The following is a 144,179-nucleotide window of genomic DNA, read 5'->3' as shown; positions in this document are numbered from 1 at the left end:
TAATGTATACCTGTTCTAATGCTGTATGCCCCTTTAAGGTTTAATGTCAGAATGTATACGAAGCTATCATTTTCTTTTTACTTTCCTAATGAAAGTGCATCTTGTTCTATGTTTCATTTTTGTTTCTTTGCCTTTATAAGAACACAATAGCGTATTAACATCAGTTACCCTTCCATTACGGATCTATGTATGTAATGTACCGCTGCCTTCATACCGTCATATCTTTAGTATCCAAATGACCACAAAATTATCGGTTACTCTTTTTTCAAACACTGGTGTATTTTATTTGAGCACGAAAGGTGCCATACCGTCTTAATACACCCTGGATCAAACTTTAAAGTCATCTAAAAGTTTGATCGCTAAACCACGCCCACAGACACCTGAAACAAAGGGAGTTTTTCCCCTCCAAAACCTTGACCGAAGTATTGGTCATCTCCCCAAAGATGGGTGGAGTTCCCGACCTTTAAATTGTCACAAACACCACTAATCCGTGGTCAGACTTTCGGAACAGCTTCAAGACGACTCCATCTTTCTTCAAAGAAGTTCCAGCAAGCTTCACTTCCAAGAACGACAACTGCTCTGATCTTCAGAAGAACTTGGAAGAACGTCTGACCCCACCCTGACTGACTTTTCAGAGTTTTCTCTGTTGGACTCTTGTTCAGTAAGCCAATGCTTACGTTTCCTTTACCAACCAATTTAGATGCGGAATTTTAAGTAGGAATCTTTCATTGAATCTTAAGGTGAATTTAAGTTTCTGTGACGATTTCCCATTTAGGGTGTGATTAATTTTGAAGTTTAAGCTTGCCATTCCTTTCCTTCCTTTCTCTAATTTCTTCTTTCCAGTCTCTTCCTCCCTTTCCCCAATTTTAATTTCTTTTGTTTTATTTTATTTTAATCTTTGTTTTCCCTATTTCTTTTGTTTGTTTGTGTTTTATGTTGTGTTTGTCTCATTCATTAAATGCCATATTTTTGTGCCAAATAAGTGATTGTCTCTGAGTATCGCTCACAAATTAAGGTACCTGCAATATCTGGTCTGAACTACATGCTCTATTAAGTTAATTCAATTTACATTACGGTATAAAGTAAAAGGGGAGCATATCTTTCTTGGCCGGGAAGATGCTGCCTTCATAGAATTAATAAAGGTTACACAGCCTGTTCGCCTAATGAACAGACCAAATAAGTGTAACGTTAATTCCATTACCGTTAATTTCAACTTAGGTTAAAATATTTAGAAGTCACTATAACACGATAGTTATTTATAAATATTTACCTTGCTTCGCGAGCCAAATTCGCTACAATGGGTTCGCTTACCACTGCTATGCTGATGATGCACAACTTATCTTCTCTTTCCCACCCTCAGATACCACAGCTTCTGCTCGGATCTCAGCATGTCTGGCAGAAATATCATCATGGATGACTGCTCATCAGTTAAAGCTCAATCCTAGCAAAACTGAACTGCTGATTATCCCAGGTGATTCATACCCAGGTCATGATCTTACAATATACCTGCATAATGATCTGATCACGGCTCACAGCCGTGGGGTAACCATGGACAATCAACTGTCTTTTTCCTTGAATGTTGTTCATGACACGCTCATGTTTCTTCTCTACAACATTAGAAGGATTTGGACATTTTCTCCACACAGGCTGCTCAGGTACTTCATCAGTCTCTTGTCATCTTAACACTGGACTATTGTTGTGAAAAATCTTAATAAAAATAATTAAGGTATTATTCCTTACAATACTATAACCAAAGTAAAGTATTGTAAGGAGTAAAAATAATTAAGGTATTATTCCTTACAATACTATAACCAAAGTAAAGTATTGAGCCTTGCAAAATATTACAATTGGTGTCATAAGATATATGTAGGCAATGTTGTAGGCCAGATGTAAACAAGAAAAGATGTTTATTGTAATCATAAACTTAGTAAAAATAACCAGACTCAGTGCTGTCAGGCCTAGTCAGTCTGAGCTCTCTGATCAACAATGTATGAGGAAGTGAAAGTCAAAAGTTTAGCTGAAACAGGCCTCATGAAGGGAGTAGGGTGAGACAGCTGAATCAGGCGACCAGCTGGACGGACCTGTTGATTCTGAGATTAAGGGTCTAAGGGGAACCTGACCTTTTGTGGAGATAGAGAAACTAAGGCTTAAAATATGCATGTGCGTGCAAGCCCAGTCTGGAAAGTGACAGACTGAGAACATAACAATGTTCAGCTCATAGGTTTAGTAAGCTTAAGGAAAGCAGTCAACATATAAAGCAACATTAGATACATTATAACATTATAACAGCACGGGCTTAGCAAAAACAGCAATACAACATAACCAATATAATCAAGAACTTTTACTGTAATTCAAACTCATATAACATATGTGATAGCATATCTTTGTCAATCACTATATATGTATGTGGAGATGTGATTGATATATATATATATATATATTTAAATATTTATATTTATTAATATTATATTTATAATATTTATAATATTTAAATATATTTACATATATTTAAATTTGAAAGCTACTGAGTAAAGGGTCTGAAAACTATACATTTAATGTCAGCGACCTTATTGAAATACACAAATTTATAAGAAAAAAGCACATTTTAATTAATCTGTCATTTAAAATCAAAGAGAAACTACCACTTCTCTTTCTCACAATTCTCTCTCCTATTGTGTAACTTCACTTTATCTTTAAAGTCTGAGCTCCTTTTCTCTGAAATGCCACAACTTCTCTCTCTGTTACACTACTGTATAACAGACTGAATCAGGAAGTTCATTTCAGAGAAAACAAAACTTATAGAACTCTCTCTCTCTCTCTCTCTCTCTCTCTCTCTCTCTCTCTCTCTCTCTCTCTCTCTCTCTCTCTCTCTCTCTCTCTCACAGTGTGAGTGCAGGAAAATGGCAGAGGCCAGCATTTCAGTAGATCAGGATCAGTTCAGATGTCCAGTGTGTCTGGATCTCCTGAATGATCCAGTAGCTATTCCCTGTGGTCACAGTTTCTGTAAGTTGTGTATTAATGGCTGCTGGGATCAGGAGGATGTGAAGGGCGTCTACAGCTGTCCTCAGTGTAGAGAGACTTTCACTCCAAGACCTGTTCTACGCAGGAACAACATGCTGGCTGAAGTGGTGGAGAAACTGAAGAAGACAGAACTCCAAGCTGCTTCTGCTCACTGTTACGCTGGACCTGGAGATGTGGAGTGTGATTTCTGTACAGGGAGAAAACACAAAGCTGTCAAGTCCTGTCTGGTTTGTCAGGCCTCCTTTTGTGAAGATCATCTTAAACCTCACTATCAGTCTCCTGCCTCTAAGAAGCACAAGATAGTTGAAGGCTGTGCAGAGCTCCAAGAGAAGATCTGCTCTGAACATGACAAACTGATGGAGATCTACTGTCGTACTGACCAAAGCCTCATCTGTTACTTGTGTCTGATGGATCAACACAAAGGTCATGAGACAGTTTCAGCTAAAGCAGAAAGAACTAAAAAACAGGTGAGAACTGGATATTATTATTCCTTTTTTAAGTCAATTTCTATAAATTCTATCTGTAATTTAATTGTCAGGACTCAGCCCGGACTTTGGCCATGTGCTTTTTGTTGACGTTCCGTTTTCACGTGTCTGCCCCGCCCTTGTATCTTCCTCCCCGCCTCTGCACACCTGTCCCTCATGTGTCTGATTATTATTAGTATTTAGTCAAGTCGCGTTGCCTTGAGCATTGCGGAATCCTTGTTTTGTCTGTTGTCTTCGTCCTGTCTAGTCGGTGTCCTAGTTTGTGTGTTATGTGGTTTTTTATTTATTAAAACCCAGTTTTGTTAAGCTATCCTGCATTTGGGTCTGTTTTTATACACCCCGCACGTGACACCAATTTCTATTGAGGTGATTTGATTGGTTATATGACTGTCATTCAGTGTAAGGTGGATTTTTAGTAAAAGTCAAAGTGTGTTTTGTAAAGACGTGTGAAACAGCTCAGACCAGTCAGTGTACTTTAAACAGCCAACGGCATGACAATGATGATGATGATGATGAAGAGGATATTTTACATGGTCATGTGCCACTTTTTTCTGATTTCAAAGTTTATTTTGTTTTACTTCTAAATGTGTTGAAGCTTCTTTAAGGCACATTTATATTTAATTTATATTTATAAATGCACACACACTACAAATTCAAATTTAAATTCAAATTCAATTTATTTTTCCCGTTTACCGAAGTATGGAAACAAAAAAAGAAAACAAAAAAAAATATATATATATAAATATATATATATATATATATATATATATATATATATATATATATATATATATATATATATATAAGAAGAACAAAAAAATAATAATAATAAATTAATACACATACAATTCAAGCATAAAATTAATTTAAAAATATTAAGTTAAAATGATTAGGGGGACACGGTGGGTTAGTGGTCAGCACGTTTGCCTCACACCTCCAGGGTTGGAGGTTCGATTCCCACCTCCGCCTTGTGTGTGTGGAGTTTTCATGTTCTCCCCGTGCCTCGGGGGTTTCCTCCGGGTACTCCAGTTTCGTCCCCCGGTCCAAAGGCATGCATGGTAGGTTGATTGGCATCTCTGGAAAACTGTCCGTAGTGTGTGAGTGTGTGAGCGAATGAGAGTGTGTGTGTGCCCTGTGATGGGTTGGCACTCCGCCCAGGGTGTATCCTGCCTTGATGCCCAAAGACGCACAGGCTCCCCGTGACCCGAGAAGTTCGGATAAGCGGTAGAAAATGAATGAATGAATGAATTTAAAATGTAAAATATTATATATCTACATATAACATATGGTGTAATACCAGTGGAAGATGTTTAAGGTCATTTTCGAGTACAAACAACACCTTCAACTAAACGAGTGAGTGAAAGTGATTGTGGAAATGTAAAAAGAACCCTGAGCTGGAGATCTGGGAAGCTTCTGCTCAGAGTTTGGTCTAGATATATTTGTCCTGATCCAGGTTGAGGAGCCTCTCGTGGTAACCAGGAGAGTTCACCCTGGTGGGACTCCATCACAGGGCACCATGTTAAGAGCAGCCTGATATAAAGAGGAAAGGAGAGGGTGATGAGTGTGATGATGTGTGCTGGGGACAATGTAGTAGTTTCTTATTTAATTACGTCTACAATTCTTTGTATTTCAGTTTTATTTCTATTAATTAAACATATTGTATTTGGTCTCAGAATGAGTTAAAGGAGGATCAGATAAAATCCCAGCAGAGGATCCAGGATAAGCAGAAGAAGGTGCAGGAGCTGAAACAGACTGTGGACATTATTAAGGTGAGGAGGAAACTGAGAGATTCACATAAACACACACATTATAGAGTCACTGTGAGATAAAGAGTTGATCTTTAAATGGATCTCTCTCTCTGTGTGTGTGTGTGTGTGTGTGTGTGTGTGTGTGTGTGTGTGTGTGTGTGTGTGTGTGTCCTTACAGACATGTTCACAGGCAGCAGTAGATGACAGTGAGAGGATCTTTACTGAGATGATCAGCTCCATGGAGAAAAAGCGCTCGGAGGTGACGGAGCTGATCAGAGCTCAGGAGAAAGCTGAAGTGAGTCGAGCTGAACGACTCCTGAATCAACTGGAGCAGGAGATTGCTGATCTTAAGAGGAGAGTCACTAAGCTGGAGCAGCTTTCACACACACAGGATGACATCCACTTCCTCCAGGTAACACTCACTGTCTGATCTACAGAGGGCGCTGTTCCTCACAAAGTTTTTTCCTAAAAGCTCATTACAGCAACAAGAAATGTTCCTGTCTGAGATCACAAGTGTGTCTTTGTTCTGATTCAGTCTGAGATTCATTCGTTCCTCTCGTCCACTTTTCTCCTTCTCTATGATGTGTTTCCTCTCTGTAGAGTTTCCCGTCTCTCTGTGTTTCTCCTGGATGTGATGACTCACTCAGCTTCACTGTCAATCAACATCTCTCATTTGATGGAGTGAGGAAATCTCTCTCAGATCTGAAAAAACGAGTCGAGGAAATCTGTGAGGAGGAATTCAACAAAATCAGACCAGAAGGTGAACAAACAAACATTGTTTCTTATCACAGTAAAAAGAGCCATAAAATTCATCTAACAGAAATAAGAAGTAAGCAGGAACAAGACTGCAGAAAATCACACAGTATTAGCATCAGTCTTGTAAATGACATCAAGATCAATTTAGCAGATAAACCAAGAACAAATCTTACATTTTTGGAGAAAATTGTAGCCGATGAATAAATTGAGATGGTGATGTTGTTGACGTCTGAAATAAACATGAGGAAGCAAATTTTAACATTCACACTTTAAACTGTTTCCATGTCATTTTTCTGTCTCCATTTTGTCTCTGTGTCCCCAAAGCTGCAGCAGTTCAGATGGTTTTACCTTCAGAACAAAAGAACAGAGAAGATTTTCTGCAATGTAGGTTTTACACACACACACACACACACTCAGACACACACTCAGACACACACTCAGACACACAAACAGACACACTCAGACACACACACACACACACACACACACACACACACACACACACACACACACACACACAGCATGTTAAAATGTCTGTATTGTTGATCTAAACCTGATCCATGTTTATAGAGCTGCATTAGGAGGATAGAAACACAGACAGGTGTCTCACACACACTTATTATAAATCCTGTAATTAACATCTAACATGTGGACATTTTATTACTGTAGATTTCTGCTATTTGACTCTGGATCCAAACACAGCACATCATCGACTCATTCTGTCTGAGAAGAACAGAGTGGTGACATTGAGTGAGACACGACAGCGATACTCTGATCATCCAGAGAGATTTGACTTCTGGACTCAGGTGTTGTGTAAGGAGAGTGTGTGTGGACGCTGTTACTGGGAGGTGGAGTGGAGCAGTAATGTGTTCATATCAGTGTCATATAAAGAGGTCAGCAGGAAAGGACGGGGTTATAAGTGTTTGTTTGGATACAACAGACAGTCCTGGAGTCTGTGGTGTTCTTCTTCTTCTGTCTCTTTCTGGCACAACAACATACTGACTGGGCTCAATGGTCCAACATCCTTCAGAATAGGAGTGTATGTGGATCACAGTGCAGGAACTCTGTCCTTCTACAACGTTTCTGACACCATGAGGCTCCTCCACAGAGTCCACACCACATTCACTCAGCCTCTATACGCTGGAGTCAGTATGTGGAGTTATAACTCATCTGTGAGGTTTTGGGATCCAAAATAAAAAGTTAGTAAAAGTGTTCATAAAAACTATAAGTGAGGTGTGAGATTTAATTTGTCCCTGAGCTACACTGGACATTTTGTGTGCAGAAACTGGAACAGTAATGAATGCAGAATGTAGAAACAGACTATTTAACTGTATGCACTATAAGGATGGGTTTATAATAGTTGATATAAAAATGTCAATGTCTCCTCAGAAACAATAAATTTTCCTCAAACTGCTCTGTCTTTCTGTGCTGCTTGTTGGTGGAAACACAACCTACTGTGTGTAAAAGACCTTTATTATCTTATATCTTTAACAATTTTCTGCATAACAGTCCATTTAACATACTGTGCACTCTGGAATTATTCAGACTCCTTCCATCCTTTATAATATGGTGACAGACTTCAGAAGTGGACGAATAAACTGATAATAAACTGTATTTCCACTCAGTTCAGTCTTCTGCGCAGTCGCAGTACAGAGAAGAAGTCACTTAGGCCTGGCACTAGGCCTGACAGCCCCGAATCTGGTTGCAATAAACATCTTTGGCCTACAACATCACCTACATATGTCTTATGACAGCAATTGTAATATTTTGCAAGGCCTAATACTTTACTTTGGTTATAGTATTGTAAGGAATAATATTTTAATTATTTCTACTAAGATTTTTTCCAACATTCCCCCCTGTGAGACTGTAAAGTCTCACCAAACTTATGTTACAGTGTTCTGGACTACCTTGTCATTTCCACTAACCCATATATCTATCTAATCATGACGACCTTACCCCAACTTACAACAACTTACAACATTCCCCCACAACGAAAACAAAAAACCCATAATACATAAAACATAAACACAATAACATAAAACAGAATATTACTCCCCCACAATGAAAACAAAACCCATAATACATAAAATATAACAAACAAAATAACATAAAACAAAATTAATTACTTAAAATATTCACCCACAATTCACACATGCTCTATCTCAAAAGGTGAGCCAGGAGTGAGCGAAAAACCCTCTAGATGCCAGATTTGAGGGAAAATTCTCACTCTGCCCGCATATATAGCGCGACAGTGAAAGCAGTGTCACCAGGGTCACCGAAACATACAGCATAAACATACTAAAGGTATGGTAAACATAATAAACAAACAAAAAACACACAAAAACAGTTGCAGGGCATAAGAAAACTAGCTGTCCCTACGACCACCACCAATAGTGATTGCGCTGCATGGTTTGAATCCACTGTGGCAAGGGGGATGCAAATGTCCAAATGTCTTTGTGGCGATAAGCGTGGAAAGCTCGAGTTATGGGAACAACCACATCCGAATCACCCCCTGTCCATGAGTCCATGAAAGTGGGTGGCCCTTGCATATCCTGTAGATCTTGTTGCACATCTTTGGTGTGAGATGTCCAGAGTTTATATACACAAAAGAATAACGTACAGTACTGGCGTACGGCGGCCTGCCGTATATGGTGGGAAATAATATACGCATGTGCACGTCCACGTCCTTACGTCGAGGTCACACAAAAGGAACGATGTACCTCATATGTGTGTACCTGCAAAAACAATCCCCTTGTCCAGAGATTAATCATTCTCGTGGCACGAATGAACCCACAGTCCTTCAGGGAGGACTAAATCTGCATGTGCAAGGATAAGTGACACGGGGCGTGTGTCCTCAAGCAACGTGAACCAGGTGTCAGCCGTCGGCGGGGAAGGGTATGTTAGCCAGGTGCAATGTGGTGCTACGCCCAGGTCGAAGTCCCCCCAGATGAAGTCAGACAGGTCTACCTCGTTGTCCAGTTGGATGCACGTGTAGCAGTAACCAGGGGTGTCGAGGCGACAAGCGACACTCCGTGAGCTCGCCTCTAACCGGGCACAAGTGCGGGGTCGCTGGACTCATCTCTGGTCACTCCACGGGTTCGACATAGCCTGCAACAAAGCCTTACAGACAACAGAGAGACAGGCAATAGACCAGTAGACACAAAATACCAACACTTATTACGTAAGCATATGTACAGAAAAGTTTGTGTGTAGTCAGTCTGGATTCAGTCACAATTAAGGCATTAAGACCATCACCAGTAATGTGGTGCCTCGTGTACACAACACTTATGAAAGATATACACACATAGGGGATACAGACAAACAGGGACACACACCAATATGTTACAGTCCTATATATGCGCAACTAGTTCCAGTCCGAATCACTATTGTTCTCGTCCAGCAGTGGGAATGAGTCTGGATCCAATTAAGCCAACATACACTGATCCTCTTGACTTAATTCATAGTGGAAACTTCTAGTTAGGCCGCATCTGAACAGACATATCTGTAGGGATTGGCGAGGTTACCGGCTGATACGCACATGATCTACTTATGTTGCCCATCCATTTCGGCCCATGGGTTCTGGCTGCTGAACCCAGCAGGCACAGTGCAGAACACACATATGTATCATTATATGGAGATTTATCACACTCGTCCACACCTCTAGTAGGCATTACATAGGGTGTTTGATTAGACCGGTCATGGCATATTACACAGATACTGTTTGCAGCATCCTGGTGAGTGGTTTCTGTCAGCCACTATCGATAGAGGTTTCCCTCGATGCCGTCAGCTGTGGTATTGTATTGGCTAATACTGTTCACTTTAACGTAATCCTGAAGTGCCTCGTACTCCCCCTGCACCCTGGAGCAGCGGATTTTCGCATTTACTATTGCCTGAACTGCCACAAAAATCAATGCCTGCCTGATGAAGCTGAAAGCCAGGACTCCAGGCAGTGACGTAGACATAGACTTCATATGTTTCGAGGAATAATGTTTTCTACAATGAGGATGGAAAAACTGAGTCCGTGTGGAGACTGTAATACCATAAGGCATGGATTAACTTACAATGTCCGCCGTCGTCACCACTGGCAGGTTGGCCATTGACAACAATGCTGGTTGTTGGATCTTGGGTCGCTTCCCCTGGTCGCTTAATTCGAATCTCTAGGGTCAGGGTGTGATGAGACTGGCTTTTCGCCCACTGTATCAGGTCTGATACTACTGCCGGAAAGGGACCAGTGTAGTCAAAAGAATACATCATAAAGTACAATGTGTCATTCCATGTTTTCCTGTGCTTGCTAGCATGGGCGAATAATCCTAGAGCACACTTTATGTGACTTTCAATAGCTGTCTCGGCTAATGTCCTGTCAACTCCCGCTATTATGGGATAGGAGCTTTTCCCCTGAAAAACTGTGCGTCCTCCTATAGTGGCGGAACCTGTGCCTGTACTACGCCTGAGCCGTGAGCCTGGTTCGGAAATGTTATAGGGCAGCGAGTTATTAGGCACGAATTTTAACTGTAAGAATTCCTACTGTGATTGCCAGATTCAGAAGTATGCCTATCACACATGCCATACAAAAGATTTGTACAGTTAGTCTGTCCTTATATTGTTTATGGGTTCCATCGAGTTTATCCAGTGGTTTCTCATCTGTGCCCTCCTTTGGGGTGCAGCTAGTTGCACCATGTTTCACAAACGTTCTGATACAACTTTATACAATCTCTAATATCTAAATATCTAATCCCTCGCTGAGCTTGTGTAAACTCTTGGGTTATCCTCAACAATGTCATTTACAGGGGCAAGGATTGATGTCTCGACATTCCTTGGCAGGTGAATTTGCTGTGTGCGTGCTCTAGCTCTGGCCCGTGTTCCAGCGGCAGGGCCTATCACTAAGTCAGGACCATAGGGATCACTATCATCCTTGTCGTCAGAATACGGAATCCTGTATTGCTTTGATTTCAACAATGTCTCCCAGTCTTTTTCATTTCTTTTTTCGGCAGGTGACTGACCTGCCAGCTGTTACTGTTGTCCTGTCTCAGACGTGGAAGGCTGTTCCCCGGTTCATTGTTCCACGGCGAGTGGCTGTGTTTGGGGCTGCGCCCTCGTCTTTGAGCTTGAAGGTTCTTCCCCAGTGTCTGAAGGGGGCTCTTCCCCAGCATCTGCTACAGCTGTCGCAGGACAACAATGATTAAGATAATACCAGTATTCCTTACCTTCGACTTTGAATGCAGTGGGGGTAGCTAACACCACTTTAAAAGGTCCTTCTCTTCTTGGCTGTCTCCAATGTTTTCTCTTGAATGTTCTGATGTACACGTAGTCTCCTGGTTCTACTTGATGAGGTGGTACACTGCACCAGCTCCCCCTCTTTCTTCTCTAGGCCTCTTCACATTCCTGCTGGGGCTGGGCCCAATGGGCTCCCTCCTAGTGGTGCTGGGGCTTGTCCTTGAGATCCTGGGCCCGGGCATTGGCCTGCTCAATTTCCAGCTCCTTGTGGTGTTGCTGCGAGTGCATGCTGCATTCCTGACTGCCCTGCTCCTTGTTGAAGCATTGGAGCAGGCATCTGTGCATGTACCTGTTGTCTTCCTTGGCTTCCCATGTGCACAGCGCAATCTTTGTCATATCCATCTTCCCTGGAAAAGCATCACAAAAAAAGCCTTACGCTTCATGCAATTCCATTATGAAGTCAGAGTACGTGGCATTTCTCCCATTCTCATGATCTGGGAATCTGTGTGTCTCATGCACAGATTTTCATCCGGTCTTTCATACTTAATCCGCTCCTTCATACTTTGCGTGGGCAGCTTTTCCGCATGCAGAGCATGTTGTATGATGAGGCTCAGCTTTCCCGTGTCCCACCTGATGCATAGGTTTTTCCCCTTGTCAGATATTTCTGGAACCAGTCCATTCATGAAACTGTTTCTCAAGTGTGCCTCGTACTCCGTCACTTCCCCCTCACTCATATCCTGCTGGGGGAATGAGGCCGCTGTGCGCGTTGTGTACTGCATGTCAGTGAGGCGATGGAAATATTGCGCAACTGTCTCGCTGTCCTTTTGTTCCTCGACCTCAGCCTGGTCCCCAGTCATGCTGTTGAGGTGCATACTCATGGGATAACTCGTTGGGTATTGCATCATAGTTGGAGGCAGTGGCTGTGTCATCAACACTTGTGGTACTCCTCCATTTTGAGGTGGCACAGCCTCAGCAGCGGTTGGAACCACCATGACTGCCGCCTGTTTTGAGGCATAGACTTTATCTTCCTTCTTCTTTTCATGGCTTTCTTCTTTATTTCTTGCTAGTTCTCCCAGCTGCGCCTTGTGCAATTGCATTACTAAATCTTCTGCATCCTTCTTTGCCTCTCTCCTCCTCTTTCTGTGTAACTTTGTATGGTGTATTACATTCGCTTCGAAGGTGGCCCATGGCATGGTGTTTAGACCCAACACTGTTTCCAGTTGGTCTTGGACTTCCTCAGGGAGTGCCCTTTTTAACATGAGTTTAAACAGTGTCTCACTTGCGGGTGTCTCATCCCATGCTGCTCCCATCTCCTCTCTCCAGGACTCCTGGAGTTTCAGTATGAATTCGACAACCCCTTCTTCTTCTTCCAGCTTTATTTTTTCCACTTTTCCTGGGTCTGCCTTGGTTGTGTAGGCCGTCCTTAACTGATCCCACAGGTCATTCCTGTATGGGCCGAAGGTTATTCCATCTCCCCTTGGATCATCTGCCTCTCTTCCTAATCCAGCAAGGTGGAATATTTCCATCATTTTTGCTTTTCCTATGGTTTGGCATAGGATTGCCTTCAGATCTCCCAGATCCAAACTTTGTCCGGTTGTTTGTTCCTCAAACTTTGTGATCCACCTCTGTGCTCCTTCGCACACTTGGCAGTCTTTTTACCAATCCAGTCACATCCATGAATGTCCATGGCACATAATGCCTTTGCTTTCCTTTGACTATCAGGGGGAGCTGTGTTGCTCTCGGTGCTTCTGTCTCCTCCTCTTCTTCACTGGAGCTCTCACTTTCGGGGGTCACCTGCTGCGTCTCCCCACCTTTACCTCTTCCCGTCTGGGATCGGGTCTGCATGTGTCTGTTTCTTTGGATGTCGCCCTATTTTTGTTTGTCTAACTTCTTCCGTGTCTTCCTTGTTCTTTTGAGATTTTTGAATTGTTTCTCTGCTCGTTTCTGTTCTTCCTCCAAGTTTTTATATTCCAACTCCAACTCCTCCACTTTCATCTCCAGTCGTGATGCTTGCCCTCGTAACTCCTCCATCGTCACATCTGTTTTTTGGCTTCGTTCCAGAGCTTCCCTTATTGCTCTTTCCTGCCCTTTGTTCTGCCGCACGCCTTCTGTTTCCAGGGGGGTCAGCTGCACTTCTCCCTCCAGTCTCACTCTTACTCCTCTCATATCGTGCTGGGGCTCCACATCAACTGGGGCCGCCCTTGAGCTTATTTCGTCATCACTCACTATTTCCATTGGGGTGAGAGACTTTTGGTTACTCCGTCCTTTTATTCTCTCACCGGGCATCTCTGTACCTTCCTCCAGCTGTTGATGCCGTTGCCGCACCTCCCCTGTCTTTCCATTGGGTGATAAATTCCCATCTGCCTTGGTCTGTTGTTTCTTTTCTTGCTCCTCCTGGACCGCTATGAGGGTCCTTTTTGTTGCACAGTCATTTGGTTTGCTTAGGGACCCCTGGGCTTCGCTGAGGTTCTTATGATGTTCCATGTTCCATCTGCCCGGTCTTTATTGATCCTCTCCTTCCCGGCTGGCAGACATCTTCCATTTGTGGCTTAATATGTTCCCGTGCCCAATGAGTCGGTGTGCTGTGTCTCTTTAAACCTGGCGGGCATGTGTATTCAGTCAACCACCCCATATTACGTTTCTCTGCTTGCTGCCACGATAAGTGGGAGTCCCCTTCCTCCCATCGGGCATTAGTTTTCTCCACCTCCCTGTCCCAGTACAGGTGTCGATATTCATCATCTTCCAGCACTTCCTTTCTTCCTCCTGTAGCCCCTTCTGGGCATTCTGGGTATTTTCCTTCTTCTCCTCTGCTGCCGCCCTTTACCATGGGAGGGCAGTCTTCTTGCTCTCCCTTGGGACGTTCTTTTTCTGCTGACGTCTGCCGGATTACTCCTCTGAATTGCCCTCCTATAATCTGTTTCACCTCCTTCTCCCAACTGTATTGATGGATCCCGTTGTACTCGGATCTGTAATGTTCGTTATAAGATGGGGGTTGGAGCTGCTCCTCACATTCACCTGAGGGTGGGACTGTAGCCTTCTCAACAACCTTGGGCCAAAGTAATAGTCAAAATAACCTGTGCACCTTATGCCTTACATAAAGACACTGCACTTCTTACATCATCACAAATCGAAATTTAAACTGTAAGATAATTCATTGTAATTCATTTCTAAATGTGCTTTTGTGTTTCTGTTATACTTATTTTCAATTAGACCATAATTACAGAGACAGGTGCAAATGGATATGCTGGATAATATGTAGATTTCTCTTTCAGTTAGTCTATTCTTCCAGTTTACTGCAATTGTGGATACACAAACACACTGTGTAGCAAGTGCAATGTTCGCCTGTGCTTTTCAGTAGAAAAGAGCTGTCTTAGGGCCTATCATTGCAACCAATCACAGACCAACCACACCAAAAGTAACAGAACAAAAACAAAAGCAAAACAGAAACAAAAGCTCTCCTAAATATTTTCCTCTCAATACCCATATCAATAAATGCCCATTCATACATCATATTATTATGCACAGTAAGCAATCAACCTGCAAATGAATGCCTAAATGCTCTGTATATATGATCAGACAAAGTGGGTACAAATACAGAAATTCTGCTCCTAGCAGAGCCCAACATTGCAATATTACAGCATTTTCCTAAAAACTTACTAAAATGTAAAAAATTTAAACAAAGAAATTTTCTCATGCTTTTTATTTCTCCCCAGCATTTTATACTTACTCTCATCTTCCTACATTTTACCTCATCAAATGTCCCTCCTTCAGGCCACTGCAATTCTCCTTTTGTCTGGTCTTGCCATTTTTTCATGTACTTCTTAATTTCTTTTTCAGCCTTCTTGTGCTTTATTATTACAATTGCAGCTGGAGTAATTAAGTTCTTTTACCTTTCTCCATCATGCACCCTTGTCTCGCCCTTGTGGCACTGTCACGTGGTTCTGTAATTATTGCAGTTGAAGTTTATTCTTTTTCTGGTAAACGTGGTTGTGCAGGATTCCTTCTAGTATAATTCTCAAGAAAGACAAGGCAGATATCAAGATCAGAGTATAAGTCCAACAAGTAACTTCAATTAAAATGAAAATTAAATTAAAATTGATTAAAATCAATCAACTGCACATTCAAATAATTACATAATCAACCAAGTATTGACCTATTCAATTAATTAACTCACTAATAAATCAAATAAAATCAAATAAACAATCAATCAATCAAATAAACTACCAGTTAAATCACTGTTAAATCACTTAGATAAATAATCAAAACAAATTGTTAAGTTGTAAAAATTAAATTGTTGTTACATTGTCAAAAAGACAAAATAAAATATACAAAATAAAAAATAAAACTTATAACATCATGTAACTCTACTCGTTTAGATAATGCTCCAAGTTTTCAGCTTCTAAAACCTCTAACACTCAGAAAAGAGACAAAGAAAAAACAACAATCTCATTGGAACCAAAACAATCTCTCTGTGTGTGTTACAAATGTCAAGGTGATTCTAGGCCTTACTGGCACAGAGTTACAGAGGCTAGAATGGAGGGTTTCTTTTACTGAAACAAAAACACTACATTAGGTTTTTACATGTCATTATAAATCATATTATAGTTATGTCTAGTCCTGTTATGAATTAAAAACAGATTTGTATGTATGAATATGCATATGTGTGGACCCAGGAAAACTAGCTGATTGCATAGACTTTCAGCTAATGGGATCCATATAAACAAACACAAACAACAAAAAATAAAATAAAATAAAACAAAGACAAAAAATAAAATAAAAATAAAAAATAAAAATAACTTACACCTGGTGTAACACTACTGAAAAAACTTTCCCCAACAAAACAAACAAAACTTATGAAGTCAAAAAGAATGGCCCAAGAATTGTTTAAATTCTTTAACAAACTTAAAATGATTTAATTTTATATAAATGTTTTTTCCCACTAGGCATTAGTATCTGCTTACAAAAAGAGAAAAAACTCAGAAAAGCTGTTCTGTGTATGTGTGTTTGGGAATTAAGTCATAACAGTCACCATGCCAGATGGCCCTTATCGCTCCTCGTTAAAATCGTCTCCTTATTGGCTAAAGGGACGTCAGGGTCTCGCTACTTGTTACTGGCTGGCCCAACTGCCAAACAAATATCTGTTACCGGGTATTGGCTTCTAAGCTTGTCTATCTCTGCTCTATGGGGCACCTATTGGCTCATGTGAGGCTGGACTACAAACATGACACCGAATTTGTAGTTCATCAACTAGGAAGCGAGAGTCGGAAAAAAATGGACGGGAATAAACTCCGTGTACAGTGTTCGGTCAGAAAAAATAACTATTGTAAGGCGAGCACAGCAATTTGGATTAAAAGGCTTAGATACTTCTTGGACCCTTGGGGATTTATTAAAAAATATTGAAAACTATGAAGCAAGGTGAATCAGATGAATCAGGTGAATCTTATTTTCACTCAGTGTGTCTCATACAGTTCTCTGCTATAATTGAATGCTTGTGTAACTTAAATGTTATGTTCTGCTTGTGTGACTTAGCGCTTTTTTCCGTTGCAACTCATTTTATAAGATCTTATAAGTGCCATAAAACACTTCACAATTGCTTGTTTGTACTTTATCACACATCAAACTGGATCGTCATTCAGTTTGACCATACACAAATACACATGTGTACATAAACAATTCATACACATTACACACCGTACACGTATCATTTATTATATACTTATATGGCGTACACTTATTTATGAATACTCATTTGGCTCTGTCCACTTATCAATGTGTACGTTGCCGTATCCACTTATCATTGTGAATCGCCGTATACTTATGATGATAACGTGCACGTATATAAACACTTATAAATACTGGGTACTTTACCATACCCCAGGTACTTTACCGTACCCCAGGGGGCCCCCCAGCCCTACCAAGCAGACCTGTATCGCTGGACAGCGGTATCGAGGGCCAACGCGTTTTCTCCACCTGCCCGTTCAGTCCCGGCTGTGAGTTATATACACACCGGCGGTATGCCACAGGAATTTTCAATCCTTAATACCAAAAATATAAGTAAGTAAAAAAAATGTATACACCAGAATTCACTCATGAGTTTTTGTTCTGTCACACACACACACCTCTCCCTCTTTCTCCGTGTGCGTGCCTCTCACAACAGAACTCACTCATGAGAGCATTCCTGTCACACACACACACCTCTCTCTCTGTCTAAGTGTGTGTGTGCCTCTCACAACAGAATCCGCACATGAGATTTTACCCTGCCACTCACACAGTCACAAATCAAAACAACTTTATCTATTTCCTATTTCATCCAGTTATTATACTGTATTTCACCCTTAAGAGTTCTTGACTTCAAGGGCAGCTGTCCGCCTCCCAGGGCCACCCCTCCCTTTTCAGGTCACAGATTCACTATGCACAGACTTCGAATATAACAGGCGTCTGCTTACCTTAATATTATGGCCGGCCTCTGTGACCCTTCAGAGAGAGTGGTCCTGGTCCTGGACACAGGTCAAGCTAGCCCCTTTGAAGTCCCATCTGGGGTGCCATTAGATATGTCGGAACTCAGAGCCGGTCTCCAAGCCGACACATCACAGGGTGATCTCTTCTCTTAGGCCTTTAGTTAAATTTCACTGTTAACTCTATAATTACTACAAAAAAACTGAGAAAACTCCTCAGGCCTGGATGAGAATGAGCAAACTTCTTTATTGTGGTCAATCAGCCAACAAATTGTAGTTGCCAAATTCAAAGTATCAAATTGCCAAATTTAAAGTAACAAATTACCAAATTAAAAGTAACAAATTAAAACCCATAAGAGCATGTCATGCCAAATTAATCAAGAAAGAAACAAAAACTCTCGCGACGTCCTTGCGAAAATAAAAACAACCCCCAACTGACCCGCTCGCCCCGGATATATATATATATATCCTAACACTCCTCGCCCCCGCTTTGCTTCCCACTATTTTTTGGAGTCCCAGGTGCCATATCACCTGTTTTTTTCGGCATTACCCACTATGTTCTCTAAACACCCGGACCCAATTTCCCCTGATTTCCCATTACCTTTCACCCATATGCCCATTTATGGATTTTCCTTCCCTTATTTCGCATAACTTTAGACTAAACACCTGGGCCTTCTTCAGTCTGCACAACATGTTTATGAGCACCAAATGCCCATTTATGGATTTTCCTCCCCTTATTTTTCAGGCCCTGGGTCTGTGGATCACTGTTTTTTTTTTCATTCTACATAACATGTTATTGCTATGGCCCAAGGTCTGAGAACCATGGTGTTCTTCATTTTCCATAACAATTTATGAGCTAAGGTCTGGGAACAATGGTCTTTTCCCTTCTACATAACAAGTTGTTATTACAAATGTGCTCAGACTGACTAGGCCTGACAGCCCCGAATCTGGTTGCAATAAACATCTTTGGCCTACAACATCACCTACATGTGTCTTATGACAGCAATTGTAATATTTTGCAAGGCCTAATACTTTACTTTGGTTATAGTATTGTAAGGAATAATATTTTAATTATTTCTACTAAGATTTTTTCCAACAATACCAAACTCCCCAAATGCAAGAAACACTTTAAAAGATTAGCCACATTTTCAGTGGCAGTGCGTCTGACATTTTAATGATCAGGATTCAGAAACCACTTTACGGTAGCTAACCAGAGAAAAATCCTCCCTTGTTTTTTATAGCGATTTGCTGCAGTTATAACTGCAGTTCACACCATCTGCTAATAACAGATTGTAAACACGTTAGCATGTTAACATATTAGCGGCTAAGACAGCTGTATGTCATATCAATGGAGGTTTAACACAAGATGCTGCTTCATGTTTGTAGGATGACACGGTGTTGTGCCTGGAGCAGTATGTGTGTGTGTCTGGAGGAAAATGTACATTTCTGTACTACACACCGGTATGTACTGTAGACTATACACTGTACTCATGCACAAGCCATTCCTGAACCATTCCCATGGTGGGAAAATCACACAAGACCTGCTGTTTTGGAGATTCTGGCAATTCTGCCCTGCTCAAACTCACTCCGATCCAAACTCTTGCCTGTTTCCTGAGTGTTCAAATGCTGCCTAAAAAAATACATCCCACCTCTTGACAGGTGGCGCTGTAACAACACAATCAATGTTAATCACATTAACTGTCAGTGGTGTTAATATTATGGCTGATCAGGGTATTGTGTGTGTGTGTATGTATGCATTTTTGTGTGTGTGTATGTGTGTGTATGTGTGTATGTGTGTGTTTGTGTGTATGCATGTGTATGCGTGTGTGTGTGTTTGTGTGTGTGTGTGTGTATGCGTTTGTGTGTGTGTGTGTGTGTGTGTGTGTGTGTGTGTGTATGTGTGTGTATGTGTGTGTGTATGCATGTGTATTTGTGTGTATATGTGTATGTGTTTGTGTGTATGCATGTGTATGCGTGTCTGTGTGTTTGTGTGTGTGTATGTGTGTGTGTGTGTGTGTATGCATGTGTATGCATGTGTGTGTGTGTATGTGTGTGTATGTATGTATGTATGTATGTGTGTGTGTGTGTGTGTGTGTGTGTGTGTGTGTGTGTGTGTGTGTGTGTGTGTGTGTGTGTACAATCTCAGGTGTAAATTGCACCTGCAGGAGACTTCAGCCTAAAGGAGGAGGAGACTGTGTTCAGTGGACATGTGATATGAGCAGGTTATGAGACTGAGGTGAGAATCATATTAGAGAAATTGTTGCTGATTAAATAAAATAGAAATAAAATTATATGTAGGTTATTTAAATCTGTCCCTTCTACAGTATTTGCTATGTATTGTTGACAGGTTCTGCAAAATTCTGCAGCATTCCACAGAGCTAAAAAAATATTGGTAAATAATATATGCTAAAAAAAAGTAAAAAGTTTTTCTTCTTTTACTGTGTAGTCAGGTGAAAAGTATCGGCTTTATTAAACAAAATAAATGGATTAGAGTCCTTGTAATTGACTGTGCCAGACATCTGCTTTTAAAAGCGTATATGAGATTTACACAGATATATAGACTGTGATTAAAGCAGGAAGATACCAGTGTGAATATATTTTAGCACAATCATTAAAGCGAGGCCTCTTGGGGCTGAGACACTCATATCTTAAAATACTAGTCAGGACGTGTTGAATAGAATAAAATGATTGTCTTGTTGTGTTGTGGTTGTGAAGGTAAACATATGGTCACATATGTTAGTAGTGTAGTGTATAACACTGAAGGATGCTGTAGGATGAGTCCTGTGATGTCATAGATGATCCGGAACACAATGACATCATCACCGTTTACATTTAAATTGTTGACATTCCAATTTAAACACAGTGAGCAAACTTCATCGAGTGAGCGACTTTAGTGACACTTATACTATTCATGATTTACACAGCACACGTTATTATTTTCACACACCACACATTTTACACAACACACACCACACATTTTACACAACACACAACACACTTTTTACACAACACACACCACACTTTTTACACAGCAAACTTTCATTTGCACAAATTTGACTTTTCAAACGAGGCACAACACACCATCAAGTTACGAAAATGGTAAGTTTCCTTATTACAACTTTGTTGATCAGTCAATTTTTAATAAATATTTACATTTAAATATATCTAATATTAATCTTGAATTTTTCTATTATATTAATCTTTATATTAACATTTTGTTTAATGATTATGTTCTTTAAAGCTGCTTTGGGACAATGTCAATTGTTAAAGTGCTATAGAAATACATTTGATTTGAATTGAAAAATGTAAATTTGATCATGAAGATCCATATTATTTAAGCATTTTTATTGTCTAGTTTAATATTAAGTTTGTATAGTTTAATATTCATTTATATTTATAATCATTTCATATTAAATAGTAAGATGTTTAGCTTATTGTGTTAGGGAGCACTAAAGCCTTAGACATGATGATTTAACACAGAAGTGGAAGATACAGTATAATAAGTAATAGATCCAGGTCTGTTTCTCAAGAGAAATGTCATTATTTTCATCAGTAAGCCTCAGTATGAACCTGTTCAGTTCTTTTTGTTTTTCTGAAACTATCAGTTTCTCTAAAAGCCAACTCTGTTTCTTCTTTCAGTTCCAGCCTGAAGAAACAGTTTATGTGCCTGCCACTAAACCTGACCCTGTACATGTCACTCACAACATCGACCCTGTGTATGACCTCGTGTACGACCCAGTGTACGAGCCCGTGTACGAACCCGTGTAGGACCCAGTGTACGAACCAGTGTACGACCCCATGTACGACCTTGTGTACAACCCTGTGTACAAGCCCGTGGACTGCCAAGAGTACTACCACGACCTGCCACCTGACGTCTAACCCAATTCCCCAATGTTGGGGACTGTTGAAGAAGAACAACTGGAGTCTGTGTCTTCACCTGAGACTCTGTCGCCACCCCAACATGTGACTCTACCCAAAGCTGTATTTCTGCCTGAACCTGTGGCTCCACTCGCACCTGCATCTCCCAATGCCTGTGTCTCCACCTGAGACCATGTCGCAACCCAAGCCTCTGTCTCCTCCTGAGACCTTTTCTCAACCCAAGCCTGTGTCTCCTCCTGAGACTTTGTCTCAACAGGAGCCTGTGTCTTCTCGGGAATATCAGCAGAGCAAAGGTGAACTACTAATCCCTCCAGTTTCTTCCTTCCCCAATACACTGTGTTCACTTCCCCTTACTCTCTCTTTTAGGAAACATGTTTTTCCATACACTGTATTTTGTATAGCTGCTCTATGAAATTTCATGCAATTTCATCAGTAATATGGACTATAAGGGGATCAATCACAGTTCACTGATACTAACACAGCATAGCTGTTCTGTTTTATATATATTTTAGTGTGTGTAATGCTCATTGTTTGCTTTCTGTATCTCCTTGTACAGTTTTTGATGTTAAAAGGATATGGATTCATCACATATTCCTCTGAAGCTGAAGCCTACACAGCTATCAGGGAGATGAATGGGAATATTGTTCGAAGGAAGCAGCTGATTATTACTCTGTCTAAAACAAAAAAGGAACTAGCAGAGCAGAAGATCAGGAATGGCTGTAAAAGAAGGAGGAGTTAAAACGGTAAAAACAGTAAGTTTTATATGTTTTAAAAAGGACATGTCTGCTGCATCACCTGTCACCAAACTGACTCTTATCACTCCTGAGATCTGCTTGCTTTTTGAACTTGCTGAGTTCCTGTGCACGGTCTCCACAGTATTTGTATGGGTGACAGGAGACAGAGCAGCTACACACACTAAAGTGACCCTGTGTGTTCATGGAGCCTTAAACCTAGTTCCTTAAACATTATTGACCTAAGAGAAATGTATTCTTGCTTGATGAGGTCATGTGGTCGAGGAGCCAGAGATCTGATTCGGATAATGAAGCTGCTGAGATTTGAAGATTCTCAAACAAACCATAAAACACAAAACACATCCGCCGTCCTTTATTTCTTACAAACATCGAACCTAAATCCTTCAAGTTGGCAGCTATTAACAATGCTGAAGGGAACAACTACTCATGTTACTGTAATTAAGTATATTTTATGAGGTATTTGTACTTGTATGAGTATATTTTTAAGTATATAATTTTACTTGTACTTCAGTACAAATTAAACTAAGTAATTTACTTTGTTATTTAAAAAAAATCACGATTCTGCATTTCGGTAGCCAATAAAAATATCTCATTAGTGATGGGAAGTTCGGATCATTTTACTGATTCGGTTCATTGAATCTCGTTCAGCAAAATGAACAGATCTTTTTTCGAGTCATTTCGTTCACTTCAGCAGAATGCAATTAAAATGTTTCCGGCTCAGACTGCATTGCCTTAGCCTATGGTGCTGTCACGTGATGAACAAACCACTCGAAAGGTGAACTAATCTTTTCTGATTAATGATCGCTTACGATGTTGCGCATGCGCAGTCAACACAAAATGAATGAATCAATCCCCGAGTCGACTCGTTATTCACGAGTAATCTTAACGGACCAGTGAAAATCCTTTGATTTTAACGAAAAACAAAAGATTCAAAAGTGTTTTTATTGTCTTTAAATATCTTTTATAAAATGTCTTTTGTTGTCTGGATCTTGTCTGATTCAGCAGTTACTGATAATTCAATAAATATCACCAGCTAAAAATGTATAGAGATGTGTTTATTGTATATGATGGCCACTAGAGGGCAGTGTAATGATGCCGATACAGTAAAGTTGTGACTGTGTGTAACACCGTAAGCAGTTAATAATAAACGGGGTTCCGAGCTTGATACTCGGTGTGTAAGTCTTATTAATACAATCTTAAATTGTTTTCTTTCTTTTTTTCTTTACTCCTGAAAGTAACTCAGTACTTTTTATTTTAATAGTTTATTCTATTGAAAAGGTCAATAATCAATTGATGAAGGAGTTTCTATAAAATAGTAATGTTAGTGTACTAGTTTCAACAGTTTTTGTATATGAGATGTTTATGATCAATGCACTTTATCTTAAAGTACTAAAGCATAAGAGCATAAATTTTACTCTGTGTTTTCTCCTTTTTCTCTTAGGTTTCGATCCATTAGCTGAGACGCACAGTGCCTTCAAAGACTGATATAAAGACTGATATAATGACTGATATAAAGACTGACATAAAGACTGACATAAAGACTGATATAAAGACTGACATAAAGACTGACATAAAGACTGACACAAAGTCTGATCCAAAGACTGATATAAAGACTGACACAAAGACTGACACAAAGACTGATTATAAAGACTGATATAAAGACTGATATAAAGACTGATTATAAAGACTGATATAAAGACTGATACAAAGACTGATACAAAGACTGATACAGAGACTGATCTTACTTTTTCTTTCTTTAATCCATTCTTGTTAAACTTTTAGAGCCATAGAGCTGCTTCATAGCTCTATGGCTTTTTTTTAAAATTAATGTGTTCCTTTTTAACTATAGCTTTATATACACAAGAAAGATATTTGTAAAAATCAGACTTAAATGAATCTGACTCTTTAAATATTATTAATATATAGTGATGAATGGTGTTAGTGGGTAAAGAAGTGAGAACAGAGATCATTCGTACTGACGTTCAAATGATGAATCAGTTTGTGAAAGCAACATTGAAATGCAAACGAATAAAGATGGTCTTAACTCGACAACTCAAGTGTTGTTCATGTCTGTTCACATCATCACAGCTCTGAACCGTACACACACAAACTTTAAACTGAACGCCAAAACACTCCCACAATGCAACACGTCAACAGTATAACAATGTATTACAGATCAAGTGGCTAAAATATAAGAATTACTATGCATTTACAGTCATATAATAAAATACACAGTATGACAATGTTTTATGAAAGTATAGTACAATACTGTTAGGAATTATTTGTAAATTTACAGTAAATACTTACAGTGTATGTCATGTTATATGTTAAGTCATGTCATGTTATATATTATGTCGTGTTATGTTTAGTCATGTCATCTTATGTTAAGTAAAACAGGACATTATAGTAGATGATTTACTTTAAAGATGAGTGGACTCAAACCTGAAAATTACCTTCAACTTCAGTTAGTGGGCTGCATTTGTCACATCTACATTAAAGTACAGTGAAATTCTTTTCTTTGCATCTTGGGGTCAAAGTGCAGGGTCAGATGATATAGCAACGATACAACATGAGTGCAACGATGATATAGCCATAATACAGCAACCCTGGAGTAATGAAGGTTAAGGGCTTTGTTCATGGGCCCAGCAGTGGCATCATGGCAACACTTAACCCATTGAGCCAGGTATTTATCTATTTATTATTTTACCGTGAATTCTGCAACTACTGTGTACACAACATGTGTTTTTTTCGGTGACTATACAAAGTATGTGATGAGGCGTTGCTCAATTGAGCGTCTCATGCTTGGCATCTACAGTAAACATAACATTCTAAAACTGCAACTTTTTACACTGTACATGTTTGGCACCACTAAATTTCTAAATTACGACTGGGACATGGGTAGCTCAAGTCATTAAAGCTCTGGGATGTTGATTGGAAGGTCGGGATTCAAGCGCCAAACTGCCACTGTTGTACCTCTGAGCAAACCCCAAAACTCTCCTTATGTGTATATGTGCCAGTGAAGACAATCTTTTAATGTGCCTTAATACAATAAAAAAATGTTTAGATTTCTGTATCTATTTACACCAGTAAAACTCTACCCTAACATATTTTGAAAGTAAATCTCCACTATAATTAGATCTAATAAAAATTGGACCAAGACAAAATGTGGATTTTAGTTTAAAATGTACCTCAATCCTTCAACTTCTGCTGTATACAAAACTACTCATGATTATAAAATATACATGCTTACCAAATGATAATTGGCAAAATCGTGGTCTAAACTTAAGGAGGTGGCTGTAATGAAATATTGTAAGACATATAACCACAAGAAAACTGGTCACAATGAAAGAGTGTCTGCAGTGTAAGGCTGCAGAGGATCCTGTGCTGGCAGGTCGCACAGCCCAGAATATACGAGATTGCGTTCGAAACTGGGGAATAACTTTAAAAAGAAAACACAGTGTAACTGAGGAAACTGTTAGATATGAAGCATCCCCTGAAAATCAAAACAGAGACAGTTCTGAATTATGTTGAATTTCTCATATCTTACACAAATTCTTTGTTTTAAAATGGTTGTGTACAAGGACTTGTTCTGTAAAGTCACAAATGTCTTAGTAAGACATCATGCAGTCATGTTTGTGTTTAATCAAGTTTCAGTAAAGCCTGTCTGTCCTAATACAGTCTAAAGGCTTTTTTGTGTATTGTTAAACTGATGTCATCATGAATACGTTTTTATACATAAATACGATTTTATTATCTTCTGGCGGTTGTATACATGAACACTGCTGCCGCTGGTGTCCATGTACTAGCAATAGTCGGGCTTAAAAAAGGTAAATAACACCATATTGTATCCGGAGTTGCCGCTGTGTGTTACTGCAGCGCCGCCATCTTGGATCAAGCAACCAAATTAATGTTGTGTCATTTATTTATAAAAGTGCATGAGAATATTATATTTATATTATTATACCGGTTTATTTAACACACATTTAATCTTCATGTAAGATAGAAGAAATCTATTTGTTGAATTATTTGGTTCAAAACTAAAATTATTTTATTTTTGCCTTAATAAAGTGTGTAAATTTAAAATGTATAAAAAAAAACCTTAATAAAATTGATGAATGATTGATTATTAATTCCGAGTGATATGACACATAATATGGATGATAAACTTTCCAGCTGTCGCCCAGCACTAACTTTATATGATTACACTATTATAGATGTTTTCTATACAGTGACACCAAAAAGTATTTGGACACTTAATCCACACTTATTTAAAAATAAAACTCCTTAAAAATCATGTTGAGCCAAGTGGCATTTATTTAAAAAAATATGGTGTGTGTGTGTGTGTGTGTGTGTGTGTGTGTGTGTGTGTGTGTGTGTGTGTGTGTGTGTGTGTGTGTGTGTGTGTGTGTGTGTGTGTGTGTGTTCTCAGATATCTACTGTCAGCAGTGTTAAATCTCCTCTTCTCTCCATCAGAGTCTCTTGTCTCATCTGAGCTTCTTTGGCCTCGCTCTCCCTCTCTTGCTTTTTCTTCATCTGCTTTCTCTCTTTGGTCTTCTGCTTCTTCTACTTTGTTTGTCAGCTTCTTCCTGAGCTTCTGGAACCACTGTATGGAAATGCACTTCAGCTTCTTATCAGCTGTCTCAAGTCCCTCCTTCTCACCTGCTTCCTTCTTCGGTTCTGAGGCCTCCAGCTCTTCTGTCATCTCCTGCATGGCAGCCATCTCTGGAATCTTCTGCTCCGCCATCTCTGGAATTTTCTCGTCCATCCTCTTCTTTTCAGCTCAAAAAGTTCTCAGTTCATTCATTTTTCCCTCCAGAAACTCTTCCGTGGCTCGAAGGTCCAGCTTGAGTCTGTCTTGATTTTTCTTCTTCTCCATGTTCTTCCTTTCTTAGTCAAGCATCAGCACGTTCCTCTCTTTTTCTTCATGAAGCTCTTTCCTCATTTCCTTTCTTTCCTTCACCAAAGCATTAGTCACTTCTGTAGAGTAAACTTCTCTCTCCTTGCTCTTTATCAGCTCCTGCCTCTTTCTCCTTCCGTATGAAGAACTGCGATCGATTGTGTCCATGATGTCGATTACCTGTTCCAGCACCAACTGACTCTTTATTTTAACCCTTTCCTTCACCAGAACGTCGATCACTTCTGTCGACCGAGCTGCTCGGTCTTTACTGTGTCTCAGCTGGAGCTCAAGTCTCTCTATCTCTTTCTCCAAGTACCATCTTCTCTTGATGTTCTTCCTCTTGCAGAGCTTCAGGAACCAGCCGACCCTCGTCATCTCGGGATCCATACTTCTGGCTTTCTGCTTTAGTTCTTCCACAGTTTCTTTCAGGTCTTTCACCTCTTTTGTCATTTTCTCCAGCTCTGTTTCTTCAAGAATTATTTGCTCCACTACCTCACAGTGTTTCCTCCAGCAGCCTTCAGTAATCTTCTACCTTTTGTCAAACTGCTCTATCTCCTTCTCCGTGTTCCTTCTCTTTTCCTCAAACTGGAGCATCAATCAATCAATCAATTCAATTCAATTCAAGTTTATTTGTATAGCGCTTTTTACAATAGACATTGTCTCAAAGCAGCTTTACAGAACATAAACATAGAACAGAAGGTAAACATAATTAATGATAAAGGAAATAACGAATAATAAAAGTAAAAGAATTGACAGAATAAAAAAATTCTAGATTATTATTAGATATATATAGTTCACAATGTGTATGTATTTATTCCCCTATGCGCAAGTCTGAGGTGACTCAGGCAGCAGTGGCAAGGAAAAACTCCCTTAAATTGGTAAAGGAAGAAACCTTGAGAGGAACCGGACTCAAGTGGGAACCCATCCTCATATGGGTGACACTGGGGGTGTGATTGTAATATACAGTCAGTTAAATGTTGTATTGGTGTAAGGATCATGGACTTCGGAACTCCTTAGTATCACAGAGTCTAACTGGAGATGTCTCAGGATTCTTAGAGTCGGCCTCGGTTCAGTGGACGCCCAAATGCTACGTCCCACAGAGGACGTTGGGAGCTGGTACAATGTCTGGGTGCCTCGGGATGGGTACAAAGAGAGAAGCAGTGGAGAGGGATTAACATATCTGCTGTTCATAAAAATGTGCAGATCTGATATACTGGTGCATGACACTATGGGATGTATTATGTGTACGCCTGACTAAAGAGATGAGTTTTTAATCTACTTTTAACTGGGAAAGTGTGTCTGAGCCCCGAACACTATCAGGAAGACTATTCAAAAGTTTGGGAGCTAGATAAGAAAACTCTCTACCACCTTTAATAGACTTAGATATTCTGGGAACTACCAGAAGTCCTGAGTTTTGTGATCTCAGAGAGCATGAAGGATTGTAACGTGTTAGATCAATAAAATTTTGTTTATAGAGCACCTTACAACAGCCAAAAGGAGCACAAGGTGCTTTCCAGTAAAACAACAATAAAAAAATAAAACCAATAAAATCAATAAGAACACAATGAACATAAAATAGCAGTTGATCAGCATCAAGCTGTCTTAACCACTGGCTGGTGTACAGTATGTCAAACATTAGTCAGCACCTCTGGTCAGGTCAAAGCTGACTGATGCAAATAAATTCATGAATAAAAGAGAGGAAACAAATATGATTTGGATATAAAAACACAACGTGTGTGTGTGTGTGTGTGTGTGGGTGGGTGGGTGTGTGTGTGTGGGTGTGTGTGGGTGTGTGTGGGTGAGTGATTAAAGTCCGAGCTCCTTTTCTCTGTAAAGCCACACCTCCACTCTCTGTTACACTATAACACACTGAACCAGGAAGTTCATTTAAAAAAAAAACGAAACTTATAGATCTCTCTCTCTCTCTCTCTCTCTCTCTCTCTCTCTCTCTCTCTCTCTCTCTCTCTCTCTCTCTCTCTCTCTCTCTCTCTCAGTGTGCGAGCAGGAAAATGGCAGAGGCCAGTATTTCAGTAGATAATTTTTCTGTGGATCAGTTCAGCTGTCCAGTGTGTCTGGATCTCCTGAATGATCCAGTGACTACTCCCTGTGGTCACAGTTTCTGTAAGGTGTGTATTAATACTCACTGGGATCAGGAGGATGTGAAGGGTGTCTACAGCTGTCCTCAGTGTAGAGAGACTTTCACTCCAAGGCCTGTTCTTCGCAGGAACAACATGCTGGCTGAAGTGGTGGAGAAACTGAAGAAGACTGAACTCCAAGCTGCTTCTCCTGCTCACTGTTACGCTGGACCTGGAGATGTGGAGTGTGATTTCTGCACAGGGAGAAAACACAAAGCTGTCAAGTCCTGTCTGGTTTGTCAGGCCTCCTTTTGTGAAGATCATCTTAAACCTCACTATCAGTCTCCTGTCTTTAAGAAGCACAAGTTAGTTGAAGCCTGTGCAGAGCTCCAAGAGAAGATCTGCTCTGAACATGACAAACTGATGGAGATCTACTGTCGTACTGACCAAAGCTTCATCTGTTACTTTTGTCTGATGGATCAACACAAAGGTCATGATACAGTTTCAGCTAAAGCAGAAAGAACTAAAAAACAGGTGAGAACTGGATATTAATATTCTTTTTTAAGTCAATTTCTACAAATTCTATTTCTAATCTAATTTCTATTGAGGTGATCCTATTGGTTATATGACTGTCATTCAGTGTAAGGTGGATTTTTATTAAAAGTCAAAGTGTGTTTTGTAAAGACGTGTGAAACAGCTCAGACCAGTCAGTGTACTTTAAACAGCCAGCGGCATGACACTGATGATGATGATGATGATGATGAAGATATTTAACACGGTCATGTGCCACTTTATTCTGATTTCAATTAGAAAACTATTTTTTCAACCATTTTTTCACTGAAAGTGTTGAAGCTTCTTTAAGACACATTTATATTATAATTCAGTTTATTTGTATCTGTGTTTAAACTATTCCCCTGGGAAGCTTCTGCTCAGAGTTTGGTCTAGATATATTTGTCCTGATCCAGGTTGAGGAGCCTCTCGTGGTAACCAGGAGAGTTCACCCAGGTGGGATTACACATCATCACAGGGCACCATGTTAAGAGCAGTCTGATATAAAGAGATCAGCAGGAAAGGAGAGGGTGATGAGTGTGATGATGTGTGCTGGGGACAATGTAGTAGTTTCTTATTTAATTACAGCTACAATTCTTTCTATTTTAGTTTTATTTCTATTAAACATATTGTATTTGGTCTCAGAATGAGTTAAAGGAGGATCAGATAAAATCCCAGAAGAGGATCCAGGAGAAGCAGAAGAAGGTGCAGGAGCTGAAACAGACTGTGGACATTATTAAGGTGAGGAGGAAACTGAGAGATTCACATAAACACACACATTATAGAGTCACTGTCAGATAAAGAGTTCATCTTTAAATGGATCTGTGTGTGTGTGTGTGTGTGTGTGTGTGTGTGTGTCCTTACAGACGCGTTCACAGGCAGCAGTAGATGACAGTGAGAGGATCTTTACTGAGATGATCAGCTACATGGAGAAAAAGCGCTCGGAGGTGACGGAGCTGATCAGAGCTCAGGAGAACGCTGAAGTGAGTCAAGCCGGACGACTCCTGAATCAACTGGAGCAGGAGATTGCTGATCTTAAGAAGAGAATCACTGAGCTGGAGCAGCTTTCACACACACACGATGAAATCCACTTCCTCCAGGTAACACTCACTGTCTGATCTACAGAGGGCGCTGTTCCTCACAAAGTTTCCTCCTAAAAGCTCATTACAGCAACAAGAAATGTTCCTGTCTGAGATCACAAGTGTGTCTTTGTTCTGATTCAGTCTGAGATTCATTCGTTCCTCTCGTCCACTTTTCTCCTTCTCTATGAGGTGTTTCCTCAATGTAGAGTTTCCCGTCTCTCTGTGTTTCTCCTGGATGTGACGACTCACTCAGCTTCACTGTCAATCAACATCTCTCATTTGATGGAGTGAGGAAATCTCTCTCAGGTCTGAAAAAACGAGTCGAGGAAATCTGTGAGGAAGAATTCAACAAAATCAGACCAGAAGGTGAACAAACAAACATTGTTTCTGTATCACAGTAAAAAGAGCCATAAAATTCATCTAACAGAAATAAGAAGTAAGCAGGAACAAGACTGCAGAAAATCACACAGTATTAGCATCAGTCTTGTAAATGACATCAAGATCAATTTAGCAGACAAAGTACAAATCTTACATTTGTGGAGAAAATCGTAGCTGATGAATAAATTGAGATGGTGATGTTGTTGACGTCTGAAATAAACGTGACGAAGCAAATTTTAACATTCACACTTTAAACTGTTTCCTGTTTATTTTTCTGTCTCCATTTTGTCTCTGTGTCTCCAAAGCTGCAGCAGTTCAGATGGTTTTACCTTCAGAACAAAAGAACAGAGAAGATTTTCTGCAGTGTAGGTTTTACACACACACACACACACACACACTCAGCCACACACAGACACACACACACACAGACAAATATACACACACTCACAGAGACACAGACTCACACACAAACTTACACACACATAAACACACAGACACTCAGACACACACAAACTGACACAAACTGACACACACACTCACACACACACAGACACACACAGACTCAAAACACACATACACACTCACACAGACAAAGACTTACACACACATAAACACACAGACACTCAGACACACACAAACTGACACACACACTCACACACACACAGACACACACAGACTCAAAACACACATACACACTCACACAGACAAAGACTTACACACATATAAACACACAAACACACAGACACACACACACACACACACACACACTCAGACACACACACAGACACAAACACACAAACAGACATACACACACACAGAGACACACACGCAGACACAGACACACAGACACACACACAGTGTTAAAATGTCTGTATTTTTGATCTATGTTTAATAGAGCAGCATTAGGAGAATAGAAACACAGACAGGTGTCTCACACACACTTATTATAAATCCTGTGATTAACATCTAACATGTGGACATTTTATTACTGTAGATTTCTGTTATCTGACTCTGGATCCAAACACAGCAAATCCTGATCTCATTCTGTCTGAGAAGAACAGAGTGGTGACATTCAGTTGGACACAACAGCGATACTCTGATCATCCAGAGAGATTTGACTCCTGGATTCAGGTGTTGTGTAAGGAGAGTGTGTGTGGACGCCGTTACTGGGAGGTGGAGTGGAGCAGTAATGTGTTCATATCGGTGTCATATAAAGAGATCAGCAGGAAAGGAGGGGGTTATGAGTGTGGGTTTGGATACAACAGTCAGTCCTGGAGTCTGTGGTGTTTTTCTTCCTCTGTCATTTTCTATCACAACAACATAAAGACTGATCTCCGAGGTCCATCATCCTCCAGAATAGGAGTGTATGTGGATCACAGTGCAGGAACTCTGTCCTTTTACAGCGTCTCTGACACCATGAGGCTCCTCCACAGAGTCCACACCACATTCACTCAGCCTCTATACGCTGGAGTCTGTATGTTTAGTTATAACTCATCTGTGAGGTTTTGTGATCCAAAATAAAATGTTAGTAAAAGTGTTTATAAAAACTATGAGTGAGGTGTGAGATTAAATTTGTCCCTGAGCTTCACTGGATATATTGTGTGCAGAAACTGGAACAGTAATGAATGCAGAATGTAGAAACAGACTATTTACCTGTATGCACTATTGGATGGGTTTATTATAGTTGATATAAAAATGTTCAATGTCTCCTCAGAAATAATAAACTTTACTCAAACTGCTCTGTCTTTCTGTGTTGCTTGTTGGTGGAAACACAACCTACTGTGTGTAAAAGGCCTTTATTATCTTATATCTTTAACAATTTTCTGCTTAACAGTCCATTTAACATACTGTGCACTCTGGAATTATTCAGTCAAAGTGGAAGAATAAACTGATAATAAACTGTATTTTCTCTCAGTTCAGTCTTCTGCCCAGTCACAGTACAGAGCAGGAGTCACTTAGTAATCTGGAAATGTCACATCTACGTTACAGCACAGTGAAATTCTTTTCTTTGCATGTTGGGGTGAAAGTGCAGGGTCAGTCATGATACAGCAACCCTGGAGTAGTGAAGGTTAAGGGCTTTGTTCAAGGGCCCAATAGTGGCATCTTGGCAACACTGGGTCTTGAACCCAGTCTCCAGTCAACAGCCCATAGCCTTAACCAACTGATCCAAGATACTTTAGACAGGATATTTATACATATATACATACTGTTATAAATTGATTTAATGTTTATACTCTATAGACACTGATTATGAGAGAATTCATGGCCAATATTGTCCTGGCCCACACTGTGAAGACAGGAAACATGGAAAGTATGTAGGATTAAAGAAAGATTTGGGATTGTAACTCTGCCTTGCATCCTATTGTCCCAAGTGTTTTATTCCATATTGTTAATGTTATTTATTCCACAATGTAAAACATGACCACAATTCTATTACAGTAGTCAAATTTGTGTGTGTTCTTCACCGAATGCATCATTCTTTTTTTTATTTGTTTTCTATCAAACTTTAGTTGACTTTATTTAATTTCAGAAAGTACAGTGTAATATAATAATATCACACAGAATACATGTCACTGATATAGACATCATACCTCAAAGTGATGACATCACAGACCATTACCTCATACTGTACACACTACCTGTAGAACAGACTAACTGTGTCTCACCACGTTATCGACTCGGTAGAACTATTATTTACATTTACATTTACATTTACAGCATTTGGCACATGCCCTTATCCAGAGCGACGTATATAAGTGCTTAAATCTTTAACATTGAATACATTAATGCTGGTTCACTAGGTTACATACTTAAGATACCATGAGTTTAAAACATTTGTTCAAAGTTACAATGAAAAAGTGTCAAAGGTTTTTTTTTTTTTTTTTTTTAATGCAAAAGATAAGGAAAGAAGTGCTAGTTGAAGTGTTTCCTGAATAAGTAGGTCTTCAACCGCCGCTTGAAAATAGCCAGTGACTCAGCTGTCCAGACCTCTAGGGGAAGTTCATTCCACCACCTTGTTGCCAGAACAGAGAAGAGTCTTGTAGTATACTTGCCTCTTACCCTGAGAGATGGTGGAACCAGTCGAGCAGTGCTGGTAGATCGGAGGTTGCGGGGTGCAGTGCGAGGAATGATGAGGGCTTTGAGGTAAGAGGGAGCTGGTCCATTTTTGGCTTTGTAGACCAGCATCAGTGTTTTGAATCGGATGCGTGCAGCTACCGGAAGCCAGTGGAGGGATCGCAGCAGCGGGGTGGTATGCAAGAACTTTGGCAGGTTGAAAACAAGCCGGGCAGCTGCAACCACTAAAGACAGATTCACAAATAACCTGCCTGATCTGTCTCATCTTCTTACTATATCAAACTCCCCAAATGCAAGAAACACTTTAAAAGATTAGCCACATTTTCAGTGGCAGTGCGTTTGACATTTCAATGACCAGAAACCACTTCACGGTAGCTAACGCAGAGAAAAATTGTTTGTAGGATGACAAAGCTTCATGTTTGTTCTGCCCTGCTCAAACTCGCTCCGATCCAAACTCTTGCCTGTTTCTTGAGTGTTCAAATGCTGACATTCCTATTCAAACACAGTGAGCGAACTTCATCGAGCGAGCGACTATTTAGAGAGACTTACTTTTCACGATTTACACACCAAACTTTTCACACAACACACACCAAACTTTTTAAACAACACACATTAATTTAACCATGTTTACTGTGTGGTTATGTTGGCTTTGTGGAAGCCAACATTCTGTTTTCCTATTTAAACTTAGACAAAAATTTATCAAGAGTAACTCCTCCTAGAGACAAATTTGGATATGTTGTAGAACCTGGTCTGAAGTTTGTTGCTATTACTTTTCTAAGCGATCCGAGTACCAGTACTTCCGGTACCGGGTCTCAAAGTGGCCTTTTTTTCCCATAGACTCCCGTTTTAAAATTTGGAGATTTATAACTCGGCAAGCTTTCAAACTATCTACACAAAACTTGACCATCTCCTTTAGGTACTCTGAGCAAAGTTTTAAATTGGTGTACCGACTGGCCTTTTGGTTGTGCCGCAGCACTGCCCCCAAAATATGCAAAATCAAAAAACTTTTTACAACATGGACATGTGACATATCAAAACACAACAATGAGGGGAACTTCCTCACGGGTATTCTGAAGACGTCTCATGCTCGTCTCCACTTACCTCCATATGTTTAGGCACCTCAGCTTTCTGTTAACTTTCTTCCATAAGTAACACTGACCCTTATGTCCACTCGCTTCCAAAAAGCACCTGCCTTCGTGAATACTTGCATCGTCAAAACCAACTTCAAAGTTTGTTGTGACGAACTTTACAAATCTAGTTTAATATTAAGTTTGTATAGTTTAATATTCACTTACATTTATATTAATTTCATAATAAATTGCAAGTCAAGTAGCTTATTGTCTTAGGGAGCACTAAAGGCTTAGACCTGATGATTTAACACAGAAGTGGAAGTATACTGTTTAAGAAGAATACTTCCTCCCATCTCCCCAGCCTCCCCATCCTAAAGAAACCTGCTCTGGATCCATCAGACATTAGTAACTACAGACCGGTATCACTTCTCTCATTTCTTTCAAAAATTCTTGAACGCATTGTCTATAATCAACTGTCTGTCTATCTCTCACAGAACAACCTCCAAGATCCCAACCAGTCTGGCTTTAAAGCAGCTCACTCTACAGAGACAGCCCTTTTGGATGTCTCTGAGAAGCTACATGCTGCTAGATCAGCCAAACAGTCATCCGTCATTATCCTCCTTGACCTTTCAGCAGCGTTTGATACGGTCAACCACAAGACTTTCTTATCCACCCTCAAGAGTCTTGGGATTTGCGGATCAGCTTGGGAATGGTTTGCTTCCTACCTGGAAGGACGCTCATATCAGGTAACATGGAGGGGAGTGACATCTGCTCCACGCAGACTCTCCACTGGCGTCCCACAGGGCTCAGTACTTGGACCTCTTCTTTTCTCCCTGTATACTCACTCTCTTGGGGAAGTTATTTCATCACATAGGTTCTCTTACCACTGCTATGCTGATGATACACAACATATCTTCTCTTTCCCACCCTCAGATACCACAGCTTCTGACCAGATCTCAGCCTGTCTGGCAGAAATTTCATCATGGATGACTGCTCATCAGTTAAAGCTCAATCCTAGCAAAACTGAAATGCTGTTCATCCCAGGTGATTCATCCCCAGGTCATGATCTTGCTATATCCTTGCACAACGATCTGATCTCCCCTTCAGCCACAGCTTGCAACCTTGGGGTAATCATGGACAATCAACTATCCTTTTCCTCTCATGTTGCTAATGTGACTCGCTCATGTCGGTTTCTTCTCTACAACATTAGAAGGATTCGGCCATTTTTGTCCACACAGACTGCTCAGGTACTTGTTCAGTCTCTTGTCATTTCTAGACTGGATTACTGCAATGCACTGCTGGCAGGTCTACCTATGAACGCAATCCATCCTCTGCAAATGATCCAAAATGCAGCTGCCCGGCTTGTTTTCAACCTGCCAAAGTTCTTGCATACCACCCCGCTGCTGCGATCCCTCCACTGGCTTCCGGTAGCTGCACGCATCAGATTCAAAACACTGATGCTGGCCTACAAAGCCAAAAATGGACCAGCTCCCTCTTACCTCAAAGCCCTCATCATTCCTCGCACTGCACCCCGCAACCACCAATCTACCAGCACTGCTCGACTGGTTCCACCATCTCTCAGGGTAAGAGGCAAGTATACTACAAAACTCTTCTATGTTCTGGCAACAAGGTGGTGGAATGAACTTCCCTTAGAGGTCTGGACAGCTGAGTCACTGGCTATTTTCATGCGGCGGATGACGACCTACTTATTCAGGAAACATTTCAACTAGCACTTCTTTCCTTATCTTTTGCATTTAAAAAAAAAAAAACCTTTGACACTTTTTCATTGTAACTTTGAACAAATGTTTTAAACTCATGGTATCTTAAGTATGTAACCTAGTGAACCAGCATTAATGTATTCAATGTTAGAGATTTAAGCACTTATGTACGTCGCTCTGGATAAGGGCGTCTGCCAAATGCTGTAAATGTAAATGTAAATGTAAATGTAAATGTAAATGTAAATGTGTGTGTGTGTGTGTGTGTGTGTGTGTGTGTGTGTGTGTGTGTGTGTGTGTGTGTGTGTGTGTGTGTGTGTGTGTGTGTGTGTGCGTGCGTGTGTGTGTGTGAGGTGTGAGTGGTTAAAGTCTGAGTTCCTTTTCTCTATAAAGCCACACCTCCTCTCTCTGTTACACTATAACACACTGAACCAGGACGTTCATTTCAGAGAAAACAACACTTATAGAACTCTCTCTCTCTCTCTCTCTCTCTCTCTCTCTCTCTCTCTCTCTCTCTCTCTCTCTCTCTCTCTCTCTCTCTCTCTCTCTCTCGTTTGTGCCGGAAAATGGCAGAGGCCAATATTTCAGTAGATCAGGATCAGTTCAGCTGTCCAGTGTGTCTGGATCTCCTAAATGATCCAGTGACTACTCCCTGTGGTCACAGTTTCTGTAAGGTGTGTATTAATACTCACTGGGATCAGGAGGATGTGAAGGGAGTCTACAGCTGTCCTCAGTGTAGAGAGACTTTCACTCCAAGACCTGTTCTACGCAGGAACAACATGCTGGCTGAAGTGGTGGAGAAACTGAAGAAGACTGAACACCAAGCTGCTTCTCCTGCTCACTGTTACGCGGGACCTAGAGATGTGGAGTGTGATTCCTGCACTGGGAGAAAACGCAAAGCTGTTAATTCCTGTCTGGTTTGTCAGGCCTCCTTTTGTGAAAAACATCTTAAACCTCACCATCAGTCTCCTGCCTTTAAGAAGCACAAGTTAGTTGAAGCCTGTGCAGAGCTCCAAGAGAAGATCTGCTCTGAACATGACAAACTGATGGAGATCTACTGTCGTACTGACCAAAGCCTCATCTGTTACTTGTGTATGATGGATCAACACAAAGGTCATGATACAGTTTCAGCTAAAGCAGAAAGAACTAAAAAACAGGTGAGAACTGGATATTAATATTCTTTAAAAGTCAAATTCTACAAATTCTATTTCTAATCTAATTTCTATTGAGGTGATCTGATTGGTTATATGACTGTCATTCAGTCTAAGGTGGATTTTTAGTAAAAGTCAAAGTGTATTTTGTAAAGACGTGTGAAACAGCCCAGGGGTCTCATTTACAAAGCGTGCCTACGCACAAAACGGGGCTGGAAACGTGCGCACCCCAGTTTTCGCGCAAAGGTTGTGATCTATAAAAAACAAACTTGACGGGAGAATGTGCGCACCTTTAAGCAAACTTTGAGACGTGCGTACGCAAATTCTGGAGACAAAGGGAATTGGCGACACAGATGGTGAGGTCGTTTGATTGTAGAAAATTCATGTGAGAAGAACGATCATAAGAATCAATGACATTTAATTTTCACTCCATTTCATACGTTATATCCACATTATCATGAAGATTAAATCCAACAGTGTTATTTGTGCCGATTGTTTTAGGCTATATACATCTAGTAAAATCCAAACGTAATTCAAAATGTATTAAAAATAAAATATAATAATAATCAGTGCTACTCCGTCAGGTGTATCCTGTCTTGATGCCCAATGACGCCTGAGGATAGGCACAGGCTCCCCGTGACCCGAGTAGTTCGGATAAGCGGTAGAAAATGAATGAATGATTGAATGAATGAATGAATGAATGAATAACCAGCGCTTACAGTCACATTGTCCACAACGGGAGCGCAGACGCAGATGGCGCGACTACATGTGATACAGAATAGCATGAAATACCCTTTTATTAGAGTGATCAAAACCGTCATGAAGAAGCATGTGTTCACTATAACATTTTCGTTTTACATTTTCGCCCACAAATTAATTTTGTGATTTTGTCAAGGTGTTAACGCTCAGTCTAATTGCTAGAAACATATAAATCCTCCGGTGACCCGCGTATGTAGCACTGTTGGAGGATTACGGCAGAATAAGGAGAGAACGAGTTTTCAGGGACCATGATGATTTCCTGGCCCATTATGATGACTGGCTAATAAGCCGATTTAGATTCCCTAGAGCTGTGCTCTTAGATCTATGTGTTGAATTGGGTCCAGTATTAGAAAGGGCAACACGCTGGAACCATGCCATCCCAGTCCAAATACAAGTCCAGCGGGAATTGGCAGACAGGTAAATTATATATATATAAAAAACTACAAGTAATCCTCAACTTTGTGTCTAAGACCTTTTTGTATATGAAGTAATTCTATTGGAATCTATCATCTCACCCTGTAGGTCTGGTATATCACAGCCGTCCCTGAGTGCCATAATATCTGGCAATATCAAGGGCGTCTGCCAAATATTCAATATCTTTTGAATTGTATACTTAATATGGGTAGTCGGTACATCAGGTTCCACTACACTGTGCGAGAACAGGCCGAAATTAAAATGCAATTTGCAGCAATGTCTGGTTTCCCAAATGTAATCGGCGCAATTGACTGCGCTCATGTTGCCATAAGGGCACCATCTGAAAATGAATTTGCTTATGTTAATAGAAAGCATGTGCATTCTATTAATGTGCAAATCATATGTGACTCCAACATGACCCTCACAAACATTGTGGCACGCTGGCCTGGTTCAACACATGATTCCTTTATCTTGACACATAATAGGGAACAGACTAAATGCAGGCGCAGTACTGTACGTGATGGCTGGCTTCTTGGTGAGTTTAGCAATATTAAAAAGTAGAAAATGTAACAATTTAGTTTTTAATATAATTATAATAATGTTGTTTTTAATATAATTATAACCTGCAGGCTACAGTGGCTACCCCCTGAGACGCTGGCTCCTCACCCCATTTTAAACACACAGAGCGCAGAAGAAACTCATTATAATGAGGTCCACTCTCGTGCCCGCGCACTGATTTGCATTCACTATTTATGGTTAAAAATGGGCGTGTACAGGGCGGGATTTGAGGCTGGTTCACGTACGCACATCTGCGTGTGATCTGAGATTCATAAAGGGAACATTGCTTATTGCTTACAGGTGTGCGTACGCAAATTTTTATAAATCGGAAACTTTTTTGGCTTTTGGGCGTACGTAAACTTTTAGTAGGGATCCTACGCACAGTTTTATAAATGAGACCCCAGACCAGTCAGTGTACTTTAAACAGCCAACGGCATGGCACTGATGATGATGATGATGATGATGATGATGATGAAGATATTTAACACGGTCATGTTCCACTTTTCTGATTTCAAAGTCTATTTTGTTTTACTTCTAAATGTGTTGAAACTTCTTTAAGGCACATTTATATTTAATTTATTCTTATACATGCACACACACTACAAATTCAAATTTAAATTCAAAATCAATTTATTTGAACAATTCCCATTGTCTAAAAGCAACTTTACAGAAGAATAGAAACAGAAGAAAGAAAAAAAGAAAGAAATATACACAATAGAAGAAAAATAATAAAAATAAATAAATTAATACACACACAATTCAAGTTTAAAATTAATTAATAAATATGAATTTTAAATGTAAAATATTATATATCTACATATAACATATGGTGTAATACCAGTGGAAGATGTTTAAGGTCATTTTCGAGTACAAACAACACCTTCAACTAAAGGAGTGAGTGAAAGTGATTGTTCAAATGTAAAAAGAACCCTGAGCTGGAGATCTGGGAAGCGTCTGCTCAGAGTTTGGTCTAGATATATTTGTCCTGATCCAGGTTGAGGAGCCTCTCGTGGTAACCAGGAGAGTTCACCCAGGTGGGATTACACATCATCACAGGGCACCATGTTAAGAGCAGCCTGATATAAAGAGATCAGCAGGAAAGGAGAGGGTGATGAGTGTGATGATGTGTGCTGGGGACAATGTAGTAGTTTCTTATTTAATTACAGCTACAATTCTTTGTATTTTATTTTTATTTCAATTAATTAAACATATTGTATTTGGTCTCAGAATGAGTTAAAGGAGGATCAGATAAAATTCCAGCAGAGGATCCAGGAGAAGCAGAAGAAGGTGCAGGAGCTGAAACAGACTTTGGACATTATTAAGGTGAGGAGGAAACTGAGAGATTCACATAAACACACACAGTATAGTCACTGTGAGATAAAGAGTTGATCTTTAAATGGATCTGTGTGTGTGTGTGTGTGTGTGTGTGTGTGTGTGTGTGTGTGTGTGTGTGTGTGTGTGTGTGTGTGTGTGTGTGTTTTCGGTTTCTAACAGATGCGTTCACAGGCAGCAGTGGATGACAGTGAGAGGATCTTTACTGAGATGATCAGCTTCATGGAGAAAAAGCACTCGGAGGTGATGCAGCTGATCAGAGCTCATGAGAAAGCTGAAGTGAATCGAGCCGGACGACTTCTGAATCAACTGGAGCAGGAGATTGCTGATCTTAAGAGGAGAATCACTGAGCTGGAGCAGCTTTCACACACACACGATGACATCCACTTCCTCCAGGTAACACTCACTGTCTGTTCTACAGAGGGCGCTGTTCCTCACAAAGTTTTCTCCTAAAAGCTCATTACAGCAACAAGAAATGTTCCTGTCTGAGATCACAAGTGTGTCTTTGTTCTGATTCAGTCTGAGATTCATTCGTTCCTCTCGTCCACTTTTCTCCTTCTCTATGATGTGTTTCCTCTCTGTAGAGTTTCCCGTCTCTTTGTGTTTCTCCTGGATGTGACGTCTCACTCAGCTTCACTGTCAATCAGCATCCCTCATTTGATGGAGTGAGGAAATCTCTCTCAGATCTGAAAAAACGAGTCGAGCAAATCTGTGAGGAAGAATTCAACAAAATCAGACCAGAAGGTGAACAAACAAACATTGTTTCTGTATCACAGTAAAAAGAGCCATAAAATTCATCTAACAGAAATAAGAAGTAAGCAGGAACAAGACTGCAGAAAATCACACAGTATTAGCATCAGTCTTGTAAATGACATCAAGATCAATTTAGCAGATAAACAAAGTACAAATCTTACATTTTTGGATAAAATCGTAGCTGATGAATAAATTGAGATGGTGATGTTGTTGACGTCTGAAATAAACGCGAGGAAACAAATTTTTCACATTCACACTTTAAACTGTTTCTATTTCATTTTTCTGTCTCCATTTTGTCTCTGTGTCTCCAAAGCTGCAGCAGTTCAGATGGTTTTACCTTTAAAACCAAAGAACAGAGAAGATTTTCTGCAGTGTAGGTTTCACACACACACACACACACACACACACACACACACACACACACACACACACACACACACACACACACACAAACAGACACACACACACACAAACAGACACACACACACGCACAAACAGACACACACACACACACACATACACACACACACACACACACACACACACACACACACACACACACACACACACACACACACACAGAGAGACACTCAGACACACACACAAACACACACACACACACACACACACACACACACACACACAGACACTCAGACAAACACACAAACAGACACACACACACTCAGACACACACACACAAACAGACAGACACAGACACACATACTCAGACACACACAAACAGACACACACACAGAAACACACTCAGACACACACACACACACACACACACACACACACACACACACATACACACACACACACACACACACACACACACACACACAAACAGACACACAGACACACACACACACACACAAACAGACACACACAAACAGAAACACACAGAGACACTCAAATAGAAACAGACACACACTCACACACACGCACACACACAGACACACACACAAACAGACACACACATACACATACATCCTGTGATTAACATCTAACATGTGGACATTTTATTACTGTAGATTTCTGTTATCTGACTCTGGATCCAAACACAGCAAATCCTCAACTCATTCTGTCTGAGAAGAACAGAGTGGTGACATGGAGTGAGACACAACAGCGATACTCTGATCATCCAGGGAGATTTGACTCCTATACTCAGGTGTTGTGTAAGGAGAGTGTGTGTGGACGCTGTTACTGGGAAGTGGAGTGGAGCGGTGATGTGTTCATATCAGTGTCATATAAAGAGATCAGCAGGAAAGGATGGGGTTATGAGTGTGTGTTTGGATACAACAGTCAGTCCTGGAGTCTGTGCTGTTCTTCTTCCTCTGTCTATTTCTGGCACAACAACATTATGACTGAGCTCCGAGGTCCATCATCCTCCAGGATAGGAGTGTATGTGGATTACAGTGCAGGAACTCTGTCCTTCTACAGCGTCTCTGACACCATGAGGCTCCTCTACAGAGACCACACCACATTCACTCAGCCTCTATATGCTGGAGTCAGTATGTGGAGTTATAACTCATCTGTGAGGTTTTGTGATCCAAAATAAAATGTTAGTAAAAGTGTTTATAAAAACTATAAGTGAGGTGTGAGATTGAATTTGTCCCTGAGCTACACTGGACATTTTGTGTGCAGAAACTGGAACAGTAATGAATGCAGAATGTAGAAACAGACTATTTAACTGTATGCACTATAAGGATGGGTTTATTATAGCTGATATAAAAATGTTCTCTGTCTCCTCAGAAATAATAAACTTTACTCAAACTGCTCTGTCTTTCTGTGCTGCTTGCTGGTGGAAACACAACCTACTGTGTGTAAAAGACCTTTATTATCTTATATCTTTAACAATTTTCTGCTTAACAGTCCTTTTAACATACAGTGCTCTGGAACTAGATTTGTAAAGTTCGTCGCAACAAACTTTGAAGTTGGCTTTGACAGTGCAAGAATTCGCAAAGTCCGGTGCATTTTCGAGGCGAGTGGACAGAAAGATTGTGAAAGCTACTGGACCGCTAGTGTGCCAATACGTGACATCACATGATGTCAGTTGACGTGACCAGAATACCCGTGGGGCAGTTCCCCTCATTGTGCTGAGTGTTTTGATTTGTCACATGTCCATGTTGTGCAAATTTTTAATTTTCACGTGACCTCACGTGACGTTACGTGACGTCATGTTACGTGACCAGAATACCTGTGGGGCAGTTCCCCACATTGTGCTGTGTTTTGATATGTCACATGTCCCTGTTGTGCAAATTTTTAATTTTCACGTGACCTCATGTGACGTCACGTAACGTTATGTGACGTCTCCAGAATACCCGTGGGGCAGTTCCCCTCATTTTGCTGAGTGTTTTGATATGTCACATGTCCATGTTGTGCAAATTTTTATTTCGCTCGTTTTGGGGGCGGGCTACATGTGACGTCTGAGGGTTTGGACATTTCATGTCAATTCTGAAGTCATTATGGGATTCTATTTATTATACTGCATAGAACAGTATATGAACATGCAATTCTTAATGTTGGATGTATTGTGTGTGTGGGACTTTTCTGAATTCCCTATTCAAGTCTATGGGATGTTCGATCATTGACTACGGGAAAACCGAAAATTCCGTCGGAACTCCGGAATAAAAATTTGGTCCGGAATAAGGTCCTAAAGAACCTGTCCGAGTTCGGAGTAAATCGCTCGAAAACTTGCCGAGTTATAAACCTCAAAAGTTTATAATGGAGATATATGGGAAAAAAGGCCATTTTGAGCTTCCGTACCAGGAATTCCGGAATTCCGATCGCTTAGAAAAATAGGAGCAACAAACTTCAGACCATGGTCTACGACATATCCGAATTTGGTGCATGTGGCTCGAAAGCCCTAGGCCGCATTTTTTTAAATAAATTTTTGTCTAAGAAAAATAATAACTAGATTTGTAAAGTTCGTTGTGACAAACTTTGATGTTGGCTTTGACGGTGCAAGAATTCGCAAAGGCCGGTGCATTTTGGAGGCGAGTGGACAGAAAGATTGTGAAAGCTACTGGACCGCTAGGGTGCTAATACTTTTAGAGGTGAGCGGACATGAGCATGTGACGTGATCCGAATACCCGTGAGGTATTTCCCCTCATTATGCTGAGTGTTTTGATATGTCACAAGTCCATGTTGTGCAAATTTTTTATTTCGCTTGTTTTGGTGGTGGGGCTACATGTGACGTCACTTGACGTGACCAGAATACCCATGGGGCAGTTCCCCTCATTGTGCTGAGTGTTTTGATATGTCACATGTCCATGTTGTGCAAATTTTTAATTTTCACGTGACCTCACGTGACGTTACGTGAGGGGGGGTTGGGGCTCGCATGCGAGCGCCTGGTGGCCGGGTCTTACCCCACGGGGCCCGGCCGGCTCAGCCCGAAGGAGCGACGTGGGGCCGATCTCCTGTGGGCCCACCACCTGCAGGAGAAACCGTAAGGGGCTGGTGCAATGTGGATTGGGTGGCAGTCGAAGGCGGGAGCCTCGGCGACCCAATCTCCGGACACGGAATCTGACTCTAGGGACATGGAATGTCACCTCGCTGGGGGGGAAGGAGCCTGAGCTGGTGCAGGAGGTTGAGAGATACCGACTAGAGATAGTTGGGCTCGCCTCCACGCACAGCTTGGGCTCTGGAACCCAACTCCTCGAGAGAGGCTGGACTCTCTACTACTCTGGAGTTGCCCGCGGTGAGAGGCGGCGGGCTGGTGTGGGCTTGCTCATAGCCCCCCAGCTCAGCAGCCATGTGTTGGAGTTCACCCCGGTGAACGAGAGGGTCGTTTCCCTGCGCCTTCGGGTCGGGGAGAGGTCTCTCACTGTTATTTGTGCTTATGGGCCAAATGGCAGTGTAGAGTACCCGACCTTCTTGGCGTCTCTGGAAGGGGTGCTAGAAAGTGCCCCGACTGGGGACTCCGTCGTTCTACTAGGGGACTTCAACGCTCACGTGGGCAGCGACAGTGACACCTGGAGGGGCGTGATTGGGAGGAACGGCCCCCCCGAACTGAACCCGAGTGGTGTTCTGTTATTGGACTTCTGTGCTAGTCACAGTTTATCCATAACAAACACCATGTTCAAGCATAAGGGTGTCCATCAGTACACATGGCACCAGGACACCCTAGGTCGGAAGTCGATGATCGACTTTGTGGTTGTTTCATCTGACCTCCGGCCGTATGTCTTGGACACTCGGGTAAAGAGAGGGGCGGAGCTGTCAACTGATCACTACCTGGTGGTGAGTTGGGTTCGATGGCAGGGGAGGAAGTTGGACAGACTTGGCAGACCCAAACGTACTGTGAGGGTCCGTTGGGAACGTTTGGCAGAGTCTCCTGTCAGAGAGATCTTCAACTCTCACCTCCGGCAGAGCTTCAACCAGATCCCGAGGGAGGTTGGAGACATTGAGTCCGAGTGGACCATGTTCTCCACCTCCATTGTTGATGCAGCCGCACGGAGCTGTGGCCGTAAGGCCTCCGGTGCCTGTCGTGGTGGCAATCCCCGAACCCGGTGGTGGACCCCGGAAGTAAGGGATGCCATCAAGCTGAAGAAGGAGTCCTATCGAGCCTGGTTGGCTCGGGGGACTCCGGAGGCAGCTGATAGTTACCGGAGGGCCAAGCGAGCTTCAGCCCGGGTGGTTGCAGAGGCAAAAACTCGGGTCTGGGAGGAGTTTTTAAAATAAATTTTTGTCTAATAATAATAATAATAATAATAATAATAATAATAATAATAATAATAATAATAATAATAATAATCTTATAACGGAAATCAGAATGTTGGCTTCTACAAAGCCAACATAATTATTCAGACTCCTTCCTCAATCCTTTACAATATGGTGACAGACTTCAGAAGTTGAAGAATAAACTGATAATAAACTGTATTTTCACTCAGTTCAGTCTCCTGCGCAGTCGCAGTACAGAGCAGGAGTCACTTAGTAATCTGGATTTGTCACATCTACGTTACAGCACAGTGAAATTCTTTTCTTTGCATGTTGGCGTCAATGCACAAGCCATTGCTATACCATTCCCATGGTGGGAAAATCCCACAAGACCTGCTTTTTTGGAGACTCTGGCAATTCTGCCATGCTCAAACTCACTCCAATCCAAACTCTGGCCTGTTTCTTGAGTGTTCAAATGCTGCCTAAAAAAATACATCTCACCTCTTGGCAGGTGCCGCTGTAACAAAATAATCAATGTTAATCACATTAACTGTCAGTGGTGTTAATATTATGGCTGATCAGGGTATTGTGTGTGTGTGTATGTGTATGTGTGTGTGTGTGTGTGTGTGTGTGTGTATGTCAGTGTGTGTGTATGCGTTTGTGTGTGTGTTTGTATGTGTGTGTTTGTGTGTGTATATGTGTATGTGTGTGTATGCATGTGTATGCATGTGTGTGTGTGTTTGTGTGTGTGTATGTGTGTATATGTGTGTATATGTGTGTGTATGCGTATGTGTGTGTGTGTGTGTGTGTGTACGTATGCGTGAGTGTGTATGCGTGTGTGTGTGTGTATGCGTTTGTGTGTGTTTGTATGTGTGTGTATGCGTGTGTGTGTGTGTGTGTGTGTGTGTGTGTGTGTGTGTGTGTGTGTGTGTGTGTGTGTGCAAGATCAGGTGTAAATTGCACCTGCAGGAGACCAGCCTAACGGAGGAGGAGACTGTGTTCAGTGGACGTGTGTGTATGTGTGTATGCATGTGTATGCATGTGTGTGTGTGTATGTGTGTGTATATGTGTGTGTATGCGTGTGTATGTGTGTGTGTGTGTGTGTGTGTGTGTGTGTGTGTGTGTGTGTGTGTACGTATGCGTGTTTGTGTGTATGCGTGTGTGTATGTGTGTATGCGTTTGTGTGTGTATGTGTGTGTGTGTATGTGTGTGTGTATGTGTGTGTGCAAGATCAGGTGTAAATTGCACCTGCAGGAGACTTCAGCCTAAAGGAGGAGGAGACTGTGTTCAGTGGACGTGTGATATGAGCAGATTATGAGACTGAGGTGATTATCATATTAGATAAATTATTGCTGATTAAATAAAATAGAAATAAAATGATACGTAGGTTATTTAAATCTGTCCTTTCTACAGTATTTGCTATGTATTTTTGACAGGTTCTGCAGCCACATCAGAATTCCACAGAGCTAAAAAAGGTATCAGCTTTATTAGAGAAAATAAATGGATTAGAGTGGATTTTCATAATGAAATTTGAATTCTATTGATGACACACAATCATACAGGATACCACATGCAGTGAGCTGCTATTTACAAGTGTCTGTGTTATAAAAGATAGAATCCTATACAATAGGGCCAAAAAAGGGGGATTTAGAAATATAAAATACAACAAATTAAAGTAGAATAGATTAGAAAATCTATTGTAAAGTAAAATAAGATAAAGTTTAACTTTGTTGTGAAAGTGTTGGAGTGAAAGTGGTGGCTGAGCTGATCTTTCCTGTCCTGATAGCTGACTGTAGTAATGTCAATATGACAAAGAATAAAAAAGCAGCATGAGGAGGAAAGAAACCTAATAACTTCACTTCATTTGATAGATTCACATTGTTGTTCTTAGAAATCAGATAATCCTGAGATTTACACAGATATATAGACTGTGATTAAAGCAGGAAGATACCAGTGTGAATATATTTTAGCACAAACATTAGAGCGAGGCCTCTTGGGGCTGAGACACTCATATCTTAAAATACTAGTCAGGACGTGTTGAATAGAATAAAATGATTGTCATGTTGTGTTGTGGTTGTGAAGGTAAACATATGGTCACATATGTTAGTAGTGTAGTGTATAACACTGAAGGATGCTGTAGGATGAGTCCTGTGATGTCATAGATGATCCGGAACACAATGACATCATCACCGTTTACATTTAAATTGTTGATATTCCAATTTAAACACAGTGAGCGAACTTCATAGAGTGAGCGACTATTTAGCGACACTTATACTATTCACGATTCACACAGCATACGTTATTATTTTCACACAACACACACCACACATTTTACACACCACACAACACACTTTTTACACAACACACACCACACATTTTACACACCACACAACACACTTTTTACACAACACACACCACACATTTTACACACCACACAACACACTTTTTACATAGCAAAGTTTAATTTGCACAAATTTGACTTTTCAGACGAGGCACATCACACCATCACGTTTGGAAAATGGTAAGTTTCCTGATTACAACTTTGTTGATTAATAATTTTTTTATAAATATTTACATTTAAATATATCTAATATTAATCTTGAATTTTTGTGTTATATTAATCTTTATATTAACATTTTGTTTAGTGATTATGTTCTTTATAGCTGCTTTGGGACAATGTCAATTGTTAAAGTGCTATAGAAATAAATTTGAGTTGAATTGAAAAATGTAAATTTGATCAACCGGATCCATATTATTTATTCATTTTTATTGTCTAGTTTAATATTAAGTTTATATAGTTTAATATTCATTTATATTTATAATCATTTCATATTAAATAGTAAGACGTTTAACTTATTGTGTTAGGGAGCACTAAAGCCTTAGACATGATGATTTAACACAGAAGTGGAAGATACAGTATAATAAGTAATAGATCCAGGTCTGTTTCTCAAGAGAAATGTCATTATTTTCATCAGTAATGACATCTTTATTTCATCAAGCCTCAGTATGAACCTGTTCAGTTCTTTTTGTTTTTCTGAAACTATCAGTTTCTCTAAAAGCCAACTCTGTTTCTTCTTTCAGCTCCAGCCTGAAGAAACAGTTTATGTGCCTGCCACTAAACCTGACCCTGTACATGTCACTCACAACATCGACCCCGCGTATGACCTCATGTACGACCCCGTGTACAACCCCATGTACAAACCAGTGTACAACCACGTGTACGACCCCATGTATTACCCTGTGTACGACTCCGTGTACTACCCTGTGTACGACCCTGTGTACAACCTTGTGTATGACCCCGTGTACGAGCTGGTTTACTGCCAAGAGTACTACGACCTGCCACCTGACGTCTACCCCAACTCCCCAACGGTGGAGACTGTTGAAGAAGAACAACTGGAGTCTGTGTCTCCACCTGAGACTCTGTCGCCACCCCAACATGTGACTCTACCCAAAGCTGTATTTCTGCCTGAACCTGTGTCTCCACCCGCACCTGCATCTCCCACTGAACCTGTGTCTCCCACAAAGCCTGTGTCTCAACCCGAGCCTGTGTCTCCACCTGTGACTTTGTCTCAAACCGAGCCTGTGTCTCCTCCTGAGACTTTGTCTCCACCTGAGCCTGAACCTCAACTGGCATTGGATCTGTGTCCTGTCCAGACAAATAACATTGCGTTCATGGACTCTTCAAGTTCGGGAATATGAGCAGAACAAAGGTGAACTACTAATCCCTCCAGTTTCTTCCTTTCCCAATACACTGTGTTCACTTCCCCTTACTCTCTCTTTTAGGAGACATGTTTTTCCATACACTGTATTTTGTATAGCTGCTCTATGAAATTTCATCAGTATAGATAGATAAGATGTATATATGGACTATAAGGGGTTCAATCAAAGTTCACTGATACTAACACAGCATAGCTGTTTTGTTTTATATATATTTTAGTGTGTGTAATGCTCATTGTTTGCTTTCTGTATCTCGTTGTACAGTTTTTGATGTTAAAAGGATATGGATTCATCACATATTCCTCTGAAGCTGAAGCCTACACAGCTATCAGGGAGATGAATGGGAAGATTGTGGGAAGGAAGCAGCTGATTATTACTCTGTCTAAAACAAAATAGGAGCTAGCAGAGCAGAAGATCAGGAATGGCTGTAAAAGAAGGAGGAGTTAAATTGAAGGCTCAAAGAGGGTCTGTTCATTTGTATAAGGAACCCTAATAAATACTTACAAATGTTGCACAAATGGTCTCACTTTTTAGTCACAGTAAATAAATGTTGGTATAAAAGACTCACACAGCAGCAGTAAAAGTGCTGTAAAATAATCAGCTCTAAAATTCCAGCTCAATAAAACAGAATTAGAAATTAATAACTGAACATCATTAACACATCATATGTAAATTTTATATATACTATATTATATATAGATATAAACACAGATCATGTTTGTAACAATAAACTGATCACAGACTCACACAGTAGAACACGAGTGAGAGTTAAAACACACTTTTTATTTATTGGTGTGCGGTAAAAACAGTAAGTTTTTTATGTTTTAAAAAGGACATGTCTGCTGCATCACCTGTCACCAATCTGACTCGTATCACTTCTGAGATCTGCTAACTTTTTGAACTTGCTGAGTTCCTGTGCGCGTTTACCGTGATGTTTGTATGGGTTTCCTTCAAGTTCTCTGGTTCAAAAACACTAAAGTGACCATGTGTGTTTATCAAGCTTTAAACCTGGTTCCTTAAACATTATTAACCTAAGAGAAATGTATTCTTGCTTGATGAGGTCACGTGGCTGAGGAGCCAGAGATCTGATTCGGATAATGAAGCTGCTGAGATTTGAAGATGCTCAAACATACAATAAAACACAAAACACATCAGTCATTGTTTATTTCTTACAAGCATGCAACCTAAATCCTTCAAGTTGGCAGCTATTAACAATGCTGAACGGAACAACTACTCATGTTACTGTAATTAAGTACATTTTTTGGGGTATTTGAACTTTAATGACTATATTTCTAACTCTATAATTTTGCTTGTACTTCAGTACAAATTGAACTACGTAATTTACTTTGTTATTTTAAGAAATCACGATTCTGCATTTCGGTAGCCAATAAAAATATCTCATTAGTGATGGGAAGTTCGGATCATTTTACTGATTCGGTTCATTGAATCTCGTTCAGCAAAATGAACAGATCTTTTTTCGAGTCATTTCGTTCACTTCAGCAGAATGCAATTAAAATGTTTCCGGCTCAGACTGCATTGCCTTAGCCTATGGTGCTGTCACGTGATGAACAAACCACTCGAAAGGTGAACTAATCTTTTCTGATTAATCGTCGCTTGCGATTTTGCGCATGCGCAGTCAACACAAAATGAATGAATCAATCCCCGAGTCGACTCGTTATTCACGAGTAATCTTAACGGACCAGTGAAAATCCTTTGATTTTAACGAAAAACAAAAGATTCAAAAGTGTTTTTATTGTCTTTAAATATCTTTTATAAAATGTGTTTTGTTGTCTGGATCTTGTCTGATTCAGCAGTTACTGATAATTCAATAAATATCACCAGCTAAAAATGTATAGAGATGTGTTTATTGTATATGATGGCCACTAGAGGGCAGTGTAATGATACCGATACAGTAAAGTTGTGACTGTGTGTAACACCGTAAGCAGTTAATAATAAACGGGGTTCCGAGCTTGATACTCGGTGTGTAAGTCTCATTAATACAATCTTAAATTGTTTTCTTGATTTTTTCTTTACCCCTGAAAGTAACCCAGTACTTTTTTGTTTATTCTATTGAAAAGGTCAATAATAGATTGATGAAGGAGTTTCTATAAAATAGTAATGTTAGTGTACTAGTTTCAACAGTTTTTGTATATGAGATGTTTATGATCAATGCACTTTATTTTAAAGTACTAAAGCATAAGAGAATAAATTTTACTCTGTGTTTTCTCCTTTTTCTCTTAGGTTTCGATCCATTAGCTGAGATTCACAGTGCCTTCCAGGACTGATACAAAGACTGATATAAAGACTGATAAAAAGACTGACATAAAGACTGATAAATAGACTGATATAAAGACTCATTAAAAAGATAAATAAAAAGACTGATATAAAGACTGATCTTACTTTTTCCTTCTTTAATCCTTTCTTGTTAAGCTTTTAGAGCCATAGTGCTGCTTCACAGTAATGTCTGTACTGACTGACTTCTGAAGTAACTTTAGTCTTTTGTGGTTTCTTTCTGTCGTTTATATTTCATTTAAAAGTTTTATTTTAGATTTTTATTTTAGATAGTTCCTTTTTAAACTATACACAAGAAAGATATTTGTAAAAATCAGACTTAAATTAATCGGACTCTTTAAATCTATACTTGTCCTTTAAATCCTTTTGACACTGTAAGATTGACTGTATATTGTGATGAATGGTGTAAAGAGGTGAGAACAGAGATCATTCTTACTGAAATGCAAACGAATAAAGATGGTCTTACCTCGAAAACTCAAGTGTTGTTCATGTCTGTTCACATCATCACAGCTCTGAACCGTACACACACAAACTTTCAACTGAACGCCAAATCACTCCCACAATGCAACACGTCAACAGTATGTATTACAGATCAAGTGGCTAAAATATAAGAAATATAAGAAAAAAGTATAGTACAATACTGTTAGGAATTAAGTGTATGTGTGTGTGTGTGTGTGTGTGTGCTCTCAGATCTCTACTGTCACCAGTGTTAAATCTCCTTTCTCTCCATCAGAGCCTCTTGTCCCATCTGAGCTTCTTTGGCCTCGCTCTCACGCTCTTGCTTTTTCTTCATCTGCTTTCTGTCTTTGGTGTTCTTCTTCAGCTTCTTCCTGAGCTTCTCGAACCACGGTATGAAAAAGCACGTCAGCTTCTTATCAGCTGTCTCAAGTCCCTCTTTCTCACCTGCTTCCTTTTTGGGTTCTGAGGCCTCTGGCTTTTCTGTCATCTCCTGCATGATAACCACCTCTGGAATCTTCTGCTCCGCCCTCTCTGGAATCCCTGTTTGTGTGTGTGTGTGTGTGTGTGTGTGTGTGTGTGTGTGTGTGTGTGTGTGTGTGTGTGTGTGTGTGTGTGTGTGTGTGTGTGTGTGTGTGTGTAAGGAATTATTTCTCTATTGTATGAGAGAGAGAGAGAGAGAGAGAGAGAGAGAGAGAGAGAGAATGTGTGTGTGTATGTGAGTGTGTGTGAGAAAAGAACATTGTGCTCTGTACAGAAAGTCTGCAACATTTTAAGTATAACAGTTTAACAGTTTAAGTATTTTACAATTATTCTCACAGTGTGTGTGTGTGTGTGTGTGTGTGTGTGTGTGTGTGTGTGTGTGTGTGTGTGTGTGTGTGTGTGTGTGTGTGTGTGTGAAGCTTGTTGGTAGATCAGATTTTGCTCCCAGCTGAACAAAGGCATATCACAAGTGTGAAATATTTACAAATAAGTAGCTTTTTCTCTGGAAACCCAATGAAATGCAATGACCAAGTTGTGTGAGTGTGTGTGTGTGTGTGTGTGTGTGTGTGTGTGTGTGTGTGTGTGTGTGTGTGTGTGTGTGTGTGTGTGTGTGAGTGGTTAAAGTTTGAGCTCCTTTTCTCTGTAAAGCCACACCTCCTCTCTCTGTTACTATAACACACTGAACCAGGAAGATCATCTCAGAAAAAAACAAAACTTATAGCACTCTCTCTCTCTCTCTCTCTCTCTCTCTCTCTCTCTCTCTCTCTCTCTCTCTCTCTCTCTCTCTCTCTCTCTCTCTCTCTCTCTCTCTCTCTCTCTCTCTCTCTCTCAGTGCAGGAAAATGGCAGAGTCCAGCATTTCAGTAGATCATTTTTCTGTGGATCAGTTCAGATGTCCAGTGTGTCTGGATCTCCTGAATGATCCAGTGGCTACTCCCTGTGGTCACAGTTTCTGTAAGGTGTGTATTAATGGCTACTGGGATCAGGAGGACGTAAAGGGAGTCTACAGCTGTCCTCAGTGTAGAGAGACTTTCACTCCAAGACCTGTTCTAGGCAGGAACAACATGCTGGCTGAAGTGGTGGAGAAACTGAAGAAGACTAAGCACCAAGCCGCTTCTGCTCACTGTTACGCTGGACCTGGAGATGTGGAGTGTGATTCCTGCACAGGGAGAAAACGCAAAGCTGTTAATTCCTGTCTGGTTTGTTTAGCCTCCTTTTGTAAAGATCATCTTAAACCTCACTATCAGTCTCTTGCCTTTAAGAAGCACAAGTTAGTTGAAGCCTGTGCAGAGCTCCAAGAGATGATCTGCTCTGAACATAACAAACCGATGGAGATCTACAGTCGTACTGACCAAAGCCTCATCTGTTACTTGTGTCTGATGGATCAACACAAAGGTCATGATACAGTTTCAGCTAAAGCAGAAAGAACTAAAAAACAGGTGAGAACTGGATATTAATATTCTTTATAAGTCAATATCTACAAATTCTATTTCTAATCTAATTTCTATTGAGGTGATCCTATTGGTTATATGACTGTCATTCAGTGTAAGATGGATTTTTATTAAATGTCAAAGTGTGTTTTGTAAAGACCTGTAAAACAGCTCAGACCAGTCAGTGTACTTTAAACAGCCAACGGCAAAACAATTATGATGATGAAGATATTTAACATGGTCATGTGCCACTTTATTCTGATTTCAAAGTCTATTTTGTTTTACTTTTATTTTTGTTTTTATGAAGCTAAAGACACATTTATATTTACTTTATATTTATAAATGCACACACTACAAATTCAAATTTAAATTCTAATAAAATTTATTTTAACAATTCCCATTGTCTCAAAGCAACTTTACAGAAGTATAGAAACAGAAGAAGAAAAAAAGAAATAAATATATATAAGAAGAAGGGAAAAAAGAAGAAGAAAAATTTATTAATTAATACACATACAATTAAAGTTTAAAATTAATTTAAAAATATTCATTTAAAATGTAAAATTCTATATATCTACATATAACATATGGTGTAATACCAGTGGAAGATGTTTAAGGTCTTATTTTTGAGTACAAACAACACCTTCAACTAAAGGAGTGAGTGAAAGTGATTGTGGAAATGTAAAAAGAACCCTGAACTGGAGATCTGGGAAGCTTCTGCTCAGAGTTTGGTCTAGATATATTTGTCCTGATCCAGGTTGAGGAGCCTCTCGTGGTAACCAGGAGAGTTCACCCTGGTGGGACTCCACATCATCACAGGGCACCATGTTAAGAGCAGTCTGATATAAAGAGATCAGCAGGAAAGGAGAGGGTGATGAGTGTGATGATGTGTGCTGGGGACAATGTAGTAGCTACAATTCTTTGTATTTTAGTTTTATTACTATTAATTAAACATATTGTATTTGGTCTCAGAATGAGTTAAAGGAGGATCAGATAAAATCGCAGCGGAGGATCCAGGAGAAGCAGAAGAAGGTGCAGGAGCTGAAACAGACTGTGGACATTATTAAGGTGAGGAGGAAACTGCGAGATTCACATAAACACACACATTATAGAGTCACTGTGAGATAAAGAGTTGATCTTTAAATTGATCTGTGTGTGTGTGTGTGTGTGTGTGTGTGTGTGTGTGTGTGTGTGTGTGTGTGTGTGTGTGTGTGTGTGTGTGTGTGTGTTTGTGTGTGTGTGTGTGTGTTTGTGTTTGTGTGTGTGTGTGTGCGTGTGTGTGTGTGTGTGTGTGTGTGTCCTTACAGACGCGTTCACAGACAGCAGTAGATGACAGTGAGAGGATCTTTACTGAGATGATCAGCTACATGGAGAAAAAGCGCTCGGAGGTGACGGAGCTGATCAGAGCTCAGGAGAACGCTGAAGTGAGTCAAGCTGAACGACTCCTGAATCAACTGAAGCAGGAGATTGCTGATCTTAAGAGGAGAGTCACTGAGCTGGAGCAGCTTTCACACACACACGATGACATCCACTTCCTCCAGGTAACACTCACTGTCTGATCTACAGAGGGCGCTGTTCCTCACAAAGTTTCCTCCTAAAAGCTCATTACAGCAACAAGAAATGTTCCTGTCTGAGATCACAAGTGTGTCTTTGTTCTGATTCAGTCTGAGATTCATTCGTTCCTCTCGTCCACTATTCTCCTTCTCTATGATGTGTTTCCTCTCTGTAGAGTTTCCCGTCTCTCTGTGTTTCTCCTGGATGTGACGACTCACTCAGCTTCACTGTCAATCAACATCTCTCATTTGATGGAGTGAGGAAATCTCTCTCAGATCTGAAAAAACGAGTCGAGGAAATCTGTGAGGAAGAATTCAACAAAATCAGACCACAAGGTGAACAAACAAACATTGTTTCTGTATCACAGTAAAAAGAGCCATAAAATTCATCTAACAGAAATAAGAAGTAAGCAGGAACAAGACTGCAGAAAATCACACAGTATTAGCATCAGTCTTGTAAATGATATCAAGATCAATTTAGCAGATAAACAAAGTAGAAATCTTACATTTTTGGAGAAAATCATAGCTGATGAATAAATTGAGATGGTGACGTTGTTGACGTCTGAAATAAACGTGAGGAAGCAAATTTTTCACATTCACACTTTAAACTGTTTTCACATCATTTTTCTGTCTCCATTTTGTCTCTGTGTCTCCAAAGCTGCAGCAGTTCAGATGGTTTTACCTTCAGAACCAAAGAGCAGAGAAGATTTTCTGCAGTGTAGGTTTTACACACACACACACCCCCACCCCCACCCCCCCCCCCCCCCCCCCCCCCCACACACACACAAACAATTTTAAAATGTCTGTATTGTTGATCTAAATCTGATCCATATTTATAGAGCTGCATTAGGAGGATAGAAACACAGACAGGTGTCTCACACACACTTATTATAAATCCTGTGATTAACATCTAACATGTGGACATTTTATTACTGTAGATTTCTGTTATCTGACTCTGGATCCAAACACAGCACATTCTCAACTCATTCTGTCTGAGAAGAACAGAGTGGTGACATTGAGTAAGACACAACAGCGATACTCTGATCATCCAGAGAGATTTGACTTCTACACTCAGGTGTTGTGTAAGGAGAGTGTGTGTGGACGCTGTTACTGGGAGGTGGAGTGGAGCGGTGATGTGGACATATCAGTGTCATATAAAGAGATCAGCAGAAAAGGACGGAATGCTTGTTTGTTTGGATGCAACAGTCAGTCCTGGAGTCTGCAGTGTTTTTTTCCCTCTGTCTTTTTCTATCACTACAACATTCGGACTAAGCTCCAAGGTCCATCATCCTCCAGAATAGGAGTGTATGTGGATGACGGTGCAGGAACTCTGTCCTTCTACAGCGTCTCTGACACCATGAGGCTCCTCCACAGAGTCCACACTACATTCACTCAGCCTCTATATGCTGGACTCAGGATGTTGCATTATAACTCATCTGTGAGGTTTTGTGATTAAATAGTAATAAACTGTTAGTAAAAGTGAAATGTAATTAAAAACATTATGTTATTAAAAGTGTTTATAAAAACTATAAGTGAGGTGTGAGATTGAATTTGTCCCTGAGCTACACTGGACATTTTGTGTGCAGAAACTGGACCAGTAATGAATGCAGAATGTAGAAACAGACTATTTAACTGTATGCACTATTAGGATGGGTTTATTATAGCTTCAATGTCTCCTCAGAAATAATAAACTTTACTCAAACTGCTCTGTCTTTCTGTGCTGCTTGTTGGTGAACCTACTTACACAACCTACTGTGTGTAAAAGACCTTCATTATCTTATATCTTTAACAATTTTCTGCTTAACAGTCCACTTAACATACTGTGCACTCTGGAATTATTCAGACTTAACAGTCCACTTGTTTCAAAATACAACGCAAGCCCTTGTGACTTAGAGATTTCGCTGAGGTAAATTGTATTTGTTTTGGAACCTTTGGAGTTGTTTAGGTGATTAAATAGGGGAATTTTTGTGGGCTGTGATTTTTAAAAAAAGGTATAACATCGTAATATGTTATGAAGGCTTCTGGGGAAAAATATTGTAGTACATACAAGCAGCAATTTTTCGATTCTTTGATTTAGTTAAAAACATCTATTGAACGTTTGGAACCATTTCAGAGTCGAAGAGTCTGTTTCAGTTAATGAAAGGTCAGAAGAGAATTAGAAAGGGGAGGGGTGCGATAAAAAGGTTGGGAGCGGTCCGGAAACTCACTCCTAATGACTTGACTGAGGAATGCAGAGGCGCATTCGAGAATCTCAAGACTGTGCTGGTAGATCAGGTCCTACTTGCTCACCCAGACATTTAAAAAACATTTTTACTGTCAGTAGATGCTTTGACGAGTGGACTTAGGGCTGTACTATTCCAGGTTCAGGAGAGTCATGCGGTTGCAAGGCCAATCATCTTACACGAAATAATTTTAAGCTGTTAAACTAAAATGATTTTTTTTTGCCTTAATAAAGTGTGTAAATTTAAAATGTATAAAAAACCTTAATAAAATTGATGAATGATTGAATATTGATTCCGAGTGATATGACACATAATATGGATGATAAACTTTCCAGCTGTCACCCAGCACTAACTTTATATGATTACACTTTATTATAGGTGTTTTCTATACAGTGACACTAAAATCCACACTTTGGACACTTAATCCACACTTGTATAAAAATAAAACTCCTTAAAAATTATGTTGAGCCAAGTTGCATTTATTAAAAAGATACAGAAAGATGCTCTTTCTTCATTTCCTTTCTTTCCTTCACCAAAGCATTAGTCATTCCTGTAGAGTGAACTCCTCTCTCCTTGCTCTTTATCAGCTCTTGTCTCTTTCTCCTTCCGTATGAAGAACTTGCGAGAAACTGCGTCCATGATGTCGATTACCTGTTCAAGCTCCAACTGTCTTTTTATTTTAACCCTTTTCTTCATCAGGACGTCGAACATTTCTGTCGACCGAGCTGCTCTGGCTTTACTGTGTCTCAGCTAGAGCTCAAGTCTCTCTATCTCTTTCTCCAAGTACCGTCTTCTCTTGACGTACTTCCTCTTACAGAGCTTCAGGAACCAGCCAACCCTCGTCATCTCGGGATCCATAGTTCTGGCTTTCTGCTTAAGTTTGTCCACAGTTTCTTTCAGGTCTTTCACCTCTTTTGTCATTTTCTCCAGCTCTGTTTCTTCTTCAAGAATTATTTGCTCCACCGTCTCACAGTGTTTCTTCCAGCAGCCTTCAGTGATCTTCTGCCTTTTGTCAAACCGCTCTATCTCCTTCTCTGTGTTCCTTGTCTCTTCCTCAAAGCTGTCTTTATCAGCCTGAAATCCCTTTCCTTCAGCAGAGCCTCCATCTCTTCTCTGGTCTGAGCTTCTCTTGCCTCGTTCTTTCTCCGATGGAGCACCTAATTTTTCTGACTTGTTCATATCAAGCACCGAGGCAGATGATTGGAGTCAAATAAATTATTTAGTTACAATTAGTCAGTTTCAGTCTATTTTTTTTATAGCACAATACCTACAATAACACAGTCTTGTTTCTGCCATCAGAAACACACAATACAAATTGTGATTAAAACATCATTCGATATTTTTTTAGTGGTTGCGGTTTTGGCTTTAGCGATTTTTGCCCCAAAGAAAGAAAAAAGCCTTTGAATGAACTCGAAAGTGTGTTTAAGCTGTGGAGGGATCTCCATATTTAAAACATAGATCAGCATATAAACTAACCACATGGCATGTGGAACATTCTCAAACATACCACAAATGCAAACAAGTGTGTGTGTTTGTGTGTGTATGTGTGTGTGTGTGTGTGTGTGTGTGTGTGTGTGTGTGTGTGTGTGTGTGTGTGTGTGTGTGTGTGTGTGTGTGTGTGTGTGTGTGTGTGTGTGTGATTTAAAGACCCAACCTGCTCAATGTGCTGTTAATAATTCACGAGTAACATGAATTTGTAACAGGACTATGCTGAGAATTACTGAGGATAATTTTGAACATTTTTCTTGGTGGTGTGAAAACCGAATACACCCCTCACTTTTTTGTAAATATTTTATTATATCTTTTCATATGACAACACTGAAGAAATAACTGCTACAATATAAAGAAGTGAGTGTACAGCTTGTATAACAGTTTACATTTGCTGTCCCCTTAAAATAGTTTTAGTTATGCTGTCATGCTGTCCTGACAGAGTCCCTGTCTGCACTTTGCAGATAATTTACATTGTCCATCACCTGATTACAATCACACCTAACAATTGTTCTCTCTCTGTCGAGCCATTCCAGAGCTCCCAGTGTTCCGGTTTCAAGCCTCATCTTCTCTTCTTATGGAGCTATTTCGTCAATCCTGATGTTCTACCCCTGGTTGGAGTCTCGTCTCCTGGTGGTCACCCTGCCAGGGTTTGATCTGAATGGTCCACCACCAACAGTGAAGCTGTAACAGTGACTCTCTGTTCATCCATCTTTCTATCTGTCTAATAGTACCATCCATCTATCCCACTCTACTAATATTATCTATCTATCTATCTATCTATCTATCTATCTATCTATCTATCTATCTATCTATCTATCTATCTATCTATCTATCTATCTATCTGAATTTCTTTGTCAAGACAACATCAAAGTTTCTCATGATAAACTTTACCTATCTACTGATTATTATTCTGAAATCTGGGGTTAGATTTTGGACAACGCTGACTTACTAAGACGTGTTATTCAAAAAAAGTATTTCAGGAGCTAAATAATAATGATTATTTCATTAAAAGGGTTAATTTCATTTATCTAACAAACTAGTCTGGATCCAAGTTATGATAATCTTTAGAGATTTGAGATCACTTCAGATTTCTGATATAACTCGCATGATCATGATCTTTATTGAAGAATATTCCTCACATCATCAGCAGTCAAAAGCAGGAAATAAGTGAAAAGCTGCCAGTGAGACTGTATCGGATGAAGAGAAGTTAACACTAAAATCCCTGCAACAGCCGAACCTTCGTTTTTTATATAACTTCTTATCTTCTTATCACTGCAGGCCATTTGTTTGTTGTTGTCCTCAGGAAAATATGAATATTATTAAAATATTACGATTCTTTAGCTTTTTTTTATTATTTCCTTCTAAGATTCTGACTTATTAGATAATTAAATTATGAGATTTGTACCCCTTTTGGCCCGTAAATAAATAAACACAGAATTTTATTTGTTTAATTCTTTTTTTATTTAAATGGTAGAAGATTTACAATCATTATTTATTAGATATTTCTCTTATTTTTATTATTTTTCTTCTTCCTGTTTCTGCTGGTCTGTACATCATCTTCAGGGTTTTCTGAAAGAGAAAAGCAGAAGTCAGAAATTACTTCTGAGTGTTTTTCAAATCCATGTGTAACCCTGTGAATCAACATCAGCACATGTCCGATTTTGATTAAAGATTCCCACCGTCTTGTGACCAGCTTCTCGTGCCTTCAGTAGGGAGTCCGTTTCATGTACCTACAAAAACACACACGCACAGAAGTGAAAAATGAGGGATAAATGGGTGGGTATTGGTCTTACTTTACAGCATTTAGCAGACACCCTTATCCAGAGTGACTTACAGCTTGAGCAATTGAGGGGTAAGGGACTTGCTCAGGGGCCCAGCAGTGGCAGCTTGGTGGACCCAACACCTTAACCACTGAGCTACCACATCACAGGTCAAAACTCTGAATGGACTTCCAGTTCAGCATCCGTTCAAAGCGAGACCACATCACACGCATGGGTCTCTCCAAAAGAAGTTCAAAGTTGAACATTTCCAGCGCTCGCTCAGCTAAAGGAACCAAAATAAGTCATTCATTTCAGTTTAAACAATCAGTATAAAAGGTGTCTATTTATAATATTTATACACACAGTCAATTTCAGAATTATTGGCACTCTTAGTAAACATTAGTATGAAAAATGTATTGTAGCATTTTTATTCTAAGACAAATACTTTTTTTTATCTTTTCGGATCTTTTTGTAGTATTTAAAGCACCATGCATGAGTGTATTTATGTAATACAGCAGTTAAAGACTAAATATTTGCCCCCTGTAGCCTTAAGACAACTAGAAAGTGGAGAAACAGTGTAGAGAACAGCGTTGTCGTGTCTTCGGTCTTGTTTGTATTACCGTCGTATTTGTAGCTGAATTTTATAGCCGAGTGAGTAGCTGTCCCTGCAGATGTGGACAGATTTAATAGGTCTGAAGAATTCTCTCAAGAATCATCAGTTCTGTCACTTCAGGGTGCAGATCTCCAACATACAGTACAGTGCAGCCATTGGTGAAATCTGCTACTGTAAATTACTGTCAAATGTTTAAACGTTACTAAAGTGCTGCTAAAATGCTGCTAATGAATCAAACACGCTGATAATCAGTTGTGTAGTCTAGTTTTTTGTAGTGAGTATATTGTAAACCCCCCCCCCCCAGCCTCATACGCACCCATCCTAGAGCGACACCCCATAGGCACCACCACACTCACTAATGCATAAAATATGCATCTACATGTAATTTAGAACTTTATTAAAGACTGCTTATGTGTTATCAACATTCCAATTTATTATAAGCAACACCCAAAAATGAAATTTGTGTAGTTTCTTTCTTCTGTTTAACACAAAAGATGCTATTAACACAATTTTCATTTTTGGGTGAACTTTATACCTTTAAGAGCTACATTTAGCCTTAAATGCTTAATGATTATGGGACCTGGAGCACAGGTTTTATCAGCTGTCAATTTTCAATGTACATTTAAGAGTGAACAATAAACATTTGTTCAGTTTTATCACCAACACTCTTTCATTGCAGAATATTATGAACAGAATGAACTGGTAGTTTACAAAGTTTTCCAAATACATTTGTACTCGGGCTGTGGGTGAAATGTCACCCGAAGCTGCTGTAGCTTTAGGCGCAGGCTTCCGAAAACACTCAGAGTGTAGTTTCAGTCTGCTTTCGTTTCAGATCTTCTTTTTTTATGATAAAGTTATGTAAAATAACTGCTCAGTGCTGCAAAACAAACAACTCTGCTAATGCTAACTTAATTCTATATAAACTATATAACAGCACAGGCCTATTAGTTACTAGCCTAAACTGGACGGAGACACGGAGCGCCCTGTAACTCAATGACCTGCCTGCGTTTACATTTCACACCGTGCAGATTGGAGGGAGAACGGCTGACTACACAGTTTATGGGAATACATTGTGTATTTCCCTCACAATTGTCACAAAAAACTCACTGCACTGTCTGTCTGGTCTCTGTGCGCGTTACTTTGAGAGATCATGCGGCGCGATTTTTTCCCCTCACTGCTGCACGAGTCTGCGTGAGAATATGGGGGTGTGGCGTGAGAATATGGGGTGTGGCGTGAGAATATGGGGTGTGGTGTGAGAATATGGGGTGTGGTGTGAGAATATGGGGTGTGGTGTGAGAATATGGGGTGTGGCGTGAGAATATGGGGTGTGGTGTGAGAATATGGGGTGTGGTGTGAGAATATGGGGTGTGGTGTGAGAATATGGGGTGTGGTGTGAGAATATGGGGTGTGGCGTGAGAGCGTGAGAAATTGGTCAATTGCGTGAGTCTCAGGCTGAAAGCGTGAGAGAGTTGGCAGCCTTGATTTTAAATGAAATTTAAATGACAAAGAATCCACAAAAGACTAAAGCTACTTCAGAAGGCAGTCAGTACAGACATTACTGTAAAGCAGCTCAATGGCTCTAAAAGATTAACAAGAAGGGATTAAAGGAAGCAAAATTAAGATCAGTCTTTATATCAGTCTTTGTATCAGTCTATGATAGCACTGTGAATCTCAGCTAATGGATCGAAACCTAAGAGAAAAAGGAGACAACACAGAGTATAATTTATTCTCTTATTCTTTAGTACTTTAAAATAAAGTGCATATTGATCATAAACATCTCACATACAAAAACTGCTGAAACTAGTACACTAACATTACTATTTTATAAAAACTCCTTCATCAATCGATTATTGACTTTTTCAGTAGAATGACCAAAAAAGTACTGAGTTACTTTCAGGAGTGAAGAAAAAATAAAGAAAACAATTTTAGATCTTAAAAAAAAAAAAAAAAAAAAGATCCCTGTTTAATCACAAAAACGACTCTTCAGTTTGGTGAATCGGTTCAAAACGTTCAAGAGATGTTTTAAGCCGAATCAAAGAATCGACAAATTGCTGCTTGTACTACAATATTTTTCCGGAAGCCTTCATAACATTATGATGTTATGTTTTTTTAAAATCCCGGTCCACAAAAAAAAAACAGCAATCCATTGTTTAAGCACCTAAACGACTCCAAAGGTTCCAAACGGATTGATTGATAAACGGATTAAAAAGAATCGCTTCATTCCCAAACGACTCTCGAACAATTTCACGTAACTCCTGCTCTGTACTGCGACTGCGCAGAAGACTGAACTGAGCGAAAATACAGTTTATTATCAGTTTATTCTTCCATTTCTGAAGTCTGTCACCATATTATAAAGGATTGAGGAAGGAGTCTGAATAATTCCAGAGTGCACAGTATGTTAAGTGGACTGTTAAGCAGAAAATTGTTAAAGATATAAGATAATAAAGGTCTTTTACACACAGTAGGTTGTGTTTCCACCAACAAGCAGCACAGAAAGACAGAGCAGTTTGAGGAAAGTTTATTATTTCTGAGGAGACATTGAACATTTTTATATCAACTATTATAAACCCATCCTTATAGTGCATACAGTTAAATAGTCTGTTTCTATTCATTACTGTTCCAGATTCTGCAAACAAAATGTCCAGTGTAGCTCAGGGACACATTAAATCTCACACCTCACTTACAGTTTTTATAAACACTTTTACTAACATTTTATTTTTAATTACATTTCACTTTTACTAACAGTTTATTACTATTTTATCACAAAACCTAGTAGATGAGTTATAACGCAACATCCTGACTCCAGCATATAGCGGCTGAGTGAATGTGGTGTGGACTCTGTGGAGGAGCCTCATGGTGTCAGAGACGCTGTAGAAGGACAGAGTTCCTGCACTGTGATCCACATACACTCCTATTCTGGAGGATGATGGACCTTGGAGCTTAGTCCGAATGTTGTAGTGATAGAAAAAGACAGAGGGAAAAAAACACTGCAGACTCCAGGACTGACTGTTGCATCCAAACAAACAAGCATTCCGTCCTTTTCTGCTGATCTCTTTATATGACACTGATATGTCCACATCACCGCTCCACTCCACCTCCCAGTAACAGCGTCCACACACACTCTCCTTACACAACACCTGAGTATAGAAGTCAAATCTCTCTGGATGATCAGAGTATCGCTGTTGTGTCTCACGACATGTCACCACTCTGTTTTTCTCAGACAGAATGAGTTGAGGATGTGCTGTGTTTGGATCCAGAGTCAGATAACAGAAATCTACAGTAATAAAATGTCCACATGTTAGATGTTAATCACAGGATTTATAATAAGTGTGTGTGAGACACCTGTCTGTGTTTCTATAACAGCATGCTCTATAAACATGGATCATTTTAAAACTGTGTGTGTGTGTGTGTGTGTGTGTGTGTGTGTGTGTGTGTGTGTGTGTGTGTGTGTGTGTGTGTGTGTGTGTGTGTGTGTGTGTGTGTGTGTGAAACCTACACTGCAGAAAATCTTCTCTGCTCTTTGGTTCTGAAGGTAAAACCATCTGAACTGCTGCAGCTTTGGAGACACAGAAACAAAATGGAGACAGAAAAATGACGTGGAAACAGTTTAAAGTGTGAATGTGAAAAATTTGCTTTGTCACGATTATTTTAGACGTCAACAACGTCACCATCTCAATTTATTCATCAGCTACGATTTTCTCCAAAAATGTAAGATTTGTACTTTGTTTGTCTGCTAAATTGATCTTGATGTCATTTACAAGACTGATGCTAATACTGTGTGATTTTCTGCAGTCTTGTTCCTGCTTACTTCTTATTTCTGTTAGATGAATTTTATGGCTCTTTTTACTGTGATACAGAAACAATGTTTGTTTGTTCACCTTGTGGTCTGATTTTGTTGAATTCTTCCTCACAGATTTGTTCGACTCGTTTTTTCAGATCTGAGAGAGATTTCCTCACTCCATCAAATGAGAGATGTTGATTGACAGTGAAGCTGAGTGAGTCGTCACATCCAGGAGAAACACAGAGAGACGGGAAACTCTACAGAGAGGAAACACATCATAGAGAAGGAGAAAAGTGGACGAGAGGAACGAATGAATCTCAGACTGTATCAGAACAAAGACACACTTGTGATCTAGACAGGAACATTTCTTGTTGCTGTAATGAGTTTGAGGGGGCATGGTGGCTTAGTGGTTAGCAAGTTTGCCTCACACCTCCAGGGTTGGGGGTTTGATTCCCGCCTCTGCTTTGTGTGTGTGGAGTTTGCATGTTCTCCCCGTGCCTCGGGTGTTTCCTCCGGGTACTCCAGTTTCCTCCCCCGTTCCAAAGACATGCATAGGTTGATTGGCATCTCTGGAAAATTGTCTATAGTGTGTGAGTGTGTGAGTGAATGAGAGTGTGTATGTGCCCTGTGATGGGTTGGCACTCCGTTCAGGGTGTATGCTGCCTTGATGCCCGATGACACCTGAGATAGAAATAGGCTCCCCGTGACCCGAGAAGTTCGGATAAGCGGTAGAAAATGAATGAATGAATGAATGTAATGAGCTTTTAGGAGGAAATTTTGTGAGGAACAGCGCCCTCTGTAGATCAGACAGTGATTGTTACCTGGAGGAAGTGGATGTCATCGTGTGTGTGTGAAAGCTGCTCCAGCTCAGTGACTCTCCTCTTAAGATCAGCAATCTCCTGCTCCAGTTGATTCAGGAGTCGTTCAGCTCGACTCACTTCAGCTTTCTCCTGAGCTCTGATCAGCTCCGTCACTTCCGAGCGCTTTTTCTCCATGGAGCTGATCATCTCAGTAAAGATCCTCTCACTGTCATCTAATGCTACCTGTGAACATGTCTGTAAGGACACACACACACACACACACACACACACACACACACACACACACACACACACACACACACACACACACACACACACAGATACAGATCGATTTAAATATCAACTCTTTATCTGACAGTGACTCTATAATGTGTATGTTTATGTGAATCTCTCAGTTTCCTCCTCACCTTAATAATGTCCACAGTCTGTTTTAGCTCCTGCACCTTCTTCTGCTTCTCCTGGATCCTCTGCTGGGATTTTATCTGATCCTCCTTTAACTCATTCTGAGAGCAAATAAAATAGGTTCAAATAATAGAAATAGAACTAAATTACAAAGAATTGTAGCTGTAATTAAATAAGAAACTACAATCATTGTGCCCAGCACACATCATCACACTCATCACCCTCAAAAAAAAATTAATTTGAATTTGTAGTGTGTGCATATATAAATATAAAGTAAATATGAATGTCTCTTTAAGAAGCTTCTACACTTTTGAAAGTAAAACAAAATAGACTTTGAAATCAGAATAAAGTGGCACATGACCGTGTAAAATATCTTCATCATCATCATCATCATCATCATCATCATCATCATCATCATCAGTGTCATGCCATTGTCTGTTTAAAGTACACTGACCTGTCTGAGCTGTTTCACAGGTCTTTAAAAAACACACTTTGACTTTTAATAAAAATCCATCTTACACTGAAATACAGTCATATAACCAATCAGATCACCTCAATAGAAATTAGATTAGAAATAGAATTTGAACAAATTGACTTTGAAAAAAATATTAATATCCAGTTCTCACCTGTTTTTTAGTTCTTTCTGCTTTAGCTGAAACTGTATCATGACCTTTGTGTTGATCCATCAGACACAAGACACAGATGAGGCTTTGGTCAGTACGATTGTAGATCTCCATCAGTTTGATATGTTCAGAGCAGATCATCTCTTGGAGCTCTGCACAGGCTTCAACTAACTTGTGCTTCTTAAAGGCAGGAGACTGATAGTGAGGTTTAAGATGATCTTCACAAAAGGAGGCCTGACAAACCAGACAGGAATTAACAGCTTTGCGTTTTCTCCTGATGCAGGAATCACACTCCACATCTCCAGGTCCAGCGTAACAGTGAGCAGAAGCAACTTGGAGTTCAGTCTTCTTCAGTTTCTCCACCACTTCAGCCAGCATGTTGTTCCTGCGTAGAACAGGCCTTGGAGTGAAAGTCTCTCTACACTGAGGACAGCTGTAGACGCCCTTCACATCCTCCTGATCCCAGCAGCCATTAATACACATCTTACAGAAACTGTGACCACAGGGAGTAGTCACTGGGTCATTCAGGAGATCCAGACACACTGGACATCTGAACTGATCCACAGAAAAATGATCTACTGAAATACTGGTCTCTGCCATTTTCCTGCGATGAGAGAGAGAGAGAGAGAGAGAGAGAGAGAGAGAGAGAGAGAGAGAGAGAGAGAGAGAGAGAGAGAGTTCGGTCGGTCGTTCGGTCGGTCGTTCGGTTGGTCGTTCGGTCGGTCGTTCGGTTTGTCGTTCCTTCGTTCGTTCGGTCGTTGGTTTGTCCGTTCGTTAAGTTTCGTTTTCTAAGTTTTATGTTATAGTGTAACAGAGAGAGAAGCTGCGGCTTTACAGAGAGAAGGAGCTCAGACTTTTTTTTTAATGTAAAGAATCTCCTCTATGAATTAAGTCTTTATTAATTGAAATGATTTGTTTATGTATTTGAATAAGGTAAATCATCACATTATATTTATAATATTCAGACACATTTAACTCAGTACATTACAACTCGTCACATTACATCACCTCAGTCTTGTTCATTGGGGATCAATTTTAGGGATAAATAGTAACTTAACTTAAAACATTGTCATTATTATTATATGTTTTTATACTTTATTAATTTATTTTTCTATACTAAAAGCACTATCCTTAACAATGGACAATGTCTCAAAGCGGCTTTAAAAAAGTATAGAAATATAGAATAAAGATGATAAAGTTTGAGTTGCTATTTGAGGACTTGAGAAAGCTGATAAGAAGCTGAAGTGCCTTTCCATACCGTGGTTCCAGAAGCTCAGGAATAACCTGAAGAAGAAGAAGAAGAAGAAGAAGAAGAAGAAGAAGAAGAAGAAGAAGAAGAAGAAGAAGAGAGTCGAATTATTATCGAGTTATAACGAATTATAAATACTGGCGAATCACTGCTCCTAGATTGTATTACGCACGTACGCAAGCTCTACGGAGAAGCACAGGCACGCGCAGCGCGTGCACGCGCAGTCAGAGCTTTAGGCATTTATCTATAACGTTAATCGGCGGAAAGCCGCAAAGACTGCAACCAAAAGCAGTGAAATTTCACTATTCTTATTACCAGAGTTGTAGCACAAACAAATTATTAATGCAAACAATCAATTCAATGCTAAATAAAAATAACATTTATTGATTTGGTCTTTGTCTTGTGAATATTAGTTTATTAATGACTGCATTCATTGGACACACTGTTTGTAGAGAATGCACACATACATGAACTGATCTGATTCAAGACTGGCATCATTACATCATGCATAACTTTTTGGTGTCCACTTTTGCCATGTAATAATACCATAACTTTTGGCTTACTGTGTAGTCATATAATATATAATATAAAACTCTTCTTGTTTTAAATTCTCACTGAGAGCTATAAAACCCCTAAAGATGAAATCCTAGAACCGCCCCTGGTCTTATGCCTACCGAAAATCACTGAAATTTTACTTTTTACTTTTACTTCAAATACTTAAGTACATTAAATATCAGAATATTTTAATTTTCTAAAAGGTAACTTTAACTTCTACCAAAGTCTTTTTCTACTTGTACTTTTACTTAAGTATTGCTTTCTAGTATACAACACTGCTGAGAACACACACACACACACACACACACACACACACACACACACACACACACACACACACACACACACACACACACACACACACACACACACACACATCATATTTTTTTTTAAATAAATGCCACTTGGCTCAACATGATTTTTAAGGAGTTTTATTTTTATATAAGTGTGGATTAAGTGTCCAAATACTTTTTGGTGTCACTGTATAGAAAACATCTGTTATAAAGTGTAATAATATAAAGTTAGTGCTGGGCGACAGCTGGAAAGTTTATCATCCATATTATGTGTCATATCACTTGGAATCAATAATCAATCATTCATCAATTTTATTAAGGTTTTTTTTTTTATACATTTTAAATTTACACACTTTATTAAGGCAAAAATAAAATCATTTTAGTTTAACAGTTTAAAACCAAATAATTCAACAAATAGATTTCTTCTTCGTGTTTACAGGTTGGCATCCACCAATCCTACAATGCGTCGCTGCTGTAAACAGGTTAGGCTGTAGGATACACTTCAGCTAAAATGAATTAATTAAAAAAAAGTAACGGACAAATGCACCATATGGTAATGGTAACGGAGTTACTTTATTTAAAAAGTAATGGGTTAGAGTATTAGTTACTGTCAAAAGTAACTGCGTTACAGTAACGCGTTACTGCCCAACACTGATTACAGCCACCTCCTCATGTTTAGACCACCATTTTTCCAATTATCATTTGGTAAGCATGTATATTTTATAATCATGTGTAGTTTTGTGTACAGCAGAAGTTGAAGGATTGAGGTACATTTTAAACTAGAACCAAGATTTCGTCTTGGTCCAATTTTTATTAGATCTAATTATAGTGGAGATTTACTTTTAAAATATGTTACATTAGAGTTTTACTGGTGTAAATAGATACAGAAATCTAAACATTTTCTTGTATTAAGTCTCATTAAAAGATTGTCTTCACGGCCACATATACACTTAAGGAGAGTTGGTTTTGGGGTTTGCTCAGAGGTACAACAGTGGCAGCTTGGCGGTGCTGAGGCTTGAATCCCGACATTCCCATCAACATCCCAGAGCCTTAACAACTTGAGCTACCCATGTCCCAGTCGTAATTTAGAAATTTAGTGGTGCCAAACATGTACAGTGTAAAAAGATGCAGTTTTAGAACGTTATGCTTAGATGCTCAATTGAGCAACGCGTCATCACATACTTTGTATAGTCACCAAAAAAACACATGTTGTGTAAACAGTAGTTGCAGAATTCAAGGTAAAATAATAAATAGATAAATACCTGGCTCAATGGGTTAAGGCTATAGGTTGTTGAATGGAGGACTGGGGTTCAAGACCCAGTGTTGCCAAGATGCCACTGTTGGGCCCATGAACAATGCCCTTAACCTTCATTACTCCAGGGTTGCTGTAACATGGCTATATCATCGTTGCTATCATGTTGTATCATTGCAATATCATCTGACCCTGCACTTTGATCCCAAGATGCAAAGAAAAGAAATTCACTGTGCTTTAAGGTAGACGTGACAAATGCAGCCCACTGCAAGTGAAGTTACAGGGAGAGAGTAATTTTCAGGTTTGAGTCCACTCATTTTTAAAGAAAATCATCTAATATAATGTCCTGTTTTACTTAACATAACATGACATGACTAAACATAACAGAATCAGAATCAGAATCAGAATCAGCTTTATTGCCAGGCATGTTTACACATGCAAGGAATTTGTTTTAGTGACATAATCTCCACAATGTAACAAGATGTCATATGCAGTATAGAAGAGATTGTATGTACACATTTACAGGTGTGAAATGTGCAGTTTAAATAAACATATGAAATATACATATGCAAATAAGTATACAATATATACAATTTGTATGTACACATGTGCAACTGTGAAATGTGCAGTTGAAGTAAACAGTACAGACAATATGTACGCATGTATGTACAGAGTGCAAGTATGAAATGTGCTATTGAGGTATACATAGTGCAAATATTATGTGTTGTGTGTTCCATGGTGTTAATTGTTCATCAGGTGGATGGCTTGAGGGAAGAAACTGTTCCTATGTCTGGTCGTTCTGGAGCTCAGGGGCTCTGTAGCGCCGACCAGATGGCAACAGTTCAAAGAGGGAGTGTGCTGGATGTGAGGGGTCCAGAGTGATTTTTTTTGCTCTCTCACTCTGCAGGAGTACAGGTCTTGGTGAGTGGGGAGAGTTGTGCCAATGATTCGCTCAGCAGTCCGGACTACCCACTGTAGTCTTCTGAGATCAAATTTGGTGGCTGAGCTGAACCAAACAGTTACTGAGGTGCAGAGGATGGATTCGATGATTGCAGTGTAGAACTGTTTCAGCAGATCCTGTGGCAGGTTGAACTTCTTCAGCTGATGAAGGAAGTACAACCTCTGCTGAGCCTTTTTCACAATGGAGTCTATGTGAATGTCCCACTTCAGGTCCTGGGAAATTGTGGTTCCCAGGAATCTGAATGACTCCACTGCTGTGACAATGCTGTCCATGATGGTTAGTGGGGGAAGAGCAGAGGGGTTTCTCCTGAAGTCCACTATCAACTCCACTGTCTTGAGCGTGTTCAGCTCCAGGTTGTTAAGGCTGCACCAGACAGCCAGCCGCTCAATCTCCAGTCTGTAAGCAGACTCGTCACCGTCCCGGATGAGGCCGATCAGTGTGGTGACGTCGTCAAACTTCAGGAGCTTGACAGAGGGGTCATCAGAAGTGCAGTGTTTGTGTACAGGGAGAAGAGTAGTGGGGAGAGAACACAGCCCTGGGGGGCGCCAGTGCTGACGGTGCAGGTGCTAGATTTGAGTTTACCCAGTCGCTCTCTCTAGCTGCTGACTGTCTGTCAAATAAACAAATATGCTATCCCCTACTCCATTCAGGAACACATGACATACACTGTAAGTATTTACTGTAAATTTACAAATAATTTCTAACAGTATTGTACTATATTTTCATAAAACATTGTCATACTGTGTATTTTATTATATGACTGTAAATGTACAGTAATTCTTATATTTTAGCCACTTGATCTGTAATACATTATATACTGTTTATATTGTGGGAGTGATTTGGCGTTCAGTTTAAAGTTTGTTTGCATACTGTAAGAAATTACAGAAATAGCACCCAAATTCCACTCCAAGGTACACATCTAAAAGAGCTCATTCCTAAAAAGGTTCAAGCATTATAAGGTAATACGTTTAGTTCTCTAAATGTATAAACTTGATTCAATTATAAATATGGGAACGGCAGCAGGACATCAAGGATCATCACAAACAAAGGGTCTACGTGACCATGATTACCATTTAAAGTGACCATTTGGTTGATAACAATTGTAACAATAACAAGACAAGGTGTACATGACCATGATTAACATTTAAAGACAATCAGCTAGACAACAAGGTGTAGCCCAGCCATTTGGGAGACATTCAGTTCACTCAATACACATTCAAAGTGGAACTTCATTTAAATTACCAAAACTGAAAACTGTATATAATGCTCCGATGAACCCAAAGTACGTCATGTATGTTGTCACTGCTATGATGGAATAAAATTCTTGTTCTTCATTAAGATCTTCAACATCATCGTCTTAATTTTACACAAGGCATTTTTATTTCTTACAGTACGGTTCAGAGCTGTGATGGTGTGAACAGATGTGAACAACACTTGAGTTGTCGAGGTAAGACCATCTTTATTCGTTTGCATTTCAATGTTGCTTTCACGAACTGATTCATCTTTTAAACGTCAGTACGAATGATCTCTGTTCTCACTTCTTTACCCACTAACATCACAATATACAGTCAATCTTACAGTGTCAAAAGGATTTAAAGGACAAGTATAGATTTAAAGAGTCGGATTAATTTAAGTCTGATTTTTACAAATATCTTTCTTGTGTATATAAAAGTATAGTTTATAAAGGAACACATTCATTTAACTTCAATAACTTTTAAATGAAACTTAAATGACAGAAAGAATCCACAAAAGACTATACTTCAGAAGGAAGTCAGTACAGACATTACTGTGAGCTCTATGGCTCTAAAAACTTAACAAGAAGGGATTAAAGAAAGAAAAATGTACTGGAGCAAAAGTGAAAGTTGACATAAATTTAAATAGCGAAGTAAAGTACGGATACGTGAAATTCCTAAGTACAGTAACGAAGTATTTTTACTCCGTTACATTACTTCTTTATATCAGTCTTTGTGTCAGTCTTTATATCAGTCTTTGAAGGCATTGTGAATCTCAGCTAATGTTTTGAAACCTAAGAGAAAAAGGAGAAAACACAGAGTATAAGTTATTCTCTTATGCTTTAGTACTTTAAAATAAAGTGCATTGATCATAAACATCTCACATACAAAAACTGCTGAAACTATTTTATAGAAACTCCTTCGATTGATTATTGACTTTTTCAATATAAAAACAAAATAGTACCGAGTTACTTTCAGGAGTAAAGAAAAAAAAAGAAAGAAAACAATTTAAGATTCTTAAAAAAAAAAAGATATTTCCTGTTCAATCACAAAAACGACTCTTCAGTTTGGTGAATCGGTTCCAAGCGTTCAAAGAGATGTTTTGATCCGAATCAAAGAATCAACAAATTGCTGCTTGTACTACAATATTTTCCCGGAAGCCTTCATAACATATTATGATGTTATACGTTTTATAAAATCCCGCTCCACAAAATAGCAATCCATTGTTTAAGCACCTAAACGACTCCAAAGGTTCGAAAAATTTAAAGGACCGATTTGATAAACGGATTAAAAAGAATCGATTCATTCCCAAACGACTCTCGAACAAATTCACGTGACTCCTGCTCTGTACTGCGACTGCGCAGAAGACTGAACTGAGCGAAAATAGTTTATTATCAGTTTATTCTTCCATTTCTGAACTCTGTCACCATGTTATAAAGGATTGAGGAAGGAGTCTGAATAATTCCAGAGTGCACAGTATGTTAAGTGGACTGTTAAGCAGAAAATTGTTAAAGATATAAGATAATAAAGGTCTTTTACACACAGTAGGTTGTGTTTCCACCAACAAGCAGCACAGAAAGACAGAGCAGTTTGAGTAAAGTTTATTATTTCTGAGGAGACATTGAACATTTTTATATCAACTATAATAAACCCATCCTTATAGTGCATACAGTTAAATAGTCTGTTTCTACATTCTGCATTCATTACTGTTCCAGTTTCTGCACACAAAATGTCCAGTGTAGCTCAGGGACAAATTAAATCTCACACCTCACTTATAGTTTTTATAAACACTTTTACTAACATTTTATTTTGGATCACAAAACCTCACAGGTGAGTTATAACTACACATCCTGACTCCAGCATATAGCGGCTGAGTGAATGTAGTGTGGACTCTGTGGAGGAGCCTCATGGTGTCAGAGACGCTGTAGAAGGACAGAGTTCCTGCACTGTGATCCACATACACTCCTATTCTGGAGGATGATGGACCTCGGAGCTCAGTCTTAATGTTGTTGTGCCAGAAAGAGACAGAGGAAGAAGAACACTGCAGACTCCAGGACTCACTGTTGTATCCAAACCCACACTTATTACCCCGTCCTTTTCTGCTGATCTCTTTATATGACACACACATGAACACGTAACTGCTCCTCTCCACCTCCCAGTAACAGCGTCCACACACACTCTCCTTACACAACACCTGAGTACAGAAGTCAAATCTCTCTGGATGATCAGAGTATCGCTGTTGTGTCTTACTCCATGTCACCACTCTGTTCTTCTCAGACAGAATGAGTTCAGGATGTGCTGTGTTTGGATCCAGAGTCAAATAACAGAAATCTACAGTAATAAAATGTCCACATGTTAGATGTTAATCACAGGATTTATAATAAGTGTGTGTGAGACACCTGTCTGTGTTTCTATCCCCTTAATGCTGCTCTATAAACATGGATCAGATTTAGATAACACTGTGTGTGTGTATGTCGGATAAAGCGGTAGAAAATGTGTGAGTGAGTGAGTGAGTGTGTGTGTGTGTGTGTGTGTGTGTGTGTGTGTGTGTCTGGGTGTGTGTGTGTGTGTGTGTGTGTGTGTGTGTGTGTGTGTAAAACCTACACTGCAGAAAATCTTCTCTGCTCTTTGGTTCTGAAGGTAAAACCATCTGAACTGCTGCAGCTTTGGAGACACAGAGACAAAATGGAGACAGAAAAATGACGTGAAAACAGTTTAAAGTGTGAATGTGAAAAATTTGCTTCCTCACTTTTATTTCAGACGTCAACAACGTCACCATCTCAATTTATCAATCAGCTACGATTTTCTCCACAAATGTAAGATTTGTACTTTGTTTATCTGCTAAATTGATCTTGATGTCATTTACAAGACTGATGCTAATACTGTGTGATTTTCTGCAGTCTTGTTCCTGCTTACTTCTTATTTCTGTTAGATGAATTTTATGGCTCTTTTTACTGTGATACAGAAACAATGTTTGTTTGTTCACCTTCTGGTCTGATTTTGTTGAATTCCTCCTCACAGATTTGCTCGACTCGTTTTTTCAGACCTGAGAGAGATTTCCTCACTCCATCAAATGAGAGATGTTGATTGACAGTGAAGCTGAGTGAGTCGTCACATCCAGGAGAAACACAGAGAGACGGGAAACTCTACAGAGAGGAAACACATCATAGAGAAGGAGAAAAGTGGACGAGAGGAACGAATGAATCTCAGACTGAATCAGAACAAAGACACACTTGTGATCTCAGACAGGAACATTTCTTGTTGCTGTAATGAGCTTTTAGGAGGAAACTTTGTGAGGAACAGCGCCCTCTGTAGATCAGACAGTGAGTGTTACCTGGAGGAAGTGGATGTCATCGTGTGTGTGTGAAAGCTGCTCCAGCTCAGTGACTCTCCTCTTAAGATCAGCAATCTCCTGCTCCAGTTGATTCAGGAGTCGTTCAGCTCGACTCACTTCAGCTTTCTCCTGAGCTCTGATCAGCTCCGTCACCTCCGAGCGCTTTTTCTCCATGGAGCTGATCATCTCAGTAAAGATCCTCTCACTGTCATCTACTGCTGCCTGTGAACGCGTCTGTAAGGACACACACACACACACACACACAGATCCATTTAAAGATGAACTCTTTATCTCACAGTGAGTCTATAATGTGTATGTTTATGTGAATCTCTCAGTTTCCTCCTCACCTTAATAATGTCCACAGTCTGTTTCAGCTCCTGCACCTTCTTCTGCTTCTCCTGGATCCTCTGCTGGGATTTTATCTGATCCTCCTTTAACTCATTCTGAGACCAAATACAATATGTTTAATTAATAGTAATAAAACTAAAATAGAAAGAATTGTAGCTGTAATTAAATAAGAAACTACTACATTGTCCCCAGCACACATCACCACACTCATCACCCTCTCCTTTCCTGCTGATCTCTTTATATCAGACTGCTCTTAACATGGTGCCCTGTGATGATGTGGAGTCCCACCTGGGTGAACTCTCCTGGTTACCACGAGAGGCTCCTCAACCTGGATCAGGACAAATATATCTAGACCAAACTCTGAGCAGAAGCTTCCCAGATCTCCAGTTCAGGGTTCTTTTTACATTTCCACAATCACTTTCACTCACTGGTTTAGTTGAAGGTGTTGTTTGTACTCAAAAATAAGACCTCAAACATCTTCCACTGGTATTACACCATATGTTATGTAGTGATATATAGTATTTTACATTGTAAATTAATATTTTTTTAATTAATTTTAGGGCACAGTGGCTTAGTGATTAGCACGTTTGCCTCACACCTCCAGGGTTGGGGGTTCGATTCCTGCCTCCGCCTTGTGTGTGTGTGGAGTTTGCATGTTCTCCCCCTGCCTCGGGGGTTTCCTCCGGGTACTCCGGTTTCCTCCCCAGTCCAAAGACATGCATGGTAGGTTGATTGGCATCTCTGGAAAATTGTCCGTAGTGTGTGAGTATGTGAGTGAGTGAATGAAAGTGTGTTTGTGCCCTGATGCCTTGATGCCCGATGACGCCTGAGATAGGCACAGGCTCCCCGTGACGTTCGGATAAGCGGTAGAAAATGAATGAATGAATGAATGAATGAATGAATGAATGAAATTAATTTTAAACTTGAATTGTATGTGTATTCATTTATTATTTATCATTATTTTTCAATTTTTTTTTCTTCCTGTCCTTATATACATTTATTTATTTTTTTCTTTCTTCAGCTTCCATACTTCTGTAAAGTTGCTTTGAGACAATGGGAATTATTAAAATAAATTGAATTGGAATTTGTAGTGTGTGCATATATACATATAAAGTAAATATAAATGTCTCTTAAAGAAGCTTTAAACACTTTTAGAAGTAAAACAAAATAGTTTTCTAAATAAAATCGGAATAAAGTGGCACATGACCGTGTTAAATATCATCATCATTGTCATGCTATTTTGACTTACACTGAATGACAGTCATCTAACCAATCAGATCACCTCAATAGAAATTAGATTAGAAATAGAATTTGTAGAAATTGACTTAAAAAATAATAACAATATCCAGTTCTCACCTGTTTTTTAGTTCTTTCTGCTTTAGCTGAAACTGTATCATGACCTTTGTGTTGATCCATCAGACACAAGTAACAGATGAGGCTTTGGTCAGTACGACAGTAGATCTCCATCAGTTTGTCATGTTCAGAGCAGATCTTCTCTTGGAGCTCTGCACAGGCTTCAACTAACTTGTGCTTCTTAAAGGCAGGAGACTGATAGTGAGGTTTAAGATGATCTTCACAAAAGGAGGCCTGACAAACCAGACAGGACTTGACGGCTTTATGTTTTCTCCCTGTGCAGAAATCACACTCCACATCTCCAGGTCCAGCGTAACAGTGAGCAGGAGAAGCAGCTTCGAGTTCAGTCTTCTTCAGTTTCTCCACCACTTCAGCCAGCATGTTGTTCCTGCGTAGAACAGGCCTTGGAGTGAAAGTCTCTCTACACTGAGGACAGCTGTAGACGCCCTTTACGTCCTCCTGATCCCAGCAGCCATTAATACACACCTTACAGAAACTGTGACCACAGGGAATAGTCACTGGGTCATTCAGGAGATCCAGACACACTGGACAGCTGAACTGATCCACAGAAAAATGATCTACTGAAATACTGGACTCTGCCATTTTCCTGCGATGAGAGAGAGAGAGAGAGAGAGAGAGAGAGAGAGAGAGAGAGAGAGAGAGAGAGAGAGAGAGAGAGAGAGAGAGAGCGTCTATAAGTTTCGTTTTCACTGAAATGAACTTCCTGGTTCAGTGTGTTATAGTGTAACAGAGAGAGGAGGTGTGGCTTTATAGAGAAAAGGAGCTCAGACTTTAACGACACACACACACACACACACACACACACACACACACACACACACACACACACACACACACACACACACACACACACACACACACACACACACACACACACACACACACACAAATTTGGCATTGCAATTCACTGGGCCTTTAGAAAAAACAAAATTTACTCATTTGTAAATATTTCCCTAGTATCACGTTCGGAACCCCGTTTAACCTGCTTACGGCGTTACACAGTCACAACTTAACTGTATTGATAGCATTACACTGCCCTCTAGTGGCCATTATATACAATATACACATCTCAATACAGCACAGATGATACAATATTACAGTCAGTGTTGTATAAAGTAGTAGAAAGTAATACTTGAGTAAAAGTACAAGTATCGTACTAGAAAAAGACTTTGGTAGAAGTGAAAGTTACCTTTTAGAATATAACTCAAGTAAGTCTTAAAGTATCTGATATTTACTGATATTTAATGTACTTAAGTATTTGAAGTAAAAGTAAAAAGTAAAATTTCAGTGATTTTTGATAGGCATAAGAGGCACTTCGTCCGGTAGAACAAATATTTCATTCCAATGTACAGAAACATTTCTTGAAAATAAGGCCACGGGTGTATAACGTTATCTTCTTCACCCTGTGCACCACTATCGTCGGGGTGGTCGTCTACGATAACGGGAGGTCCTCCAGTAGTGCTTCCATGGCGGCTTCAGTTGTGCTTTCTCCTCCTTTACACTGGCGGAACTAGAGTTTTATACATGGGGTGCGCAGGGGGTGGCCAAAGCAAGTTTAGGTATATTATGTATATTATGGCTAATCTGGGGAACGAACCGATCTCTCTTGTCTCTTAATCTGTTAATAGCGTCTATCGTCAATTTATATAGCGACTTAACTTTCGAAAGATTTTTTCTGGAAAACTAAATCCTGATGTTTCATCTCAAAGCTTACCGAAATTTAATGTTTTAGTATAAGTCTGTTACAGTATTCTTCTCTACCTCTCAACTCTTTGTTGTCATTGATTGAAGGATTCGAAATGTTGAGCGGTGCCGCGACCAAACGTCAAACGAAGACTTCTTTTGATAGGTGAAGTGAGATGTCAATCAGCATCAAACTTCCAACGCTATCAAATAAAAATTCGGGGTGGTACCTTGGGTGGCCAATCAGATGTCAGGGATGTTAAGTGCCACCCCGGACACCCCTCTGGCTCCGAAACTGCTCTTTCGGCAACATTACGCTGAAATAGAGCGTGCGGAGATGCGTAGTGCAATCTAGGAGCAGTGATACACCAAACCTCCCTTATTGCAGTCACACACATTTCTTCTGATTTTATTTTGTAGTAACGAATAACGAAGATGCTTAGTGGAAATATATCGGAGTAAAAGTATACATTTTATCTAGGAAATGTAGTGGAGTAAAAGTGAAAGTTGACATAAATTTAAATAGCGAAGTAAAGTACGGATACGTGAAATTCCTAAGTACAGTAACGAAGTATTTTTACTCCGTTACATTACAACACTGGTCTTTATATCAGTCTTTATATCAGTCTTTGAAGGCACTGTGAATCTCAGATAATGGATCGAAAGCTAAGAGAAAAAGAAGAAAACACAGAGTATAATTTATGCTCTTATGCTTTAGTGTTTTAAAATAAAGCGCACTGATAATAAACATCTCATAAAAAACTGGTGAAACTAGTACACTAACATTACTATTTTATAGAAACTCCATCATCAATCGATTATTGACTTTTTAAGTAGAATGAAAACAAAAGTACTGAGTTACTTTCAGGAGCAAAGAAAAAAATAAGAAAACCGTTTAAGATCGTTTAAAAAATATCTTTCGACTCTTCGACTCTTCAGTTTGGGGAATCGGTTCCAAACGTTCAAGACATGTTTTGAACTAAATCAAAGAATCGACAAATTGCTGTTTGTACTACAATATTTTTTCCCAGAAGCCTTCAAAACATATTACGGTTATCCCTTTTTTTAAATCACAACCCACAAAAATCCCCTGTTTAAGCACCTAAACTACTCCAAAGGTTCCAAAACTTTCAAGAGCCGACTTGATAAACGGATTCGAAGAATCGATTCATTCCCAAACGACACACCAACACTATTTACCTCAGCGAAATCTCTAAGTCAGGGCTATTCAGTTAGTTTGTCATGTGGGTCAGTTCATGAAATGCGTCCCAAACGAGGGCTCGTGTTGTATTTTGAAACTGCATTAGAATATGAACTGAAATAAATGCAAATAAAATAAGTTCACAATATGGAAAATATCATTGTTTCATGGTGTTTTTTCTCTCACAGGAACGCGTGCTTGCGTCACTCAAACAAAGTCACGTAACTCCTGCTCTGTATTATAAAGGATTGAGGAAGGAGACTGAATAATTCCAGAGTGCACAGTATGTTAAGTGGACTGTTAAGCAGAAAATTGTTAAAGATATAAGATAATAAAGGCCTTTTACACACAGTAGGTTGTGTTTCCACCAGCAAGCAGCACAAAGACAGAGCAGTTTTAGTAAAGTTTATTATTTCTGAGGAGACATTGAACATTTTTATATCAACTATAATAAACCCATCTTAATAGTGCATACAGTTAAATAGTCTGTTTCTACATTCTGCATTCATTATTGTTCCAGTTTCTGCACACAAAATGTCCAGTGTAGCTCAGGGACAAATTAAATCTCACACCTCACTTATAGTTTTTATAAACACTTTTACTAACATTTTGTTTTGGATCACAAAACCTCACAGGTGAGTTATAACTACAAATCCATAATCCAGCGTATAGAGGCTGAGTGAATGTGGTGTGGACTCTGTGGAGGAGCCTCATGGTGTCAGAGACGCTGTAGAAGGACAGAGTTCCTGCACTGTGATCCACATACACTCCTATTCTGGAGGATGATGGACCCCAGAGCTTAGTCTTAATGTTGTTGTGATAGAAAGAGACAGAGGGAATAAAACAACGCAGACTCCAGGACTTACTGTTATATCCAAACAAACTCTCATAATCCTGTCCTTTTCTGCTGATCTCTTTATATGACACTGATATGTCCACATCACTGCTCCTCTCCACCTCCCAGTAACAGAGTCCACACACACTCTCCTTACACAACACCTGAGTCCAGAAGTCAAATCTCTCTGGATGATCAGAGTATCGCTGTCGTGTCTCACTCAATGTCACCACTCTGTTCTTCTCAGACAGAATGAGATCAGAATGTGCTGTGTTTGGATCCAGAGTCAGATAACAGAAATCTACAGTAATAAAATGTCCACATGTTAGATGTTAATCACAGGATTTATAATAAGTGTGTGTGAGACACCTGTCTGTGTTTCTATCCCCTTAATGCTGCTCTATAAACATGGATCAGGTTTAGATCAACAATACAGACATTTTAACACTGTGTCTGTGTGTGTGTGTGTGTGTGTGTGTGTGTGTGTGTGTGTGTGTGTGTGTGTGTGTGTGTGTGTGTGTGCATGCGTGTGTGCGTGCGTGCGTGTGTGTGTGTGTAAAACCTACAGTGCAGAAAATCTTCTCTGCTCTTTGGTTCTGAAGGTAAAACCATCTGAACTGCTGCAGCTTTGGAGACAGAGACAAAATGGAGACAGAAAAATGATGTAGAAACAGTTTAAAGTGTGAATGTGAAAAATTTGCTTCCTCACGTTTATTTCAGACGTCAACAACGTCACCATCTCAATTTATTCATCAGCTATGATTTTCTCCAAAAATGTAAGATTTGTACTTTGTCTGCTAAATTGATCTTGATATCATTTACAAGACTGATGCTAATACTGTGTGATTTTCTGCAGTCTTGTTCCTGCTTACTTCTTATTTCTGTTAGATGAATTTTATGGCTTTTACTGTGATACAGAAACAATGTTTGTTTGTTCACCTTCTGGTCTGATTTTGTTGAATTCTTCCTCACAGATTTGTTTGACTCGTTTTTTCAGACCTGAGAGAGATTTCCTCACTCCATCAAATGAGAGATGTTGATTGACAGTGAAGCTGAGTGAGTCGTCACATCCAGGAGAAACACAGAGAGACGGGAAACTCTACAGAGAGGAAACACATCATAGAGAAGGAGAAAAGTGGACGAGAGGAACGAATGAATCTCAGACTGAGTCAGAACAAAGACACACTTGTGATCTCAGACAGGAACATTTCTTGTTGCTGTAATGAGCTTTTAGGAGGAAACTTTGTGAGGAACAGCGCCCTCTGTAGATCAGACAGTGAGTATTACCTGGAGGAAGTGGATGTCATCGTGTGTGTGTGAAAGCTGCTCCAGCTCAGTGACTCTCCTCTTAAGATCAGCAATCTCCTGCTTCAGTTGATTCAGGAGTCGTCCGGCTCGATTCACTTCAGCTTTCTCCTGAGCTCTGATCAGCTGCGTCACCTCCGAGCGCTTTTTCTCCATGGAGCTGATCATCTCAGTAAAGATCCTCTCACTGTCATCTACTGCTGCCTGTGAACGAATCTGTAAGGACACACACACACACACACACACACACACACACACACACACACACACACACACACACACACACACACACACACACACACACACACACACACACAAACACACACACAGATCAATTTAAAGATCAACTCTTTATCTCACAGTGACTCTATAATGTGTGTGTTTATGTGAATCTCGCAGTTTCCTCCTCACCTTAATAATGTCCACAGTCTGTTTCAGCTCCTGCACCTTCTTCTGCTTCTCCTGGATCCTCTGCTGGGATTTTATCTGATCCTCCTTTAACTCATTCTGAGACCAAATACAATATGTTAAATTAATAGAAATAAAACTAAAATAGAAAGAATTGTAGCTGTAATTAAATAAGAAACTACTACATTGTCCCCAGCACACATCATCACACTCATCACCCTCTCCTTTCCTGCTGATCTCTTTATATCAGACTGCTCTTAACATGGTGCCCTGTGATGATGTGGAGTCCCACCAGGGTGAACTCTCCTGGTTACCACGAGAGGCTCCTCAACCTGGATCAGGACAAATATATCTAGACCAAACTCTGAGCAGAAGCTTCCCAGATCTCCAGCTCAGGGTTCTTTTTACATTTCCACAATCACTTTCACTCACTCCTTTAGTTTAAGGTGTTTTTGTACTCGAAAATGATTCCACTTCCACTGGTATTACAGCATATGTTATATGTAGATATATAAAATTTTACATTTTATATTCATATTTTTAAATACATTTTAAACTTAATGGTATGTTTATTATTATTATTATTTTTCTTCTATTATATATATTTATTTCTTTTTTTCTTTCTTCTGTTTCTATACTATTCTTTAAACTTGCTTTGAGACAATGGGAATAGTTTAAACACAGATACAAATAAATTGAATTATAATTTGAATTTGAATTTGTAGTGTGTGTGCATTTTTAAATATAAAGTAAATATAAATGTCTCTTAAAGAAGCTTCAACACTTTTAGAAGTAAAACAAAGTTGACTCATAAAAAAGTGGCACAGTGTTAAATATCTTCATCATCATCATCATCATCATCATCATCATCATTGTCATGCCGTTGGCTGTTTAAAGTACACTGACTGGTCTGAGCTGTTTCACACGTCTTTACAAAACACATTTTAGAATTTCAGTAATCACCTCAATAGAAATTAGATTAGAAATAGAATTTGTAGAAATCGACTTAAAAAAGAATAATAATATCCAGTTCCCACCTGTTTTTTAGTTCTTTCTGTTTCAGCTGAAACTGTATCATGACCTTTGTGCTCTTCCATCGTACACAAGTAACAGATGAAGCTTTGGTCAGTACGACAGTAGATCTCCATCAGTTTGTCATGTTTAGAGCAGATCTTCTCTTGGAGCTCTGCACAGGCTTCAACTAACTTGTGCTTCTTAAAGGCAGGAGACTGATAGTGAGGTTTAATATGATCTTCACAAAAGGAGGCCTGACAAACCAGACAGGACTTGACAGCTTTGTGTTTTCTTCCGGTGCAGGAATCACACTCCACATCTCCAGGTCCAGCGTAACAGTGAGCAGGAGAAGCAGCTTGGAGTTCTGTCTTCTTCAGTTTCTCCACCACTTCAGCCAGCATGTTGTTCCTGCGTAGAACAGGTCTTGGAGTGAAAGTCTCTCTACACTGAGGACAGCTGTAGACGCCCTTTACATCCTCCTGATCCCAGCAGCCATTAATACACACCTTACAGAAACTGTGACCACAGGGAGTAGTCACTGGATCATTCAGGAGATCCAGACACACTGGACAGCTGAACTGATCCACAGAAAAATGATCTACTGAAATACTGGCCTCTGCCATTTTCCTGCGATGTGAGAGAGAGAGAGAGAGAGAGAGAGAGAGAGAGAGAGAGAGAGAGAGAGAGAGAGAGAGAGAGAGAGAGAGAGAGAGAGAGAGAGAGATTTACAAGTTGTGTTTTCTCTGAAATTAACTTCCTGGTTCAGTGTGTTATAGTGTAACAGAGAGAGGAGGTGTGGCTTTACAGAGAAAAGGAGCTCAGACTTTAACCACGCACACACACATACACACATACAAAAACACACAAACACACACACAAACAAAAGCGCAAATACACAGACAAACACACACACAAACACACACACACACACACACACACACACACACACACACACACACACACACACACACACACACACACACACACACACACACACTTTTCTAAAGTGGAGGAAGGCTGTTTTTGTATTTACATTTAAACATTTAGCAGATGCACTTATTCAGAGCGAATTACATTTGTATCTAATTTTATGTATTTTTTTTATACAACTGAGCAATTGAGGGTTAAGGGCCTTGCTCAGGGGCCCAGCAGTGGCAACCTGGTGGACATGGCAATTGAACTCACAACCTTCCGATTGGTAGTCAAGCAACTTAACCACTAGGCTTATGTTATGGGTGATATGATTTTAAAAGACAAGTTGCTGTATAATATAGCACCCAGGTCTTATATTATACAGCTACTATACTATTGATGAGACTTACACACCGAGTATCACGTTCGGATCCCCGTTTATTGTTTAACCTGCTTACGGCGTTACACACAGTCACAACTTAACTGTATTGGTAGCATTACACTGCCCTCTAGTGGCAATAAAATACAATATACACATCTCAATACAGCACAGATGATAGAATATTACAGTGAAGTCAGTGGAGAATAAACAAACAAACAAATAAACAAACAAACAAATAAATAAATAAAGTCTTGCTGTATTTGTATAAAGTATTTATATATTTGTTATTTGTTCTTTTATGGCCACATGAACCACAGCTTTTAGAAATGATCTGTTTTGTCCATATGCAGTGACTGTAACCTCATACAGTTATAAGTTATAACAAGTTATTAATATATCATTTTAACATTTCATAATGCATCAAAAGACGGATATTAATACCACTATTGCTACTACTAATAATAGTGACTTATGTCTGCATTATAACATTTGGATGAATGTGTCCAATCCAATCTGAATGCAAAAATTTGTATATACATATATGTATGTATAAGCAACCATTCACACTGTTAAAAGGATTCAGGATATACATTTTAAAATATATAAATTTATCCTTAATGAGTGAGTCAGAAGTGAGAAAATATGAGACAATATGATTAAGAAAGCTTGAGAAGAAACAGACTCAATAGTGTAGCTGGAAACTTATATGGTTAAAACGAGAAAGAGAGTCTCTGGCCAGTGCGGTGGAATTGTTTACCCTCCTCAATCCTCTGAGTTGGACATTTATAGAACACCTTCTGTGTCCTAGCTGGGAGATGGAGATGCTTTGGAAAGCTCACACATGGAATACCGAGGGTATAGTGGAAAACGGTGCGGCCAATACATTCCTCAGTCCAAGTTAGAGTTCACATGGAAACAGACAGAGATCAGATTATCTGAGGTTTGGACCCAACTGTGATTAATGTGTCTCATCTTCTTAAAGAGCTGCATTGAAGCTTTGCCTCTGCATCACAGTCTGCTTCCAAGTGTACTCAGTACAGTTTGATTGCAATGATAAAAGTGATTCGATTCAAGGTAAACAATCCTGTCGAGTTGAGTGAAGACAAAAACATTCTCTAATGACCTTTGAAGACGTTTCTTCTATCGTTTAAAAGTGGAGGATAACGTTACTTAGTATCTGAAAATATAGATATTTAGATATTAAATATATTTCTGAATCTGACGAATTAGAAAACATTTTTAATATTTTTAATCACTGAAATTGTCATGTGCACAAACTTGTCTCTCAGTCTGTATATACAATTAATTCCTTATGCTAAGTTAGTACACTCTGACCCAGACAAAAAACAAGTTCAAAAAAGATATAAACAGTGTGCAGCTGTAAAGTGGCATAATAGGAGATATTTCACATATTCAGCACTATAATTTATGAACATATGGAAGATAATGCATATACAGTATGATGACATTCAGAGACACAGTCTTATATCAGCAGAGGTGGGTAGGGACGAGTTACATTTACTCCCTTACATTTACTTGAGTATGTTTTTGAAAAAATAATACTTCTCGGGGTAGTTTTAAATCACTATACTTTTTACTTTTACTTGAGTAGATTTGTGAAGAAGAAACTGTACTCTTACTCCGCTACATTAGGCTACAATGAGCTCGTTATTTTTCTTTTTACCTCTTTGGAATTCTACGCATCAATTTTAATGTTTCATTTCGACAGAGAGAGAAACTTCCGCTAAGGCTCTACCACGTGACTGTGTTTCACCAATCAAACGTAGTTGTGCAGTCTCGTCACGTTACCATACTCAATCTCAGCAGCGGGACGGGGTAGTTAGCAACACAAGTTTAATAGTGACGTCACTGAGTGATTTTTTGGTGAAATAGTTTGTTTCTGCATGTTTCCACACACGCACACACACGTTTTACGTTGCCCGGTGTGCAGTTTTCTGTTCAGCATGCCTGGTATGAAATGTGTGTGTGTTTCCTTCTGTTGTTCTGTCACTGGACACACACACACACACACACACACACACACACACACACACACACACACACACACACACACACACACACACACAGAGTTTATGAGAATTTATGGGCGTCCTCGTTCTAGTTCTGCCTGGTAAAAAAGTATAAAGGTTTGGAAATTTGTGTTACTTGTGCGTATTTATTTATTATTATTTTATTTATTTATTAAGTACTTGAATTTACCTGAATTATTTGAATTTAAGCTATTTTGTAATTAATTAATTTTAATTTATTTTATTGATTCAATGAGCCATAATTTACCTAAAAAATATTTTGTATTTTTGTCTGCCTGTTTGTTGTCTCGTGTTAAAAAATAAATCAGACGTTACTCAACAGTTACTCAGTACTTGAGTAGTTTTTTCACCAAGTACTTTTTTTTACTCTTATTCAAGTAATTAGTTGTATGTCTACTTTTTACTTTTACTTGAGTCATATTCTGAAGTAACAGTACTTTTACTTGTGTATGGCTACTCTACCCACCTCTGGATATTAGTACACTGGTCTACTGATACACCTTTGGTGTCACTGTATAGAAAACATCTATAATAGAGTGTAATCATATAAAGTTAGTGCTGGGTGACAGCTGGAAAGTTTATCATCCATATTATGTGTCATATCACTCGGAATCAATAATCAATCATTCATCAATTTTATTAACCTTTTAAAACAATGACCAGTAGAAAAATATTTCAATTTAACTACAGCATTTTAAATTTACATACTTTATGAAGGCAAAAAAAGAAATAATTTTAGTTTGACAGTTGAAAACTTAAAAGGCACACTGAGGGATGGGACACAGAAGAACAGCACAGAGACGGGATTAGTGTCGTGGTTTTATTTTTCTTTAAGGTGGAATTTTGTACAGCAGAAAACCAGTGATAAAGTGAAAACAAACGTGTCCCTTCTTTCCAGGGGTTATAGGAGCTCTTGTGCAGGGATCCAGGCTCCCAGCCTAGGCAGCATGAGGGTGGACGGCAGCAGCAAGGTGAAGCAATCCTCTCCAGGAGCGTGGCGTAGGCTCAGCCGGCAATCTGAGGTTTTAGGTCAGCTGGAGGTTTCTGTACCCCCTCTGTCTCACTCTCGTTCCCAGCAGCGCTGACCATGGTACTGAAGTTTAAAAGATCGCGCTCAGCGCCGCTGGCCAAGGTGCTGAAACGCCGCCTTTTACCCTCTCTCTCTCATTGTTTGCCGATGCAGAGAGCGAAGAGAGGTTTTTCTGTGCGCGCCACCGTCACAAACTAAATAATTCAACAAATATATTTATTATATCTTACATGAAGAATAAATATTTGTTAAATAAACTCATAATACAAGTATAATACCCTCATGCATTGCAGCAGTGGAACAGTGGTCCTGGACACTGGCGTGATCAGAACATATTAGATGCTAGAGATAAATAGTATCTTCATTTTAATTAATGAGAAATTACTTTTTCATTTTGTTTCGACATTCTCCCTATTCTTTGTGGAAATGACATTGAATCTAACAGGAAATTCAGGTAAAATGGAGAAATAAAAAAGATGTTTGTATAACAAGTTTCCTTTGCAGAGAACTCGATGCTGCTTCATGGCTCACGCTATGCGAACGTTTCTTTGTGGAAGTTGTGTCTGAAAGTCTGTGTGAAATCTCTGTCAACTTCTTAATGATTCTGATGTTTTGATTCTTATTATTGTTTTTCATGTTCATGTTGTTTCTTAATGATTTCTCATTTGCAATGTTCAGAGATGGAGGTTCTTTTGAAGAAAAGGAATGAAATGGAGAAACGTTTTCAGGCTGATAAAGACAGGTTGGTGCTGGAGCTGGAGGAAATGAAGATTTCATGTTGAAGATTTCAGGATGATGAAGACAGCTTGATGCTCCAGCTTGAGGAAGCGAGAAGGAACACGGAGAAGGAGATAGAGCAGTTTGACAAAAGGCAGAAGATAACTGAAGGCTTCTGGAGGAAACACTGTGAGAAATTGGAGCAAATAATTCTTGAAGAAGTAACAGAGCTGGAGAAAATGACCAAAGAGCTGAATGACCTGAAAGAAATTGTGGAAGAACTAAAGCAGAAAGCCAGAACTATGGATTGCTAAGTGACGAGGGTCGGCTGGTTCCTGAAGCTCTGCACGAGGAAGAACGTCAAGAGAAGACGGTACTTGGAGAAATAGATAGAGTTCTCAGCTGAGAGACAGTAAAAAGCCAGAGCAGCTCGGTCGACAGAAGTGATCAACGTTCTGGTTTAGGAAAGGGTTAAAATAAAGAAACAGTTGGAGCTCGAACAGGTAATCGACATCTTGGACGCAGTTGCTCACTTTTCTTCACACAGAAGGTGAAAGAGACGGGCGCTGATAAAGAGCAGAGAGAGAGTAGTTCACTCTACATGAGTGACTAATGCTTTGGTGAAGGAAAGAAAGGAAATGAAGAAAGAGCTTTAACAAGAAAAAGAGAGGAACATGCTGATGCTTGAGCAAGAAAAGAAGAACATGGAGAAGGAGAAAAATCAAGAGAGAATCGACCTGGAGATTCAATTCATGGAAGAGTTTCTGGAGGAAAAAATGAATGAACTGAGAACGGTTGAAGCTGAAAAGGAGAGGATGGAGAAAATTCCTTAGTTGGTGGAAGCAGCAGGTGAGAAAGAAGGACCTGAGACAGCTGATAAGAAGCTGAAGTGCCTTTCCATACCATGGTTCCAGAAGCTCAGGAGGAAGCTGAAGAAGTAGAACAAGAAGAAAAACAAAGAGGCAGCAGATGAAGAAAAATCAAGAGAGGGAGAGCGAGGCCAAAGAATCTCAGATGAGACAAGAGGCTCTGATGGAGAGAAGATTTAACACTGATGACAGTAGATATCTGAGAACACACACATGCACACACACTTACATTGTACAGAATTGTGTGCGTGTGTGTGTAAAATAGGTGATTAAACTAGATCTTTCCCTGTTTATTTCATGTGTATATACGAATAATAATAATAAAATAAAAAAAGGGTAAAATAAAATTCCATAAAATTCCATAAAATAATAAAATTTGAATAATAAAACCTTTGAACAGAGTTGTAAGTTGATGAAATCCTGAGGATGTCTGGGGTGTGTGTGTGTGTGTGTGGGGGGGGGGGGGGCGGGGTAATGTATAGTCTTATTACCATTTATTACCTGGGAGTGTGTGTTTGTGTCACATAAGACTTTTAAACATCTAGAACATTATTACTGAATAACCTTCAAGCTACACCTGTGTAAACAAATGACATCATTAATTTTTATGATGTCTACATGTACAACTTTTAACGTACACCTGAACAAACAAATAATTAATGTTCATTGTTATGACCTTAAAGTTTAAGATAGGTGTCATTACCTTAGACCTTTAGGGGGTAATAAAACTGTCAAAATTACTTTTATGAAAGGTGAAGTATATATATATGAGCAACATTTTCACTGCATCCGTTCTGACCAAACAAAGGAACCAAACAAATATCTCAGAAGTGTTCAATTTGATAAGTTTCTTCAGCCCAACATTTTGGTGTAATTTTTGGTAGTTAATATTCCACCACATCCCTAATAAAAATGATTTATGACTGGTTTCATGAAGCAGTCCAATCATATCAGATCTCTTCTCTGGATTCAGATTAAAGATTTACTTAACATCATTAGATTTCATTGCACAGAAACAAACAAACAAAAAACAATTTTCTTTAAAACCGTTTATTGCTTTCATGCATGAGTGCCAAAAAATTCCCAAGACCTGGACTACAGTCCTCAAACACTACAGATGATGCAAAATATTCCCTCCCCCCCTTCTCTTTATGTACAAATGTATAGAATCATAAATCGAAGCTCAAAAGGGGGCCATTAAAGTAGGAAATCGTCTGAAAAGCTCCTTGTGTCTGTGGACCGTATTGCAGCAGGTACGTAACATGCATCAGAGATGTGGTGCTGTTAACTGAAATGGCGCGCGCACACACACACACACACACACACACACACACACACACACACACACACACACACAGTCACCAAAAAGTCATTTTACAGATTCTTTGTGCAAAGAGGTACAAACGATGCATGAACCCTTTTGCTCAGGAACACATTCCTGTTTTAGACTGATACACATTATTGTAGACTTTATTCATCTGTACCATCTTTCACATTAAACATAAAATAAAAAGAACATAAATCCACCAAGAATTCCACATCTGAGGAGCTGGAGTATGGTGTTTTCCTGCAGCGCTTGCTTTGGTTTGGTGTACTTTAACACTACAGTGGTTGGTAAAAATATAGTGATGTTCTCAGTGTCAAAAACTGTGCTGAGCATCAAAATCATTTCCTTCCTGAAGTTGCCTCTAAGGAAAACTTAACACTTAAAAAAAAAAACCGCATCAGCAAATTTTTCAGTAAACAAACATTTGGGCTCACTTCACATAAGGATGTTCATAGAGATATATAAAACCTACATAAGCCCTTCATAACAAGTGATTTAACCTTTAAGCGCATTTTGAGTCATGAGTGAACTGGACAGACATCGCGACTGACATTCGACTGTTATAACAACTGACAGTGATGTCAAAAGGTCAAAACCGTAGTTAAAAGAAAGAAATTATAAATATTAAAAAAGCAGTCGTGTTTTTCCTCTCCATAAACATCGAAGCAGAGGTGAGTTTCACTTAACCACACTTAACACAGCAACATGAGCATATTACAAATGACCTAACGGGTTTATGTCAAGATGAATCTAAATGAATTGTTTGTCATTTGATATGAAATGGACTCATTATGAAATGGACTCATTATGAAACGGACTCGTGTCAATGCTACAACAGTCGATGTTTCGTGGCAACTTCATAACCTTGTATCCAATCTCTAATTGTGTCAGATTTATCATCATCATGTCACTTTATAACAGCCGATAATCATCTCCATGACCTCAGACCTCGGTTGTCTCAGGCCTTACGTAGGCTCTACACAGTCTTATGAACACCTTATAAGTTCCTAACCAAAGTGCTACCAAATGTTTGGTTGTTGGATAAGTGGAAATCTAATAGACAATAGTTGTTTTTTTTAAACTAAAGTTAGCTTCTTTGCCGTTAGGTGGCTGCTGTCAAAGTACAAGACACTTTGGGGATAGATTTCAGGCTAGTCTACAAGGCATGGATTCAACATCCGTTTAGACCGTCAATAATAATAATAATAATAATAATAATCCAAAACCTCCAATTACGGAGGAGAAAATGACGAGTCATGGTGCATTTGATCACAATCTAAATGTGTGGTCCTTTATGACGAGCTGGAATGATCGGAGACCATTTACACTTTTGTTATCCGTCTCGACTCCACGACTGCAAACCATCTACGACTACGACCTTCGTTTAGCAGTTTTGCAACAGAATTAAGGAGGATTTCGCAAATATGATTCAGCCCTTTACTTATTTTGTTTACTTTTTTTTTGCTCCCCTGGCCTTTGATTAGCACTGAACACACACACACACACACACACACACGCACGCACGCACGCACACAGACACACGCAGACACACGCTCCGTTAATTAATTTCCCAGGACGAAGCACTAAACAGAACAGAAACAGAACACCTGATAATTTGTGTTCAAGCGGCAGGAAACAAGAACCAAGCAAACATTTAAGAGCATTCGGAAATTTCAGCCAAGACATGCAAGCCGATCAGAAGTGTACGAGGAAAACAGCCAGGGAGAAACAATGTGGCACTGCCTGTTGTAGAATAAATAACTTTACATTCCCACGTCCTGCCGACATCCCGGAGTTAAATCCTCTGAAGAAGAAAAAACAAACAAACAAAAAAACAGTGACTAAGAAGGAGAGGAATAAAAACTCCTGAAGTCCCCTGTGAGAAGTACCTACAAAATCCTCGCCAAAGCATGTATGTGTGCCACTACATAAACAATCGGGACATCCATTGTGATAACGGAGAACAGATGCATTTTTTTCTGAGCAGTCTGTAACCAAACCCTCATTACTTCTTTTGCTTCTTGAAGATCTTGAACGGAGTGTGTTTCTTGCGGCTTGTGGAGTCGGTGTCTTCACCAGTGGAGCAGCTGTCTTCCTCCAGTGGGCTTTTCTTCAATGGGATCTGAGAGATGCGGTTCCCGCTCTTCATCGCCGCTATCCCGGAGAGCGCTGTGGGAGACGCCATGTCTGGCTCGGTCGAGTTCGGGCTTAAGGAGCGCGAAGATTCCGAAATGGAGCCGTGGATCTCGCTCATACTGGCTGACTTCCCCATGCCATAGATCTTTTTCATCAGGATGGGGCTGTCTGGGGTTGCGTCGGGAGATCCGCCCAAGTCGACGGCACGGTTCCCTCCATTGGGGGTGTGGAAAGGAGCCGAATCCTCAGAGCGCGAGAAGGAACCATGGAGGAGAGACGTTGGCTTCATGGGAAGAGTCTTGGAGCTCAACGACAGGCGCAGCTGTTCGCTGGTCTGAGATACGGACAGGGACGAGTCTGAATCAGAGCGATTCAAATCCCTGAGGAGAAAGATTCATTAATGAACAGGAGATCTTCGAGAACAGATTAATGCAGCAGTTTTCAATCACCTGTTAATTAGTTTCAACAGGTAACTGTAAAACGTGTGACGTTAACACTTACAGAAACTATAAAGTGATTATCCCATAAATCAGTAACTAAATAAAGGATAGGAAGCAAGTCAGTGCAAAGGTGCCAACATGGAAATCCTAAAAGGCAGAGAGAGGAAACATCTAACATATGACCAAGTACAACAATATTGTACTCATGAACTTGACAATCGATGTTCACCCAGATAAAGTTGTCGTGAAGTGACATGAGTGTTTCACGTCCTGCGTGTTAAATAGCTTTAAGAAGCCAAACTTCAGACAGTTTTGTGCATCAATCAATCGCTGATTCTAAATACCAAGGATAAACTGTAAATGTTGGCATCTCGGCAGAGTGAGAGAAACATGCTAACAGAGCTTTATGGAAGAGATCACTGGAATGGGATGCACTCAGAAAAGGCTGGTTAAAAGATATTAGCTTTATGAATTGCACTTTTTTCATGCCAGGCAAGGTGCACAATCACAAACGCCAACACATGTACCCAAAGCTTCTACTGCGGCAAGGGGGCGAATCTGGAATGGGGTCCATTGGCTGGAAAGATGAATGATAGAAGGAGGAATGAGGAGCAGAAGATGAGAAGGATGAGGAAGAGAAGGGCGAGGAGTAGGGCGGAGACGAGGCGCAGAAAATGGAGGGGTGCGAGACAGAGAGGCCCAGCTTGTCAACCTGCCCGTGAGACTGGCGCAGGTTCGGCCTGGGCCAGGATGGTGGGTATGAACTGCCCTCCCCCTGATGCCCTCCGGCCGCGTGGCTGCTCTCTACCAACCTCTGAGAGCCCAAGGCCAGCTGCGGGTCAATGTGCCTTTGGCGAAGAGACATCATACTGGGAGCTGTGGACACAGAACAGCACGTGTTACACAGGTAATTTGAGTACATGATGGAAAAAAAAGGGTGGTGTGATTAAGCAGGAAGTTGGGTGTAACTCAAGGAGTTAAAGTATGCAAGTGAGAGGGTGAGACACAGCTGCTTTATCAGGTGAACAAACACTGACCACAGACGTACAGCAATGTTCTTTCTCCACAAGGAATCATGGGATTTAACCTGATGAGTGACTGATGTTAAACTGGACTCAATTTACACTTAAATTTAAACACCTGGTTCTTTAATTCAGGACATTCTGGAAAGATTAAGCAAATAATCCTTGCAAATCCTGATTCCTACAGTAACGAGTACACCAGGGCTGTCAACAAAGTAGGAGAGTCCTCCAAGACGGATACATCTTGGGGAAGTAAAATTAAACCTCTATAAAATGTCTATAGGTCTTGTAAAATAAGAAAGATCCCTTTTCCTGAATCATGTGAAACCAAGAGCGTGTTTAGTTGTAAGGATTTATAAATATAATCGGAGAGCTTTCATAGACCATGCGTCTCAATCTGTTGAAGGAAAAAGACCAACGATTAAGGACCGAGCTTCACATACTGGATCGAAGTTGCTGTCATTAACCCTAATCGTGTTCAGGGTATAATAGCTTTAGTAGTTTTACTCCTCTTACAGCACGTTTTTTTTTAACACGTTCATTTTTAACCATTTAACTTCCATGAAACAAATTAGCTGCTGATCAGTGATGGTTATAAACAGTTGTTCCTTTGCAAGAATCTTTTTCTCTCTAAAAGTTAATAATAATTATAATAACAATAAAAAAAATCAGCATTATTAATAAGCAAATCATATAAACCGTTTGTCCTGAAGACATTCTCGTTAATACATACAAAAGCACCAAGACTAGACTTACAGATCTCCTTACAGAAAATGTCACCCATCACACACCGATTTTAACGGTTGAAGTTCACCTAACTCAAGCTGCCGTGAAGTGAAAGAATCGTTCAAGTACAGTGGGGTCTCGTTTGTATCGTCATAGCAACAAATCAGATCAGATATTCGAAATGCCAAGACTAAACAGTAAATGTTGGTAAATCTGTTCAAATTATTACATAAGAACATGAGTGAGATTTCCTTTGACAGCCCTGACATACATGAATATTCTAGGCAGGTTGCAGAGACAGAGATCAGCCATTAAACAGCAGCATACTGTGATGTTAATGTGTTTCTGTTCACTGAGGTGTACGTGGATCGCAAGGAAAGAATGAGAAGTGCTTGAGTGAAAAGGTGATGACAGCCAAAATTAAAGACCGGAGGTCACTCACACACGGGCCCGTAAACCGGACGGCATCTGGAAGGTTGGGCGAGTCGAGTATCAACGAGAAACGGCTGTTAAAATCTGCTGACCCTACTTTGAGAGGCTGAATTGAAAAGTTTGACAAATCCGACAAATAACATCATATAAATAAAAACCAGTGTGTTTTTCGCCGTGTTTCTGGTTTCAATCAAGAACTTGTATATGCTACTAAGTCTTAAAAATGTTGCAATTATATTACATTACTATATATTTAAAATCGTTACGCATTTAAGTTACTGTAATAAATTTACAGAACACAAATCCCCACCCCCCAGGCCCCCCAAAAAAAACCCTGAAGTCCAAAACCTTAAGAAAAGTGACCTTAAGGGTACTTTCACATATGTACTGTTTAATCTGTTTCCCACATCATTAGTATGAGAACACCGTTACGCTCTGGTTCAGTCCCCGCACTTGAACTCATTTGATTCTGAATCGACTCATCTGCAGAAAATGAATCAAAATAAAAAGAGAAAAAACGTAGGATACATAAAAAAATATTCATATACATATTGAATCTTTTGGATTATCTTTCTGTTCTTGGGTGATGTTTAAAAAAATGATAGGATTGGGATTGACTGATTTTTTCACATTGATGAGACTATTTTTTCAGATGATACCCGATTTATAGTCATTTTTCTAATACAAATTCTAGCTCCAGCAGCTCAAACCAGTCAATTTTTTTTTTTACAGACTTCCAAACAAACTAACAGGTGTGAAAGTATCCTTAGATTCATGCTAATACCCATAATAATAATAATAATAATAAAAAAAAATTAAATATAAAAAGTATTTGCCTTTTTCACTGAGGCAAAAGCAACGGAGCCGAGATTTGGTGTCATGATTCATGTATTCTGAAGTACCATTTCCAAAAAAGTGACAAAATCATTGCAAGAAAGCCTGAAGTCCAAACCCCCCTCATTCCACCAGAGAGAAAGCAGACAAGCTTTGTGCCTACACACCGTTAAGAGTTAAGTTACACATTACAATCCCACAACCCTGCGTCTGTTCATAAACTGAAGTGATCCTGTGACACGTGTATGGAACACATCAGTAGGAGGGTTTTTTAGATTTAAGCAGCAGGCCCTTAGTTTGTCTTTGTGAGCCCTTAATGGACCGAGCCTTGGAGCCGTTTGAGTCTGGCAAGTCCTTACATTGCAGAGGTCCAGGCGCCACGATGTCCTCGTCCATGTCGTCCATGTCTTCGGACATCATAATGGTTTGCGGCGTAGCACGACCTCCCATGAAGCTGGGGTCCAGGTTGAGGGCGGAGGCTAAAGAGGGCAGACCGGGATTATTCACTACTGTGAAACCTGCCAGCATCTCGATCTGATGCCATCGGTGTAGACGCTCTCGCAGGGCAGCTGTTACCTCTGCTAGGGCCTGCCTGAGAGAGAGGGAGAGAGCATAAGAGGGAGGTAAAGAGGGTAGAGCAAGAGAAAGAAAGAGAGGGAAAAAGAGAGAGAAGGAGAGAGGGAATTAAGAGAGAGAGAATGTGAAAAAGAAAAAACAGAGAGAGAGAGAGATGCTGCAATAAGGAATTCATTATAACCAATTTCAAAGATTTTCTTCAACATGGAAGGTAACATGCAAATTTCCCTTATTTATTAAAATAAGTTATAAAATGTTTTCATATATATTGTATGCTAGTCATATAATCGTCCAAGTACTGTATAAAAAATGTGTAAAGTCCAGTCTTAAGTCATTTAAGTGAATCAATGAAATGAATAAATGAATAAACAGACAGACAGATGAATAGATAAGCAGGTGAGTGTAAATAAACGGAGACGTGACGTCCACGAGTCTGTATCGGTGACCCAAAAGAACACGGTGTAGATGAGAGCAGGGACTCACTTGGCTGCCAGGATTTTGTGGTCCACATCATCTAGTGAGGAGCTGTGTGCCACGTGAAACGTCCCGAACAGCGTGTTCCTCTTCTTTTTGATCTTCTCTGCCTGGGAATGAGACAGAGTTCCAGCAATAATAATAATAATAATAATAGTAGTAATAATAATAATAAATAATATCATTCACAATTAAACAAAAGATAATTACAACAAAAAAAATAATAAAAATGATAAAAATGACCAGAAAATTGCACCAATAATATAACAAAATATTTTTGAACACCAGTTATTTATAATAAAAAAATACAAATAAAATAAAAAATGTCAGTGATTCAGAACAAAAAAGTCATAAAAACGGCAACAAATAATAACAGCAAACACATGAAAATGAATTAATTTAAAAATAAATGGCAATAGAAAGAAGTCTGACAATAACAACAATAACAATGTCCTTTGCAGCATCCGGAAAAAGAGTTACATTTATGTCATTCAGAAATACACTATAATCTCAGCATAAATACTAAAAGTCATTAAATATCTTGCTGCTTTAATGATTCGGAATGGAGATTTCTGTAAAAGCTGTAATACTAACCCCCTCTTTGGCGACTAGCAGCTGTTTCTCGGCGTTCTGCTTCTTGATGTTGTAGTACTGCACCTCCACCTCGTGTGTGAGCTGCAGCCATTTCTGCAGAGCTTCAGGCGGAGACCAGCTGCTGCGCGACTCCAGCTCTTTCTCAGCCTTCTTCAGGGCCATGCGTACCTGCGGGGGGCGCCAGAGTCAGCTCAAATACCGACAGCATGCAGAAAATACACTTCTCTGCTGAGTGGTACAGGCCCACAGAGCGAGAGCGAGAGAGAGAGAGAGAGAGCGAGAACATGCCACGGCTGGTTAAGGATGAAGGTCTGAGAATTATAATGCATTGTTTCCCGGCAACTAATGGAAATTTGGTTGGGCGTATCGGAAGCACGAGCGGTTCGGAGAGCATTACGTTTGAATGAAGAGATAAAGCATACAAAGTGCAGGAGCCGATAATGAATCAAAATTGTGCTTATTCACTGTTGCGTGAGAGAAAAATAAAAATCCAACGATAGCCTCAAAGTGTACAGACGGGCAAATCCAGTCAACCTCTTTTTTTATAAAATCACTAAACGACTCAAATTCCAACACGCATGCATTCAGAGTCACGTTCCTTACTTTCTTAACTAAAGACAGTTTCTATTAGTTTCATAAAAAAATAAATAAATTAATAAAGAATTAAATTAAAAAAATGATTAAAAACCAACAGCTCCAAAAACAACACTTCTGATTTAATGGCGGCTTGAAGTTGGAGAGTTTCTCCTCATGTGGTTGTGTTTGCAGGAGTTTTTATTCAAAGTATGATGATGCATGACTTTTTTTTAACGAGTCTAGGATGTAGCGTTGTTAACATTAATATTAACACAGTACTCTCTGTTTACTCTTCTGGAAAAGACTGAAGCATAAGGAAGCAGGACGTGTACTGCATAGGAGACAAGCAAGTGATCGTGTTACAAAATGAAAGACGAGACGAATGCAGGAACGCAGGCCTTCAAGATCATAACCTTTGTGTTTTTCCTCACTAACTTCCTTCTACCTCATACTTCATCTCACAGATTCCACAAAAACTTTTGCACATTTGTCAAATACTAACTACGAAAGCCAAACGACGGTTAGAGTTAATAATAATTCTGCAACCGATGTAAGGACTTTTGTTTGTTCTATATATTAAAATACGTATCTATAATATTTAGTTAAGTCTAAACATTAATATAAAGAGTTTGGAAGGGACTGTGACCCTTCAGCACATGGTTACCTGTTCCAGCTCTTCCTCTGCATATTTCTGCCTGCTGAGCTCGTTCACCGTTCCCTCCCGAAGCTCCCGCAGCCGCTGAGCCTCCTGCTTGGCAGAATTGATCTCGTCCCTGAGTTTCTGCTCCAGGTTTACCTTCTCCACCTCCACCGTGCGGTGCTCCTCCTGGGCGATTCGCAGCCTGAGCATCAAAACAGTTCATTCAGAGAAGCAGTTTGTACGGGACTCTTCGCTAGACAATCTAATTGCTTATTTTTAATTACTTAACCTACTTAATACTTATTTACTTTCCCTAATAACATCTTAATATATCTAATGACCTTTTTACAGTTTTGTTATGTTTATATAATATTTTATGTGTTAAAAATCTCCACGCTCTGTATCCAGGCTCCCCAATAAAGACAAAAATAAGCACACTGCAATTATATTACAGTATGTCTTCTGAGAGATGAGTGGAAGAAATAAATTATTAAAATGTTGAAGCTGTGTTCAAAGGTAAAAACAGGCCTGTACTCATTAGATAAACGTTGCTCGTATTTCGGAATATTCCCGATGACAAGAATTGCCAAAAGGTGAAAGAATTGAAATCACACACACACACACACACACACACACACACACACACACACACACACACACACACACACACACACACACATTTATTAAGTCTTTGTGTGTGTGTGTGTGGGGTGTGTATTTTATATGTTGCTACCTTTAAGAATTGCTTCGTTAAACATTTACTGTTGCACCTCTCACCTACAGATAAACAGTAACAGGAAGTACAAATAAACTAGTAAGAGAAGCTACTTGAGACTGCAACAGCACTCAAAGCTTTAGTGTATTCAGGTAAAAAGACACTGCTGGAAAAATTCTTCTTGATCAAGGTCTTATGTATCTAAAATGCACGTTGTACGGTTGCTAGGCTCCCAGCTGTCCTTGTTATTCCAGCCTCCAAAGCGGGTGTGAACCCTGTGACTGTAAAAACACGCCTGTGTGCTGGTGGGCGCCTTAGACAGAGGCCAGAGCAGGGAATCTCTCAGGATCCTGTTACACACTCACTCACACACACTATACTATTATCTTATATCTACATTTTCCTCATACACCTAAAATGTATTCAAGTTGAAGTTCGATGAATTGTAGATTTTTGCTCATGAAATGATTCGCCAGTCGTGTTTGATGCACATTCTTTTGAAACTTAGGGTAAGTGCAGTGTAGTGGTAGTTAGTGGTAGGTAGTGACAGCATATTGAAGCGCTTGACTGATTTCCACAACAGCCAATAGCATTCAAGATACACAAGCGTGTATCTAACCAATCTTATCAACAGCTTGACAACGTAGATAAACATGAAAAAAATGACGTTTAACAGGAGAATTTTCTTTAACATGACCTTCACCTTTGCCGCGCGTTTCTGGATTCATGGCATACGCTGTGGAGCCGAGGTCGAGTGTCAGTCTAGTCTCATGGTTACCACTAAGACACTAAAGGCTCTAACTGGTAGACATGATTCTATCACACACATTATTTCACTCTTACTTAGGGCCGGGCGATACGGCTGAAAACTGTATCACGATATCAGTGTTTCATATCGGTCGATATCGATAATTATTGATATTTTTAATGAGCCATTTAAAATAAGGACCAGGAGAAAAATATGTTACATTTAAACATTTTTATTTTAAATTTAACCTTCCTCTGATCAGAATCCCCTCAGTTATTAAGACAGAAATGTCGACAACCAGGAAACCTCCAATAATTCTAATGTAAACATAAGTCTAAAGTCACAATGAACACTTAACTATTATCTCTTAACTTTTAAGGTCCAAAATGAAAGAAAATGTAAGAAATGCTTAATAAAGTGTAATAAAATACTGCAAAGTGTTAAATATAAACAGAGAAACCTGAGAATTTAGTGCTAGGAAGTTCACTAGCTGTTCACCTTCTGCTGAATAAAGTGTTTTAAAATATGTGCAGTGTTTTGTAAACATAAATAAAACTGAGGTAGACTGAGATACATCTGTAATATAAAAAACAATCCTGATACACTACAGTAACATTGTCTGAAATATAAAACATGCAGAAATATAAAAAAGTAGCGGACTTTTCCTCTTTTATTTACAATCTCATTTTCTGCTCATCAGTCGCCGGTTACTGAAGAGGAATCCAGCAGACCACCACAAGACAATGACATGGTGCAACCAAACATGATACTGTTACTTGATTGGCTTTTACGTTACCAGGTTACCAGAGAGTGAGCGCCTTTGTTAATGCAACCAAACTCGCTTCGCAACCTCTGTTTTCTTCCGACGGAGAATAAAAAACATCGAACGTTTTACCGAACACATTTTTTATCGACATGGATCACGTGCCTATCGCGATACATATCGTTATCCTTTTACCGCCCAGCCCTACTCTTACTGACGGAGAAATCCTGAACGTCTATAGACAGAAATGCATTCTCCATCTGTCTGATGTAGGAACATTCACTACATTGAACAGCATAAGAAAAAAGGGAAAAATCTCTCTCACTGCCCATCCATCTATCTTCCAAATATACCATATTGGCATCCATGACAACAAGGGACAGAACCGAACGCAAATTCTGATTTCACAGCCGAGCATCAGACTTGAAGCTGTTAATTTGAAACAACATCCCAGATGATGCTCTCCAACAGACGTGGCCTCTTGAAACCATGACGGGATTAGCACATTTTCCAGGACTGCAGTGAACACGCCCAGGCTGCCCCTGAATACCTCTGCAATGCCTATAAAAAGTCGAGAGATAAAGCTGCCTCAGGAGAATGACCCTTGTCTGTATGACATACTGAGAACGCCTGGAAGGCATGTCTCATGACCGGGTTTGAGGCAGAAAATATTTCACTTGCACGTAAGTATGCAAGTACACAGATGAAATAACAGAAGAATATACAGTGAAAAAAAAAAAAAAAAAGGTGTGAATGCTTGTATGATTTAGATGTCGACCGGTGACTTGTTACTGCTCCGCCTGGTTAATCATTAGCAGAACAAGCAAACTGGCATTGATACTGTAGGTACTGAAACAAAGCTGTACTCAGAAATAATCTGATCGTTCATTTATTAGCTAGACCACCAGGCAGGTCAATTCTCTGATGTGTTGTTCAGCTCAAAGTTAAACCTAGCAGATTAGGCTAGGAAAAAAAAAAAAAAAAAGACTATGAAGAGCTAGATAAATGCATGAACACATACAAACTCCCAGACATGTAACAACATGATCTTGTGCCCTTGACAAAAGCCCTGTTCACACCTGGAATTAAAATCCACCCGAGTGATCTGATCACAGGAGAAGAGCTGAGATGTGTTATGAACAGACTGAATAAACAAAATCTGTCTGATTTTTTTTTTATCTGAATGAGCTCCATAAAAGGAATAGAGTGGCTTTTGTTGGTGTTTTAAAGCTACAAAAGCGTTCATTTAACTGCTATAACATGGTTGTGAAACTGTATAACATAAGTGTCGGTTGTTATTGAGTTATTGGACTTCACAAGAACAATGGACATGTTCTCTCTGTATATCTGAACACTTGGGGTTCAGCACAATAGAAGACTCCGATTCCTAAATTTTAACATTACTGCTCCAATTCTGGTGTATTTTGTGTTTCAGCAGGGGTAGAAATGTCATTTTTCATGCACTCAAAAACCCCTTGGCAATTTAACTGATGGAAATGAAATCAATTCTTCCTGCGTTTGATGTACTACCAGGTTTTACCAGTAACTGGTTTAAATAACCTATTTTAAATCACATTAAAATAAGAGCAAAGTTTGTGCTGAGCCGTGCGTTTGTCAGTTTTACTCCCTCAAAACGTCTTGCATGTTTCACAAATTTCTGACTGCGATAAATTCTTGGTTACGATGTAAACTACGTTTTTGTCTGAATGAAGCCGCCAGATAATCTGCAAGCGTGTTTCGGTTTACTCAGTTTCTCAGAGTGCAGTCATTATTTCTGGAGGAAACATACAGCTGTAAATGCCATACGGTCAGCGAAAAGCTTATGGGACATGAAAGTCCACGAAGGTGACACCCTGGAGTAATAAGATCCAAAAGGAGACCCGAGATGATTTCTAACACCTTATAATGCAAGAGGCTATGAACTTTGCCATTAATCATTCCGCCAAAGCAACACGCTCACGTTTAAGAGGACGCACACTTACTAGATGTGTCCAACAACTTCAAACACACAAAACAGGTTTATAGTTACTGCAGCCAGTTTTGTGTTTGCTATATGACAAACTTTTATTTAATCGTAAACTTTCCTGCAGCCTAGACATCCTTAAAAACTGGAAATTCTGTTTCTTTTATATAGAAATTTCAAAGCAGCAGTTCTCAAACCTTCTGTGGCCAAGGCTTTGGACTATGGATTAAACCCATTCAATTCAAGCAAACTACTGTATAGTTACTCTAACGATTGTGTTTATCACGAAGAAATATTTAATTTACTGGTGTAGAAAATACAACATATGATCGTTACACCTTGTACATGAAAATTCACTTACATTTACAAAACTCTGGCTCGCTCGTCTCTTAAACGATCCCTCTATTCTAATTCGGTCAAAAATCTTTTTTAACCTTAAAAGACTGTAGACTTTCTAGAGGAAACGGGTGTGTGTACGGTCGTACGTCACGTGCTGCTTCAACATTTACTTGCCTTTTTAATTTTTAACAATGCACTGAGATCATCCTGTTCCATAACATTATTATTTATTTCGCTTAAATCATTATTTAACACAAACGGTCTCGTCTACATCCTACACAAAAGAGGTTCAGACTTGAGTCGTTCTGGTAGATCGCAGGCATCGGCAGTAATTTTATACCAATTACAAACTCTCGAACTCAGTTTGGAAAAAGCTGACTAGATGTTTAATTTGTTGTGAATCTGTAAAAGTTTGTTCTATTATTCTTTGGCCTTTTCACTGCAAATAGTTTATTTATTATAAAATTTAAAATATTCACTTATTACCTGCAACAATTCAACAACAACAACAAAAAAACACATTCAAGCTCTTTTCTTACAATCTATTGATTAGTAGAGACCCGCATAAGAACTAAAGACACTTCATATCAACCTTTATGCATAAAAAAATATCTGTGCTCATTGTCTACGTGTTCGAGTCCCCCCCTTAATGTTGCATGCACATGTGTAATGTTTGTTTTTCTTTTTTTTTTTTTAAATAATTCTATGAATTCTTAATGTATGTGGATAAAACTTTAATGGAATTTTGGAACTATTTTTAATGTAATGTTACATCATCCATATAACTAGCCACTGATAGCTTTTAAACAGGAGACAAGGCAGAACATAATAATAATAATAATAATAATAATAATAATAATAATAATAATAATAATAATAATGGGACTTTGAAGAAGTATACACACAAGTGAAAGTGGGGGAAAAAAACAAAACATCGATTTCCCTTTAACTTAGTCAATCTTTTTCAACTCCGATTAGACATTTTATAATGCCATCTTTGTACCTGTAGCGTTAAAAAAAAATGAGAACTTACGTTTTTTTAATTCATTATAGAGCTCGTATGCTGCTGTATCAGAAATCTTCCTTTAAGTTAGGTTAAATCCAGTGGAGTCACCAAGCCCAGGGCACACACCTCTGTACGTCTTCTGTTTTATAGTAATTGAGTTATTAGTAGTTATTACTGAACGTTGCAGCTTTTCCTTTGCCGACACAGATGCTGACACCCTTACGATTGGATGAAACGCACACTGTTTCTAACTGAATCACTTCACTGCAAAATAAAATCTAATGTATAATAAAAAAAATCAGTCCAAAAAAAAAAAAATAATAATAATAAAAAAAGTCTATAATGTTTTTCCAAACTTAATATTTGCCATTTGTTACAGGATCCAATATCTCATACGTTCTCAGATTTTTCCCCCCGATACGTTTTCTCCAATTTATTTTTGCTGATATCTAATACAGATACTCAAGTACAATTTCTCAAAATGTTTTCTGAAATCCAATGCACCTTTAAGCTCCTTTAATTACACACCCTATTCATTTGCAAACATGAAGTTAGATTTATTAAAAATAAATAATGCACGTTTGATTTAAAAAGAAGCACGTTATAACTTTGCTTAACAATATACAATGTTTTTATATTTTATCTGCTATATTTGATATCCATTACCTTCTCTTATGTCAGTATCATGAAAAAAATGTTTTGTAATTTAATTTAGCATTTCAGTTTATTCGTCAGTGAATTATTTAAGGAATTTACATATAATTAAGAATGTGGGCTTTTAGAGACAGAGCACCAGAGAGAGAGAGAGCATGAAAGAGAGAGAGAGAGCATGAAAGATAGAGGACGAAAGAGAGAGAAAGAGCATGAGAGAGAGAGAAACAGAGAGAAAGAGCACGAAAGAGAGAGAGAGAAACAGAGATACACACAGAGAGAGCACAAAAGAGAGAGTTAGAGCATGAATTAGAGAGAGACAGAGAGAGAGAGAGCATGAAAGGGAGAGAGGGGGGGGGATTCGTTCAAGAACTGGTGTAAACAGTTTACTGATGTCTTCCTGCCATATCACATGGCCACTTCCTGACTCATCAAGGCATTTTCATGGCCTTGAAAAGAAGGTTTATCAGGGACCAGAGGATAAATAAGGTGTGTTATTTATTATACCCTGTTTATGATACTGATATTGATCTATGACACACTACAGCCACATTTATTGGGAGAAACCCTGTGATCTTAAATGCCACGTTTTTTTTTTTTTTTTAAAAGATCAGAGATATATCAAAGTCTGATGTCCATGACGCGTGTTTGTGGACGTGGATCATTGCAAAAACAATGGAGAATTCTGAGGACTTCAGAAAACGTTATTGATGCTCATCAGGCTGGAAAACTTCCTCTCTTTGGACTCGTCATATAGATTTGGTACAAGGAGGAAATTTAAGACCATTGGTACATTCACAGAAGTGGTCAAGAAACAAAGATCCCTCAAAAAGCAAGATATGTAACGGTCCGTTCGGTCAGAAATGAATACAGGGGAACCTCTAATCAACTAAAGGCCTTTTTTACTTTGGCTAATGTTAATGTTCAAGTCTGCCATCAGGTAAACACTGAACATCTTCGGTGTGCAGGGCATGGGCCTGGATTGCTGCATCTGAGCCAGGACAGTTCGCCATCATTGATGGAACAATGAATTCAGAATTCTACCAGTGAACTCTAAATGAAAATGGCAAGATTTATGAAGTCCATGAACTGAATCTCAAGAGAAAATGGGTCATAGACCAAGACAAAAAGCCCAAGCACCCAAGTCTTTGTACCAAAGAATAATTACAGAGGAACAAATATAAAGTTTTAGAATGTCTAACGTCCTGAGCTGAAACCAAAAGAAGGACCTGAAGCAGGCAATTCATATGAGGACACCCAGTAAAATCTGAGTGTTGAAGCTCTTCTGTTCACAGGAATGTGATACAATTCTTCTAAGCTGTTGTTCAGGACTGAAGTTACCAGAAACTCGACTTACAGTTATTGCTGCACGACGACACGTAAAAGTATGTGAAATTTGCTTTCAGAGTCTGTTGTAAGTCACAGATATGTAATGCTAGACCATTTTTTTCATTAATTAAATGAAGAAGAAGAATAATATTGTTTGCTCTTTTGTTTGATTGTGTTCACTAAGTTTACTTTTAGGACTTGCTTGAAAATCTGATAATGTTTTGGGTCACATTTATGCAGAAATCTTCTAAAGGGTTCAGAAACGTTCAGGCGACACTGTGTATGATAAGCAGTTGGTATACTGTACACCTAACCCACGTAGAAATCTACGAGATCAGCATTGAGTGTTTGACAGGAGGGTACAAATATACAGCGGACAGAACTAAAGAGCCACCACATCGCTTTCTGTATCTGAGGTGAATCGAGTCCCAGAGTGTCGTTATCTTTAAGGTACTGTACTCAAACGGCATTGTGGGTAAATGTTGGAAATAATTAACCAAGGTGAAAATATGTTGAGAGAAGTTTAAAATAAAATGTAATGGGTGGATTTTTTCTTTAAATCACTAGTCATTTCCATGTAGCTAAAGTCACTAGATTGTAGATGGTTGTAGTTTTAGGGGCTTTTTTTTTTACATCTGGACACTTCCTGCGTTTTCTGTGATCAGATAGCTATCCGATGGTAAAAAGACCAGGTCTAAATGCCCTCCGAAACGTTTTCGAGACGAATATAAATCCGTTCGTTCAAACCCCTTCAGGAGGTGGTCTGGGACGCATTTCAGATGAAACTGGACAGGTATAAATGAATGTGGTTGTTAAAGCCACATACGTCAGCGCTATACTCCTCCCAAACGGAAGTATGTCACTCGCAGGTGACTCACGAGTCGTGCATCGCGCCAGAAACAAATAACATGGACGAGACGCAGCTTTTGTTGGACACTTTCATCGCTCCAAAAGCTTTGAAAAACATATAGAAACAAAAGTATATTTAAGTATATATACCAAGGCGTGTTCCATTTCAATTACCCCTGAAATGAGGAAAAATATATTAGCATTTTGGGCGGGAGTAGAAAGATGGGATCGATATCCGATTGGCCGACACACGTTTATGTGGCCTAATGTAAATAGAACAGTTTTAACAAATCAGATAGCTATCGGATCAGAGACAACACAGGAAGTGACCAGGTGTAATAAAAAGGCCCTTAGAGTTTGACCTGCTCATGGTTGACCAGGTGACACTATTCACTTAAACAGAGACCTGGACCAACTAGTGAAATATACTGAACAATTCCACTTACTTTTGCTGGAGGTCATGAAGGCTCTGCTCAGCCCTCTGTAAACCTTCCAGGTCTTGCATCATCTTCCTCATGTGGTCTTTGGAGTAGCGGTTTTGGATATACGCAAACCAGCATCCACCCATACCGATAACTATCGACACCACCAGCATGAAGTCCTTTAAATGGTTGTGGCTGTTCACTGTATAGAAGAAAAATAAGTATGAAATAAAAGTTTTGGGGTAGCTGTGACGTTCTCGAGGTACTTCACCATCCGACTCGATTTATTTGTGTGTATATATTTAGATTTGATTATATATTTAGCGTTCCTTTCTGCATCACGTATCCCTTTTTTCTATTTAGGATTTTTTTTGTAAATTTAGACATGAAAAAAAAAAGTTTATAAAGAAACAATAATCTTCATAATAAAAAGATGACGCGTCCAATGTACGACACATACAGTGTATACATTATATACGCAGTATATAACACTTACATACGTACGTACATACTTACATTTTTTATTCAAATGCAATTTTTTTTTTTGTAAAAGAAACGCATCCCTAGGGCATAGTGTGTATTATTGTAAGCAATAATAAGGAATTTTCCCCTCATCAAATTATTTTTATTCATTTCAAGTAAGATTTAATGTTATATTAAGAAGCAATGGAGTTCAGAGAAGCTCAAGTAGACATTCGGAGGTGGTTTGACTTTCCTGTCACGGTCAGCTGGACTTCCTGCTGCACCTCGTTAAAGACCAAAGCAAGTGAAATAGGTCACGTATTCAGTCTGGTGACTGCATGAACAATATCCGCTGACATGCAGAAATAAAACCCAATGCACAAAGCGAGAGACTTTGGGTGTTAGTTAATCATGAAATACTGCTGTCACACACAGACTGCATTAGGAACCACAGCTGGGCCTTTTTACCTAACACACTCTTTCACAATAATACATGTCACATGCAGACCCTCAGCTTTTTATTCTTCTCCACCTTTTACCTCGGTTCTCTTTTATAAACACCAAATGCTCAGACCGGCTGCATTGTGTTCACGTAAAATATTCCAGAGACGCGATGAAAAGACGATGTTTATTTCTAAATCAGAATGGAGAAGTGCTTTGCATCCGTTCATGTGCGAGCCTGACTTTCCAAAAAAGAAAAGGAATATAATAATAATAATAATAATAATAATAATAATAATTGGATAAAATAAATAAATCAAAACCCTACGTCGGTTAAATAGAAATCTATCTAATGTTGGCTAAATGTTAGACAACCAAAATCAAACACTCGATTATAAAGTAGTGCTTTATACCAGTTACTTATTATAACAGCTCCTTTAAACCAGCCTGTGGGATCTACGATTTATTTATTTCTTTTTTACATTCTAGACCTTATGTGTTTGAGTGCCTCGTCAAACACAGCCGTTTATTTTTTTTGTTTTTTTTATTGGCCACCAATACATGCTCTGGTGACGTAGTAACGTATATGACATACATCTGAATTAAATTATAAAATGGCTGCTGAGCTCAACCTGTAATTTTCTCAAACAAACAAAGATGGAGAAAAACACTGACGAGGTCGGTCAAGATGTGAATAGTCAGTTATAATCATGTAAAATAACAAAAACCATCCCAAGTGACTCCATGTGCATTTAATCTCATCAGAACGAGGTCTTCCTATATGTAATATTGTAGTATAACATAATTAGGCTCGTTTGTTTCCCGGATATTGTGCCAGTCCCGTCTGATGTGAAGATGATAAGATCATAATCAAACAAGCTTCAGCATTCAGAGCTGTTTGGTTGCATCCTGCACTGTCTACAGAACAAAACAGACATGTTCTTAATAGAGGCAGAACATGGTCTCTGGTAATGAAATGCAAATGAAATACAATGAAAATAATGAATTGTAGGAGAGCGAGTGAGACAGAAACGCTCCAATCGTGCCTTGCAGCACAGCGTTTTAAACCTGAGGCGTGGCCGGAGAACAGAAAGTGAGACTGGAGCGCTTATCTGTTTCGGAGCGCCAGAGAGCTGTGCTTAGCATACAGAGCGATTCTCTCTTTGGCGCATCAGAGCTCGCGGACACGAGCCAGAAACGAGAAGCTTGTGAGATATTCCCAGAGCCGACGAGGCAAGACTCGTTGAGGTGTGGATCTATTGTTTTAGACGGACACAAAGTCTCGTCCGTTATAATTTTGCGCAGCTTTGTTTCCTTAGGATGTAAAATGAAAATGCCCCTCAGTGAGAAGCATGCAAATAAAGCAGAAAGGCAAGTTTGCAGTTAGGTTGTTTTGCATGACCAGACAGTCAGTGAATACGGTCATGCAAACCTTCACACAGAAAAGAAAACTACAGGAAGTCTACTGCATACCGAGTCTAATCTCATTTATGCAGAACGTACAGCTTTTTTTAAAAAAATTTTTCCCCCTTTCAATTCCTCTCTTGTTCTTAGTTTACAGCGATATGGACAAAGAAAACCAGAACTGATTACTGGTCAAAACCACAGCAATGGCGTGAGAATTTTAGCTTATTGCAAGACTTGAGAGCGCTGCCTTCTATATCAGACATATATCAGATATGTAGTGTTGAGTTTAAGGAAAAAGGAAAAAAAAGGAAGGAAGGACGGAAGGAAGGAGGGCTCTTACTCATTGGGGCTCCAAATAAAACAGTGTCCAAGGCCTTTAGCTGAAGTTTCTGAGTGTGACTGCGGTCCAGGATCTTCAGCACGGTCACAGTGAGAGTGGAGTTCTTCACAGCCAGACTGAGGAGAATATATAAAATAAAATAAAATAAAATAATTAAATAAGATAATTGCAGAGAATAAAAATATGGACTGTTTTACACGGCGAACATTTCCACATACACAGCTTTCATTAAAAGCAAGAGGCTTACTCCTGGAATTCATATCCACCCAATAACTTAATTTATAAACATTACCATTAACAAAACATGAGCCACTGACACTTTTTTTTAATAAATGAAATGTGACAATTAATCAACACCTCTTCACTGTAGAGGACTAAACATGTCTGTAATAACAAACATGAGCACCAACTTTACTGTAAAACTTTATGTTTAAGTTATGTTGAGTTCTCATAGGCACGTCTGCGATGTTTAATTCTGTTTGCTCGAACATAACGTGCTGCTACGTTAGAAATAAGGCGCCAGGCGTCATACCGAGGCATGGACGTTCCGTTGATGTTCATTTTGCGGAAAGCCTCCACGTACTGTTGGAGCTCCACATAGTTTTCCAGCCAATCCACCACTTCATCAACCGTCCAGTTATACACTGGGGAGTAAACAGAAACACAGGGTTACTATAGCAACAAACACGGCATCGTGTCGATAGAAGTGCAGTGCTCGAAAAATTGCTGATTCGTCACTGAAAAACAAGCTAAGAAGAAGAAAAAAAGAGACAGAAAACAAAAAATAATTAAGGCCTTAATATTAAAGCCATTAGGATGTTAATTGCAGTGATAATCATGACAGCTGAAATAATTACACCATCAAAAGTCTACTGGGAATGCTTCAGTGCATCAGTGCTCTAAGGGGTGATGATGTGATAGCAGTAAGCCAAAAAGGCGTGCATGTGTGCGCGCTCATTTTTGTTTGTTTTGCGCCTTCTAGGCTTATCTGTTCAGAAGAGCTGCATTGCAGGGTAAATGAGACGAGAGGAGAGAGGAAGAGAGACGAAGCCTTGGAGCTTCAGCACCAGGACAGAAGTATGACTGCAGTAAAACTTATCAGTATTTCAACGAGCTGTTGAAGGCTGGACCCTTTCCACACTTCTCTACGAGTATACTTCCTCACTTTGCCCTCTTTATCTTTTTAAATAAACACCTGATAAACACTTGCTGCTCAGAAGCATGTAAACAGTGGGCTGAATAATTATTTAAACGTTTAGGGAGGGAAAAAAAAAACAAATGAAAATGCAATATTACATCTATAAAGATCTAAAAGACTTGTATTAACTTTATTAAAATGACAACCTCTGGAAGCCCCGCCACCTTCCCACTGTTCACGTCATCTCGACTCATAGTAAAAAGAAAACGTTTATCTTTTTGATTGTGAAATAAAATACAAGTTTATGTTTCTCTTAGCCATCACAGTCAAGTACAGACACACACACACAGACAGACAGACAGACAGACACACTCACACACAGACAGACAGACAGACACACTCACACACAGACAGACAGACACACTCACACACACACAGACAGACAGACAGACACACACACACACACACACACACACACACACACACACACACGATAAACTACTGCTTTTTTTGTTGGTTAAACTTTCTGTAGCATTCCAAATAGTCTCTAGCAATCTAGAAAAAAAAATGGATCTAAAGATATTAAACCAGTCTCAAGTTTTAATTGTTTTCCTCTGTCAGGATCCCACAAAGTCCCATGTTTGGAAAGCCGCTCCAGACTGCACAGCTGTGAACGTTAGATTATTCAGGACGGCTAAATCTCTATTGCAATTTGTTTAAGACAAAGGTAAATCATGGAGGAACTACAGCACCTTCTCATAACGTGAAGAAGCAAGAAAACAACAGACATAAAACTCAGCTCAATATGTTAATCACTAGAATATAGCCTCATATAGTCTACGTAAAAACAACAGCTCTTAGGCAGCATGCTTTATATGACTGCTGTTTAAACCGGAAATATAAACAGATCTCAGTAAACTGCTCTGTGATTTTGTTTGTTGTTTGAGAAAAATCAAGATAATTTTTTTCCACCAACAATTATTCATTTAAACAAAAGCTACACTCATATTCGTGGTACAGATAGGAATAAAGTACCAGGAATAATCACCAAGGTGCTTTCGCCAACACAAACAATCCAAAGTATGAGTTCATGGTGAAATATGCAAAATTATGCAAATTGAAAATGATTCCATGTAGTGAAAGTAAAACAGGACAGAAAATAAAAAGGTAAGTAAAGGTGACTCAGCACATCCATCTCTCTCTCTACTGATCGCAAAGAAGACAAAATCTATCAGTGCATGACAAGGAAACACTTTCACAAACGCAGCATGAATGCAACTCTAACAGAACTACATTGGATTAGGATGGATTGAGATGGATAGAAAATCTAACGAAAGAAAGCAGGAAACTCAAAACAAAATGAATGGAATAAAAAAAAAAAATACAATGAAAGGACCTGGATAAGTAAATAATCCAGTTAACAAAAAAAATCAAATAAAGACATCTATTGATGTTGAAATGAAATGAAAAGTGATGTTGAATGAAATGAAGAATTAAAAACAAAATACGACAAACAAAATAAAATTAAATGAAATACATCAATGAAGAATTACAGGGGAAAAAAATATGTAAACGTAAAATTAAAATAAATAAATAAATACAAAGACATGCATGGTAGGTTAATTGGCATCTCTGGAAAATTGTCCGTAGTGGTTGAATGCGTGAGTGTACGAGTGTGTGTGTGTGCCCTGCGATGGGTTGGCACTCCATCCAATGTGTATCCTGCCTTGATGCCCGATGACGCCTGAGATAGGCACAGACTCCCCGTGACCCGAGGTAGTTCGGATAAAGCGGTAGAAAATGAGTGAGTGAGAGTGAGAATAATAAAAAAAAAAAATAAAATGAAAAAAAAAAAGATGAAAGGCATTTAAAAACCATAAAAACAAACAATAATTAAAAAAAAATAAATGAAAAGAAATGTAAAAAAAATGATGCATACCTTTTGAGCTCTTCCATGCATTCCACAGATCCTCCACACTGATAAACTGATCATCGCCATGAAAAGTGTTGTGCTTGGCTTTGGGGTCGTGGTAGTTCAGGTCCTCTCTCAAAAACTGTGGGATGAGAACCAGAAGTTCATTAAATTCAAGAGGTAGAAATGATTCACATTAACGTCATGTCTAAAAGACCTCCAAAATCCATGGACCATCCTGGTCCTATTAAAACACTAAGATTACAAAGCTAAGTTATAAAGTTGCTGAGCATTGTAGTTAAAGGGAAAAAAGCCCTTCGGTCATTTCGTTGCACCACTCAGTCTGTACTTGTTGGTTATCTACGAAGACAATGGGACAAACCGGTTAGGCGAAACGTTAAAATTCTACAAACTCAGACAGTATCAGGAACGGCAGCTTAGCAAAGACTCAAAATACCGATCATTTGAAACCATTTATAATATTTTTTGTTTGTTTTTGCCATAAAAATATTTTTAAAATAAAATACAATTTAATACTATGTATAAAATACTATTTAATACCATATAAAATACTATTATTTATAGTAAATACTATCTATACTTATAAATTAAAAGTCTTTCATTCGTCATCTGAAATCTACTTTCATCTTTCTATCAGTAGATCTATTTATAATGTAATATTTAAAACAGCACAATAAAAGTTTCCAAATAAGCTGAACAGTAATAATAATAATAAGGCTCAGTAGGATTGGTCGGAGGAAACGTTTGTGTGCAGCCTGCAGTTGCGAAAATCTCAAATTGCGTCCTTTTTCCTGCTGTCACTTCCTGCAGCTTTGTGTTGTCTGCTAGGTAAGCTACTGAACTAAATAATAATAAACTGAGTGGTCACTATGGTAGTGTCATAAAATATGTTGTGTAGCATCACACACAAAAAAATCATGGCAACAGATATGTTTTTTGTTACTGAACACGAAGCGAGCGCAAGTGAAGGAAGTGAAGAGCCACATAAAAACCTTGTCACTAGAAAGCAAAAGCAGGTCTTGTGCACAGATGGGGAAACGCTGGCTTAAGTAAGACAACACTCCTTCACAGCATACTGCTCGAATGACGAGAAGCCAGAGGAGATGCTGGACTTTCACTAGGCATTCAGATCAGGTGGCTCAACACACCAAAGGAAAGCCATCGGGGGGGGTCTGGATGAGGTTTGGATTTCCCAGACGGTGCAGACATGGCGGATGTTTTCTACTACGAGGTTTCCTGTGGCTTTTTTTAGACAAGCCGGTGTCCTCGAGGTACAATGCTCACCGTCACTGAGCTCACCATTTCAGAAAGAAAATTTGGTACCGTAAAAAGCCCATAAATTCATAAAAAAATAACAAAAATGTTCATATCATGCCCCATAGATTAGATTTTGTGCTCCATGAAGTCTGTGCACTTGACCTTCTAAGGGGATTTGTGGGCGTGGCTATATGCAAATGAGGGAATGCACTTTGAACTTCACAGGTGAGCAAAATATTCACACGAGTACAAAAAAAAGGGTTGTAAATTGACTTTTTTGTATTGAATCTTGTGTAAATGTCTTTTACATCAAAACATCTTAAACCTATTTACTTCAGTGGGAGTAAATTTTGTGGTTAGCATACAACAAAAATCCAACTGAAAACGTTTTATAAAACAACTGTTTAAATACAAGCTGAGTGTCTATTTATTTCATCTCGATCAGCAAATGACTGAATAATTGTTAGTTTATTTAAACCTTTCATGCAGGATACAAAGCAAATAGAGCATGTGATAAGATCCAGGTGAGAAATATGGATCACTTCAGAATGAGCAAAATAAGCTACGTTATTGAGTGTGTTGTGAAAGTGCATGAAAGCGTATAGGTTCAATTAAAACATTTAAAAGAAATATACGACGTGTATATTTAAAAAAAAAAAAAATAGCAACCTGGCATGATTGGAATCTGCTTTAAAAAAATTTAGGATTGACATTGACTAAAACATTATCCACTTGTTGTCATGGATTAGCACTAACACTCTCGAGTCAGGTACCTCTAGAAGATGTTTATGACCTGATGTCATATCAAGTGGCGAAATGATGCTAAGCATTAACCTAGCATTGATGCAAGGACCAGACGTTTATAACAACGTTTACGTTACAGAGAAGTGGAAAACACACTGGCTCACAACACTGACTATTTTGTTCGTCATAAGCACATTTAAATCATATGTTTTTTTGTTTGTTTGTTTTTGGCGACATGCGAGTGCATTTCATGGTACTGAATAACAGAAAGCTAGCTAAAGATGTCAATTACAGGCAGGTACCATGGGGTTACTTCTACAGCTACTTTTTTTATAAGTTACATGTACATGGTAATCCAAAAAAGACAAGAACGCTAAAGAGGCTAACAGTGAAAACTGTGACAAGGATGCTGTAACGGTCATGGAGTATCTCTTAAAGTGTTCTGCATCTTCACTGGAAGAGTAGCAGGGATCTCTAACCTAGTAGCTGAAAGCAAAGTCTTTAACCTGAAATATGTATAGAATTCGTCTCGTGATGGTAAAACCCATGTAGTACCGCAGCGCTATTTTTAGGTTTATTATAACCACTTTCTACAGAAATGTCATCCTCTGACCAAAACAGGAAGGAAGGAAGAGGAGGAAGGAAGGAAAGCAGAGCAAAGATATAAAACAGAATAACGGGTCCTCCCTCGTATAAACACTGAACATGGACCAAAAGCGATGAATAATTTAGTAAAACACCTCTGCCTTATTTTGTAGCAACTGCATTAGGATTTTAGCAGAGCAGACTACTTTTAAGGGAAGTACTAACCCCATCTGTCTCCGCGACGTCCACGTTCCCGTTAGCGTCGTCGTCCATCTGCTTGTGAATGCTCCGGATGGCCTCGAAACTGAGGATAGCGTTTTCGTCTTGGCACAGGGGCTCATCGATGCGGCACAGTTCTGCAAGGAGGACAGACGGCAGGGGTGAAGAAATAAAACAAAACCAGGCTGAAGGTTTTCTAACCAGCATTTGATTGTGCAAAACATCGTTCAATGTTTAATCGATGGAGGTAAATCCAACACCTTTATAATGCAAAATGGTCTTTCTGGGCCAACGAGTAATGAAACACCGCTGACTGATTACTCATGATAGCCGAGTGACCATTGTTTATGATGACAATGGATGATTGTGTTTGTGCATAAGGGATGATAAGCCTGTCTCAAAATGTCATCCATGGGGAAGAAACCCTGAGAGGAAGCGGACACAAAAGTAGCGATACATTCAGATTTGATGTATGATACTAGATTAAGGTCTCAGAATATTTAAAACTAAACCTGAATTAAGAGAATAGAAGAAGCCTTTTATTATCGCCACATATACATTACAGCACAGTGGAATACTTTTCTTCACATACCCCAACTGAGGTGGTTGGGGTCAGAGTGCTGGGGCAGCTATGATACAGCACCCCTGGAGCAGGGAGGGATGAGGGCCTAAGTCAAGGGCCCAGCAGTGGCATAGTCAACATAATGTATTTATGTATGCATGTTTTAGTCGGCTAAAATGATCGCCTCATTATTGATCCCTTCATCATTGGAGGGCTGGCATCCTTTGAAAAGCTACTGAAGACCTCTTTTACTGTTTTAATTGTTACTGTAACTGTAAACATAGTTGTTGATATCTGGATTGAGAACGATCAGCATGCTCTCTAGATTTTAACTCCACTGCATATTCAGATAGGAAACTGTGTAATTAATTACATGCATATTAATAGAGTGATTATTTCTCTGATATGAATCGCACACTCGAGATGCACAAAGTCTAAATTTTGCATCATGCTACAATACACTGTTAAACAAAAGGGAGTCCATTTCTCTTCCAGATGGAATAGACGGATAGAAAATAAAACACTAAACACAGACAACTGGTAAATGTGTTGGAAAAATCCTCGATGTAATCATTAAAGTCACGGTTTGATCGCAGCAAATGATTTCACTACGTAGTTTTTAGTGAGTGGAATCATTGGGCTGTTCGAGTGAGCACATCCACGATCATCGTTCGAGTATCCGTGTGTTCTAAAGAGTCACATGGAAATAGGGGTCTGGTAGTTGAACTCTAAACAACTCGCACAACAAACAGCAAAAGACGGCTAAATATAGGCTCAGCCATGGTATTAACTTAAACTAGGCATCTCCTATTTTTAGATGGTAAATCTTTACAGCTGTTTTATAACCATGCGAGCCTATGCAGACCATCATAAATTAGTGTCACTCTGAAGTCACTCGCTTCGGGGGGAAGAGAAGAAAGAGCTTTAAATAAAAACTTAAAACATATTTTTTTTTAACTAAAGTTTTTAATGTTCATGACATAAAATTAACCAACATGACTGACATCCTCAAAGCTCAGAATGATCTCTAATAAACCACCATCAAATCATGAGCTTAAATTAGTTGTTGGTGGCACGTAAGGAACAAAACGCTTCAAGGGCGTCTTAGAACGGCATGTTCCCGGGGTGTTTTATTTCTCTTATACCACAACTGGTTAAAATGTTTCATCACTTTGTTGAAGTTAATAATAAAAGAATGGCACTGAGAAACAAACAAAAAAAAAGAAAAAAAGAGTGAAGTTGAGACTCATAATGCATTCTATAAATGTTAACCTAAAACCTTCACTTCCTTCACCATCTCAACATCCTTGTTTTTTTTCCCTTTGTAAATATTACGAATAACACATTTCTTAACCGGTTTATTATTATTTTCGTGTGCAATTGCACTGCAGCTGCACTGCTGTCAGACCTTTAACATGGTGAATTCAAGAGCACCGAGACACAAACAAAGTTAAGCTCATTTTGGATTAAAGGGCATCTCGTGTTATTGGTGGCTCTCTGACCGGTCACTGTTATGGAATAAGCAGCAGTTGGATTTCCCTGGATTTCCTGGGGCATGAAGGCCAGCGCTCAGATCGGAAATAGACCAAGTTCTCCGTTGGGTGTGTACTGTGAAGCACAGCTGACATTATGCTGCTCACAGGAACGTGACCACGAGGGATCGGAAAGCACTCGAACACCTAGCCGGAGCAAGCTACTCGAGCGGATCACACTCGAGGTGTGACACGGTAGCAGTTAAATAACTAGTCATGTGCTAGAGCGCAGGACAAGGTGCTTCAAGTCAGCAAAAAGTGCACAGTACATATTTTTGGTCCACACACACACACACATTATATATATATACATACATACATATCTTAAATGTATAAAACAGTCAAATTTGACCTTTAAATACATTTATTTTTACTCCTTAAACCCATTCATGCACACATTGTTGTATTGTACGCATGCTCATGAAGCTCCATCCCAGGACCTACCGTGTCCTAGGTGTTTTAAAGTACCTGACCAACAATCAATAAAATGACCAACATCTTCATTCAAACAAAAAGAAGCTTTTCTCAGCCAGGGTTAAATGAACTTAATGCTGAGGCCATCGCTTTAAATTTTGTATTTCATTATATTTTCAATATTCGCTGGGTTAATCACAGTAAGACACATCGTTTGACAGCACTCACTGATCCTATAGAGTGATATTTCATAATATATTTCATAAATTTCAAAAACGCGATTTAGATACATGTTTACACACACACACACACATTAATCTGTCCTTGGCTCTGAGACAAAACAATCCAGCAACAAAATTCACATACACTACATACACTATTCCGCAGAGAAAGCTACAAGCCTGGCTGCAATCTTGCAAGCTTTTTATGTAACAACAAAACAACTGAGATTTCTAATGCTAAAATTTGTATGGGATGTAAATTCAGCACATTCACCGACTCTACGGTCCATCATAATTAAACTCGTGTTGTGTTCATTATTTATACCGATGCAAACGCACTCGCTGGCATCTGGTGTACTGTTGTCTCCAGAATTAATGACAAAGTTAACAAAAAATGACTAAAAATGAAATTATAAATCTTTTCATTGAGGGATATTTACACAAGTTCTCATGTGAAGGCAATTCTGTTAACACGGGTTTTGCATTAATATTATCATCTAAGCGAGAACCACATACGAGTGGGACTGTCTGGTATCTACAAACTTTTGGCCAAATGTGGACATCACCTTTAATTCAGAGTGATCTGTAGATTTGAACCTCATCACATATCCCCCATTGTCTTAACCTCCTGTCAAAGGCAACCAATAATATATTTCAACTAAAACACACCTTTGTACTTTAACATAAATCACCGGTCGCAAAACAGACCCCTGGATCAGCAGCCATATTTTACAGCATCGCCATTGCAGCATTTTTCCATCTCTCATACAATATCCATAAATATGTTGTGGTCAAGCACAAAGTTAAACATTGGCTATCTACTGTATGAAAATGCTGTGCTGACTGAATTTACTACGTCAATTATTGAATTATTGAAAACATACATCTAGGTGACCAGCAGGAGGTAATTCCTTAAAGGTGGGGTCTCCGTTGTTTGAAAAATGCTTCAGAAAACTGAGTCGGGACGACAAACAAAACAAAATATCAGAACAAACGTGTAGCCAATGAGCAAAAAGGGGCGCTTCTTGTCAATATGGGCGAGGGAGAGGGGCCCATTTGGGTTAGGGACATGTTTGTTTTGGTGATTTCAAATGTCAACATTGGATTTCAAACAATGGAGACCCCACCTTTAATAGGTAGGTCAAAATTCATTTAAGGGGAGAGAAAAACAAAAAACAAATCTGAATCCAGCTTAAACAATTTTATAATATAATTTGTCATTTTTGAATTCTTAAATTCAGGTTTGAAAATCAAAGTTAAAAGAATTTATTTATTCATTTATTGTGATGTGAAGTTTTCTCTTTGTATCAAAGTAAAAAAAAGAAAAACGTTTGTGAATTAATTAATAAAAAATCAAGTCCGTAAATGATCAAATATGTATAAAAAAAAAAATCTTCTTCCAAAGGCAAATGAGGACAAGAGGACGAGGCCCTCGGGGAAACATCAGAGATCTTGGATGAGATCAAACTCACTTTGAGCCAGATTTCTCTTACATACAGCAGGACAGCCTCCACTACACGACTGACACTCAGGATGGATTGCAGAGGAAGTGTACAAGCTCAAACAGTGCTTTTATAATCATAATGCGGTATAACGCTGCACAGGCAATAAAATGATACACTGCCCCACACAGCTTAAAAATAATAGTAGTGTTAAATAGTAATAGTTCAGCTAGTCTTAAACGTCTTTCCTTTTAAACGTTAATGAACCACAGAGGCGATAAGTTTTGTGAAGACGTAATTGAGGTCACATGTGGATTTAATCAGAAATCACCACCAATTTAAAATAAAATTTGCACCAACTGCAGAACTTCCTGTTATGTTACTGTTAGTAGAACATGCTCCAGTTACACAAAATACAAACTCTGTACGTACATAATGCATAACTCTGTACAGAACACAAGTTCTTTACTTATGCTATTATATGAATTCTGCCTTCATTCAGAATCACAGACTTAAAGTTATAGGAGAAAAAACTGACAGGAAGTATCACACTTGGTGTTAGAATTTTGTGCTGTTTTTATGCCTTTTTGAATTATTAAACTTGGACCTTTAAAACTGTACAAATTTGACAGAAATTACACAAGTATTAAACTCAGCTTTTTAGCCATTTTAATTATACATATGTATTTAAAAAATGCATTGATGTATATGCTTTTCCCTTTAGAGGTCCCCACAGTGAATCATCTGTTTCCATCTAACTATCCTCAGCATCCTCTACTCTCGCACCGATTACCTTCATATCCTCATTTGACACATCCATGTATATCCTCTTTGTCCTTCCTCTTGACCTCTTACCTGGCAGCTCCATCTCCAACATAACCATCTCCCTCCTCTATACATGTCCAAACCATCTCAATCTATCCTGTGACCTTGTCCCCAAAACAGCCAACCTGAGCTGTCCCTCTGATGTGCTTCTTCATAATCCTATCCGTCCTCGTCACTCCTAAAGAGAACCTCAACATCCTCATCTCTGCCTCACTCCTGTACTCGCCTCTTTTCCACACTCCCCGTAACACCAGATGGTCGACACCAAATACTTAAACTCCTGCACTGTCTTGCCCTCATCCTCCTGTAACCTCACTGTTCTACTTCGCTCCCTCATGTTCATGCACACGTATTCTGTATGCATGTCTTACTACATCTGACTTTCAATCCTCTTCTTCCCACAGCAGGACTCCACCTTTCCAGGTCTTCCTCCACCTGCTCTCTACTCACACTACAAATCATAATTTCATCCGCAAACATCATTGTCCATGGAGATTCCTGTCTGACTTCATCTGTCAACCAAAGCTGATCCTTGTTGTAGCCCCACCTTAAACTCATGTCTGTCCTACAGCACATCTCACTGCTGTCATACTCCTCTCATACATATCCTGAATGAATACAGACAAACATACACTATATATAGCCAAAACCCAGCTGCATACTTTACTGTGATTAGCCTATAGTTCATGCAGGAAAAAAAGATACACGTTGTTAATAAACTGAGTAAATATTAACCAAACTAAGACAAATTGACGAGTAACAAAAACAAAAAACAAACAAACAAAAAAAAAACCAGAAAGGAACATTCACTTTCAGAGATCTGGAATAAAAACACTGTCAATAATAATCGTACGTAATTCAAAGCATTTGTGTGTAAATTTTAATTTTGCGGAGTTGGATCCAAAAATCTACGGCCACGACAGTTTACAGATACGAGATTTTGCATGTTTGTTTAAATACAACTCCAAAATGTACGACTATGACTAGTTTACACACAAACGCTTGTTTTCACAACACCTCTTTTTCACACACGAAAACAGTCTGCGAAACAACTGTCAAAAATACATCACGTTCACAGGCATTACTATCCGAGGGAAGATGAATCAATTCCACAAAGTGCGCATGCGCCGCGCCCTCTTTTAAACCACTGGCGCCAAAATGGCGGATCAGCAGCCAAGCGCTCACTCATCGTCTCGGGTAAGTTGGTTTTTCCTTCCAAATTCGGACATGTTTAAGGGTTAGTTATCACTAATAACAGAGAGGAGTAATATTACAGATATAGGTTAAATTGACGATGAGCAGTGTTGTAATGTAACGGAGTAAAAATACTTTGTTACTGTACTTAAGTAGAAATGTCACGTATCTGTACTTTACTTCGCTATTTGTCAAATTTCACTTTTACTCCACTACATTTCCTAGATAAAATGTATACTTTTACTCTGTTATTTTCCACTAAGCATCTTCGTTACTACAAAATGAAATCAGAAGAAATGTGTGTGACTGTAATAAGGGAGGTTTGGTGAATCACTGCTCCTAGATTGCATTACCCTCCGCACGCTGTACGGAGAAGCACAGGTACGCGCAGCGTGCACGCGCAGCCAGAGCTGGAGGCGTTAATGTATGTTAATCAGAAAGCTGCAAATACAGCAACCAAAAGCAGTGAAATTTCACTATTCTTATCACCAGAGTTGTAGCACAAACAAAATATTAATGCAAACAATCCATACAATACTGAATAAAAATAACATTTATTGATTTGGTCTTTGTGAATATTAGTTTATTAATGACTGCATTCATTGGACACACTGTTTGTAGAGAATGCACACATACATGAACTGATCTGATTCAAGACTGGCATCATTACATCATGCATAACATTTTGGTGTCCACTTTTGCCATTTAATAATACCATAGCTTTTGGCTTACTATGTAGTCATATAATATATAATATAAAACTCTTCTTGTTTTAAATTCTCACTGAGGGATAAAACCCCTAAAGATGAAACCCTAGAACCGCCCCTGGTCTTATGCCTACCGAAAATCACTGAAATTTTACTTTTTACTTTTACTTCAAATACATTAAATAATAGAAAATGACTTTTGACACTTAAGTACAGTAAATATCAGATACTTGAAGACTTTTACTTGAGTAATATACTAAAAGGTGACTTTCACTTCTACCAAAGTCTTTTTCTAGTATGATACCTTTGCTTTCTACTACTTTATACAACACTGACGATGAGTGAGCGCTTGGCTGCTGATCCGCCATTTCGGCGACAGTGGTTTAAAAGAGGGCGCGGCGCATGCGCACTTCGTGGAATCGATTCATCTTCCCTCGGATAGTAATGCCTGTGGACGTGATGACGTATTTTTGACAGTTGTTTCGCAGACCGTTTTCGTGTGTGAAAAAGGTGTGTTGTGAAAACAAGCGTTTGTGTATAAACTGTTATAGTCGTACATTTTGGAGTTGTATTTGAACAAACACACAAAATCTCGTATCTGTAAACTGTCGTTGCCGTAAATTTTGGGATCCAATTCCGCAAAATTAAAATTTACACACAAATGCTTTGAATTACGTACAATTATTATTGACAGTGTTTTTATTCCATACAGGGAGAAACGTGTAAAAAACTAAGTGGTGTCAATGGGACGGCTCTGCCAAAAACAAGTCAAGTCCTTCTCGTTACTAATTTGCCTGAAATATATTATATATTAGATTAAGCGCTTGAGGAAAATCTATTTCAATCATTCGGGCCTTGACCCTGTTTGGATCGAGTTCATTTTGTAATCAGATCACCTGCATGATTCAACTGTATGATTCCAAATAAATCCTACAAACATTTCAACGACTCACTCTCATGACTCTTGGATAAAATTGTGACAAACATAGGGGCTTTTTGGGGTTTCTGGACAAATTTCTTGGGACTGCAGACACCAGTGAATGAAACGTAAATAAATTACTGCCACTTATTCTGCTTCAGTTTCATCCGGTCGAACACTGTCTAAAGAAATTTGTCCTGCCCCATTGAACAAACCATCGGTAGCTAGTATAACTGATAGACCAACAGCTTCACTTTAATATCCTTTTAAAACTAAATCCCATGTGTTAACGACAGGTAGAGTTGCGTGTATTCCTTCACTCCCTCTGGAAAATCTCATAAGGCGGCCCAAAATTATCACAAGCTGCACCGCTGCATTACATTTGAGACAACTGGACTCTAACATTTATACCCAAGACAGTAACATGCTTAGTGCGAGTACATAGTGTGTAGTAAGTCATTTGAGACTTAATACGCCCCCTGACTTCATGTTTCTTTTTTTCCCCAATTCTGGTCAATTCTCACCCACCAGTAACCAACCTGAGAGGGTGAAGGCAATCGTATGCTTCCTCCGAGACACGTGAAAGCAGCCAACCACATCTTTTTGCACTGATGATGTTGCTGAATCACAGGGCAGCGTAAAACACAGAAGAAATTGCTATCCGCCCCCTTCTGCATACGTGAGCTCAAAGACACCTACGGTCGGCTTGGGTCTCTGTGACCGAGATGATGTCGAACTTGTGATTTCTATACGATCGGGCGTTTTTCTTATCGTACAGAATCAAATCGTGGCTATATCGTGGGTGCTCGCTCTGTGAGTGTGTGAGTGAGTGAGAGTGAGAGTGTGGGTGGGAAAGGCAGAGAGTGAAAGAGGCTTTTGTGGCACAAGTCCTTACAAGCAACACCGAATAATCGATCAATCATCATATTTCTCCTCAGGTATGGAACATGTTACAAAACTCTTTCAGTGCACATGTGAACATATCGGTGTACACTAAGGCTACCTCACTGACCCTCTCAAGATATTTCTCAGTCTTATGCAAAGATATCATTTTATCAAAAACAATCATTTTGGGGCTTACACGATCCAGCTAATGAATATTAATGAGCACCAGTGGCTTGCTTATGAATATTAACGCGAGAGATTAATTTTTTAGAATGAGTATAACTTGATGCATTTTATACAATTAAATATAATACAGAAATGCCTGAGGAGACTAAAGAGATAGCACAAGATTTATACAGTATAAAAAAACAGTTATATAACAGCAGTTATAGGGCAGAAATCCTGTACGCTGGGGTGGTGTGCTGAAGAACAGTAGAACACTGCGGGTTACAGCCAATGAATTTGCAAATGATTACACTGTTTAATTTACTAATAAAACAACTCTCATATATTGTAAGAGCGTATAGTTATGATGAACGACTTCCTGTAGATGAGCGACTTCCTGTTCTCGCTAACGCTATAGCCATGATAAGCAGTTGTTCCCTCACCAGCCTCTCCCTCTTTTTCTCCCTTTTATATGTATTTAATTTCTCTAAAAAAAATTGATTTACTAACAAAATTTATTTGTTTTTTTGTTTATTTATTTATTTTAATGTGTTTATTAATAGTCTTATTAATGGTTTAGAATAATAGAGTTGTTATAATGATATAATGACTACAAAATTTCAGTTTACACAAATACCCACTTGGAGAGGACTTTATATTACAGGCAATATAAAAAAAACTGAATTAAACTTACATTTTAACAAACGTGGTAAGACTTGATATAAAAAAAAAAAAACCTTCACACACAGTTGGCAAAATTAATTAGAAATTAGCTTCTGTTTTGTATTTGTTTGGTGAGATCAAGTTGATTGAAACTAATTCACCTGGATGTCACATAATCCGAAATTAATATGAAGTAAATAAATAATTAACAGTCAAATTGTTGATATCTTGAGATTATGTGCAAGGAGGCATTTTTTAAACATTTAGGAAAAAGGTCTTAGTTGTCTGTCTTTTTAACAGCAAGGGATGAAGGACTGACGCTTTATAGGGACTCTGCGGGTGTTGTTTTCAGTATTATCTTCACCGGAAAGAAGGCAAGGAAAAAGGGATGGCGAGGAAATAACTGGAGTGATAACAAGAACTAACTTGTCCTGAAGTCATTCCACAACATTATTAACAGTGAATAGACTTTTTGTGTGCATCGTTCATAAATGAACATTAATCCCTGCATGAGTAGAAGGATTATTTTGCTCACTTTAAGGTGGTGACTGTCATTTAACATTTTCCTCCAACAGCACAACCTGATGCTTTGTATTAGTTTCCTTACTTAACATGGTGAACAAACCAGGTTCTTAATTATTTATTTCAATAATAGAATGATAATTTTTCGCTTTGTTCCAAACTCTGATTTAAAACTGAATCAGACCAATGAGGATACGCATTCAAATTCAGATCTTTATCGTACCTGACTGTGATCTGTACTGAACTGTGTCGCTGAGTTAAAAGCTTAAACTTTAACACTACTAAGCTGATGCTTTACGAGGGCCAATAAATCTTGAGCTTGGTCTACGCGGCCAATGATGTCTTTTTAACGAGCGAACGGGGACTCTGCGTCAGACACCTCGACCGTGTCTGCTGTCGTAATATCGCTCAGTTCCTGGGCTCCATTCCAGCTGCTTCAGATTAAAAAAAAATAAATTAAAAAAATAACCCTAAGGCTCTCTGGACTTCAGCCATGAAACCTCAGTCACTGACACTTCTCAGATGAGTTCTGCTCTTACGTCGATAGGGAAAGGAGACATCACTGAGGTCATGAGTCATTTCTCAGGAGGTTTTGATAGATTGTGTGTTTAATATTGTTAGGAAATAAAAAAAGGCAGGAAATAAGACTGAGCAGTGATGAATGGTTGGTGTCACTGCTTTTGAAGTAGAATTTAGGTTTTGTAAGCAGCAACTACACACAAAAAAAGATGCGATGGTTAGGTTCAATTCAGGGTTGGTCAAACTCTCTGTATAAAGAATTATACAGACGATACAGTCACGAGGTTCCTATTACAGTAATATAAGACCAAGTATAAAAGACCAAATCATAAAGAATGCTATCGCTCAATCGAGTGTTAGTTCACATACACTATTAAAAAGAATCCCAATGACAAAATGACTGAGCTGATGCAAAAATAAAAACGTGACTACGCTCGGTTCAATAACACAATGTTGTGCTGTTATAGGAAAATAATCAATGATGTAATGTAGCGGAGTCATTGTGAGCCCTGTTTCATTCATTATTTTCCTCGAACAAAAATGATACCAAAAGACACTGAATATGTCCACAATCTGAGAAAGTTTGTTTAACGGGGAAAAACGGATAATGCAATTTGTCCGTTTTTATCGCTGAACTGTTGAATGGCCACAAAATAAGTTAGCTCCTGTTCTCACTTATGGTATAGTGGCTATAAATGGACGTCCCTTCGTTGGGCTCTTTTCTCCGCTCAGCTTGTCATCTTAGAGAGAGAATCCTAAGCTGGAAAAACTTATTTTTTTTTAAATCGGATGTTAGTTTCAGATTCTTACGAATTGGAGGTGTTCAAGAATATCTGACAATCTGAAACTAACATCCGACTTTAAATCACAAATAAGGATTTTAATCCATCTCCGATGTCTCGAATTGCACCGAAACAAATGTACAACTAACTCGAATGAGCAGCTCGCTAGACCACAAAGACAAAACCTCAATCTTTCAGGCTAGAGTAAATTATTAAAGTATATAAAGTATAATTAAAGTACAACACCATGATGCTTTGCTCCTGCTGTATATGAAAAAACGGCCACGATCTCGGTGAAGGCCGTGTGCTCAATGGAGAATGTGCATCCCGTCTATTCTCGGTGTGGCCACATTTAGACGCTGAACAATTTCTAAATCGAACTACGGCTCTGTTCACGTACAGCATTTTGGAAAACGATCTGAACAGCACACGAATGAGGCCCTTTCAAGTGGTTAAGTGGTCTACAGTCCCTGCAGGATTTTACAACATTGCGATTACAGGAATCACTCAGTGATATCTGGAGTAGGATTTTCTGAAAATTTGGATCGCGAGGTTATCACGACACAAATTCAGCCCAAGCCCTATTCGATTGACATGCGTCGAACCGCCATCATAGAAAGTCATTACATATGCATCATCACTGGTAGGAGTTTAAAAGAAGAATCCTGTATTGCGAGTTCACAATTTCAAACAGTTATCTGCAAAAAAAAAATTAAAACAATAACAACAAAAAAAAGTTGCTTTGCCAATTTTTGGGGGAAAGAAAATAAATAAAAAATACAAATTGCAGCGAGATCAAGCTTTTTTCACTGCAAAACACTGCAAAATCCTGAAGGACCTGATATCGTAAATATATATTTTCTTCTTGTTTTAATATTTTGAAACGTTACTAGGAGTCACAATTGCACAAGCCATATTTAAATTAAGGTGAATTTAAATTAATAGCAAACATGTAACAGGGTTCAAGTAATCTTTTCACTAGTGTAGTTCAGCAATAAAAAGATTCCTCTGTTAAGTGCTGTGTCTCAGATTGTGTACTTAAGAACTATTCGGGATTATTTTATGCTCTGCTGCTAACCGGGTTTCCTATTACACTTAGTGTTGAAGTTTTAAAACTCATGTAACCGTTACAGCTGTCAAATGGTTTGTGTTGTGTATTTAGTAAATATCTAAGAAAGTAGTGTCAGAGCCATTAGAGACACTGCTCATGACACAAATCATGACGGTGTAGTCTTAACGAGAGATGGAGTTTGTCAGTGCGTTTAACGCTGCTTTGATTAAAATTTTTAAACACTGTAGAAAGTCTACTTGGAAACCTGACAGACAGAGATGTTTTGGATCTAAAGTGCCATCTAGTTAATTACACGTTTAAAAAGAAACACAACAGCACTTGCAGGGCTGCTGATTGTGTTTATGGAAAGTATATTCCTTTGGATTTTAGTTACAGTCCTATATTTCAATTTTGGAGTTTTGATGATGGATTATTTTAATGAGTGGTTTATCTGAATGATGGATCTTCAAGTCTTGTAGACAACAATCACAATCCCACCATTAAAATGTGCATGGATGACATACCGTTGTCAAGTAGTTGGGGCTCTGTACTGGCTTGAATGAGCTTGTCGGCTCGACAGTCCCAGAGCAAGCATAAACAGATGATCCACAAAGCTGCCAGTTTGCTGAAATCCATAGCAAGACTTCTGGCTCGATCTGCGGAGAAGAAATGTTTAGAGCGGGTTAAGTTTATCGCCATTTCTACCAAGCTGTATTGTCTGACATTTGTTCTGGCATGAAACTGACTGACATTTCTGTTCCAAAGTTAATCTCGGTACCAGATAAATTTAATCTGGCTCAGACTCGACTAAATAACTGTTGCTAAATAAAACGAAGATAGCACTCACTCACTCAGTGTGATGCGATTATACAAAAACAAGACCAGTTGGATCATTAAAACTGATGAATTGTGAAGAATATGAATAAAGACCATGCTTGTGAGATTGAGTGTAATATGGCATTGCTTTAGTAACTACTAGTTACATTGCTTTAGTAACTACTGCCATGACAGTTAATGATAGTATCACCTGTGGCTTTCTGAGGGGACAAAAAGGTAGCGAAGCCAGATTATATATGCCGGTCATCATCTTATTTTAAATCTTTAAAATATTTTTTTTGGGCCTGTATTCATAAATGTTCTTAGTGTAAAGAGTTTCTCCTAGTGATGCAATTCTAAGAAAATTCACAGAAATGTGGGAGTTTTCCCTTAATGTTAAAGAGACTATTTTAGTAAAGATAAAATTTATTCTGAACGCATCTTAACCCTTAAAAGAGGTCAAAACGTGTTAGGAGAAGTTAGAAGGACATTTAAGAGAATTAAGAGCTTCTTTATCAGAGGAGAAAATGGCTGAAAGGTGAAGAGGGAGAAGAAACGTGTTGTATATAATATTTAATAACGATAGTGAGTTAATAAAATGACACAGCTTAGATCATGTAGGGATTATTATTGTGACCAAACATATTAGAGATAATATCTATCTATACAACGTCTTATATATATATTATATATTCTGAGGCCATGTCATTTAGACATCACTAACATCTAACATCTCTAAAACCGAGATGAAATGCCATAGCAGCAGAAATTATCATTTGTCTCTGACATTTCTGCTCTGGAGAATGTTTACATTAAGTTTATAACATACAGATGTTAGAACATCTCTAGTATGATCGGGCATCATAACGTAATCCCTTCACGATATAGACTCAAATATCTTAACAGAGACAAAGTGAAGGTTTATAATAGAGCAAATATTAAAAGCGCTCCAATTTATTTATTTTTTATTGGAACAATCAGTCTTTAAAAGAATGCGTCACCTAGTAACAGTTTAAGCCCCGCCTCCTGAGTCTAAGATAAAATTAGTTGTATTTTCTTTGTTTAGAGTTGCTCTAAAATTGGTCCTGAATCACTCTTAAGCTTCATAGCCAGATTCATAGCTAGAAATGTTTAAGCTAAATTAGGAGCTCTCGGAGATCGTTATTAGACTCTTTATAAATACAGGCCCTGGTTTTTAAGTTGGTATAGCATACAAAATAGGTGAAAAGGACACGCATTTTGTGAGAACACGATTTATCTTATTTTGGATGATTCCAAAAACTACTGCCAATCGCCACAAGGCAATGAAAGGCATAAAATATATTTCCTAAAATTAAAATAAAATCATTCGGCTTAGGGTTAACAATTTAAACCCGTGTGTGAAGTCGTTAGTGGTATTATTCCTAAGTCTATATTTACTTACTAACAGACAGTGATTGAGTTCAACGCTTGTGGTTGTGGTTTTAGAAATTTGGGTTATAAGACTTTGCTATATATTTTAATGTGTAGGCCAGACATAAGTTATTCTCCCCTAACCAAAATATCCTGATTAAAATTACTTATTAAAATAAAGCATGTACAAATTATCCATTAATATTATTTTTTTTTAAATGTCTTAACTTTTTGTTGAAGTTTTAAGAACCATCTGATTTATTGCATCCTAATTCTTGAAATAATAATATTCTTAGATTATTTTAGACTTTTATCTCCCTCTAAGTTTTATATAATTTTATGTCGTTATTTTTTATAATTATAAAATTTACTAATCCCTCTAATGATTTATGTATCTGTCAGATAACTTGCCTGTTAAAAAAAATGAATGGCTTACAAACGCTCGTCCTGTATAGTAAACTTTATATTTAAAAAAAATCTATTCTTAATTTGAACCAAATAAATAACTATTTTGTACCAAATGCTAACAATGCTAACCTGAGGTGATTAGTTAGCAAGCTAGCAAAGTTAGCTTAGCTATGTCAAAGCTACCGATTCCTTCACTGTCGTAAGATAAACTTTGTTTCTTTTTATTTCTTGACATATTTCAGGTCAATGAAAAGTCTTTCAGCTTGTCAAGGTTTAACGATAAACGCTGAAAACATTCAGAAACAAAAGCAAGGAATTGCAGTGACACGACATATAAACACATTTAACGTTAAGCTAACAAATGCTAATAGAAAAACGCCATGACAATATCGTGTTGCCAGATTGTGATGCTTTCTTTTATTTTTTTTTTTTTACGTCTTAGGTGAATATTTATAATCGCGTTGTAACGATGATAGATTTTGGATCCAAATGCAATGGAAATATATTGTGTTGTAATATACACTGTAATATATCTTAGTCATACAATGGTGTGTAAAATGTTGCATACCTTTTGATCCGTGTCTAGGAATGTTAAAAACAATATTACTCGTGACAGGGAGGATTTGTTTTAATTTATTCTGGCAACCCTCAAATTCACTTTCTATCGCCAACCGTCATTTTTTTAAATAATTGACACTTATAATAAGATTATTATTGTTATTATTATTAAGTGTACAGTGTTAGCAAACGAGCTAATAGATTAAAACGCACAGAGGGCATGAGGTAGCTAGATAAACAAAACAGATAGAAAAGAAAACGTGGCGTTTGCCGTTAACAAAGACGACAGAGTGACACTTTTACACGTACATTCGTCTTTTGTGTTAAGTTTGATACCTGAGATTTGCGTCGACTTTTATTTGGAGATGATATAAAAACCCCACAGGATCGTTTATGTCCTATTCCAGTTCCCAGGAGAATCCCGACCGCAGCTCTCCATTGAGACGATGAAGAAACAGCTGACAGCGTGGCTGCTTGTTACACTCAATAAAACCCGGTCCTTGTGTTTGTTTAATTCAGGAATAAGAGATAAGATCAGAAGGTCTCAGCTCAATGCAGTGCGTTCAGCTCGAGCTGCATTGTAATGGATCAGCACAGCAGGAGACAACACTGGGGACAGAGAAAGGAGCGATGTATCCGGTTAAATACAACAAATTATAAAAACAAACGTGTGCGCTTGGTCTTATTAAGTCCGAATTTAGCGTGCACTTAAGGACAGGCTGTGTGTCTGTCCGATTTTCCCCTCACACTCGCCCCCGCTTCCTCACTAGCACACGCTTTTTTGAAAGACCGCAGACAGGGTTGCCAGATCTTTCAATAGGACACAAATAAAAAAAAACCTAAACCAACTGAACCAGAACCTTACTCACTTCTTAATATTGTCATATTCGATTATTAAGTGTATATTAATTCATATATATTCCGTTTGAGTAGATTAAAAAAATGGTATCAAAGACAAGAATTCTTCATTCTTTAATTAGGGACGTGCTTGGTTTACGAATGATCGGTTCATTGAGTCGGCTCCTCGAGTCGGTTCTTGTTGGTACAAGAAACGAATCGAGGAGCAGACTCACTGTTCGTTTCACTGTTCGTTTCAACTGTTCACTGTTCACATGACTTTCCAGTCATTTTAACTGTTATTCGTTCATTTACATTTACATTTATCTTCCTATACAAATAAAATTAATAACAGATAACATTAATTAAAAGTGAAATTAACAAAGAGTCGGCTCCTCGAGTCGGTTCTTGTAGGTTTCATTAACTTTAATTGATTTTTCGTTTTATTTGGATTGGAAGATGACTCTATAGGTCATCAGCCTATACAAATAAAACGAATAACAGTTAGAATGAATTAACAATGAAATTAATAATGAGTCGGCTCATCGAGTCGGTTCTTGTGGGTTCCATTAACTTTAATTCATTTTATTTGTATAGGAAGATAAATCTATATATAAACATATTTCTTATATATTATATATATAATTCATGTGTGAAACATTGGTTTCCATGTTGGCACATAAGTTAAACGTGTGTACTATAGTTATAGATAACATCAACAATTTCTGCTCCTTCCTTCGAGGAAGTGGTGTTTTTCTATGTAAATGTAGTGTGTAAAAATAACACTCTGGCCACGAACACTAGTAACAAAAGAAGCAGATGCTTCACACCCACAAGAGACAAACCAACCACAAGCAACGCATCTATTTTTAGGGAGAATGTAGAGTCAGGGTGATGTGTCATTTATAAAGGAGTCAGCTCTCTGAGTCAATTCTTTGAAGCTGGACATATATCCATTTCATTAGACACAGAAACATATGCATGGGATGCTAGTCCATCACAGGGCACCATGAACACATCCAAGGGCAGTCAAATCATAGCCAGTTTATCTATCCAAAAATAGCATTGATATGTTTAAGAGCTTAAAGAGTCGCCTCCAATGGTGAGCCGAACGTACTGAATCACTGAAAATATTCAAAATTCTAAAAGCTGCTCATTACACTTCAAGAATATGCACTATTATGTCCTCCTATGATCCTAAAGAACATCTCACCAATATCTGCTGCTTGTTCAAGCTTTTAATTATTCATTAGAAAATAATTTAGTTTAGCCAGAATATACACGTGTTTTGTTTACATTAAGGAAATTCTCACTTAATTGATTTGAAGAAACATAACATATAGTCTATGTAAATATCATACATAAACAAATAACATCGATTTCTTGATTTCTCTTTAAAAGAGTTCCAGAGATGTGTTTAAAATGTGGAGGTGGCAACTTTGACTGCAGAGAAGACTTTTAAATTCTATTCTCACCTGTATTAATAAAATCCCGCCTCCTGCCTGTGATCGGCTAGTAGCACTGCTCTTTCTTCGTCACGATTGGCTAGTACTTCATACCGACGCTGTTTAATTGGTAGATTGCTGATCAATTACGCGTTAAGGAGAAACTCAGTTCGGAAAACGGGTAGTAAAAGAAAAGCCCTGCATCTCGTGTGTTGGATTGCGAGAGGGCGTTTTGGTGTAACTGCTGCAACACTGCCATCTACTGTACAGGTGTTCAAATTACACGAGTTTCCCAGATTTAGGCAGTGGTGGGGGGGAAAGAACAAAGCAATTACACAGACGCAGAGAATAGACACTTTAAATTTAAGTAATTATTTTAACTTTAATTTTTAACATAATTACAATCATGCTTTTCTTTAAGCAGCTATCTCATTTTCCCTGTAAACATAAATAACTGATATGTACCATCAGCCACATTTCTGGCATTTAGCAGACACCTGTATACAGACTGGCTTACAAATTATACAACTGAACAATCGAGGGCCCTGCTCAGGGATCCAGCAGGGGCAGTTTGGTGGATGTGGGATTTGAACTCATGAACTTCCAGTCAGTAGTCCGACACCTTGAACATTAGGCTCGTCATGCGGTTCGTCATCTGTTGCGACCTTCTCACAATACTACACAATGTAGTTAACGCTGTAGCTATCAGTGTGTCTGAAGATGGATAATGTACATGACTGCAGTTCAAACACGAGGACAAGTGATCCGGGCTTAGATAGATAGATAGATAGATAGATAGATAGATAGATAGATAGATAGATAGATAGATAGATAGATAGATGGATGGATGGATGGATGGATGGATGGATGGATGGATGGATGGATGGATGGATGGACGGACAGACGGACAGACGGATAGACACATAGATCCCTCCACTTTCCAGTCATTGGCTGGATGAGAGCAGAAGAGACCTATATGATTTGTACACAGTCAGTTCTTCTGCCCTGCGCCCGGTCTCACCTAGTCCAGAGTTAAACAATTACTACAAAGGAAGCAATGAAAAGATGATTAAATTCAAATTCATATCAAGTACAACATGCAGCGAAATGTCAAATGGAATAAAAATAAAATAGTAAAGGAATGATAAAACTGAATCAGTAAGAAAGACACAGAAAAAAATGAATAAAGGAAAATTCAATAAGAAAAATAAAATAAAAAATAAATTATCTGTACAGAACGGAGTAAAAATAGACAAAATGTATATAAAAAATACAGCATATGAATAAATACAGTGGCCGATGATTTATGTATATTAATAGGATTATATCACTATATTATGGCTGTTTATGAGTAAAATTATTATTATTATTATTATTATTATTATTATTATTATTATTATTATTATTATTATTATTATTATTATTATTATTATAAAACTAGGCCCAATGATAAATAGATTTTATATGTCGATTTTATAGCTGCTGTAACATAAGAATTGTAATGTAACAGGAAGAAACCTATTAATAAAATCACTTTCCTTCCTCCATCTCCCTCTCTCTCTCTCTCTCTCTCTCTCTCTCTCTCTCTCTCTCTCTCTCTCTCTCTCTCTCTCTCTCCTCTGTTTGTGTCCCCACTCTCTGTCTTAGTCCCTTCCCCACAATCTCTATCTGTCTGTCTGTCTGTCTGTCTGTTTGTCTGCCTATCTCTCTCTCTCTCTCTCTCTCTCTCTCTCTCTCTCTCTCTCTCTCTCTCTCTCTCTCTCTCTCTTTTTAACACACACCTTTCCTCTTCACTGTAAGTACTTTACCTAAGGAAATTAATAACTCCCTCAGCATCATTCTGCTTTATTCATCCATTCATTCATTCATTCATTCATTCATTCATTCATTCATTCATTCATTCATTCATTAATTCATTCATTCATTCATTCATTTTCTACCGCTTATCCGAACCACCTCGGGTCACAGGGAGCCTGTGCCTATCTCAGGCGTCATTGGGCATCAAGGCAGTGCCAACCTGGACGGAGTGCCAACCCATCGCAGGGCACACACACACTCTCATTCACTCACTCACACACACACACACATACACACACTACAGACAATTTTCCAAAGATGCCAATCAACCTACCATGCATGTCTTTGGACCGGGGGAGGAAACCGGAGTACCCGGAGGAAACCCCCGAGCACGGGGAGAACATGCAAACTCCACACACACAAGGCAGAGGCAGGAATCGAACCCCCAACCCTGGAGGTGTGAGGCAAACGTGCTAACCACTAAGCCACCTTGCCCCTCATTCTGCTTTAGGAAAATAATAATAATAATAAACCTATTTGCGGTTTGATGATGCAGAGTTGATGAGTTTCCTACAACAACCTGACTCAGAGTGAGTTATTCTTTACTAAAAGAACATGGTTCAGGAACTACAGTGAATCTATTTAAAAAAGAATATATTAAAGAGAGTGAGAAACTCTGATGTTGTCCCATATATATACATTTTAACCACATCTGTACATCTTATCAGTCTTTTGTGGTTATATGTACAGGATATGTACTAATATCCTGAATATGCCACAGTGAGTCAACAAGTATGACTCAACGAATCATAGATGAACAACAGGCTTCATTCGGAATCCTCCTTTAAAAACCTATGTGTTCTTTACCAACAAAGTGCACTTTCATAATGTACACAAACTTTCTACAGAAACCTCACAGTGCCTACAGTGTTTTACAGCCGACTTATTCTGCGCCACTTATCTTTACTCTAGTTATTTTGCAATCCTGTCATGCACATGAGCAGACTTTTAAAAAAAGCTTCTTGTGAGACAGACTGCTTCCTCAATGTGACTGCGTTACTCAGTCGCCGCAATGTTTCTGTTTAGAAGACACAAATGAATGTAGCTGACATGGCCTTTATAGCAGTGTGGGTGTGAAGAACCCATTTATTGTAGGAGGATTAAATACTGCACAGATTAAGCGGAGTACGCTACAGACACAGGATCAGCTTGCTCTGGGTATGTTAAAGCTTTTAAATATAAAAATATATAAATAAATACATTTAAGCTTTACATAGAGCTGAGATAAGACAATGCCAGGACCAGGGTGTGAAAACTTTAAAATGACATTAAAATTAATCCTTTAATCTATGAAATTAATGTAATATAATTAAATTGTTTGTTTTTGTGTTGTAAACTTTATTTATTTATTTATTTATTTATTTATTTGTTTATTTATTTATTTATTTATTTATTTATTTATTTTTCCTCTGCTTGTGGAAAATATGAATAGACAAAAAATATTTTGCAAATGTGTGTTAAAAATCTGCTCAAGCCTGTCAGGTGACAAAGCGGCAGAATTTTAGAAAAACCATAAAAACAAACAAAAAAAAAAGATTAGGTTTTTAAACATTATCACACACCACCTGCTACTTGTAGAAACTTTTTCCATCCAAACGATGTTAAAATGTTACTATTTTCCTTTAAGAAGTTTTTCTTCCTCATGTCTACATTTACGTTGCAGCTCTGAAACCAGCCAGTCTGACTAAAGGTGACTAAAACCTCTAGTAGATTGTCTCACGTGACAAACACCATGCTTTCCTGAAATTGTTGGTTGTTGTAGTTAGTTATGTTCTGTAGTGAAACAGATCTTATCTCAGGTGGTTAAGGCTCTGGGCTGTTGATTGGAGGATCAAGGTTTAAGCCCCAGAACTGCCAAGATGCCACTGTTGGGCCCTTGAGCAAGGCCCTTAACCCTCTCTGTTCCAGTGGTTCTGTATCATGTTTGACCCTGTGCTTTTACTCCATACTCCAAAGCTGGGATTAGTGAAGACAGAATTTCACTGTGCTGTAACGAATAGGCATTTTCCGGGTAGTCGCAACATCCGGCGACAATCCTGCGCCATCAAGTCATCATCAAAACAGTGAAGAGAGCTTAAACACTCCATACTGATGACCATGGACTATTTTGATACACAGTAGATGTGAGTGCAAACATCATTTATACATGCGAGCAAATGCTGTGAGTGGCTTTAAACTCGGCACAGAGCGTCAGTCATTCATTTAAGACCTCCTGTAATGGGAAAATATTTCTTAAAACATCGCTCCACATTGGGTTCCTTCCTTACTTCATATTTTGGAGATGATCTTCTTGTTAGCCTTCTCCGAAATCCATTCATGAACCTTTAAAGAATGATTTGTTAGCATTAAATATTTACCGTAGTCTCCATCTACCACTGATGAAACAAAACAAAAAAAACATTTTTTTAGCTAACATTTATTATTTACATAAAATTTTCTGGCATAACATTTAGTGACTTTTTTATGATAGGTATATTTTTACGTTGTTACTTTGGTTCACACCGTAAAGCTCTTCGCGTTTTAATGTCAGGTGCATCAGTGGGAACAATATCCAGACCCAAAGGCAGGGATGGAAGGCAGAATGAAGTTTTATCGTTTTTTTTTTTTTTTATTGTGAAGAGATAACAAAATATAATCAAAAGCACATGGCACAGGAGATAAACAAACCCTTCCAGAACGCCATCTGGTGTTCTAGCCGAGAATGATTCAAGCCATGTTCAAAAGTATTGATACAGATTGGATAATCGATTGCAAACGATTAACAAAGTTAATTCATTAATGAGTCAGTGAGCATTTTGTGACTCTAGAACCCCAAACCACAAACTATTCGCTCAAAACTCTGATTTTAATAGTTAGCATGCTATCAATACACGTTTTTTTTTTTTTCAGGTGTCTGAAGAAGCTGGGCCAAAATGCAAAGCATTAAGTGTGTGGTGGTTGGAGATGGAGCTGTAGGGAAGACCTGCCTTCTAATCTCCTACACCACCAATGCCTTTCCTAAAGAGTACATCCCTACTGTGTTTGACAATTACAGCGCAGAGATCACAGTGCAATCCAAACCCATCAGTCTTAATCTCTGGGATACGGCTGGTCAGGAAGCTTACGACCGCCTGCGCACCATATCTTACCCCCAGACCAATGTCTTCATCGTCTGCTTCTCTATCTCCAGTATGACATCTTTTGAGAACATCAAGCTGAAGTGGTATCCCGAGGTATCGAAACACTGCCCAAATGTACCCATTCTTCTAGTAGGAACCAAAAAAGACCACAGAGAGGATCCGGAAATCTTGCAAAAATTAAAGGAACAGAAACTGACCCCTGTCACCGAGCAGCAGGGAAAAGCTCTAGCGCGAGAAATCAGAGCTGTCAAATACCTCGAGTGCTCGGCTCTCAATCAAGAAGGGGTGAAAGAAGTATTCGAAGAGGCTGTACATGCTTACCTGAACCCGAAACCTGAGCGTAAAGTATTTTGTACAATTTTATAAAGACTATTTTTTCAAACATCATTGTAAAAAAAACACCTTTGGACTCTCTGAAACATGGACTTCAAGATATCCTTTGATTTATTTCCTATTTACTAAAATACCATGAAAAGGAAGTTGTTAGTACAGTTTATATACAGACTAAAATAGCTTAGACGAATATCCCCTCTGCTGCTTCTCTATTTCTACCCATCCTGAGGCATAGAGATTGTACTGTACCAGCTCCAGTAGTGTTCCGCATCATGAAGATTTCAGACCCTCGGTGAGAAGAGGCCAACCCTGTGAGGATCTTGGGGTATATACAGATGTACCACTTCATGAAGTATTCGGACATTCTAAGAACAGATGCTAACTCCATGTGATCTTTGAGGACAACAACCTCCTCGTAAATACACAATTGTCAGACCGTATATGACTGTAGAAAGGACACAATCACACCCTCCAGTGTCACCCAAATGAGGATGAGGTTCACTTTTGAGGTTCCTTTCAAGGTTCCTCTTCAATCTAAGCAAGTTTCTCCTCACCACAGTCACCTCAGTCACCTCAGACTTGCTCATTGGGGATAAATACAAACACATTTAAATATATCTAATATGAATAATTGTAATAATTTGTGTATAAAATTAAACCTTTTTGTACTATATTTCTTATGTACTGTGAAGCTGCTTCGAGACAACGTTCACTGTTAAAAGCGCTACACAAATAAATTCTGAATACGAACTGAATTGACGTTTAAGTTTGAGAGTAAGAAATGGACGAATTCTGGCTTAGTCACATCTTTCTAGTTCAAACCAGAGATGGGGGACTCGAGTCATATGACTTGACTCGAGTCAGACTTAAGTCGCAAATTTGAGACTTGAGACTTGCTTGAGAAATATTAAAAAAGACTCGACTTGACTTTGACTTGACATTCATGACTTGAGACTTGACTCAGACTTGAGTTAAATGATTCAGAGATGGGGGACTCGACTTGACTCGAGTCAGACTTAAGTCGCAAATTTGAGACTTGCTTGACAAATACTAAAAAAAAGACTCAACTTGGCTTTGACTTGACATTCATGACTTGAGACTTATTTGTGACTTGCAGATTTGTGGCTTACTCCCACCTCTGGTTCAAACAGACTTGCTTGTTCCTACCTACAATATTTTCTAACATCCTTTTTTGTTTCTATCCCAAAACTAGTAGCTTATTTGAAAGCATCCCAGCCCTGAACAGGCAGTTACTAAAGATGATGCAATAGCTAATAGATTTGTTCTGACCATTTCTCATATCTCCTGCTTGTTCTGTCATGCTCCAGTCATGATGCACTCCTTAATTCTCAGAAGATGTCATATGATCTCTTGCATGTGACTGTCCTATGACCACCTTTCATGATTTGTAATGAAACACACATGAAAATAGTCACAGCTAATTTCTCACATGTTGCTACTGAATCATCGGTATAACAGAGGTGAATAGTCACTTAGTCATCAAATGTGGTGGTGTAGGAGTTTCCAGTATGCAGTGTTCCATTAGTGAGGAAAAACAATAATACTGTACTAATTTTAATTCCAGGCATCAATACCGGCCATATGAGTGAGATTTAACTTAACCTACAGGATTTGATTCAGACATTCTGTGATACTTGTATGTTAATTTATGCAAATAATAAATTGTTCTCTTGATCATATGTATCTCAGAGGATTATGTGAGTAAAAGGACACAACGTTCCTACAAGACCATGAAATACAGAACTAGGATGACAAAGTAAGTAGCTTAGCCACATAAAGCGCATAGTGTGCAAACTAGTGCAAACTATGCAAGGCAAGACACAATACGATATGGACAGATACATTAAAAATAAATAGTGCTGGCCAGTATACAGTCTGTTTGGACCCTTGTGCAAATTAAATTTTTCGTGTACAAATATGTACACATTTGGTAGGAGCATTTAAACAGCATTAAACTTGAAGTTATGAGCTTCTGGAGTCTTGCAGAACCATGGAAAAATGTGCTGTATACATGGATGTATATTGATTGAAAATGTGTGTGTGTGTGTGTGTGTGTGTGTGTATGTGTGTGTGTGTGTGTGTGTGTGTGTGTGTGTGTGTGTGTGTGTGTGTGTGTGTGTGTGTGTGTCAGTTCAGTTACATATGAAAAATCACATGATCCGTAATCAAGATGTTAGCTAAACAAAGTTTAATTCAAACAAATAACAGATATTATTACATCAAACTGGCCTGATATGTTCATAACATCGACTAACTCAGTTTTTTAAATTAAATTAATGCATGTAAAAGATGGCTTTGAGAAATCTTGGTTCTTATTCTTTGAATGCTGACTCAGATATTTTCAGGAAAAAAAATACTAAAATGGAGAACTAGCCAGGTCATACTTCATTGCTAAAGCATCGCTGTTACATTCAGACTAAATGTGAAAGAGGAACCCAGCTGAGTCTTCTGATCATTGGAAATGAATAAGCTGGTTTCTT

The 144,179-nt window shown here is 38.9% G+C and overlaps 10 protein-coding genes and 1 long non-coding RNA gene across 22 annotated transcripts in view; 7 read left to right on the top strand and 4 right to left on the bottom strand.

Moving 5' to 3' along the window:
* Nucleotides 1-58,409, top strand: part of LOC113645130 (tripartite motif-containing protein 16-like) — a 664,889-nt gene extending 606,480 nt beyond the window's left edge. The window contains exons 1-7 of one of the 3 annotated variants that reach the window (XM_027150444.2): nt 54,511-54,683; nt 54,782-55,163; nt 56,124-56,219; nt 56,459-56,692; nt 56,881-57,040; nt 57,363-57,422; nt 57,643-58,409. In XM_027150444.2, the coding sequence (XP_027006245.2) occupies nt 54,643-54,683; nt 54,782-55,163; nt 56,124-56,219; nt 56,459-56,692; nt 56,881-57,040; nt 57,363-57,422; nt 57,643-58,160 (1,491 nt within the window). In that variant the 5' untranslated portion in view covers nt 54,511-54,642 and the 3' untranslated portion in view covers nt 58,161-58,409. Of the gene's footprint in view, nt 1-54,484; nt 55,164-56,123; nt 56,220-56,458; nt 56,693-56,880; nt 57,041-57,362; nt 57,423-57,642 lie in introns of those variants that run through there. The other 2 variants (XM_047820383.1, XM_027150443.2) reach the window with 2 other exon arrangements.
* Nucleotides 2,901-7,423, top strand: LOC113645127 (E3 ubiquitin/ISG15 ligase TRIM25-like). Its single transcript, XM_027150439.2, has 6 exons — nt 2,901-3,488; nt 5,180-5,275; nt 5,433-5,666; nt 5,855-6,014; nt 6,335-6,394; nt 6,680-7,423. Exons 1-6 carry the CDS (start codon nt 2,901-2,903, stop codon nt 7,204-7,206), a joined length of 1,665 nt encoding a protein of 554 aa, XP_027006240.2. The 3' UTR covers nt 7,207-7,423.
* Nucleotides 29,190-33,029, top strand: LOC113645129 (E3 ubiquitin/ISG15 ligase TRIM25-like). The gene is made up of 6 exons (XM_047820373.1): nt 29,190-29,816; nt 30,477-30,572; nt 30,698-30,931; nt 31,120-31,279; nt 31,597-31,656; nt 32,286-33,029. Exons 1-6 carry the CDS (start codon nt 29,217-29,219, stop codon nt 32,810-32,812), a joined length of 1,677 nt encoding a protein of 558 aa, XP_047676329.1. The 5' UTR covers nt 29,190-29,216; the 3' UTR covers nt 32,813-33,029.
* LOC113645128 (E3 ubiquitin/ISG15 ligase TRIM25-like) lies at nt 37,681-43,711 on the top strand. The gene is made up of 6 exons (XM_047820382.1): nt 37,681-38,308; nt 41,261-41,356; nt 41,528-41,761; nt 41,950-42,109; nt 42,432-42,491; nt 43,153-43,711. The coding sequence occupies exons 1-6, from the start codon at nt 37,718-37,720 to the stop codon at nt 43,677-43,679; spliced, it is 1,668 nt and encodes a 555-aa protein (XP_047676338.1). The 5' UTR covers nt 37,681-37,717; the 3' UTR covers nt 43,680-43,711.
* LOC113645131 (proteoglycan 4-like) lies at nt 48,004-51,022 on the top strand. Of its 2 annotated transcripts, XM_027150446.2 has the most exons (4): nt 48,004-48,102; nt 49,265-49,298; nt 49,859-50,487; nt 50,759-51,022. In XM_027150446.2, the coding sequence occupies exons 1-3, from the start codon at nt 48,092-48,094 to the stop codon at nt 50,474-50,476; spliced, it is 663 nt and encodes a 220-aa protein (XP_027006247.2). In that variant the 5' UTR covers nt 48,004-48,091; the 3' UTR covers nt 50,477-50,487; nt 50,759-51,022. The 2 variants fall into 2 exon arrangements, with proteins under 2 accessions (XP_027006247.2, XP_027006249.2); XM_027150448.2 differs by lacking the exon at nt 49,265-49,298 and having other exon boundaries at nt 48,009-48,102; nt 50,759-51,020.
* Nucleotides 58,410-65,293: 6,884 nt separating the features above from the next.
* Nucleotides 65,294-72,115, bottom strand: LOC113645201 (E3 ubiquitin/ISG15 ligase TRIM25-like). The gene is made up of 8 exons (XM_027150662.2): nt 71,777-72,115; nt 69,676-69,701; nt 68,421-69,021; nt 67,800-67,895; nt 67,393-67,626; nt 66,669-66,828; nt 66,287-66,346; nt 65,294-66,064 (listed from the first exon to the last, which is right to left on the bottom strand). Exons 3-8 carry the CDS (start codon nt 69,015-69,017, stop codon nt 65,529-65,531), a joined length of 1,683 nt encoding a protein of 560 aa, XP_027006463.2. The 5' UTR covers nt 69,018-69,021; nt 69,676-69,701; nt 71,777-72,115; the 3' UTR covers nt 65,294-65,528.
* Nucleotides 72,116-73,182: 1,067 nt separating this feature from the next.
* LOC113645204 lies at nt 73,183-76,884 on the top strand. The gene is made up of 3 exons (XR_003441167.2): nt 73,183-73,395; nt 74,119-74,174; nt 76,720-76,884. It is a non-coding gene; the product is annotated as an uncharacterized LOC113645204 (long non-coding RNA).
* Nucleotides 75,546-79,612, bottom strand: LOC113645202 (E3 ubiquitin/ISG15 ligase TRIM25-like). Of its 2 annotated transcripts, none has more exons than XM_027150663.2 (6): nt 78,998-79,612; nt 77,641-77,736; nt 77,294-77,527; nt 76,946-77,105; nt 76,564-76,623; nt 75,546-76,290 (listed from the first exon to the last, which is right to left on the bottom strand). In XM_027150663.2, exons 1-6 carry the CDS (start codon nt 79,595-79,597, stop codon nt 75,764-75,766), a joined length of 1,677 nt encoding a protein of 558 aa, XP_027006464.2. In that variant the 5' UTR covers nt 79,598-79,612; the 3' UTR covers nt 75,546-75,763. The 2 variants fall into 2 exon arrangements, with proteins under 2 accessions (XP_027006464.2, XP_027006465.2); XM_027150664.2 differs by having other exon boundaries at nt 76,564-76,617.
* A 2,677-nt stretch (nt 79,613-82,289) lies between these two features.
* On the bottom strand, nt 82,290-86,108 carry LOC113645203 (E3 ubiquitin/ISG15 ligase TRIM25-like). 4 transcript variants are annotated; one of them, XM_027150667.2, is made up of 6 exons: nt 85,485-86,108; nt 84,451-84,546; nt 84,022-84,255; nt 83,674-83,833; nt 83,301-83,360; nt 82,290-83,035 (listed from the first exon to the last, which is right to left on the bottom strand). In XM_027150667.2, exons 1-6 carry the CDS (start codon nt 86,082-86,084, stop codon nt 82,473-82,475), a joined length of 1,713 nt encoding a protein of 570 aa, XP_027006468.2. In that variant the 5' UTR covers nt 86,085-86,108; the 3' UTR covers nt 82,290-82,472. The 4 variants fall into 4 exon arrangements, with proteins under 4 accessions (XP_027006468.2, XP_047676326.1, XP_047676327.1 ...); XM_047820370.1 differs by having other exon boundaries at nt 83,301-83,354; nt 85,485-86,084; XM_047820371.1 differs by having other exon boundaries at nt 84,022-84,243; nt 85,485-86,084.
* Nucleotides 86,109-92,456: 6,348 nt separating this feature from the next.
* stim1a (stromal interaction molecule 1a) lies at nt 92,457-134,887 on the bottom strand. Of its 5 annotated transcripts, none has more exons than XM_027150583.2 (13): nt 134,424-134,887; nt 131,438-131,569; nt 118,517-118,647; nt 115,712-115,826; nt 113,167-113,278; nt 112,635-112,750; nt 110,009-110,186; nt 101,224-101,401; nt 99,984-100,151; nt 99,399-99,499; nt 98,699-98,931; nt 95,853-96,201; nt 92,457-95,265 (listed from the first exon to the last, which is right to left on the bottom strand). In XM_027150583.2, the coding sequence occupies exons 2-13, from the start codon at nt 131,547-131,549 to the stop codon at nt 94,755-94,757; spliced, it is 2,304 nt and encodes a 767-aa protein (XP_027006384.1). In that variant the 5' UTR covers nt 131,550-131,569; nt 134,424-134,887; the 3' UTR covers nt 92,457-94,754. The 5 variants fall into 5 exon arrangements, with proteins under 5 accessions (XP_027006384.1, XP_027006389.1, XP_027006390.1 ...); XM_027150588.2 differs by having other exon boundaries at nt 96,042-96,201; nt 134,424-134,886; XM_027150589.2 differs by having other exon boundaries at nt 96,138-96,201; nt 134,424-134,885.
* A 4,329-nt stretch (nt 134,888-139,216) lies between these two features.
* On the top strand, nt 139,217-142,351 carry LOC113645087 (rho-related GTP-binding protein RhoG-like). The gene is made up of 2 exons (XM_027150375.2): nt 139,217-139,384; nt 141,116-142,351. Exon 2 carries the CDS (start codon nt 141,139-141,141, stop codon nt 141,709-141,711), a length of 573 nt encoding a protein of 190 aa, XP_027006176.1. The 5' UTR covers nt 139,217-139,384; nt 141,116-141,138; the 3' UTR covers nt 141,712-142,351.
* The last annotated feature ends 1,828 nt before the right edge of the window (nt 142,352-144,179 follow it).

This window comes from Tachysurus fulvidraco, chromosome 11 (assembly GCF_022655615.1).
Source record: "Tachysurus fulvidraco isolate hzauxx_2018 chromosome 11, HZAU_PFXX_2.0, whole genome shotgun sequence".
Taxonomy (NCBI): Eukaryota; Metazoa; Chordata; class Actinopteri; order Siluriformes; family Bagridae; genus Tachysurus; species Tachysurus fulvidraco.
The sequence above is the reverse complement of the archived record's forward strand: the minus strand, read 5'-3'. Positions and strand labels throughout refer to the sequence as shown.

Excerpts from the sequence above, each read along its gene's own strand:
- LOC113645127 (XM_027150439.2), top strand. The coding sequence starts at position 2,901 with ATGGCAGAGGCCAGCATTTCAGTAGATCAGGATCAGTTCAGATGTCCA. Across the intron at positions 5,276-5,432 it reads AGACTGTGGACATTATTAAG|ACATGTTCACAGGCAGCAGT; the intron begins GTGAGGAGGAAA and ends GTGTCCTTACAG. Across the intron at positions 6,015-6,334 it reads CAACAAAATCAGACCAGAAG|CTGCAGCAGTTCAGATGGTT; the intron begins GTGAACAAACAA and ends GTGTCCCCAAAG.
- LOC113645129 (XM_047820373.1), top strand. The coding sequence starts at position 29,217 with ATGGCAGAGGCCAGTATTTCAGTAGATAATTTTTCTGTGGATCAGTTC. Across the intron at positions 30,573-30,697 it reads AGACTGTGGACATTATTAAG|ACGCGTTCACAGGCAGCAGT; the intron begins GTGAGGAGGAAA and ends GTGTCCTTACAG. Across the intron at positions 31,280-31,596 it reads CAACAAAATCAGACCAGAAG|CTGCAGCAGTTCAGATGGTT; the intron begins GTGAACAAACAA and ends GTGTCTCCAAAG.
- LOC113645128 (XM_047820382.1), top strand. The coding sequence starts at position 37,718 with ATGGCAGAGGCCAATATTTCAGTAGATCAGGATCAGTTCAGCTGTCCA. Across the intron at positions 42,110-42,431 it reads CAACAAAATCAGACCAGAAG|CTGCAGCAGTTCAGATGGTT; the intron begins GTGAACAAACAA and ends GTGTCTCCAAAG. Across the intron at positions 42,492-43,152 it reads CAGAGAAGATTTTCTGCAGT|ATTTCTGTTATCTGACTCTG; the intron begins GTAGGTTTCACA and ends TTATTACTGTAG.
- LOC113645131 (XM_027150446.2), top strand. Across the intron at positions 49,299-49,858 it reads ACCATCACGTTTGGAAAATG|CTCCAGCCTGAAGAAACAGT; the intron begins GTAAGTTTCCTG and ends TTCTTCTTTCAG.
- LOC113645201 (XM_027150662.2), bottom strand. The coding sequence starts at position 69,017 with ATGGCAGAGACCAGTATTTCAGTAGATCATTTTTCTGTGGATCAGTTC. Across the intron at positions 67,627-67,799 it reads AGACTGTGGACATTATTAAG|ACATGTTCACAGGTAGCATT; the intron begins GTGAGGAGGAAA and ends GTGTCCTTACAG. Across the intron at positions 66,829-67,392 it reads ATGACATCCACTTCCTCCAG|AGTTTCCCGTCTCTCTGTGT; the intron begins GTAACAATCACT and ends TCCTCTCTGTAG.
- LOC113645202 (XM_027150663.2), bottom strand. The coding sequence starts at position 79,597 with ATGGCAGAGTCCAGTATTTCAGTAGATCATTTTTCTGTGGATCAGTTC. Across the intron at positions 77,737-78,997 it reads CAGAAAGAACTAAAAAACAG|AATGAGTTAAAGGAGGATCA; the intron begins GTGAGAACTGGA and ends ATTTGGTCTCAG. Across the intron at positions 76,624-76,945 it reads CAACAAAATCAGACCAGAAG|CTGCAGCAGTTCAGATGGTT; the intron begins GTGAACAAACAA and ends GTGTCTCCAAAG.
- LOC113645203 (XM_027150667.2), bottom strand. The coding sequence starts at position 86,084 with ATGGCAGAGGCCAGTATTTCAGTAGATCATTTTTCTGTGGATCAGTTC. Across the intron at positions 83,834-84,021 it reads ATGACATCCACTTCCTCCAG|AGTTTCCCGTCTCTCTGTGT; the intron begins GTAATACTCACT and ends TCCTCTCTGTAG. Across the intron at positions 83,036-83,300 it reads CAGAGAAGATTTTCTGCACT|ATTTCTGTTATCTGACTCTG; the intron begins GTAGGTTTTACA and ends TTATTACTGTAG.
- stim1a (XM_027150583.2), bottom strand. The coding sequence starts at position 131,549 with ATGGATTTCAGCAAACTGGCAGCTTTGTGGATCATCTGTTTATGCTTG. Across the intron at positions 101,402-110,008 it reads CTTCATGACCTCCAGCAAAA|GCTGCGAATCGCCCAGGAGG; the intron begins GTAAGTGGAATT and ends TTTGATGCTCAG. Across the intron at positions 96,202-98,698 it reads GGCGCCTGGACCTCTGCAAT|CTCCCAGTATGATGTCTCTT; the intron begins GTAAGGACTTGC and ends CTGTGTCCACAG.
- LOC113645087 (XM_027150375.2), top strand. The coding sequence starts at position 141,139 with ATGCAAAGCATTAAGTGTGTGGTGGTTGGAGATGGAGCTGTAGGGAAG.